At 40.7% G+C, this 130,444-nt stretch overlaps 10 protein-coding genes and 1 long non-coding RNA gene across 16 annotated transcripts; 5 read left to right on the forward strand and 6 right to left on the reverse strand.

The window, feature by feature from the left end:
• The first annotated feature begins 1,038 nt into the window (after positions 1-1,038).
• Positions 1,039-12,127, forward strand: ipo5 (importin 5). The gene is made up of 26 exons (XM_022769870.1): positions 1,039-1,116; positions 3,727-3,807; positions 4,632-4,824; positions 5,043-5,145; positions 5,230-5,326; positions 5,411-5,515; positions 6,408-6,530; positions 6,620-6,740; positions 6,844-6,931; positions 7,237-7,343; positions 7,473-7,597; positions 7,720-7,809; positions 7,928-8,101; positions 8,225-8,443; positions 8,538-8,621; positions 8,717-8,849; positions 9,071-9,192; positions 9,385-9,481; positions 9,647-9,819; positions 9,940-10,051; positions 10,191-10,246; positions 10,383-10,505; positions 10,698-10,917; positions 11,014-11,242; positions 11,323-11,464; positions 11,614-12,127. Exons 1-26 carry the CDS (start codon positions 1,039-1,041, stop codon positions 11,698-11,700), a joined length of 3,282 nt encoding a protein of 1,093 aa, XP_022625591.1. The 3' UTR covers positions 11,701-12,127.
• Positions 12,128-12,225: 98 nt separating this feature from the next.
• atg13 (autophagy related 13) lies at positions 12,226-21,290 on the reverse strand. Of its 4 annotated transcripts, XR_002665893.1 has the most exons (19): positions 21,133-21,290; positions 20,421-20,501; positions 20,048-20,128; positions 19,794-19,913; positions 19,441-19,487; positions 18,912-19,052; positions 18,686-18,726; positions 18,245-18,341; positions 18,021-18,128; positions 17,447-17,537; positions 17,172-17,270; positions 16,675-16,758; positions 16,193-16,302; positions 15,834-15,975; positions 15,422-15,499; positions 15,141-15,248; positions 14,812-14,940; positions 14,551-14,695; positions 12,226-13,371 (listed from the first exon to the last, which is right to left on the reverse strand). XR_002665893.1 is itself a non-coding variant. In XM_022769871.1 (18 exons), the coding sequence occupies exons 2-18, from the start codon at positions 20,487-20,489 to the stop codon at positions 14,618-14,620; spliced, it is 1,623 nt and encodes a 540-aa protein (XP_022625592.1). In that variant the 5' UTR covers positions 20,490-20,501; positions 21,133-21,290; the 3' UTR covers positions 13,335-14,617. The 4 variants fall into 4 exon arrangements, 3 of the variants coding, with proteins under 3 accessions (XP_022625592.1, XP_022625595.1, XP_022625593.1); XM_022769871.1 differs by having other exon boundaries at positions 13,335-14,695; XM_022769874.1 differs by lacking the exon at positions 17,172-17,270 and having other exon boundaries at positions 13,335-14,695.
• Positions 21,291-21,519: 229 nt separating this feature from the next.
• On the forward strand, positions 21,520-25,595 carry LOC111239917 (putative nuclease HARBI1). Of its 2 annotated transcripts, none has more exons than XM_022769861.1 (7): positions 21,520-21,579; positions 22,271-22,436; positions 22,549-22,751; positions 22,905-23,004; positions 23,104-23,311; positions 23,404-23,579; positions 23,780-25,595. In XM_022769861.1, the coding sequence occupies exons 2-7, from the start codon at positions 22,272-22,274 to the stop codon at positions 23,978-23,980; spliced, it is 1,053 nt and encodes a 350-aa protein (XP_022625582.1). In that variant the 5' UTR covers positions 21,520-21,579; position 22,271; the 3' UTR covers positions 23,981-25,595. The 2 variants fall into 2 exon arrangements, with proteins under 2 accessions (XP_022625582.1, XP_022625583.1); XM_022769862.1 differs by having other exon boundaries at positions 22,917-23,004; positions 23,780-25,591.
• On the reverse strand, positions 24,115-57,342 carry creb3l1 (cAMP responsive element binding protein 3 like 1). Its single transcript, XM_022769860.1, has 13 exons — positions 56,947-57,342; positions 46,483-46,615; positions 44,756-44,842; positions 35,597-35,751; positions 35,387-35,468; positions 34,968-35,167; positions 33,805-33,951; positions 33,479-33,537; positions 30,902-30,970; positions 28,234-28,336; positions 27,984-28,137; positions 27,371-27,536; positions 24,115-27,285 (listed from the first exon to the last, which is right to left on the reverse strand). The coding sequence occupies exons 1-13, from the start codon at positions 57,055-57,057 to the stop codon at positions 27,249-27,251; spliced, it is 1,503 nt and encodes a 500-aa protein (XP_022625581.1). The 5' UTR covers positions 57,058-57,342; the 3' UTR covers positions 24,115-27,248.
• An 815-nt stretch (positions 57,343-58,157) lies between these two features.
• LOC111239918 lies at positions 58,158-61,022 on the forward strand. Its single transcript, XR_002665891.1, has 3 exons — positions 58,158-58,176; positions 60,363-60,471; positions 60,813-61,022. It is a non-coding gene; the product is annotated as an uncharacterized LOC111239918 (long non-coding RNA).
• Positions 61,023-62,343: 1,321 nt separating this feature from the next.
• On the reverse strand, positions 62,344-66,306 carry LOC111239919 (ras-related and estrogen-regulated growth inhibitor-like). Its single transcript, XM_022769864.1, has 7 exons — positions 66,228-66,306; positions 65,160-65,216; positions 64,996-65,069; positions 64,354-64,492; positions 63,516-63,609; positions 63,136-63,207; positions 62,344-62,871 (listed from the first exon to the last, which is right to left on the reverse strand). The coding sequence occupies exons 1-7, from the start codon at positions 66,277-66,279 to the stop codon at positions 62,763-62,765; spliced, it is 597 nt and encodes a 198-aa protein (XP_022625585.1). The 5' UTR covers positions 66,280-66,306; the 3' UTR covers positions 62,344-62,762.
• Positions 66,307-67,548: 1,242 nt separating this feature from the next.
• On the reverse strand, positions 67,549-73,977 carry LOC111239928 (NADH-ubiquinone oxidoreductase 75 kDa subunit, mitochondrial-like). Its single transcript, XM_022769875.1, has 19 exons — positions 73,888-73,977; positions 72,717-72,793; positions 72,334-72,425; positions 71,795-71,902; positions 71,558-71,634; positions 71,395-71,476; positions 71,057-71,187; positions 70,738-70,923; positions 70,396-70,530; positions 70,100-70,214; positions 69,720-69,865; positions 69,500-69,628; positions 69,249-69,378; positions 68,999-69,159; positions 68,763-68,917; positions 68,405-68,580; positions 68,176-68,310; positions 67,976-68,048; positions 67,549-67,867 (listed from the first exon to the last, which is right to left on the reverse strand). Exons 2-19 carry the CDS (start codon positions 72,787-72,789, stop codon positions 67,776-67,778), a joined length of 2,196 nt encoding a protein of 731 aa, XP_022625596.1. The 5' UTR covers positions 72,790-72,793; positions 73,888-73,977; the 3' UTR covers positions 67,549-67,775.
• A 445-nt stretch (positions 73,978-74,422) lies between these two features.
• Positions 74,423-78,325, forward strand: unc50 (unc-50 inner nuclear membrane RNA binding protein). The gene is made up of 6 exons (XM_022769869.1): positions 74,423-74,511; positions 75,475-75,746; positions 75,955-76,075; positions 76,161-76,300; positions 76,985-77,092; positions 77,356-78,325. The coding sequence occupies exons 2-6, from the start codon at positions 75,479-75,481 to the stop codon at positions 77,490-77,492; spliced, it is 774 nt and encodes a 257-aa protein (XP_022625590.1). The 5' UTR covers positions 74,423-74,511; positions 75,475-75,478; the 3' UTR covers positions 77,493-78,325.
• Positions 78,112-81,414, reverse strand: LOC111239922 (inosine-uridine preferring nucleoside hydrolase-like). Its single transcript, XM_022769868.1, has 8 exons — positions 81,329-81,414; positions 80,493-80,667; positions 80,214-80,390; positions 79,960-80,071; positions 79,689-79,825; positions 79,365-79,442; positions 79,040-79,156; positions 78,112-78,937 (listed from the first exon to the last, which is right to left on the reverse strand). The coding sequence occupies exons 2-8, from the start codon at positions 80,664-80,666 to the stop codon at positions 78,785-78,787; spliced, it is 948 nt and encodes a 315-aa protein (XP_022625589.1). The 5' UTR covers position 80,667; positions 81,329-81,414; the 3' UTR covers positions 78,112-78,784.
• Positions 81,415-81,545: 131 nt separating this feature from the next.
• On the reverse strand, positions 81,546-93,340 carry LOC111239921 (protein-tyrosine kinase 2-beta-like). 2 transcript variants are annotated; one of them, XM_022769867.1, is made up of 30 exons: positions 93,115-93,340; positions 92,684-92,904; positions 91,692-91,870; positions 91,517-91,604; positions 91,219-91,298; positions 91,053-91,115; positions 90,565-90,619; positions 90,343-90,483; positions 89,975-90,046; positions 89,769-89,864; positions 89,258-89,375; positions 88,860-88,899; positions 88,575-88,606; positions 88,340-88,387; positions 87,794-87,888; positions 87,573-87,654; positions 86,364-86,464; positions 86,048-86,163; positions 85,647-85,747; positions 85,320-85,409; positions 84,894-85,098; positions 84,624-84,729; positions 84,191-84,238; positions 83,650-83,775; positions 83,328-83,360; positions 82,941-82,965; positions 82,761-82,801; positions 82,510-82,644; positions 82,307-82,387; positions 81,546-82,027 (listed from the first exon to the last, which is right to left on the reverse strand). In XM_022769867.1, the coding sequence occupies exons 2-30, from the start codon at positions 92,885-92,887 to the stop codon at positions 81,785-81,787; spliced, it is 2,844 nt and encodes a 947-aa protein (XP_022625588.1). In that variant the 5' UTR covers positions 92,888-92,904; positions 93,115-93,340; the 3' UTR covers positions 81,546-81,784. The 2 variants fall into 2 exon arrangements, with proteins under 2 accessions (XP_022625588.1, XP_022625587.1); XM_022769866.1 differs by having other exon boundaries at positions 92,684-92,991.
• A 6,441-nt stretch (positions 93,341-99,781) lies between these two features.
• On the forward strand, positions 99,782-119,542 carry LOC111239915 (rho guanine nucleotide exchange factor 7-like). Its single transcript, XM_022769859.1, has 21 exons — positions 99,782-100,184; positions 101,531-101,614; positions 105,067-105,151; positions 105,478-105,602; positions 105,734-105,938; positions 107,763-107,854; positions 109,784-109,878; positions 110,081-110,176; positions 111,050-111,172; positions 111,323-111,461; positions 111,668-111,727; positions 111,826-111,972; positions 112,153-112,239; positions 112,326-112,404; positions 113,163-113,299; positions 113,391-113,615; positions 113,831-113,924; positions 114,521-114,610; positions 115,905-116,001; positions 116,273-116,327; positions 116,827-119,542. The coding sequence occupies exons 1-21, from the start codon at positions 100,020-100,022 to the stop codon at positions 116,947-116,949; spliced, it is 2,403 nt and encodes an 800-aa protein (XP_022625580.1). The 5' UTR covers positions 99,782-100,019; the 3' UTR covers positions 116,950-119,542.
• The last annotated feature ends 10,902 nt before the right edge of the window (positions 119,543-130,444 follow it).

Genomic DNA, 130,444 nt, shown 5'->3' on the forward strand with positions numbered 1-130,444 from the left:
GCAGTGTGGAGGGGTTTGAAACATACAGCATTTACTGTTTGTGTTGGTATATCAAATGTATAAAAAATATGATTGAACAGTTAACTCAATAAATGAAATATGAAAAAATCAAAATAATTAACAAACGTTTAGCAAGGACTACATGAGCTCAATCTTTATAACATCCTGGCTACAGCCCTGTTCAGCTACAGTAATTTTAGCTAACCACTACTTCTTCTATGGAGTCATAAACAATATTGGTGGAAGATAAGCATCCATATCCTTTACCTATTTAAAAATACCAGTGTGAAAATACTCTGTCACAACTAAAAGTCTACCTTACTTAAGTAAAAGTACCCTAGTAAGGTGATAGAGAATTAGTAAGTAAAGTAAGATGACTTGCTACGTAGCCAAGAAAAATGGCCCCTGGGGGAAAAATACATTATTGTATTATTAAATTATTATGAGTAATGCATATTTACCTGTTTGAGCTGGTTGAGGTGGAGCTGGGTAGGTTACTCAATAATAATTTCTCGTTTTTAAACCTCAACATGTTTTTTAATGCAAAATTTTAACCCGAAAAGTAACGAGTAACTGTAGCTTTCAATCAAATGTAGTGGACTAACTAGTATATTTACCTCTGAAATGTAGTGAAGCAGAAGTCGAAGTAACATGAAATGGAAAGTAACGTAAAAGTACCTCAACGTGGTACTCAAGTAATGTACTTGAGTAAATATACTTAGTTACTTTTCACAATTGGTAATGCACTGTTGTTTCCATTTTCCAAGCAATGATGCGGAAATTTCCCGCGCTTTACTAATTCACTATTAGCTAATAGGAACAACACTCACTTTCCTGAGTCGATTCCATCCAATCGGCGCTGAGAATCTATGTGAGCCAATGGCATACGTGCGCTTCAGGCCTCTGGTCCAATGAACGGCGAGTAGAGTTGGTAAAGCAAACCAATGGGACGACAGCAGCATTGTGTGACCGAAGCAGGGTCAACCGGTCTCATTTCGCCGCTTCTCCACCCGGCTGGTCTTTTTGGATCTCACTGCAATGGCGGAACAGCAGCAGTTCTACCTCTTGCTGGGTAACCTGATGAGCCCTGACAACAACGTCAGGAAACAAGCAGAGGTAAGAGAAGGAAACTTAGCTGTTTTAATGGCTGACAAGTTGAACGATCATAGAAAACGGCGCGGCCAGGTTAGCGAAAGCTAACCGCCTGTTAGCTACCCAGCCTGGCCGCGCGCGCAGTGAGCTTTCACGTCAAGCTCGGGGAGTCCACGTGCGATGTGGAGCCGACACCGAGTACTAGTCAGCTAACGCTAACTACCTCCACCATGTTGCGTAGTTATGTGGGCATAATATAGATCTCAGCGATACGAACCCAGTCGTGACAATGTGTGTTTCTGGGTGTCTGTGTAAAACTCATTCGGTTTGATTGAAAGTGAAACGATCCGTTTGTTGGGTACCAATCCTTATTTCGCCAGCTGACAGTGCTGCTAGTCTTTTAGCTAGTATAGTACAGGAAGTAGCATGAAGCTAAGTGCTGCTAGTTTTATAAGCTAGCAAGCTAGCGCTGGGGATAGTGGGTTACCAACAGATTAAACACGGGGCGTTTTGGAATTTAATACGTACATTAATGTCATGTTATATACGTGTAATAGTGAACGACAAACAGGGATACATTACAGATGGAGTTAGAGAGACAGCTCATTCAGAGGGCGAACTATCTTAGCAGTAACGTTACTTATGCTATGGCCTTCAGTCATTTTATGTGAAAGTCAGTATAACACATTAGTTAAACATGCTGTTTCCCTCCTTGTTTGGTTTGACGTTACTCATGAAGCGATTTATCTCAGTTTCAGCCACGTCACTAGAAAGGCTCGTCTCAGGTCATCCCCTCTCACTGGATTAGTTTCTCTGAGGATTTGTTTGGGATGAGTCTAGCTGGCCTGTTCACTTTCCCCCCCACCACCACGATTAGCCTCTTGTCGCGGCAAAGCTTTGTTACCACAGTTTCCCTCTTCATGACCCGACTTTTTGGATGAGGTGGTTGAATCTTATCACACACACCCCACACCCCCCTCACTGGCAGTCAGCGTTTTTCTTTATAAAACACAGACTGTCTGCCGCGATGCTAAGCTCATTGGAATTCATCCTTTATAGAAACTCTCCCTTTCTGTCTTACACACATAATAGGAATTGATCCATCTGTAAAGGGCTTTAAACCCATATTTTAACAGCTAATGACTACAGCTACTGAACATTTGTAGATGTCCAGATCCCTGGTTTACCCCATCTGAGACATGATGAGGGGGTTGACAAACCATGAACCATGTAATTGTAATGGTCTTAAAGGTGTGAAGTGACCAAAGTGACAGACTTGTGGTTAAAAGCAGAGGTGTGGTGGTTTTCCTCTATTACGTGTTAGGGATATTTTGCTATAGCTAGGGGACATGTATTTCAATTCAGTATAGAAGCTGAAGATGGCACTTTTTTCATATACAAGGTGTGGCTATTAGATAATGAGGTTGATGCTGGTTCGGAAAGCCCTGCTGTTATTCTGTGGGCTACTTAAATGTTTAGTAAAAGCACTTGAGTGCTAGTTGATGTATGACAGACAATGATTGGCACTGGGATTCAGCAGTCACAAGAAACCAGATGGCTGAAACATCAGGTTATTGCAGGAGCTGCCTTAATCTATATTTACATGCACTGTAATAGTTGCTTACTTTAAACACATGTTATATGGCCATGCAGTTTCTATTTTAATGTGTTTGGTGAGTAATGAGATCTGCGCCTCACCATACTGTTGCCACAGTGATACTCCTCCCTCCTGGTTATTTGTCATGCAAATGTGTTCACTTATAACTGCCCAGGAAATCCATTCAAGGTTATTTTCACATATTCATGGTTTTCCATCAGACATCTAGCAGTGTTACCAGGGGTCATCTCAGTCCTATCAAGTGATAAACAAAGCCATATTTCTTTTTGTTTACCTCCAGCACAGCTTGCACATGATTGCCAATGATATTTTCTGTAGAGCACACACCCAAGGTTCCACTGCATCCCTTTAAAGCCTTGTGTGTGTTTGCATTTCTCTTGTGGCTTTAATGGACCACTGTAAGACAACAAGTAGGCAGCACAAATTATGCATCAGAAAAGTGGTCTTTTTTTATGTAAATTTCCAACTTAGCCATGACATGAGAAATTGACATGGTTGTTTGATGTGGTAAAATGTGTTGGAGATTTGAGTTGTTCACACTGTGTTAAACACGTGGTTGCCGCTTCATCTCTTCCATTCTTGTTTGGCTACATTTTTCCAATGAAACTGTCCCAGTGTATTTGTAATGAAGTATTTATAACATAACAAGTTGGTAATTGGATGCAAACTTGGATGAGAGGGGCAGCTTCAGGTTGTTTGCGTTATCAGTATATTAACACAACAATGAGCAGTACTTCAGCTTTCAACTAAACCCCAGACTGACGACTCTAACGTTACACATCTTATTTTGGCCTTATTTACAAGTTGGACTTTATTATCATCGTTTGCTTGAAATGTCACACAGCATGGAATTACAGACATGTGTAAAATGCCATTTCTTTGTGACTGCAATACAGTGAACATGACACTCACTGGTAGAGATCTATTTTTCACGGTTATCTGTGGTGCTTCCATCTGTAAGCATGCACCCAATGGCATGTCTGATACATACCACTGTCCATTCATTTTCTTTGCAGGAGACCTATGACACTATCCCGGGCCAGAACAAGATCACATTCTTGCTGCAGGCTGTCAGAGATGCATCTGCTGCAGAGGAGGTTCGTACAAACACACATTCCATGACATGCTTTGTCCCTGCATTGAATTCACTTCACATCAGTTTTTTTTTTTTTTTTTTTTCAGTTTTCCTGTGACTTAAAACTTTGGTTAAACCTTGATAATTTGTTTGAGATGTCCTGAAATAGAAGTCTCACAGACACCTGCCAGCTAGGTGTTGACAAGTATTATCCCTGGCCTTGGTATAAAGCATTGTTGTAGCAGGAACGATGAAGATTTGAGGTTAATGCTAGACAAAGTTCATGTGATGTTACATCATGTCCACAGTGAGAATCCTGTCAGCATAATTGCAATATGTTCGCTTTGAAGAGGTGCAGCATTGACGGCATTTTAAGAATGTAATGTGTCATCATATGCTGGCCCTTGCCACAGCCTGACATGAAGACCTGTGAGTCACAGATTTGGCATTTGGGCAGTTATGTTTACTCTGAATCCACCAGCTGCTTGGTCCCCCATGCGTCTCTCCTTTTCTTTACCTCAAGGCTGATATTTTTAGAGACTTGAAATGGGAGCAGGCAGAGAGGTGCTTGGCCCAGGGAGAGTGACTCTGCCTTTCTGAGATGCTGCAGGTTTTGTTAGGGTGGTTTTTATGTTTTTAGTGACAAATGACTGATTAAACATTCCAGCTCATTCCACATGTACAAGCTTTGGCAGCTGTAAACATAGTGGATGTCCTGTGACACTTTTTGGCATCAGTGTGTTATGTAGATCGAAAACTGCCAAAATAAATCTACAAGAAAGTTGTAGGATAAACCGATGGTGGGAAATGTGACATAATGTTGAAACCAATGTCTTATCCACTCAGGTCAAACAGATGGCAGCAGTGCTGCTGCGGCGGCTGCTGTCGTCATCCTTCGAGGAAATCTACCCGGGCCTGACCGTGGAGATGCAGACGGCCATCAAGACAGAACTGCTGACCAGCATCCAGCAGGAGACCTCACCAAACATCCGCAAGAAGGTCTGCGACATTGCAGCTGAACTGTCCCGCAACCTCATCGGTAATGATCCTCTGAGATGCTTGACAACCTGTTGAAGTTTTTAAGATGTGTGCTGACTGAACTAACACGGTACTTCCTACATTCTGGTAGTGTATAACGAGGGCTGAGTGATGATTAATTATTGATAAACAAATGATCCATCCTATTTACATAATTATTTTATGATAAAATTGTCATATGGAACAGTAATCTCTGATTGTGGTGTCTTTTTAATTTAGATGATGATGGGAATAACCAGTGGCCGGAGGTGCTCAAGTTTCTGTTTGACTCTGTCAACTCGGACAATGTTGGCCTGCGAGAAGCTGCCCTGCACATATTCTGGTGAGCCCCAGATAAAGTCAAACTACTCGTATGTTCAGGCAGAAGCCCCGGTGGGTGACTTATGTGCTTTGGCCTTTATTTTAGGAACTTCCCAGGAATATTTGGCAACCAGCAGCAGCATTATATGGAAGTCATCAAACGTATGCTTGTTCAGTGCATGCAGGACCAGGCAAACCCACACGTAAGATCTTGGGACACCTGTAGGGCAGTTCATTTCTGGATTGCTCTTCCTGCACATTTCATTAATAAAATATTTATCCTTCAGATTCGTACCCTGGCGGCTCGGGCTGCAGCATCCTTCGTTCTGTCCAATGAAAGCAACACAGCTCTGCTGAAGCACTTTGCTGACCTGCTGCCAGGAATCCTGCAGGTGAGATACCAAACCCCTGTTTGTTAGTCTCATGTGAACTGGTTCTGTACAGTGTCTGCTACATTAGTTATAGATGCAAACTGAGGGTTCTTGCAAGTTTTCAAGAAGTTGTTGTCCAGAGTAGTGTTGTGCTTGATGCCTGCATGTAATCCTTTTGTACGTAATGGCTTTTAAGCAGTCAGTACAAGTTAAGTCCTTTGAGAGACCTATTATTGATCTGATATATATGCATTAGATAATGCCAGCTTATGAACAGTAATGGGTCCATGTAAAAATGACGGCCTATTGAGTTACTTTGATTTACTGAGCTGTTTATGTGGGTCTCATTTCTCTGCATATTGTGTTTGATGGTCTAAACTCAGTATGTGGAAAGTAAATAAGAAAAGTCGTCTGCAAACAAAGGCTGGAGCTTCAAAGTTAGAGCAGCAGTGCTTCTTGCAGCTTGTTTTTCTTTACTGACGTAGCGTGTCTTATTATTCTTCGTCAGGCTTTGTAAAGATGACCGTGTTTGCACTGAAGAAAAAATAAGGAAGTTGGTTTAAACTATACACACATTCACACACACAGGAAGACCAGTAGCTGCTCCTCCGAGTTGACACTTTTCTCACCACAAGACAACGAGACATCGCTCTAGATTAGAGGATTTATGATGTCCAGTATATCAACATTTCACAACAGCTATAAAGTCTTCCGAGTCCTTACTAAATTATATTGCAACAGTGTTTAGTGAGTTTGTTTGTTTTTGTTTTTTTTTTTTGTCAGTGACTCATAATGATGGAGTTGGAAGTTAAACTCTCAGATTGTAGCTGAAGTATAAATGCAGCATTAGCAGCTTGCTGCAGCCAAATGGGTGTAGTTGCAACACTAACATTGTCATCTGTTCTTTGATCAGGCAGTGAACGAGTCCTGCTACCAGGGAGACGACTCGGTGCTCAAATCTTTAGTGGAAATTGCAGACACAGCACCCAAATACCTGAGACCCAACCTGGAGGCCACACTGCAGCTCTGTCTGAAGGTGAGCCAGAGAGCAGCTAATGCAAAGTATCACTTTGCTGTTCTTGATGAAATGTCTGATCATCTGCTTATCTCCACCCGTCTCCTCAGTTGTGTGCCGACACCAACCTGACTAACATGCAGAGGCAGTTGGCATTGGAGGTCATCGTCACCTTATCCGAGACGGCAGCAGCCATGCTGAGGAAACACACTGCCATTGTGGCTCAGAGTGGTGAGGATTTGCTTCACCATCATGTAACTTCACTTGGAGTTCCCGTTCAAAGATGTTTGATAGAACAGTCTAGACAGTTGTGTTATTGATGTGTTGTCTTCAGTGCCCCAGATGCTGACTATGATGGTGGACCTCGAGGATGATGATGAGTGGGCCATGGCTGACGAGCTGGAGGATGATGATTTTGACAGGTAAGGCCTGGCACATCATCAGCAAGACGCAGCAGGACATCCACTCCAGGAGTTTGATTTTTTGTGGCTGATTTCTTCAACTTGAAACACCACCTCTAATTAAATACAAGATGGCAAAATTACATCATCTAAATTTAGAGAACTAAAGGATCAGACTGTCTTGCAGTATCTGAATGCAGTGATTTACAGCAGGTTATCTTCAAAGACGCTTGCTGTTGCTGCAGCAAAGGCACAAAGTGCTCTATTGTCTAAATGTGGTCCTACACTTTCGTGTTTGAGTGAATTTGTTTCTGGTCACCCACCAGTAATGCTGTGGCTGGGGAGAGCGCTCTGGACAGAATCGCCTGTGGTCTGGGAGGAAAGATCATCTTGCCCATGATCAAACAGCATATCATGCAGATGCTGCAGAACCGTAAGTAAAAACCTACTGAAAACTGAAAGATTTTCAAACAAAGGGAAATAAATGGGTCAAGTGCTTCTTTTGTCAAGAAGTAAATTGGTCCCTGCAAACATGAGATTAACCCAATGTGTTTATCGCTAGCTGACTGGAAGTACCGCCACGCCGGGCTTATGGCACTGTCGGCCATTGGTGAGGGCTGCCACCAGCAGATGGAGGCCATCCTCCAAGAGATCGTCAGCTTTGTCCTCCTCTTCTGCTCCGACCCCGTAAGAAACGCCTTCAAACTTGAATTCTTTACAATCTGGTGGCTAACGTTACAGGATCTGTGTACACAGCAGTTGCTGTCTTGTATGGTGGTTTTGAGTTTGACTTCCTTTTCTCTCCTCAGCACCCAAGGGTCCGTTATGCTGCCTGCAATGCTATTGGACAGATGGCCACAGACTTCGCCCCAACCTTCCAAAAGAAATTCCACGATAAGGTATCTGAAGTGGTTTTCTGGTGGCTAAATGTTCACTAGCTAATGTAGTTGGTTATGATTTTAGATCATCATTCAGCATATCCATATTAGCTTGACCCTGTATCCTTCTCCCTCCCAGGTGATCTCAGCCCTGCTTCAGACCATGGAAGACCAGAGTAACCCTCGGGTGCAGGCGCATGCTGCTGCTGCCCTCATCAACTTTACAGAGGACTGTCCCAAGTCACTGCTCATCCCTTATCTGGACAGCTTGGTGCAGCACCTTCATGTCATAATGGTTGCCAAGCTGCAAGAGGTACAAATATTCAGGATCATAGCCAAAGAGAATGATGTGGTGTTTCTCGCAAACCCACTATTCAGTCCCTGCTAACACACACACTGTCTGGAATCTTAAGTGAGTCCTCTTCTCTCTACCCAGCTGATCCAGAAGGGCACCAAACTGGTCCTGGAGCAAGTGGTGACCTCTATCGCCTCGGTGGCCGACACAGCCGAGGAGAAGTTTGTGCCATATTACGACCTGTTCATGTCTTCGCTCAAGCACATTGTAGAAAACGCAGTGCAGAAGGAGCTGCGGCTGCTTCGCGGCAAGACCATAGAGTGCATCAGCCTCATCGGCCTGGCTGTCGGCAAGGAGAAGGTACGTCTGTGTAGCATGTGATCAAACTGTCCACTGAGATCTTCCCATTAAAGGATCTTTGCAGGACCCATCCCTTTCTTTGTTCTGCCCCTAGTTCATGCCAGACGCCTCTGCCGTCATGCAGCTGCTCCTCAAAACCCAGACAGACTTCAATGACCTGGAAGATGACGATCCTCAGGTAGGATGACTTGGACGACCTTTGAACTATCCAGTTTTCTTTATTTCTATTTCTGTGCAGTGAACCTGTCACAATTTTTTGTTTGCGTGGTTTAGATCTCATACATGATCTCAGCCTGGGCCAGGATGTGCAAGATCCTGGGGAAGGAGTTCCAGCAGTATCTGCCTGTGGTGATGGGCCCACTGATGAAGACGGCCTCCATCAAGCCTGAGGTGGCCCTCCTCGACAGTAAGCAACACTTTCAGCTGTGCACTGTGGACACCCAACTTGTCTGCAGATAATTTAAAAGGGAGCTCAGACGTTCACCAGATGAGGATGAGGAGACTCGCTTCACTCTGTCCCCCTCGTCTTCCTGCTGTTTTACACCTCTACTTTTGTTGCTACAGACATTTTAACACTTTTAACAAGATGAAAGACGCAGTACTTGAAAATGTGTTTCTGTGTTGTAGCCCAAGACATGGAGAACATATCAGAGGATGACGGCTGGGAGTTTGTCAACCTGGGAGACCAGCAGAGTTTTGGCATCAAGACGGCCGGCCTGGAGGAGAAGGCCACTGCATGCCAGATGCTGGTGAGTAGAAGAGCACAGACATATGACTGATTCTGTAAAACTAGGATCCTGAGGGGACCCTGAAGCAGATACGGTAAAGCACCAGATGGGAGCACTGATGTAAATCCATTGTTTATCTTTACCTGTATCTAGATAGCAATGTTGTTGACAGTGTTCAGCCCTGTTAGTAAAATGATCTGTGGTGTTTTCCAGGTGTGTTATGCCAAAGAGCTGAAGGAGGGTTTTGTGGAGTACACGGAGCAGGTGGTGAAGCTGATGGTTCCTCTTCTCAAGTTCTACTTCCATGATGATATCCTTTCCTTATAGTCAGCGAACAACAGTACGATTGATGGCCAAAACTGACGAGGGATTCCAGTCTGACATCTAAAATATATTTTATTACTTTGTTGATTGATTAAATGAATTGTTCATCAGAACACCAGACTTGTTTTTGGCATTTCCTTAACTGTCTCACGTGTCAGGGTGGCAGCAGCTGAGTCCATGCCCCTGCTGCTGGAGTGTGCAAGGGTGCGAGGACCAGAGTACCTCACCCAGATGTGGCACTTCATGTGCGACGCTCTCATCAAGGCCATCGGCACCGAGCCGGACTCAGATGTCCTCTCAGAAATCATGCACTCTTTTGCCAAGGTAACTTCAGCACTATAACAAGTCTTTAGTGCCTTTGTGAAATTTATTTGAACGTTTTCAAAAGACGAAGGAACCATGTCCATTTTCTGATCGGACTGATGGGAGTTTGTTTTCTGTTAGTGTATTGAGTTGATGGGTGACGGGTGTCTGAACAATGAGCATTTTGAGGAGCTAGGTGGCATCCTAAAAGGAAAACTGGAGGAGCATTTCAAGAACCAGGAGCTCAGACAGGGTGAGGCTTCATCACAACCACAAAAACAATGAAATGCAGATCAATTTGTCAACATTGTCTTCCCTTTTGTCTGTTTGCACCTTTTTATGAATTGGTAATGCCGTATAATCCTCACATGAACACTTTGTGTCCTTCACAGCCAAGAGACAGGATGAAGACTATGATGAGCAGGTGGAGGAAACATTACAAGACGAGGTAAATATTTTCATTTTAGTAAAGGACAAACCTGGAGGTCGTTTTGTTTAATAAATGCCACTTAAGATCCAATCTTGAGCTAATGATGATGTAAGACAGTAACGTCCCTCATTTGTTTTCCTCTTGTCACCCTCAGGATGAGAATGATGTGTACATCCTGACCAAAGTGTCAGACATCCTGCACTCAGTGTTCAGTAGTTACAAGGAGAAGGTGCTGCCTTGGTTCGAACAGCTGCTGCAGCTCATTGTCCAGCTAATAGTAAGTAACTGTTCCTCATCAGCAACCAATGAATGAATCTGTCAGTGGCCACTTCACAGAAAGCTGAGAGTATTTATTCATTTCAATAGTATTTCAGCCTGCAGGTTGAGGGGTTGTTGAACTATCATGTGACGCATCATATACTGAGTGAGATCAACAGTAACTAATTTGGACTGCCCTGCTTGTGTCTAGTGTCCCAACAGGCCGTGGGCGGACAGACAGTGGGGTCTGTGTATCTTTGACGACGTGGTGGAGCACTGCAGCCCCTCCTCCTTCAAATACGCAGAGTATTTCTTGCGGCCGATGTTGCAGTCACTGTGTGACACGAGCCCTGAGGTTCGGCAGGCAGCCGCCTATGGTGTCGGTGTCATGGCTCAGTATGGAGGAGAAAACTACCGCCCATTCTGTACAGGTACAACCTGGCATTGGTCTTCACCTGTGATGATGTCAGGCAGGTTATTGCTTCTAGTTGATAACTCGATGATGTGTTTGTGTTTCCTTGTTTCAGAGGCCATCCCCCTGCTGGTCAGAGTCATCCAGGCAGCCGACTCACGCTCCAAGGAAAACGTCAACGCCACAGAAAACTGCATTTCTGCTGTTGGAAAGGTTATGAGGTTTCGGCCAGAGTGCGTTAATGTCAATGAGATCCTTCCTCATTGGCTCAGCTGGCTACCGCTCAACGAGGACAAAGAGGAGGCCGTCCACACATTTGATTTTCTGTGTGACCTCATTGAGAGGTAACCCCCAAACTTTTCTGCAGTAATTGTGTTGGAAATTGTGTTGTTCTCTCCTGCTGACTATTATCTTCTCTCCACAGCAACAACCCGATTGTCCTGGGGCCAGACAACTCCAACCTTCCCAAAATCTTCCTCATCATCGCAGACGGAGTTGCAAATGAATCAGTCAAGAGTGAAGACGCCTGCAGCAAACGGCTCGCAAATGTCATCCGTCAAGTACAGGTGAGTCATCACTTTGTCACCGTGCCAGGAAACTTCATCTGGGTTTGGATAAATAACTGAATGAATCCATTAGTAAGATAGCCTAAAATATGTTTTAGCTGCAGTCACACCAGATTGTTTTATCGTTGATCTTTTTGTTGTACCTCCAGGTGTCGGCAGGATTATGGACACAGTGTGTATCGACACTGAACGAGACGCAGCAGAAAGCCATACAGGACCTACTGAACACTGCCTGAGCCTGAACCCCCGTCACCTCCCCGCTCTTTAAAAAGCCCATGAAGAAAAGTCGAGCTCCTGGATCTCCTCCATACACTCCCTCTTCTTCCTCCTGCTCTGATCTGTAGTGTGTATGGACGCCGGCTTCACCCCCATCACCACCCCCACCCTACTATTATATAACTCCACCTACATTCAGCCGACTGGGGGAGCAGGTTGGATATTTATGACAATGGAGGACATTGGCCATCCACCCCAAAGACTTTCACCCTCTATCCAAGGAAGTGGGAACGAGAATGTCTCCATCATCCCCGTCTTATCACAGTTACATGTCTTCTATCTGGACGTTTTGTTTCCAACCATTCCCTGATGTTTGACTTGATGTGCCCAGAGGGACTCATTCTCCACGTAGCCCAACACAAACCCATTGGACAGTCAGGCTCAGAGGGGCCATAGTGGGGGGAAATGGGGACAGGACATTCTAGTGGACTGAGCAATTGAAATGAGGTGAAAATGCACACTGGGCAATCACTGCCTGTCTCCTGTGAATTTTTTTTTTTTTTTTCTTTTTGTATTTTTATTTTATTTCTTTTCGTTCCATGTTCCCAGTGTTACCTGGGGGGCAAACGGCCTCTGTCTGCCACAGCTTCAGAGGGTATGTTCCAAAAGTAACGGCATGTTTAAGTGGCTAACTCTAGAAAATATAAATAGTTAGGAAATTTACATCATTGTTGTCTGGGAAGAGTTGACATTGATTTTAGCATTTTTCCTCCATAGCCTTTCAGACAGCTGTTCACAGGAAGATGAAGAAGATGAAGGTGAAATGTTTAACGGTTCTCAGCCCCTTTTTAGGTCGCAGGGTAAGGACAAGGGGCTCTCAGAGAAGAAGTGCAGAAATCTGTAGTTGGTCACAACCACAAAGGGTGTGACAAGTTGGAGGAACATGAATTGTAGACTATTCGTAAAATGCGTGCTACCATACTCTAAAACTTTATGGTTTTCGACCCTTTGCAGTCCTGCAGGTATGTGATGGAATTCAGAAAATACAACAATAAAATTCCATTTGAGAATTGTGGGAAATGAGTTCTGATTTATTTTTATTTATTTACCCAAAGTAATAGTCGGGTTGTTTTTGGGAAATACATTCACTTTCTCAGGAGAGTTGGATTAGACCAATGCCTCTTATGGAGCAGTGATTCCTGGAGGTTCTGCTGGTTGCCCGGTGACCTCCATGGCAACAGGACACTTAGTGACTGGACAGTTAAAACATTTTTTCTACAGACTGAATAAACATGAGATGTTTACTGGGTGAGCTTTAGCGGTGCAGGAAGGTGAATTTAAAATAGATTTGGAACGGGCCCATCTATGTTAAGCTAATGGCCTGGTAAAATAACTTCTGACCCATATGTTAAGATGTTGGTCTCAAATTTGATAGTGACAATAGGGAATACTTTTCAAAGGGGGAAACAGATTTGCACACACCTGCTGCATATCATGAATGTATTTCCCAAAAGGCTATACAGAGTTGAAAGTAACGAGTAAACTAGAGCAGATTTGGGGTGTGTCGTATTTATTGGCAGTGCGGTGTGCCTGCTGCATCCTGGTAAATGCTGTCCGATCACCCGAGACACCAGGCGTTTGTTGACAGATATCAGTTGTTTCAACAGAGCAGCCATGCTTTATTAGGACACCTAGACCAACAACAAATGTTTAAATTAAAGCTTTCAACCAAACAGTCATGGATGGTGACCTGATGCCTTCTGTGGACAGCTGCAAATGTTTATCCCACCTTTACAAAATCCAAAAATATACATATGCATGTTGTACGGACTTTAGTTTATTAGGAAGGTAAAACTAATGAAACAGTCCTGCAATAAATCCTACTTTCATTAAGATTTTAATGTTTAGTTTGGTGCCATTATATTATTATACAGAGGTGGACAAATATCAAACACCTCTGTATGCTCCAACAGCACCACAAACTGAACACTATAATTTTCATGAAGGTAGGATTTATTGCAGGGCTGTTGCATTAATTTTAGCTAAGTGTACTTTAACTGGCAAGGAAGCATAGTTCCACAACTCACTGTGGAATATGTGTTTTCTCTACATATAAGGGCTGTAGTAAATTCACTTCAAATTCAATGGGCCCATTTGCTGACATTGAAGTTGGCAGTTTAAATCCCCAGTCCAGCTGGGAACACCTAGCTAGGGTAAATAATTAATGATTTTTTGCTGTTGAAACTCATCTATGTGAAGCTGGACACTTGAATTACAACTCAAGACTTCCACTGTAAGGCTAAGTGCAATTTTCTTTGCCAAGTCCAGCTTTTTTTCAAAATTTTACTTTTAAAGAAAAAGCCTTTTCTGAAGTGCTTCACACAAACAGTAGAGGTTTGATTTCTAGAGTAAGATCACTCATCTTTGACCTTTAGCTCGGATATGAGCAGTAGGGCTGTAATGTAAAGGAAACCTTCAGCAGGGTGGGAGAGATTATAGTGAACTACAGTTGACAAAAGCTGTGTCTGTCCTTGAATTGCATGGCTGTCTAAAGTGACAGAAAACCACATGATCTGATTTTCTGATTAAACACTGATGACGAGCAGCTGTGTGCCACATGGGAAAACAAAGATTTTCAGTTTGAATTAACACTACCAGATCAGATGAGAGGGTGGGGGGGGGGGTACCAGTGTCAGAGGAAATAATACAGTATTTACAGTGAAGAGGACTATCTGTACAAGCTGGCAAGCGAAGTGAGCGTGCTGAACAGGAAAATGTCAGAAATGAGGAGCTTCACATTAAAACTTGGTGATTTAGTCTGACTGATTCTCACAGGACAAACAACTACAGAGTCTCCAGTCTGCCTCTACCTTTCACTTTCACTTTTTTTTCCATCATCCATTTAGTCTTTTCCCACACGTAGTCCTCTCTCCTCCTCTACTGGAGCATGTCCACAAAAGCGTCAAACTCGTCTATGTTTTTCTCGTAGACGGCCAGTTTCTCTGGCAGCGAGTCCTGCAGAGAGAAAATGCAAATCACAGTTACAAAGTACATTCCTTCTCTGAATCTGCTGAATCACACCATGAAAACAAAGACTTCATTAACAGTAAAACAAAAAAAAGGCATGTTACCAGGTCATCGGCCATTGACTGGGAGCTGATGTGTAGTGAGAGGCTGGCCAGTTGTGGAGGGTTCTGAAACTCCCTGTAGAAGGTGCCCAAATCCATCGGCAGCAAGTCGTCTTTAGAGAAGGCGGGTCGCTGCAAACACATTTAATAACACATTTAATAACAAAACATTGTATCCATCTTTGAGAAAAATTCTGTACTGTTAACCTGTTTTACAAACCCTATATCATGAATTATCGTGGATGATATAGATTTTATACACTGTTGCACCTCTAAGGGAAGACCTGGACAGTACTGAGTGGGTAGAGGAGACTTAAACGACAAGTACGTACAAAGTCGACCATGACGAAATCGTCCTGCTGCCCTGATCCCTCTGAGCCCTGAGAATGAAGGCTGGCCTGGAGGGGGGACGGGCAGGCAGGTGAGTCTGGAGGCTGCACCTGAACACACACACACAAAATATCTTAATAAAACCTGTGACTTTATCTGCCAAATGTTTTTTTAGTTTTATCCGTTGTCAGTTTCAAGGCAGAACTAAATATTCTGTTGTTATGAGAGCATTGGAAGTCAGTTCCATTATCAGACAACACATCAAAATAAGATCTACAGTTACCATGGGGTCATTCTCCTCCGAGTCCAGGCCTCGAGGAGCAAATGCAGCAAATGGCAGATCAAGACTGGCTGCCGTTATCTACACACACACACACACACACACACACACAACACAACCACACAAAAAGAAAAAAACACACACACACAAAAGCACACCAACACCACACACACACACACAACACACACACACACACACACACACACACCACACACCACACCACACACACACAACACACACACACACACAACACAAACACAACACACACAGCTGAAGTCAGTGGACTCTTCATTGTTACGAACGTGACAAGGTCTCCTCAGACAATTCTGATGATGTTTTCTTTGTACTCATTTTAATTAATGTCACTATAAAACAATAGTGAGGATATGGTCAAATACAAAACGCCGGAAATTACCTGTGTGACTGGTTTATTGACAAAGGCTCCAACTTTCCTGGTGAACGCATTGAGAGACTCCACGGGGTCTGATGGAGAAACACTCCTCCTCCCTTCATCCCTCCTTCCTTCTCCACTCTGCGTCAGACCGTCATCATCACCGCTGGGAAGAGGAAAGAGACAGGGTTAGAGCAGGTTTCAACAAGTTCACATCTCTAAAGCTAAATAATGATCCACAAACTGGCCAACAAAAGGAAATCACTTAGTTGAGCTTGCACAACAAACAGGATGACACTCAACAACTAAACCACAAAAAATCTTATTTAACATTTAGTTAGAAGTAGAGATGCTGAGTTCAGGAGACGTCAGGAGCAATTTACCTGCTGCCAGGTGTGTTGGCGGCATGCTCTACTGTCAGATGGGCATCTGCTCCATGATGAGGATGGGCAGGAACCAACACAACCCCGCCTTCCTTCCCAGCATGCAACATCTGAAGAGGAAAAACATGGGCAGAGTTATAGTGGATTAACTAGAAATAGCTGCATTAGTCCCTCAAACTGACAAACTGCTATCTACTCTAATTATACTTCAACTCAGCCTCAGTACAAGCCTCCACTACCAGTCGCTTCCAGCTACCCAGCCGGATTACAAGGCTCCGTAACAAGCCACTTTTCCAATTTGGTTTTCGCAATTCACAGGAGAGGATTTTATCTTTATCGCTGACTCCTCTGTGGTGGAGGCACTCTGTCTAAATTAATATCAACAGATCTTTGGAGATATGATTACATCAGCCAGTGCTATTGGCTAAACTGATTCAGGCACTGCTATTTCTCTCAAAGGGAAGTGAACTGATGCGCATCACCTGGTTTGGATTGGCAGCAGGGTGACAAAGATCAGCAGCTCCTGCTAGAGCTGGAGGCTGGTAGGATAACCTGGAAGTGTAGAGCTAGAGAGAGAGAAACAGAGACAAGAAGAAATATTCATCACTAAACATTAAGGATTTCAGGTTTAATTGTTTGTAGTGTAATACTGGAAGATGAGTGTGGTTTACTACTGTGGCACATGTGATGATAAAAGATTACGATGAAACTAGTCTAGTGAAGAGCAGCATTCGCAGCAAACTGAAGCTACGATGCATAAAGCTCTGCGCTGAAGGAAGTGATGAAACTTCAAAACACAGTCAAAAGGGATGATGGGTAAAAAAAAAAAAAAAAAGTTTCTGATGCAACTCTGACACACCAAGGAGCAACACACACGCCAAAACAAAAGAGAGATCTGAGGGAACAAAAGAGTTGTTGAGTGCAGTTTCGGGGTGTCTCACACACAGTCACACTCTCACAGTGACCGGTGCAGACTCACAGTGTGAGTGACAAGTCCAGGAGCCACTGGAAGCTGCAGACTGTCCAGAGGGAGGGGCTTAGACAGTTTAGAAGGAGAAGGACTCAGTGTACACACACACTGAGATAATGCAGACACACACACACACACACACGGATAAACAAACAATAAAAGGACAACAGGAAAGAAAACAGACAAAGAGAGAAAAGAGAAAGTGAAATGAAAAACAGGTATGAAAATGGAGAGAAGTCACAAGGTAAAGAGAAAGCTGAGAACAGCCAGTGAGTGTGTCCTACCTGAGAGGGAGGGGAGGTGGAGAAGGAGGTGGTGCAGACCTCCTGTGAATCCTGAACTCCTGCAAATAGTCCGTCATCCTCATCTGGAGCTCTGGACACACACACATTCATTATAATTTACCTGATAAAGTTTTTATATTATATATCTTTAAATAATAAATACACTGTTTTTTAATATTATGGAGAGATGAACAGATCTAAGGACCAAACTTATCAAAAACAGGGTCTGTGCACTAAATGTGTGACTTTGAGTCTTAGATTTACACTTTTAAACTATTTTCTATCTAAAATCTCAACAGGAAATCTTCCTTCATTCTGTTGATCCAGTTGCGTCATATGTTTAAAAAATGAAATCAGACATAAGTGAGGAAGAGCTGATGCATCCAGTGTGACCTCCAGATAATGCAATTACATCACCTAAAAGCTCTCTATTGTTTATGATGAGGCTGAGACTCAGCTGCAGCACTGTGTCTTTGGTTGCTGTTTAAACCTGGGTGGAGTTGTGGGCATCAACATCAGCATTTTCATTATAAAATGAACAGTTACTTTCACCTGCAGAGCTTTGCATAGCTACCTGTAGTTGCAGGGGTGTCCCACATTTGCAGGACGCAGGTTGCTGCCCGGAGGGTCCACAAAGTGATCCACGATGATCCCCATGATAGGAGCTGACCGCTCAAACTGCCTGCAGAGGACGACAGAATGTTTTCATATATATCAGATTTTATATCTGAAATATTAGGCAATACTAACAAATGTGTTTCCACTTAAAATAAGCAAACAATAACTAGTGTTAGTTACCTGTTAGACATGAATGCCAGGTTGGTGCGGTAAGCACATGAAAGTGTGACTGTGCCAACAGGTGTGCCAACGACACCGACACGCACTGTCTGAAAACCTTAAAAACAAAAAGAAGCCTCAGTAAACAAAGCATTGTAGCTACTTTAATGCAGTTCACTTCAGACATGTTCGGTGCAACTTTTATTTCATTTATTCTAAATATGCTGTTTTGATAGGAACACAACTAGCGTGTAATTTATAATGTATTTGCTTCTTGTCCAGTTAATTTTTAATGTTACAGGCACACAATGTACAAAGAACACCTCAGTATAATGCCTACTGTAAAATAGGAATATGTCATTGTGAGTGCATGATCTGGTGCACACTGGCTTTAAAGCCACTAGAGGCTCTTGCTGTCAGTGATTTAGGACATGTCAGTCAAGACGCTGAGTTTACAGTTACCTTCCCCTAATCCACTCAGCTGGACTTCCCCGAAGTAAATCCTGGAGAGACAGAAACCACACAAACATGTAACTTTAGACATCTGGAATGAACATTTTCTTGGAAAATAAGGCACAAATAAAAGCAGTGCAGCTGCAGACGAAATAGAGATGATCAAAGTTGGTGTAACTTGACAGTAAGACAGATAAACCTATTTAACAGGACAAAGACAGAGACGTCCACACACCTGTATAATATGACATAGTCATGTCCCTGCTTTCTGGACAGTTTGTAGGCAGGTGTCACTCTGGTGATGGCCAGGAGAGACTTCAGAAGGACAGACAGACGGTTGTATACTGTATATGACACCTTGATGTCCTTATCACACCTGCAACACAAACACACAACATGACCTACATTACAAAAGCACTTTAGAGATGTGATAAAACTACAAAATGTCACTAGTAACCCATTTATGACTCAACACAGCTGATGCTCGCTGCTGATGCTGTGGTCTGTGTGTTATTTATACCTCTCCACCGTTCCCTCACAAACAAACTGTATGAATAGCGTAGGTATTAGACTGAGCCTAGCAGGGAGAAGCAGTCATCACGAGTGCTGCACATGATGAAGAAACCATTACAGCATCATTGTAGGGGCAACTGATTGTAGTACAGATAAAGAGTTGTCGCCCTAGCATTGACAGATCTCTTATTTCATTAAACATTCCTTAACCATTTGAATAACAGAGCAATCACAATGTAAAACACACTCACTTTTCATTCATCTCCAGGCACCAAGTCTCCAACTCCATTGAGTCACCCTGAGTGGGACAGAAATAGACAGACAGATGACCAGAGGAACATAAAACAACTGGGACTAAAATAATAACTGTATTTTCATTTTCATTTTTCACATGTAAAGGAGCAGATGAGTAGTCTCATGACCGAAATTCATAAAATACATAAAATGCTGTGCATGTTGCATGTTTTCAGCATTCAGACTCACACAGCAGTATAGCTAATGTGTGTCTTGTTGTCAATAAAGAAATCACCAACCACTCATGGTTTATAAGCCTGATACCTGGCATAATTACTTGTGATATTTTAATAAAGCTTAAAGGTTTTACCTCCGATGTCTTTAGGGAGATCTCAACACACATGGAGCGTCCGATGCCTGGAAGCTGACCAGCCAGTGCCTTCTTGGCTTCATGAGTCACCTCTGGGATGTCTTTGATTGCCAAATTAAACTAGAAATAACATCAAAATGACTAAATTTTACACATGCAAAAAGACCAACAGTCATATCTACAGCTGAATAAGTGACATGTTTAAATCCAATCAATTACTGCAATAGAAAAACGGGATTAAGGAATTAGTTTACCCAGTCAGAGCCTGTAGGTGATGAGGAAGAACGAGTGCAGATTTTCTCTCCAAGACGGGCTTGGACTATCACCTGAACAGTCTACAAACACATAACCGGACATGAGAAACCAAACTGAACAGTCCATAAAACAATCCATATGAAAATTCCTGACAGGATGATCCAGAGTAATAACAACACTGTTACTCTGGTGTAGTAGTGATAAATAGTGGTAATTGAAAAAATGAACCAGTGGTTTAAGAAGTGTGACACATGACAGGCTTCAAGTATCCCTTTAGAAACCTGTAGTCAGTGACATGGCAAGATTCATATTTATCTGCACACACATGGAAAAACCTGTGCTGGGACAAAGACCATCATACAAGCCTCTTACCTTCAAGGCAAAGAACTTAATGAACTTGTCCAAGTCTTTTTTATCCTGAGGACTTAAGTCACTGTCCATGTTGACAAAACCCTGCAAGCCAACATGGCAGTTAGAGATGGACAGAAGACATACCACATGACTGTAATCCACTTTCAGATGTGAAAAACTAAAAAAACATTGTATTATTAAAATTATGAGCATAAGCTTGTTTTGCAACTGCATCCAAACCGTACTAAATTAAATTATCCTATAATTTATTGATGAGAAAAGGTGAATAAATGTAAACTACAGTAAGTGTAAATATTCACACTATAATTCCCTCCTTAGGTTTTTTCTACAAGAAGTTCAATAACTTTAAAGATTAATTTTATTGTTTTGACGTCAACAAGCTGCCTGTAGCAATTAACATAAACTCTGCACACAATTGTTTTTAATTCTCCATAGCAAGTGAGGCCTCCACGTTGACATGAAATTAACAAGACCTGGGGGTCATGTTGGACACTGACAACCACCTTAGACTGTACACTACACCAGCTGGTACATTAAAATGTTACAATACCGCCATTTCATCGGTAATTTCTTAACGTTTGCGTTTCACAAAGGCGAAGCAGAGTCACTGGGGAGGTGACTCACTTGACAACTAGCGTTAGCCATTGGCTAATGTTAGCTAGCTAGCTGAATACGACGCACTTTAATTTCACCACAAAGCAGCAACACTTACATTAGCGTTTCCCTTGACAATGAAGCTTCAATAAAATAAAAACCAAGTTAACAAATGTGACTTGAAACGCCGCGTCCCACAAACATTTAAACGCTCATTTCAGATGTACACAACGTCAACAGCGGCTGTGCTACTCGTCTGTTTATCTTCTCCATGTCGACGTGTTTGGATAGCAGCACTTTCACAAAGGCACTTTCGTAGATTCTTGTTTTAAACGTATTTAAAATATATACAGTCTAGAAAACACAACAAACCACACCTCGGATGAGAAACACAAACTAGATTCTTAATAGCTTTTTTTTTTTTTTTTTTTTTTTTTTTTTTTTACTGTAAACGTCCATCTATACATAAAAGACATGGTACCAATCTCTGTGTCGAATCTGCGAACGCAACGCATGTTAGGTGTTCCTGTGGCTTGTTTTGGTTGACAAATGCTGCATGACTTAGGTAAAGTAAGCGATTTTTTCTAAATAATGCATAAATGAACAATGCCTTCTTTTTCATTTATGGCCATTTGCCTACGTGAATTCTTAGAGTTGTTTCCACAGGCACTCAAAGTTGAAATTAGGACATTTTAAACACTAGGTAGCTAACTAGCTTACGTTAGCTGCTTACTGATGATACGCTTTTAAACATGAGAACAGTTTTTTCATGTTTTCAAAACCCTATCATTTTATAGGTTAGAGTCGACAGTGAAAGGGGTAAATATGTCTAAATGTAATAGACATAATGAGCTCGATAGCTAGGTTTATCTCAATTTTATGTCTATGCAAACATACAGCAGTACAATTAAATGCATGCTAGAAAGTCATATCGTCACACATTTCTTCAGTGAGCAAAGGTTATATTGGCACCAAAATACAATGAAACTAAATGAAAGTGCAATAACATGTATGTGCAATATACAGCGCAAAAAGATATTATTTGTAAGGTAAGAAATAGAGAATTTGCAGTATCAATAGGTGTAAAAAAAAAACAAAAAAAAAAAACATAACGGGACAACCTTGAAGCAGATTGTTATTTGTGGAAATGACTGTATTTATGTAAATATATCACCATAAATGCCAAATAAGATTATAACAAGAATCTCATAATGCATCCAACTCATTTATTAATGTAAATGTATAACTACCTACAGCATGGCGATCCCTATAGCCATCTTGGACTGCGATCTACTCTTACATGGTCGAGGTCATAAGACCCTGGACCGCTTTGACCTGGATTCTGTCTCAGATAACTTCCTCCTCACACAATTTGGCTTCCCCAGAGAGTTTATTCTGTTTCTGGTGGAATTACTCAGAGAGGTGAGTATTTCCTCATCCTCAGTTTTTATTGCGCACTTAAAATAAACGTATGCCTTTCTCAGATCTGCATAAACTACCATATCGTGTTTCTCTTGTTATGTCTGTGTATTAGGCTCTATGTAGACGTACCCAGCGGTCCAGAGCCATCAGTCCTGAGGTCCAGGTATTGGCTGCTTTGGGCTTTTACACATCTGGCTCATTCCAGACATCTATGGGAGATACTATCGGGATCAGCCAGGCTTCGATGTCAAGATGTGTGTCCAATGTGACCAAAGCCCTGGTGGAGAAAGCTCCTCAGTTCATCATGTTCAACAGGTATGACACCATGCTATTGAGTTGGTTTACAGAGATGACCTTTGTTCCTGTGGTATTAATATGTAGCTGTTGCATATATAGACAGATATTAAGAGTAAAAAGCATAAATTAAGCTTTATAGAAAGAGGAGGAAATGCATAATAACAGAAATAGTTGTCCAAACAGGGATCCCTCCAGCAGAGAGCAGTCCTTCCAGGAGTTTCAGAGAGTTGCAGGATTTCCAGGAGTTCTGGGGGTGCTGGACTGTGTTCAGGTTTATTGTATTATACTATATCAACACTTTTGATCACTATGTATGTATTTGATGGTGACTGATCCCTCTTTCTCCCTGTTCTTTGCTCTTGATCTCCAGGTTGCCATCAAAGCTCCAAACAGCGAAGACTCGTCGTATGTGAACAAGAAGGGGTTTCACTCTGTGGGCTGCCAGCTGGTTTGTGATGCCCGAGGACTGTTACTCAGCGCAGAGACCCACTGGCCCGGTGGACTCAAAGACACCGATGTTCTAGAAAGATCTGCTCTCCACAAACAGCTGCAGGACACAGAGAAGGGCTGGCTGCTGGGTGAGATGCAGATTATAATCTTCCTGCATCACTCTGTAAAATCCACTCGAGTTACATGTTGGTACAGAGGTAAGAGGTTTCCTGTTTCCTAGGTGACTGTCGTTACCCTCTGAGGAAGTGGTTGATGACCCCGGTTGACAAACCAGAATCCCCTGCAGAGTTTCGATATAATCTGGCCCACACTGCTACACATGAGATAGTGGACAGAACCTTCAGAGCCATCCAGACCAGATTCAGATGTCTAGATGGCACCAAAGGATACCTACAGGTACTCTCTTCTATTCTAGTCTGTTTTATTCCACACTGTTCTATTCTGTTTCAAATATGTCACTGCCCAGTAATACAGCAGAATGTATTTTGCAATTTTACATTTCTACAAACCACACTGAAAAATGGGTTCAGTTTTTCATTCACATTATGAGAAGTGTCATATATTTATCAAGGCCTCTGTTGTCATCTCCCGTGTAGTATTCTCCAGAGAGGAGCTCGTCCATCCTGCTGGCCTGCTGTGTCCTCCACAACGCCTCCCTGCAGTCTGGACTAGACGCCTGGACCCTGGAGAGGACCGACCCTCTGGAGCAGCCTGAGAGCCTGGAACAGAGACCTGAGGACCGCGACAGCCAGGCAGAGGACCTCAGACAACAGCTCATACTCAAACACTTCAGCTAAAGCACTGGCTGGACTCGGGACTCAAGTCGAGTTCATGGAGACGTCAAAGAGATGAAGATTATGTCAAGACTGGAACCAGAGCAAATCAAGTCACAAAAGTCACATATAAAGCAAGAACTTCTACAGACACAGTGTTGCTGATGCAGTTTTTTAATATTTTGCTGGTTTCTACTCTACTGACTACACTAAGATAATATAGTTATATATGGAGGAACATGCAAGACACTATACAACAAACCAAGACAACATTATATCCAAACACATTTCAAACAACTGAACTCATTGGGAAGTGCTGGATTATTCTCTCTGGACTCCAAATGTTCATGGAGATGTTAGAATAATCAAGCACTTGCTGGTGTTGTACAACTATTCAAACTGTGTGAAGCTACTGTGTCATCCAGGTTTCTTTACAAGTGGAAAAAGTCACCCTCCCTGCTATTTTTTAAAATCCCTCCCCACCTTCTTCCCCAAATATCCACTGTTTTTTCTCCTATTTTTTCCCTTTCCCACGTAATTCCACAGGTTAAAATCTTGGACTATGTCACAATACAAAAACAAGGCCCTTTATTTACAACATCTGCACATTAAGTTGTCATTATTTATGTACACTGGTGCATTAAGACTGTTAAAGGCGAGAATGACAGGATGGTTGTGCAACGGGCTGCAGTCACGTGATGTTTTTGTGTACGCTTAGCATGAGGGACACAAAATGAAATGAACAGAGAAGAAAAATAGAAAATCTTAGTGAACTGTAATGTTGTGAAGATCAAAAAGGATTTCTGGATGTTTTATGGTCATAGTTTGTAATTGTTTCCTCAAGGATTTGGACTGGGACAGTGAAACATCTGTTTTCATAACTTTTAATTTGAAGGAATACCATGACATTTTTTTTGAGGAGTATCATTGATTTTTCTTACATTGTCAGAATAGTGGTGAAGAAATAAAAACTTTTTTCTAATGTCCTGGTGTTCCTTCAAATTGTAGAGAGAACAAAGCTAGCGGTGTTTTACTTCCTGGAATGTTTTAGTCCCCTGATTGGCTTCATCAATATATACACACTTTCTACAAACAGGAATAAATACAACATGCACTGCTGTCGCATGAGCTCATTTAGTTAATGTTTTAGATGTTTCCTCTGCTGCTTCGAGGTCATTAGATGTTTTTATAGCAGAAAAATATTTATATTACACATTACTGATATTATAACTTTTACAGGTTTGCAGTTGGTTTGTGATAAATTTCTTTGGCTTTTTGGGTCAAGAACTTTAGCTTCAGGGTAAAATTGGATTTTTTTCAATTGATTTTTAAATCATAAGGGAATAAAAAAGATCCACGGAGGTTTTCATGCGACAGCAGTGAAACATAAAGACTGTATTACAGTTAAAAGACACAAACAGATCATGTCAAAGTTTTACAATCCATGACACACCATGTAAACTACACACCATCATGTAAAACTTCACATCATCCTAAATGCCAAAACACAACATACAATTCCTTTTTTTTTTTTTGCATAAAATAAATATGCCCTTTTTTGATGCTCAGAATATATTATAAGTTGAATTTTTGTGTTTTTTTTGTAAACATTATTTAGAAAAATGAGACAATAAGATAAACTAACTTTAAAAACATTTCATTCTTTCTTTTTTTGTTGCATAAATTAAATATGCTCTTTTTTGATGCTGCAAATATATTACATATACAATTTTTTAATTCCATAAAAATACTTTTATGTCATTCTTTCCCAACCTCTGTCAGAACCCCTTTAACGGTCCCTGGATATGAAAATATGGTTTCCTGCCCAAAAATAATATAGAGTTGTGGTCAGAATTTGAAAATGAAAAACTAAAACTTTAAAAATGTAAAATTAAAACACATTACATGTTTAACTGTAACTCTAACTGAAAACCCATTACACAACTGGTTTTTTAAGCTGTTCTAACCAAAGCTGGCTCATAGCCAAGGTGATTTTGCCACAAAGCTTTTACTGCGATGCCCCCAAATACATTGAGAGGCATGTGAAATAAAATGTTTGGATTCTGAACATTCATCCAGTTCATGATGCGTTAAAAGAAACAACAACCAGGGAAATTGGTGAAACCTCACGCAGACCCTCAAGAGACCAGGGCCAGCTCTGATTTAAACAGTGTGTAATCTAGTTAGAGTTACATTTCCGCCTCTATAATCGTCTGTGTGGACATTAGGTGTAAGGCCAAGTTAGTCATATTTGATTGAAGCAAGTGAAAGGCACTTTTACACAGGATGTGTTTGTAGCAACTCATGTTGCATTCAAATGTGCTGTTCTAAAAGAGCTGAAATGATTACTCGATTAGCTGATGACAGAAAATGAATCAGCGACAATTCTGATAATCAATTAATCACCAAGGAAAAATGCCAAGAATTCTGTCTTTAGCTTCTCAAATGTGAGAATCTGAAAAAAAAGACATTTAAAGATGTCACTTTGACCTCTTGGAGACTGTGACAGGCCTTTTTCACATTTTTTTTACATTTTCTGGACTAAGTGATTAATTGATTAGTCAAAAGAATAACTGATAGATGACTCGATAATCACGATAATCGTTTGTTGCAGCCCTTGATTAACATAAAGTAAGTGATTGGTTAAAAATTAAAGCAGTGATCCAATGTAGTGGATCTAGAGTACGAACACCTCGTGCTGACATACACCAAAATCCCACAGTGGAGGTCCGTCAAGTTTCCATATTTATGTTTTTGGGTATAAAGGTGCAGGATGTATCACTGTTTTCTCTTTGCTACATGGCGAGAGTGGCTGTTTTATGTGTGTCATGACCATGTTTTTCATGTAATGTATGGTTGTTTAAGCTGAATATGGATGGATTAGTTGGGTATTCAATGAATTATTCTGTATTTTAATGCATAAAAATGGAAACTCCAATAATAAGGTCCCTTTAAAATCAAGTATTCAGGTGTAGCAGAGTCTGCTGAAGCAGAGAAGTGAAGCGCTACGTACGAGCAGGACGCCGGCTGTGGAGGATGAGTCGTGAAGTCTTGAAGCAGAGAAAGTCACTCGCTAAAAGGGATGATGATGATGATGATGATGATGATGATGATGATGATGATGATGATGATGATGATGATGATGGACTTGCTGACAGAGTAATGTAGACACAGGTATGTTTTGGTCCAGTTGGATGTTGATATGAAGCCTGCCGAGCTCAGGACTCCGGAGGTTTTGGCTTTTTTAGGGGTCAGAGGTGAGAAGTCATGGGAGGAGGGGTCATGCGGTCCGTCAGAAAAACTCTGAGACTCCGTCTGGTTTTGTTTCTCTGAGGACAGAAGAGAGGAAATGAATTAATACTGTTTGATATGTAACAGAGAGAGATCACAGTACCAGTGGAGTGTGGTTCTCACCTCCGGTCTAACTTGGGCCCAGTTGTCTGGTTGCTGTGGGCGTCAGCTGTGTAGCGGCTTGTCTGGATGTGGGAGTGGGCTTCTGACTGTAGCCTCTCCCCTTCTGTCACTGAACTCTCCTCCAGTGGAGCCCCTTCATTGTAGAAGAGCAGGCTGCGGGAACGCACTGCAACACAAACACGCAGCGGTTTTCATGCTGTACATGTCAACATTTTTAAAATAGAATTAGAGCATTTGTGTGCACTCATTTATCAAACATTATATTTGCTGTTCGAAGCTTTTTTTCAGTGCGATGGTTTTCAATTATCGGACTTAAATTATTGTAAATTGAATATCTTCGGGGACATTTTAGGACATCATCTTGTAGAATTTCAGTTTGGGTACAGTCTAGCAGACTTTTTCTCTCACCACTCACAGGATGGGTCTTGGCACAACAGAGTGGTATTTAACATGATGACCGCCTGACTTCAGTGGTGGAAGTGGTTAAAGGAAGTGAATTTATAGGGAGGTGGAATGCATTTTAAGTCTTGAACTATAGGCTGTTGAAATCTTGCCCTGAACGTCACAAACTGGTCATATACTGTCCACTGGGATGGTTTATTTCTAGACCTACCCTGACTGGTGGTGTAGAGGTCCGCTGACGGAAGAGGGGGAGGAGAGGAGGAGGAAGAGGTGGAGGACAAAGAGGAGGTGTGAGTGAGGAAGGAGAGGGGCGAGAGGCAGGGGGAGAAGGAGCCCAACACCAGGACAAAACACACAGCCACCATCTGCACAGAGAGAGGAACAAAACACTCCCATCAATATATAATCATTATGTATATATTTTTTTGTGTGAAGAACTTTAAAACAGCAGCAGTATTTACCATGAGGCATGTCCCTGTTTGAGTTGAGGCCATTTTACAAGAACGGGGAACAACTTTCCCTGAAATCAATGACTGGAGCTTCTGGAGCTGCTGTAGCAGAGACCTAGAGAGAACAAGACAGATACATTACAGAAGAATATTAAATAGCTGCTTTGTGTTAGAGTTATCCCCAGTATAAAAGAGCAGGAAGCAGTTTAAAGCCTATTGCCTTAGTCAAGGGCAGCCAGAGAACTTCTAATACAGGTGTCTTGGAGCACTTGGAGGAATCCAACACCTCAAGGAAGTTCAACCTGTTAAAATTCTTATATTTCAGTATTTCCAGATGGTCAAGGTTGGGATTAGAGCCTGATGATTTGTGCAGAGTCTGAGAGGAAGAGCAGCCTGAGAGGTTAAACTCGGGGCAGGAAGCACCCCTGTGATTCTGCCTCTTTAATGAGTATGTGTTTATGTCCATAGCGTGTGCATTCACACACATGGCTCGACTGTCCATCCACCACTAAGTACAGTATACTCAGCACATGTAAAGCCATTGGAAACCACAGGAAGAGTTACGCACACACTGAGACGTAGAGTTTATTTCACCTAAAATCTACGATGTCCCTCCAGAGAGTTTCTCTCCCCTTGTGTGCTGCTCGACTCTGGGTTGATTACAGTAAACTTTAACCACCTGATCTGCTGCTGTTTTGCCAGTTAGTAAAGAGCAGTAGAGTTAAACAGTGTACCCAAGGTAAAACACTTCGATAAAGTATATCAGTGGGATCTGGAGAGCAGGGTTCTGATGGTATGAGCTGTCAGGGGCTGTGAGGACACACTCTCACCACTGAGTGGAGACAGAGAACCAGTTACTGCCGCACACAGCGAACCAGCCCTCAGCAAGTCATTGAGTCATGTGATGAGTTAGAAACTAAACCAGACACTAAACGGGTTAATCATTCTATCACAGATTTGGTGATTAAACGAGACAATGAGTGGAGCTGTGAGTCAGTCTCCTGCTACATGTTATATTTTAAATTTCCATGCTGAGGTCTGTCACGTGCACCAGAGTGAAGCATTTTGCCAGCTGCAATAAACGTACATGGGATGATACTAACCAGCATCAGTCACACAGGACTTTGATGTAAAACCACAGTAATTTACTGCTACAGTTATTGCTGCTTAAAATATACAGTGTCTTCCAAAGGTCATGCTGGTTGACTGGATGAATGAAAGTGTATGTAAATATTCAGCACAAGAATGAAAAAATTAAATGAATGCATTAAATCAACATGAGACAAACATTGCTCAGAGTTGTTATGAGTTCTTTTACGTCTAGGGGCGCTTGGCTAGCACTTTCCTCTTGCTTCAAATGTTTTGTGCTAAGCTAGGCTAAGCATACCCTTAACCACTGGGCTGAACTGGGCTCACAGAGCTGACATCATTATAAATCTTCTCATCTGACAGCAAATAAACATCTGTGAAAAATCCCTGTTTGAGTGAGTGTCTGGTCAGATTTAATTGCAGTGAAAAAAAAAAAAAGACTTGTGCGAAACAAATTTAACACTTTTTAAAAAACACATTTAATGCTGCATGGAATTGGAGTTAAAACTATTCTTGTACAACTAATAAACCAGTAGCACGAACCGGATCTGTATGAATCAGACATGCAGTACAGAAAAAACACTGCACGGAGAACAAAATGACCACTAATAACTGCATCTGGGGCATTTTTAGGAACTAGGAGCTTAAATTTAGTTCAGTCGTTTAAGAACCTTTTTTTTTTTTTTTTTTAAGACCCACACACATATTCTGGACTTTATGTGAGAATGAGTGTGCTGACTCATGTTTCCCACTTTGTGCCAAGTCATTGTTCCCCTGTGTGGTGGTTTCACATATTCATCTGAGGGAGAGAGAGAGAGAGTGTGTGTGTGTGTGTGTGTGTGTGCGTGTGTGTGTGGTGGGAAGGGAGGGGGTTGCCTACCATGATGAAAGCTACTGTTAACTCGCAGCTTTAATGACAGACTGACTCTGCCACAGACAGACAGACAGACTTTGTAGAGACACCCCCCCTCCTCTCAACCCTCAAACGTCTATCTCACCACACCCACCCACCCATCTACCCACCCACTCCAGGATAATAGCAGATTGGTTTCATATTGTTATAATAACAGAGGAGACAAATGGAGCAGGGTGAGTCTAAACTTTGCTTATGGAGCAGATAAATTTCTCCTATAATTCTCTCAGTGTAATTCACTGTATATATACTCCAAACGTTTTATACATACAGAGCATAAATACTAGTATGTATAACCTACAGTAGAGTGCTTTTGTCCTTTGAAGACCACATGGCTGCAGCGTTTTTCTGGCTCGCAGTTATAATAATCGTTATTTCTCCAAGATAAATGAGAACCAGTTTCTCCAGCCCTGCTGCAACCGATCAGTCAACTCTCACATTATCAGGCTGCATTCTTTGCAAACTTGTTGCTGTCCTGTTGCTGTTTTCAGTGATGATAATCCAAACATCATTACATGAATCCTGGATCTGTGTTATAAATGTTTGGAGCCAACGCACAACAGCTTCAGTCTGTTCAGAGACACAGCGGCAAAACAACACTAATATCAGCCTGAGTGTGTGTGTGTGTGTGTGTGTGTGTGTGTGTGTGTGTGTGTGTGTGTGTGCAAGAAGCCTCACCTGTTGGCAGTCTCCAGGTTTTCTACTTTTCTCCACAGGTCGCTGTTTTCTGACGTGTAGTTCTCCACCCTGATGCACACACACACACACACACACACACACACACACACACACACACACACACACACATTTTTGTCAACATTTTGACTCTGCTACTCAGATCAGAAAGTTTGAAGCTTAAGAGAATCAAGAGTTATTCAGGTGGTTTCACTGAATTTGACTGACAATACACTTTCACTCTTAGCCACAGTAGAGACACGGCTCTATGAATAACACTGAATAACCACTTTGGTCCAGACTGAAATATCTCAACAACTATTGAATGGATTACCATTATATTTTGTATCCAATAATGAGTCCTCATGAGTTTGTTGACCCCTTAACTTCTCCTGTAGCACCACCAGCAGGTTGACATTTTAATTTGTCCAATATTTTACTTCAAAACCGATGACATTCCCATCATCCTCAGCTGTGCTAAGTGGCAGATGTTACCATGCTGACATGGTAAACTAAGATGGTGAATCTATGGGACTTCAGGGGCTGTGTAGATGAGTATTGGACAGTTAACATTGGTTATATTTCAGCTTTTCATCCAAAAACAACTATTGAATACACTTGTAATGTACCTAAGAACTAATAAAAACAAGAAAGGGATTATATATTGACATATTAGAGACAACATGGATCATTTTAATTCAACATTGAGATTCTTTACAGATATTTTAGAAGTGTTCAAGCATTTTGAAATGACATTTAAACATCTTTTATTGAGATAAGAGATTCCTGCTCTAGACTCTCTCCCTCTCATCCCTTTTTCTTTTTTCTTCCTCTATCCTGTGTCATCTCTGCTAATCCTACTGATCTCAATTATCAATCCAACATCCTGCTAATCTCTCGCTCTCTTCCTCATAATCCTCCTGATCTCCTCCTCGTTTGTATACGGCTCATTCATTCACATTCCTTCCAGCGAGTCGTCCTGCTGTTTTCTTTCGGCGGGGTCATCCAGTAATTCTGCCCTCGTCTTCAAAACAGACACAACAACAAAAGAGGATATAAAGAGGAGGATCTCTGTTTTTACCTCTGTTCTCCTGATTCAGTTGAAAGATAACACAACTCTCTCCTTACCCTGATGGGATTAATATGACGTTTTGTTACCACCTGTAGGAACCTCTATTGGTACTTATCAAAGGACTACACCAATTTACTTTATGCAACGTCAAAACACCCCCACATTTTCATCTCTCTTTCACTCTCGCTGTCAGAGTCTCTTTCGGTCTGACCCATGTGTTCAACAGGTTATTGGAGTCCTGCCATAGCAAAGAAAGGCCAGAATAACAAAGGAAAGAAAGGGAAGGAGGAGAAAGGATTTTCTGTTCACTTCTGAGGTTCTTTAATGAATCAGAAGACGTAGAGACAAGATGAGTGCTGGTGAAATCTAACCCCGCTATAACCTGTGCGTTTGTGGGTGTGCTGCCCCCAGTGTAATCCCCAGCAGAGCTCTAGCGTCTGTTACCGCACTCAGCTCTGAACCAGTTGGGAAAACCTCTAAATACAAAAACGGCATCTTAACTGAACTTCAACTGCCAAGTTCACTTCAGCATTACACAATTCTGTCTTTTCTCTCTTTGCCAGTTGCATTTTTCATTCTCTGTGCTGGTCATGTACATAAAGAGCACACAATTATGTATAAAAAGGCCTATGGTTAGATTCAACTCATGGAAAACCTCACTGACCAACATGGCTGCCTTCTGGACCAAAGACAATACTCTAAAATACATTGTTAAAACAGCTCGGAGAAATGGAAGAAAAAGTTATTCATTCACTGCATTGACATCGCTATGTAACTGGCATGATTTGGTTCTGATTCAATTCTCACAAACCTCCTTATTGTCCTACAACTACTAAAAGCACATCAATGATCCACACTGATCACATGAACACACACATACATACATGTACTGTCCTGCTGCTGTAAATACTCTGGAGCACAAAGTGTGTATCAATTCACGTATTAAAATAGTCCCTAATCAGTGCACTATTTACTCCTGTTTGCACAACCTTTGCTAAAAAGGACAGGGTAGGGAAGTCAAAAAGTTTTGAGAGAAAGATTCAGATGCTTCAAAAAGAGGGGTCATCTGACTGTCTGACTTCATCGACATATTGTACAACCCTGGTTATATGAAGCAAACTGACGCCTTAAAACGTCATTGGTTTTGGTATTTTCTTTGTTGACAAAAGAAAAACATAGAATAACACCAGAATTATCCTTAAAGATTCTGTCACTGTGCCACAAACATCTGTTCACCAAATTCAAAAATTACAATTGATTCAGTTTTTAGTTTTGGATTAATTAAAGATCAATTTAGTAAAACTGGTGCAAACACTAAACACAGAATTTCTGATTTTAATAGTGGCCATGAGATATTGTAGTATGGTAACTTTAATACCATTTGAGGGGACTATAATGAGAAAAAAAGTGTTTGGAAGTCACAAAATGACAGACAGATACAAAGGTAAACCAAAGAGGAGTGGAAAAGGAACGGAAAAATAAAGGCAAAGATTTTTTCCAAGCCTTACTTCTTCTCCAGACATTCCACATACTCTTTCTTCTTCCTCCGACTCTCCTGAGCTGAGATCTGGGAAGAAAAACAGACAAACATTATCTTCTTTTTTTTGAGAATTAGGCACCCTAATTAATTTCTTCAGGTGGAGCTACAGAGCAGCTGCAGGAAATGTTTGACATCATGAGACTATTTCAGTAACTATTTCTGTTTTAGCATCACCATTTGATTCTGAGTAATGCCCCCCCCCAGTCAGTCAGAATCATTCTGTGAATAGCTTTTATTCAATCAGATGTTCAGTGCTGCTGTGAACATGAACAGAATAAAAGGTGCTGTGTTTACCTTATTTTTAATCTTCCGTCTGACTCTCTTCAGTGCCTTCTCTTCACTCTTGGTGAGAGGAAGTTTGTTGGGTACTGGGTAACCCTCAGCAACCAGGGTCCTCTTCTCTTCTTCTGTCAGCATGAGGGGTCCTGAACCCTGCAACTTCTGCACAATGGAACACACACTTCAACAACCACGCAACAACAATTTATCTTCAAATAAACCCTGCATGGGACTGACTCATCACGTTTTCGTCTACATGAAGAGTTAAACTGATTCACCAAATTCTCAAAAGGTTCTGTGTCTGATTACCCACGTCAGCATGCATTCAAACACACTCGCTCTTCTCTGAGAAAAGAGATAAATGAGGAAAAATACTGAAACCTGATGCTATGACAGACGGCGTCAGCGTTTATCTGTTTACAACAAACTGAAACTCTCAAACTTCTTTGTCCCTTCATTTATGGATGTCATTGTTGAATAACACCAAAAACAGGATCCTGTTGCATCATGGCACAAGAACAATCCTTTAACATTTGTGCTGTTTTTTTGTTTTTTTTTACAGCAGTTCAGCTGTTCACATTTCTTTGCTGACATTGAGCAATCCTGTATAAACATTTAAGAAATAACATTATGACATGAGTCCAAATGTGAATCATTTGCTCGGAAAAAAGCTGAATCAGACCGACAATGGTCAGACACTGAATATTCAGATTTTGACTGAATTTTGTAGGCAAATACTTGGACTGATTTAACCCTAAAACCACAGTTGTATCCCAACGATACAGTATCTGAAGTTAGGACGAAACTAATTCTCTATATTCACAGTGGCAGACAAGATAACAAAGGTAATATAAAGTACATCTCTGTCACAATACACAGTATAGTCAAATAATTTGTAACTATAACAAAATCTATACTCTTATCTCAACCCAGCCTGGATTTCAAGCATAATATGTTAATGGAGCAACAATTTTTGCACAATGCACATTAGAGGTGGAATTTGTAATTGCCAAAATTATAGTAAACGTCAAATGTTTACCAAGCATATCTGCTGTTCTCTATTCGTGAACCATGAGCCATTAAATGAACAATAGTGTCTCAGTGAATAAGCACCCACAGGCGGTAGCTCTAATGACTTTCATATAATCCCTGAGTGAGCATTACGTTCTTTTACTCACATGTGGTGCAGTGAGGAGAGGTGAAGAGGAGATGGCGGAGGAAGAGGATGAGGAGGAGGAAGAGGCGCGACCTCCTGGTCTCTGTTGTGGTTGAGGGGAAGACGGGGGCAGAGGGAGGTGTGGGGAGGAGGGAGGCAGGGAGCCGTCACTGTCGCCGTGGTTACTGCTGGGAGGGGTGGGCGGGAGCTGGAGAGCGTCGTCTACAGAAGAGGACAGTGTTGAATGAGTGCTTCTATTTTAAACTGAGGATATACAAAAACACATCTGAATGTTTGGATCATGTTTTCTTGAAAAGATGGAAGAGACTGTGGTGATTAGATACATTTGTGTCACTTCCTATATTGATCAATTTTGCAGAATTGAACTGTGATGCCAGTGTAACATGTGGGTGTGTTTGTGCATCTGTCTGCTGCATGTACCGCTGGGCAGGCTGAGATACTGTCCAATCTCTCTGGGTTCATCTTTTATAGCCACTGGCTTCATATCATCTTGACTGTGCTCCTGCAGCAACAACAAACACACACAGAAACACAAACAGCAGTGATGCTGATGAACGTCGCCTCTGAGTGGAGCAGAGAAAATCAACAACATTATACAAAGTTTTTCATTGTGGTGTGGTGGATGCTAACCGTGTGTTTCCAAGCCGATCCTCTGTGTGGGGGGGCTGGGCTTAATATGAGGGGCGGGCCTTCCAGAGGCTGAGGATCTAACCTTTGGACCACATCAGGTTCCTCCTGTTTCACCAAGATGGCTGACAGGTCCTGACTGAAGCTCCATTCAAACTCTAAGGAAAAGACAGAATATCACAATAAATGTCCACATGTACATTGAAATGTGTCCATGTGGCGATGGGCAAACTGTATCATTTTGTAGGTCTGTGCTGAATCTCTATATTTAAAATACCTGTGAGAGTAGGCCTATGTTTTAAAACTACTACTACTACTAACTAACCCCAATAATGTAAAGTCATCTGCCATCATGAAAATCACATCTCTGTAAAGTTTCCTTATACTTGTGCTTAAATTTTTGTAGCAAATTTAGTAAACAACTGTATTTCTCTTCAGGGAGGCTTTGCTGTAGGTCTTCCAATGGGAAGTAACTGGTAGATTATAAATCACACTTTCAAAGAGCTTTCCCAAAACATTTGAGCACTTCCTGACCAGGCTGGTTATTACAGACTGCTGGACGAAGTCACTCTGGCAACTGTGGTGCATAATTTGACTCCTGTGAGTGTGTATCTACCCTGAAATAAAAAGACAGGGTGAACCGGCAACTCGTCTTCAGTATCCCTCCTCAGAAAAGAAACAGTTGCAGCCTTTAAACACTGTCGAAAATATGCATAATTGAGTGACAACAATGGGCTGAGAGTACAATTTCAAAGGAGGTTCACCAAAACACAATGAGGATATATTTCTAGAAGCATGTGACAGGTACTCCAGTGTTTAGTCTGCCGTGACCTGCAGAAAGTATTTTTAGGGATATAAGTGTCTCTGCACGGCTGCAGAAAAGCTAGTCACTGGCACTCCTGGTGTATTTGTTGTCCTAGTGGGCAGGATAATGAGGAGGCTCTGGTCCTCCCTGCCAGCTTCTGAAATGAACTCTGGGAGGGACAGATGTTTCTTGTGGAGCATCATCACAATTCTTCAGCAAAAACACATGTGAAGTGCAGAAAATTTATGTTTATCAAACAAAATGAACAATAGGGAACTACAATGACTGTCATCCAGTGATTCCCAACCAATAAAGCAGCTCAGCTAATATGAAAACACATTAATAAATATATAATAATAAAATGAATATTATCCATCCGTATATTAGTGCTTGGGAGGAATATAAACATAAATAGAATATGAAATTGGTGTGAGGCTAATATTTAGCATGTTTATATTCACAATAACCTTTCAGACCCTTTACTCAGTAGTTGCAGCACCTTTGGCAGCGATTACAGCCTCCAGTCTTCTTGGTTGTGACTCAACAAACTTTGCACACCTAGATTTGAGGATTTTCTGCCATTCCTCTCTGCAGATCCTCTCAAGCTCAAGCTCAGCAGACATGGCACTTAAATTGAGGCCCCGACAGTTCAATTTTGGTTTCATCAGATCAGACAATCTTGCGTCTCACAGTCTGAGACTCCTTTAGGTGCTTTTTTTTTTTTATGCAGACCTTCACTGAGGAGAGGCTTCCGTCTGGTTAATCTGCCATAGAGCCGAGATAAGTGGAGCACTGCAGTGATGGTTCTCCTTCTGGAGGTTTTTTAGGCTCCAGTCTCTGGGCTCTACAGGCAGCTCCTTCCAGCAGCTCCTTCCACCTCGTAGATTGGGTTTTGCTCATACAGGCAGGTATGTGTGCCTTTCCAAATCATGTCCAGTCATCTGGATTGACCCCAGGTGGACTGGACAGTCAAGGTGCAGAAACATCTTAAAGATGATCAAGAGAAAATGGAGGCACCTGAGCTAAACTTCATAGCAAACTGTCTGAATACTTATGTCAATGTGATAATTCACTTTTTCCTTTTTAATAAATGATTATTATCATTATGGGGTACTGAGTGTAGACTGATGAGGGAAAACATGAGTTTATACAGTTTTATCATAGGGCTGCAACATAACACAATATGAAAAAAGTGAAGGGCTCTGAATTCTTTCTGAATGCACTGTATTTAAGAGATTATATTATATTTAGACTTCACTGTCCTGTTGACTTTTCCAAAATTCCCTACAGTGGGTAAAGGGCAGCCTTGACTCCCACACAGCTTGGTAACCCATGTGAGAACCTCTTGCAACCACCATTGGACTTCTCTCTAACATTATAGGATATTATTCCACTCCGAGAGGGCCTGAAGAAATTCTTCCCACTGGGAAGAGTCTCCTCGAGGATGCCTCAAAAAACAAGATTACCGAGTTAGCTGGATAACTGCACTGAGGAAAGCCTGGAACAGCTGTTTTTCTGTTCATGCCCCAGATTTGGTCGTTTCCAGATTTTACTCTGCACACTATCCAGCTAACTTAATTTCTCTCTGAGGGACAGAATCCAGATGCTGCAGTCCATAGCGTTATATAATCCAGAGTTAACAGACTAGGTGGCCTTTCTCTGACGGGTCATCTCTGATCTTTCCATCAGGTTTCTCATTAGGTGGATTTAAAGGAGCCTTCTATCAATTTTTACACATGAAGAAGTGGTTTACTAGTCATGGGGAGTACTACTAAGCCTGCAAAGACTGGTGTATAATACCACCTGTGGCTCAAGGGGAACTTCCCTAATGATGGCGTAGTGATATCATCAGGGATTTGAGACAAGTTTAAAGTGTTATTAAATGGAGGTGTAGAGTTGTGGGCATTTACCAGGCAGACAGGGTCTAAAGAAATATACTATCCAGCTGCAGATGGAGCTTAACCTGTGCTACAGGACTAAAACTCAGGATGCCTTGACCTCCGTGACATCAGTTCTGACCGTTTCTTTTTCTTTCTACTATATAATGTTTTTGTGTCTGCACCATTACATCAAATAGGAATTACGTTCATGTCTTTGACACACATTTTTATACATATCTTCTCTGCAAAATAATGTTCTATTTGCACAGTGCTTGTTCACCCCACCGGAGCTGAACGTTCACAATGTGTGTTTTCAATTAAGACCCTTTTAAAGGTGAAGTGATTAGGCACTGTTCCAAGGAAGCCTCATTAGGCAAAAGTCCAACTAACAGTCGATATGAGTGTTTTGTTTCAACTTTGACTTTAAATTCAAAAGTGAAACGATGAAACTTTTTAGAGGTAACCAGGAACTAAAAGGTAACTTCAGGTTGAGAAGGAGGGGTGTGTGATGTTTTATCAAGTCAGCATTTTCTCTTTGGAATAAAACACCAGGTGAGACACTTTGATGTTTGTCACAGCACACACATTCACCTAAAAGGCTCCCATGGTGTATGGAAAGAGAGCAGTAGTAGTTTAACAAGACAAGGGCTGCTGTGTGTGTGTGTGTGTGTGTGTGTGTGTGTGTGTGTGTGTGTGTGTGTGTGTGTGTGTTGGGAGTGAACGTCATTTTAATCACCTCCTGGTTTCCTAGCAACATTTTGCTGGTAAAATGCTCTGAAGTTTACAAGCCGTGTGTGTGTGTGTGTGTGTGTGTGTGTGTGTGTGTGTGTGTGTGTGTGTGTGTGTGTGTGTGTGTGTGTGTGTGTGTGTGTGCATGCGCGTGTGTGTGTTGGGCAGAAGCAGAGGGGGATGGAGGTGTGTGCCCATCAGAGAGCTGGTATCCTGTCCATCACTACAGCAGAGGATCCATCCTAAAAACAAATCTCTGCGGCCTCTTTCTGCTGGTTTAGACAAACCTAAAGCCAATAAGTTTCAAGCTCAACACTGTAATCTGTGGACTCAATATCAGAAATAAACTCTGACCTCAAGATTGTCAAAAAATAACCATTTGGCTGGTTATGAGAGAAGTCTTGAGTTGATTTGCAAGATCAGTATCTGAGCCAATAGAGATGTTTATTAGTATCAGCTGAACTGGTTCTAATTAAATTCAGATTTTGAGTTCATTTTAGAGCAAAACGGCCACAAACATGAACATGTACTGTTCATACTGATCAGTAAACTTCATGGTAACCTGCCCATTATCCTATTGGATAAATATTTTCAGAGCAGACGTTTTGGCATGGCATAGCAGGAAAACCACAAGAGTGATTGATAACATTAAAAACAACTGCATTCCCTTTTCCCATTTCCATTTAGATGAGCTTGTGCTGGCACTGTGCATGCTGACTCACTGTCATGCCTTGCCGGGATACTTGATGGCACTGAGCCACCGTTGACATTTGTTTCACCTGCTCTTTCCCTGCTCTGATAAGTCGAAATGTCTGCTGTGAAAAAGGTCTGTCAGGACTTGCAGAGAAGTCGACATTTTGAACTGATGTTCGCACTAGAGGGAAGGTCAGGGGGTCACCACAAATATCAGGGTGGTCTTTAGGTTTTCAGATAGCCTGACACGAACCAAAATGTTGGTGAAGAGGAAACTCTGACCTGGCGGAGGCTCTGGAGGGAAAGTCTGAGTGTTACCAAAATCATTATTATTTATACTGTGGTTTCAGCTCTGTTCTAGATCAGCAGAGTACATAATGAGCTGGATTTCAGAACACTGGAGTGCTAATGAATCAGCAAGGCGGCACATGTTAGTGTCATTACATCAGCAACATGCGGTATATCCCTAGAGTCAGGTAAGGTAGGTATAGTGTGGCTGCAGCTAATAATTATTTCTTCTCTCCATTTATCGGCTGATTATTTTCACTCTAATAGTTCATTGTTTGTTTTATAAAATGCCTGAAAATTGTGAGAAAAACATTTGACAATTTGAGAAAAACACAGGACACACAGAGGAAGCTGTGTATCAGTGGGTGTAACGTGTTAAGTTGAAGGGACACAGTGCTGCCATAGCACGGAAAACACAGCTGCACCTAATAAAGTAATTATGTGCAGTGACATGTCACTATCATTATCAAATTAGACATATCAGGCTCTCAGGTGTGGTGTTAACTCCAACCAGCTCATCAATACCTGTTTTGTAATATCAAAATTTTTGTTCAAATCTTTCCATAAATTGAATGATTTATTAGTACGGCCCTCACTGCTACCTCCAATGTGTCATTTTTAATAATGTCACCGATCAGCCTGGCGACTCATTGACAGGAGAGATTAGGAGAAACAAATGGATTCAGTTTTTGGGTGGATGCACCGTTTACTTATTCTGTATATCCACTGTAGAAGTCAGACCCTCAGAGGTCTCTCCTAATGAGGCCGGCCCTGCTGCTAACCTCAGCCTCGTTAAGCCTCATGCTCTCGTTAAGCCAGGGCTTGATTGGAAGCCTTCTACAAGGCTTTTAATGGATAACAGAAGCTGTTCGCTGTTAGCCAATGCAAAGGAAAACCGATCATCAGAGACCAAGTGACACATCTTTTGACACTGTCACAGGGGAGGTTTGAGTTAAAAAAAATATTCTGTTCATACTTACAACATGAATAGAGATAATATTAAGGACCTGATGATTCCAACATGATCAAAATTGTCTTATAATTTTGAGCCTTGGCCCATCAGAGGACATTTTCCAAATAATGAAGGGACTGTTGATATAATGTGTTGCATCCCACATACAGAACAGGAGATAGAGAGTGGGGGATGCTGTGAGTGGAAGTAATAAAAGTAAAACCTGATCCTCTCAGTTACCATTTAATGGAATCTCTTTGGACGCTGTATTAACAGAAAAAATAAAAGAAAGTCTGTGTGTGTGGGTAAAATCTTGTAAACTCAGGTAAGAAATCCTCTGATGGAGCAGTGGTTAATGACCAGAGGCTCCTGGCAGTCGCCACAGAGGAGAGGTGGTGACTGTGTTTGATCTCTGTGGGACAGCAGCTGTATTAAAACAATAGATGGAGCCGCACAGTAGGAGCTGTAGTAAAATACACAGCTTCTCTTTGACTGTATAAGAGCAACGAGACCACAGACAGAGAGAGAGAAAGAGAGAGAGGGTAAGACAAACACAGGAAAGCTAAAACTTGCTAAACTTCTTAAGTATCGATGATCCTGTATATGAATGTGTCTGGTGAGTGCCATAAAACACACAAACCGACAGATTTAAATGCTAAGCTACTGTGAAATGTATTGGCTTGTTGTGTTGTCCAGTTTGTACAATATCAACTCCGTATTATAACGTGCTCACATGGTGCAGTAAAGGTGTGATTCATCATCATTTAAAAGTTAATAATAGTTGGGATCTACAGTGAGCTTCATCTGGCCACGGGTGAACACATGGGCTATAGTTTGATTTATTTTCATGTCATATCAACTATTATAGGAGTGTGACAATGTTATGATCAATAAAATAAACCATTATTATTTTTTCCAGCCAAAAAGCGACTTTAGACCCTTGTGGTTCCTCTGTAATTCAAACACTGCATCATGGGAGATATTTGAGCACTGTGGTCAAAGTGGGAGATTTTGTAGGGTCTCTTATCTGGCAGCTTCCTGGAAGAATATTTAATGATCCAAATTTTATCTGTGATCAGTTATGAGATCTGAACTTCTGCTTTTCTGATCTACGAACCTTGTAATTCTACTTGGGCAGGACCTTAAACAGAGAAAGACCCACTGATTAATTTTGTTTCTGAAAGGTCAACAACTTCTAACATCCCTAGGTGGTTAATTAAACGGCATCATCATGAAACATCATGATAAACTAACTGCTGCTCTTACTGCTGTGCTCTCAGTGGATGCTGAGAGCGCCTGGAAAAAGGCACAAAGTGCAGGGAGAGAGTCTCTTCTCTGCACTGAGCTTCATCTGAGATTAGAGTTGAATACCGATGAAGAATTTACAGAATTTATGAGAAAATCTTGCCAGAACCTTCTGCCATTTCCTGGAAAAAATGCTTGTGAGAATCAGGGACTTTCAGTATGTGCTTTTGTGTTCACATTTATTGTGTATATGCTGAAACAAAATCACCTTCCCCAAATGCCACAAACAGTACCAAAAAACTAAAGAACAACATGCTGAAGTCCACCCTTGAAATGATTCACTATTATTATGGAGCAGCTGCAGCAGCCTAGTCAAAATAATTTAGATGCCAAAATGGCAAATAACAGTTCAGCTGTGGCACAAAATATTTGTTCAAGTATAAAAGAGTGAAAAAAAAAAAATCAGAATATTAAATGGTAGCGGTAAACTGCACAAAGTAAAAATCCCTTTTTCAGGAATTAAGAAACTGGTTAATTTACAACTTTCCAGCAGCAATGGACGTAAATCAAGCCTTGAAAGTTAAAGCAAACAGTTCCTACAGGTTGATGACTTACAAATCCTCTGTCTGTACGAAGGCAGTGTTGGAACAAACTGATGCATCATTCGGACAGTACTGTACTGCAGGAAGTAGTCCTATCTATCACTATCAGAATGGTGTGAAAAAAACTATCAGAAAGTATCAGGCCAGACTGGTTCGTCAGAGCTTCTTACTACAGCAAGATAATGAGCCAAAAAGAACCAGGTGGTGGCTTCACATGATGAAGAGCAGCACAGTGTCTAGAATTACACCCCATGGAGCTGGTTTAAGATGAACTGAACACAAGGTGAAAGCAAGGCTGACAAGTGCAACACATTAATGGGAACTTCTGCAACATTGTTGGGATTCAAAATCAGAGATACTGAGGTATTAAACTATGTGCATTTCAATAACATGTGGAAAAACTGAGGTGTCTAAAACTTGTGAGCCGTAGTGTATATAATTTGCGCAGTTGATATACAGCAAGGTAGAGATGTTAAACTGTTGGAAAGTAAGTACCACAAAGTTTATGCTCAGGATTTATGGAGCAGATGCAGGTTGTAAAAATGAAGTTTGGATGAAGTTCAATAATAAATAGACTGGAATAGATTCAAATGCAAATGATATGTGCTTTTCTGTCTGCATGTGTGTGTGCATGTGTGTGTTTGTGTGTGTATGTGTGTGTATGTGTGTGTATGTGTTCCATATGTGAGCTTGAGTTGACAGTTACACAACTACAGATGGAAACACACGAAAGTAATATATACCTTATAAATAGCCTGAAATCAAAGCTTGAATTTGAAGCAAAGTTTGAATGCTTTATTTTATTAAGTAATATATCATTTTAATGGCATTTTAATCTACATAACTTTCTGCTTCCTTTGGCTTCAGTAAATTTACATTCTAACCAAAGCATACATGATTGGAGTGACTCTAACTCTATCTGAGATTGATTTACAACCTGGATCTTATTTTCTCCTGAAGCTAATTATTATCTGCAGAAATATTCCATTTCACAGTACTAAGCTAAACACATGCACGCACTGGCAACGCATACATCAAACAGTTGTTTTTTTTTTAAATGTGAATTACACTCCTTTTGCTCAATGTGCGGTTTTGGCAATACAGATAATCTGATATTCATACCAATAAAGTAGGATTTAATTGGATTAAGGGAGACAGAGAAAGATAGAAAACAGGAGAGTCAGATAGAGACAGGGAGAGAAAGTGAGAAAGATAACCTGACAGAAGAGAGAGAGAGAGAGAGAGAGAGAGAGAGAGAGAGAGAGAGAGAGAGAGAGAGAGAGAGAGAGAGCGAGAGAGAGAGAGAGAGAGAGAGAGAGAGAGAGTTTCCGCTGGCTTCGGCTAAAGCTGCAGACTCAAAACCATATGCTTGTCATAGTGTTGTGTGAGCCTGTGTGTGTGTGTGTGTGTGTGTGTGTGTGTGTGTATGTGTGTGTGAGTCTGTGTGTGTGTGTTAGGTGGGCAGGGCTTAGCTGGAGGAAAACTGCTCAGACTGGGATCCTGCTGTGAGCAGCAGGATCCCCGGGACAAACGGAGAAAGGACAGCAGACAGACAGACAGAGTGAGACAGTCAGGTACAGACAGAGAAGGAGAGGAAGACAGCAGGGGATAATGGGGAAGATGAGTCACAAAGACTGAGAAAGGCAGAAAGACAAAGACGAACAGAGCAGGGTTTGAAATACACAGTGTTTTTATGAGGCACTGCTCCTACACACAACATAACAGACAACAGATTAAGCCAATCATCACACATATTACATGACAGACAGTGGATTCAGCCAATCAGAGTGTGTACTGTACGACAGACAGCAGGGTCAGACTGCATGTTAAGCATTTCATCAGAGAGGAACCTGAGCCAACCTGATAACCGGCATGATAAAGAACCAGACTAAACATCAGCAGCAGATTTTCCAGGAAGCATAAACTAAGATAACTAAGAAGAAAATATGAAAATATCAAGTGACCTACCAGACTCTTGGTCCATTTTGATTGACAGCGCTGGGCTCTGGGGGGCGGAGTCTTCACTCAAAGAGTAGCTGTGCTCTGCTTGAATATCTGACAGATTCAAAAGCCTTTTTCAGACATGGAATATGTACAATACACTGGTTTCATCTACCTGTTAAAATAATGGCTGTTTGTCATTCAGATATAGGTGCCAGTTATGTACATGTTTATTGCCGCTTTGCAATACTGTGTTATCTGGGACTGGGAAGAGGGAGCGGTATAACAGGTGGAGCACAGCGTTGAGTTTAAGAGCAATGATATGAAGGAAGAAGAGCGCTCCAAGTTCTCTCACGGGCTCCATAAGTGATGGGTTTTATTATGTATTTTTCCATTTAGATAGCAAAATCTGATGTCTGTTTTACAATGTCAAACAGTGCACAGACCTATGATGACAAGCTGTTAAGTTGGGACTCTCATAATTTTATTTTCCTTATGCATATGAGATGATAATTTGGTACTAAAGTTATTGTGGTGCTCTTAAAAAGAGATGCATTTAAGCTCTCTCTATGCATATTTAACCTTGTGCTGCTGCGGCACAAGGTATATCAATATTAATTTGAAGGATTTCAATTCAGACTTGTTGTTAATGTTAAAATGCTCAACCCAGTTAGATTGACTTTTACATTAAATTGACTTGTGGCTTTTTTAGACATGAGGCCAACATTTAGATCACCCTCACATTTACGTTAAGAGGTGGATGCGACAGTTATGAATCTATAAATTCAACATCTTTCAAAACACGTCCGTCAAAATGTTTTTACTGCTTCCTACAATCATAGCCATCTCACCGTGGAGGCCTCAGCCACTCTAGTGATCACGACACCAATGATTTGTCTCAAGTGACGAGTCTGACAAGTAGTGCTACATCCTTCTGACAGCTTCAACAGACTGAGAGAACCTACATTAACTCTGAGCAGGGATACCAGGACCCATTCATGCAGGTCTGGGAGTTTATTTTGCAAGTGAGTGCCTTGTGGTAGCTCAGCCGGCGGAAGCCTGAACCAACAGCTTAGGGCCTCCTCTTCACAGAGCCAGCACCTGCTAGGTGAGGGATAAAAGTCCAATGTGTTTCCTGCTGGTTAAGAGGCAGGAGTTTTGGAAGTCTCAGACTTTGGCCGCAGAAACTGGCTCTCAGATCATGGAATTTGACTCTGGGGAAGGCCGAGACGGTTTGATTTCAGTGGTTGAGAAGTAACAACTTGATACAGTTGGTCTTCGTGCACAGAGTGTTGGCTTTCGAATTAAACCAAATAATGGGACTGGGGTCTTTCCTACCCAGACTTTGGCTGAGGAGTGGAACAACTGGCTGCTGCACTGTTGGAGGTTCGTCAAGGAAACAAAGAAGGTCATCTACATGTGACTATGAGTGGAGCAGAAGAAAACTCAGCATTTCAAAGCAAGCAACTTCAAGACAGTGGTCGGGCATTGGAAAGAGTTCCACCAACCCACTTCTTTTACCTGCTGTGAGATTTTAATAATGGAAAAAATTAGGAATTCAGAGGAATCAACCGCTGTGCTCCAACCCCCTGGTGCATTTGTATTGGATTGCACTGTTAGGCATTACATACATTCATTTTCTGCACAAATCCCAGTGTGTTCTTGCATTTCAATACTGTGAGGAACTGTGGAGAACTGTACACGGCATGTGTGTTCTTGTAATGATAATTTTTCATAATAAAAGAGGAGCTGACCTGGACTGCTGTCTATGTCCATGTGTAAAAGGGAAGGTCTGTCTGCCAGCAGGGGTCGCTCTAATAGATGGTCGTCAAAGAAACTGTTGAATAATTCACTGCTGAAGTCGTCCATCTGATCACCTGAGAAAGGCTGGAACACATGAGGACACATGGAGACAAAAATAGTTATTTTATGCAATAAAATGGGAAATTGTTTTCTTTAGTTAGTTGCCACTCCAAATAAAGAAATATGCTGTGGTACATTGGATATAGCTGGTAAATTTGTACAGTCTGTGCAACAATTCAGCATCTAATGAAAACCATGTGTCTCCAAACTTAGTGATTTAGAATTTTTCATATAAACTGAAAGATTATGTTTACCTTTGTGGGTACTTAAGATAAAAAAAAAACAATAGGATTATGTTTTAAAAATGCATCATCTTCTTAGCTATTGACAAATGACCGGAGATACATGATTTCCACAGGGCAGCGAGGACACGTGAGGTGCCTTGCCTTGCCTTGCAGTTATTCAGCTTGGAGTGTCCGGGAACTAGAGCTTATAAATATATTCCTATCAACCATACTTTCAACTCTAATGCTAACATAGCATGCTAACTTTCTACAGTTTGCATTTGTGGGTGTAATAATCTGCAAGTGTAAAGGATAAATGCTGAGATTTCTGCGACTGTTAATATGAAATCTTAAGACCTGGAAAAAGATACTTACTTACAACTAATACTTATTTTCTATCAATAATTAATCTGCCAATTCTTTTCTTAATCAATCAATTGGTTGTTTTGTCTATAAAGTGTCAGAAAACTAGACAATCTAGACTGTGTTAATGGCATGGAGAGTCAGTGAGTGGGAAACAGCATTGATAGATTCATCCTTAGTGAGGATGAATGAGTCACTGAGCTGAGAGACGTTGTTCTGGAAGCCTGGGACAGCATGGTGCTCTGATTTCACTGGTTTACACGCACACAAACACATACACACACAATATGAGTCACCCTTCTCTTAAACAAACATGCACAAAGCAGTATAAAAGCATACACACACACACACAAACACACACACACACACACACACACACACACATGGATAGGTTGGAACCTATTACTACACAAGTAAACTGTGCTTGGAGGCTCCTCACACAGACACAGTGACAGAAATAACTTCGATTTGATTAACAACAAATACAAAATTGATTTACATGTTTTATTCCTGGAAATTAGCTTCAGTTCTGCCAGTGTGTCACAGCAGATTAAATCAGTCCAGTAGCAACAATGAAGACAGCGCTGAGATAATAAATACAGACCTAACTTCAATATTTTTTCAACAATGGATCACATGTGTAATGTGAAAGGGGTCACTTGTGGTGATGAACCAACAAAGAACTCATCCGACTCCACAGTTCCTCTCAGCTCTATGAAGCATTTCACCCTCTTTCGGTTCATTGTTCTGGGTTTTCCATCCTCACATACTCCACTCTCATCAAACAGCAGGCAGCTCTGATAAACCCCCTGCATGATACTTACCAGTACTTATGTATGACACTATAATATTTCCTTCATTGTTATTTTAGCTGCAACAGAGCAAATGGTTTTAAAACGATTTGTGTATACTTTTATTTTGATAGGTAAATGTGTCCTGTTGTAATCAGAAGCCAATTATCTGTAATGAGCAGGGAAGTTAACATTTTTTCATATTTACAGATAGGATTGGTTTGCTACAATTGTGTGTTTGGCTTTTGTTTTCTTGGCTTCATCATTTTAAATGCATGCAAACATGAAAACTGCAGTGCTTGTAGTCATGTCCATCACTGCAGAAGGAGAGGCATGGCGATGAAATAGAGTAACCAGAAACAAGCCAGTTTGTACACGATGTACTGCAGGAGTATGGGAATCCTTGGTATGTTCTGCAATATTCTTTGCAAACAAGTACCACTCACACCTTCACACATGCATTATCTCAGTGTGTATGTGTGACTTTGCTTGGGAGATCAAGTGTGTCTGTGGTGTAAGTCTGGGACACACGCAGCTGTCTAATGAAACCACATGGAGTTAAGCACAAACACACACAGAAGGTAGGCATACAGACGGTGGGTAAAATAACAGGAGTGCATGACAAATAAAGAACTGCTGATGTTTTGAAACTAAACTGTGAACTGATGTGAGATTTGAACATATAAAGATACAAGAGAAATGCTTATTTAAAACACAACAAAAGCCATTAAACAGAGGAACCTGAAGATTTGTCTGCAGTAAGTACAACAAAAGAACAGGATTAATACAAGATTAATAGTGATTCAGTGATTAAATAAAAAGGGACTAAGAGTCAGCTGATTCTAGAGTCAATAAAGGAACCATATCCACATTTGTATTTGAAAATAAACTCAAGGCTAAGAGTAAAACAACTGAAAGCCACTGCACAAAAAGGTGTGTTCATGCACTTACTGATCCTGCAGCCATCCATACACAAACGAATACTCACCCATTCATAAACAAACGCACCCACGCGCAGGAATAGTAATACAGACAGAGCGGCCTTGTCCTCGTGCGGCACTAAACATTCAAACAATATCCCTTCAAATAACCGTGACACTGCCCCTTTAACTTCGCTCCATTAGGGAATATAGGTCACATTTAAGCTGGGCTGCATAAAAATAAACAGTGAAAAGTTTCCAAGATGGAGAAATGTGGCTGAAATTACTGAAATGATGGGAGAGGTGCAGGGAGAGAGAGGAAGCAGAGAAAGCATTTCAGTATGATCTAAAATTAGCTCTAGTAGCTGCATTAGTCCAACAGTAGTAGTGTTTATGTTGCGCTCTACTAACATTTTACTATATAGAGATTAACTCTTGTAGCTCCAGCAGTTACAGCTTTGTACTGACCCTATTTTGCAATATTTAGTTGGGGTAGGTTTGTTATCCACTTGCTCACATCCAATGCACCTGGAGTCTGTGATTCAGCTCCCACCTACTACCAGCACAACCCTGTTTGAGGCTAATCTTTTTCTTATCCATCACCTGGCACCAAGATGTATCCATGGCACTGTTTGTTTATTCTAAACCCACACAAACATGTCCAGCTAATCGGCATGATGAAAACCTCCTCCTTTCAGGACTGGACGTGTACAGACTGTGTCATTGACATCTCCCTTCACTCCCCTGTTTTAGTTTACTAAGTGATGAAGAAATCTGACAGAAATTTTGCTAAATTGCAGATTGATCCATATGGCACACACCCTAAAGGCACAAAACTTAGGGGTGGATTTCAGGTGGGATAAGGAAGGAGGGAAATGATGGAATGTGTCAAATCAAACCATACAGCCAAAAGAAATTATTAAATTGCCAAAAGCTCCCAACCTTTCTTGTATCCTTCTCTGCCATCATTCATCTTTCACATCACTATGTACAACTTGTGCAACATATACAGAGAGATACACATGCAATAGAAGCTGTTGTTGTTAGGTCAGAAAGCTTAATGAGCCCAGAGTGGTTCAGTGTTAGGTGGTTGGTGCTGGGACAGCTGCAGCCAGAGGTCTGGACCTTTCATTACCTGAAACACCCTGCCTTCTGCTGGGAAAAGAATCCCATTAGGGAGTGTTAGAGAGCAGTTGACACTTTTTATAGTTTATTTCGGTGCTGGGGTGTCATTAGGGGGGATGGGGTTGAGATGTAAACCACACAGGGAAAGAGCCTGAGAAGACAGACGCAAGGAGTAATTATAAATGCAGAGAGAGACTCTGTTATGTCTGTAATTAACAGTGTTGAGTCTCAACACATCTCTCCCCTCTCCTTTCATTTGGATGCCTCACTGGTTCAGGTGAGACAGACAGAAAACGACCAAATGATTCATTTTGGCGTTAAGGCTTGAACGCTGGCTTAACTGTGCAGTCTGTTGGTAAGAGGAGCCACCTGCTGCACCTTCACAATCATACAGCAAATGAACCACATGCTCACAGACTTGTGAAGGAAATGTCTTTTCTGCAGTGCAATGATGAAGCAAAGCATTGCGATGAACTGGACTACTGAGAGCCAGTCCAAAAAGTTTATGTCATTATGGCATGAATATTGCAGTGGAAACCATCGTAAACTCTTCAGAACATCATGTAAAGGCCAAAGGCAAATACGCTGAAAAGAAAATGTTCTCGACAAGTTTCAAATTCAGCCCTCCAAACTACTGTCATTTGGATTCAATCAACTCTGCTTCTTCTGGTTGTTCTTAAATCCTGGTTTCTGATTTTTAGATTATTACTCAAGTGGGAGAAAGAAACCAAATTAAAGCATAAACTACATTTATTCTCAGCAGATCAAAGCTGTCAAGAACAAGTGGTTTGGTATTTTGTGATTCATGTTAGTAAAATAAAGTAAGCTGTTCTAGTATTACCTGATTATAAAGCATTACAACTATAACTGGAGACATACGACAGACTTCCTCTATGCATGCAATTATTTTCACACAGATTATATTTTACTGCATCACGTGCCAGCCATAATTGTTAGCAATAGCTCTATTTGTGCATGTCAAAAACACTGCACTACATAGTTATCTGTTTCTTAATGAATCCCAAGGTTCCAAGTCAGAACTGGGTGTGATATCCAACAGTACGCAAGACGTCCTCAAAGCGAATGCTTTCTGAAACACATTCAATTCAAGCTGCAATGATGAGTCGATTAATCAAATAGTCGACTGACAGTAATTATTTTGAAAAAAACTCCTGTTTCAGTCATTTTTTCAACAAAAATTTTCTGGATCCAGCTTCTAAAATGTGATGATTTCGGGCTTTTTTTTCATCATACTTGACAGCAAACTGAATACTTTTGGGCTTTAGACTGTGGGTTTGACAAAACTTGCAATTTGAAGAGGTAATCTGGGGCTATGGGAAATGATCACATGCATTTTTCACTATTTTTTGACATTTTAAAGACAAAATTATTAAGAAATTACTTGATAGCTGCAGCCCTACATTCAATGATGTAAATGATCAAAAGTAATCTAAAGTATTGATTATGTTTTGGTTAAGTTTGGATAAAACATGCAATAACAGTTGTATAATACTCTAAATCTAGAATATTAAAAGAAAAAATTTAAATCACAAATAACTGAAATTATCTCACTCCATTGGCAGGTTTTCCAACTGGTTTTTAAATAAGATATCAAAAGTCAGTAACATAAACATTTTTTGCAGTGTAAAATGAAATTGCAATTTTGAGAGACCAGAAAACATCATGTCATTATCTTATAACACTGCCTGCCACAGATAAGAAAATGGCAATGTTCTCGACTGTGTTTGGCTTCATGTGGTGATGTGTGGCTGCAGCGGGTTGGCTGTGTTTGGCTTCACATGAGCTACATTTAAGAGTGAGAGAGGAGGGAGCCGAGGTGGTTACCGTGTGTGTGTGTGTGTCAGTGTGTGTGTGTGTGTGTGTGTGTGTGTGTGTGTGTGTGTGTGTGTGTGTGTGTGAAGTGAACTGAGCTATAGTTCTCAGTAAAACAGCAGAAGTATTTTTCCTTCTCACACAGTCAGACTAACACACACACGCACACAAACACACATACACACACACACACTGCTGCATGCCTGCTCACATTCCTTCTGAAAGCTCAGCAGCCAATCGGCAATGGGCATGCAAATGAGATGGGTGTGTCTTTTTAAAGCTGGAGTACAGGGTCTGAACGGAGAGTAGAATAGAATAGAATAGAATAGAATAGAATAGAATAGAATAGAATAGAATAAAATAGAATAGAATAGAATAGAATGAGAACAGCGAGATCAGAACATGACATGTAGTGAAAAACATAAAATGGATGCAGGATAAAAAGTATGTGTAGAAGTGTGTGTGTGTGTGTGTGTGTGTGTGTGTGTTTGTCAGTAGAAAACTGAGAGAGAACACAGGGAGGTCAAAACACCTCACAGCTTGAACCTCCTGCACTGTCCTTACCTGACCTCACTGTTGCATGTGTGTGTATATACATGTATGTGCATCTTCTGATCCAGTTCTATACATTACATAATGACTTACAGCTGAACCAATCAGTCGATTAATTGATTCTTTAAGCGACAGAAGATAATTGCCAACTACTTTGATAGCCAATTAGTAATGAAGTAATTTTTAACTTTTAATCTTCTATCTTTCTATTTGATGCTTTTCATCATCATATATTAGAGTAATATGAATATCTTTGGATTTAGGACAGTGTAAAATTACAGTAGGTATTTTTCATTATTTTCTGACATTCTACAGACAAAAAAGTGAATGGATTGATTGAGAAAATACTGAAAATAATCATCAGCTGAAGCCTGAAGTGAATGTGCACTGTGGTACACTTGTATTATAAGCTCACATCCATACTTTGCTAATTTATGTTCCATTCATACTCAACATGTTTTGAAAATGGCCCTCTGGTGTGGCACGCAGTTAATAAAATGTTAAAATGGTGCACAGTGGTTACTATGGTTACAATGGCTTCTGGCCCTGCATGAATTTATGCTCAATAAATCCCATTTCTGGGCCTCAAACATAACAGAGAAGGAAATCAGTCCTAACTGACCCAAAAGTCTCAGAGTAACACTTCTCTTCGACTTTTAAAATCTCATCTTATCTAGAGCTGAAATAATTATGAGAAATAATTGATTGATCAATGTTTTCTTTAAATCATTTCAAGGAAAATCAAAACTTTCAAACTTCTCAAGTGAGAGGATTTGCTGCTTTTTTGGATTATGTGGTAGTGAATGGCTGGACAAAAAAAAGAATATGAAGATGTCACCTTGGTCTCTGGGAAGCTGCCGTGGCAATTTTTCACAATTATCTCACAGTTTATAGACCAAATGACTAATCTATTTAATCATGAAAATAATTGTTGTTGCAGCCGTACTTTAATTTCCTTCAGGATTTAGGAGACCTACATGCAGAGCAGAGTTCCCGGTAGGAGGTAAATGATGTTATCCATGCATGATCCATGCTGGATGTTGTGGTCAAATGGTCCAGTGCACATGACGCATTGATGCAGATGGATCATGAGAGCAGTTGCCACTGATCGACCTTGAAGCATCTGTACAATTCACAAACTGTGAGCAAGTCATGTTCACAATTCAGTGATGGGATTTACCTCTACTCTGTGGAAAGACAGAAGGTTCATCAGTAACTTTAAAGTTCTACTCTACCACTCTGAGGATGTCAAGACCTGCTTTAACCACAGTAATTCTGAGATTCCCACATTAATGGCTCATTTCTCTGTAAAATAATTAGCAGCCATCGGCCCTACTGATAATGATTGACAATTCACTTCATCTTTTTCTTCTTGTCTACACTGACTATTTCTTCAAGGGGTATCTATAGTGCACTGGAGGAGACAAATAAAATTCAAAGCAGGAAGTGTGTGTGAATACTTGCTGTACTGCACCAATGAAAACACTCCCCCCACATTTAGTCAAACTGTACATATACAGCCTGTTGCACTGCCTGAATAAGCAAAACTGTGCTCTCCACTCATCTGTTCATACTGGCATTTTCTCAACACTGAAGCTGCTATAATCAATATTTTCATATAACAGTGGATGAAATGTGTGTAATGTGAAAGATGTTGTTCATGGTGACGAGCCAACACAGACTCTGCAGGTCCTCTCAGCTCTTTGGAGCTTTATAGCATCTTTCCGCTCTTTCTTTGGATTTTATGCCCCAAAACTTTACTGTTCTGGTTCGGCCTCATTGCAAATGATTGTACGCTACCTGTGGAGCAAAACTTTGAATTTGGAGGTTGCTGAGGCAAGTTGGTGGTGACATGTAAATAGGCAACTGTTTTCCGATAAGTTCATCATATCAGTTTTTGTAAGATGATAAAATGTCAGTGTTGTGTTATGAGCTCATCTCTGATGCACAAATGGCCAAGAAATTTGTTAATGTGGGTTTAAACAAGTAAAATACAATCATCAATGTTGAGAAAGGTAAATAGTGAAATAGAAAATAAATCTGGCAAATGTGAGTCAAGAGTTGCATGCCCTTTTACATATTATTACATTGCTAGCCATATAGAAAAATAATGGCGCAATTTCAATAGATTATCTGCTGTCAAAAAGTCAAAGCAGATCATGATCAAGTGTCCACTGTTGAGGCAGAGAGCCACTGAGACCTGCTCGTATCAACGTCCCATCCTTTTCCACACAAATGCAATAAAGAGGATGAACACAAAGTTGGAGATTGATAATGAAGAATAAACATAAACCTCCCTGTCATATAGTTAGTTTTCTGTCCATCAGTGACATCCAGAAGTTAATGATGCTGTGATTCACCATCCATACAACAAAGCTGCAGATTATAGACTGAGGAGAGGTCAAAATTTGGTCCATTCACTGGACTAAAATATGTATAAGTATTGTCTCATCAGCCGTCCTTTCCCATGTCCTCAGTGGTACAGCCCAGCCTAGCGGCTTCACAGCAGAGTGGACTACTTTATTTAGAACAGAGACAGAGGGGTACAAACCACAAGCAGACTGCTTGGCTGACTCACTGACTAGAATAGAGAAAAACTGTTTGAAAAAGAAAAAGAGAGAATGACACAGAATGGAAAAGGAGACAGTGAGGATAGAATAGAAACAAAGATATTGTACTTCCTACTAACACAGTCACTGGTACTGTGATATTTATCAGAAAACTCTCAATGTGCCGTGGTGAAGCAGTTCTGTCTGTCCTCACTGTTTCCTCGAATTAAGAGTGCAAAGATCGGTCAAGCATGCCGTGCACAGAGGGCATGGCAGTGTACTTTTGGCATTTTGTGGCCGGAGGTGCCCAGCACACCCGCAGTTCGCTGGGAAACAGGGTGGGATGAAAAGGAATAAATTGCCATAAATTATGGGCAGGTAGCAGTCATCTCATTGCAGCTCCATTTTAATTGAGCCTGCATGAAACAATTCCCCATTAACACCCTTTACTATAAGCGGAGAAGTTTGTATTTTTCTTATTTAACACGTGTGTTTCCTGTCGCACCACTGTTGCATCTTCAACCAGCACAGTGAAGATTGTATTGATTAACAAGCATGATTCTGCTCGACCACATCCTGTTGTTCATTATAGCCACGGTTCGTCCTCTACTGAAATTAAAAGACAATGTCTCAGGTGTTGTGGGAGGTGATGCATGCAGCTGTTGCCCCCAGTAACCTGTTGTTTTTGGATGAGGATATGGAGAGAGAAGTGGTGGGAGCAGGTGGTTTTTGAGGGGGCTCAGAAGATTTAATTGTCATCTGATTTTTCACAGGCTGTACTGTGTGTCTTCTGCCTCTGTAAAGTGTCACCTCGGGAGATTGTCACTGCAAAACTGAGTTATGTGCACATGAAAAGTGTACAATTATTCTGCAGTACCATGGAGCTAGTGGAGCAGGATTTAATTAAGTTAACTGCTGTAGATATGGCACACATGATTGTAAAATGACAGTGTATAAGTGAGATAAAACTTGCATATAAGCAGTTAATGGAAATCGGCAACAGTTAACTAAAAGTTATACTTATAAGTTAAGAATTAAAAGGTAGAGGCAATTAAAATATAAGAATAACCACCTTATTTCAATATTATTTGGGGTTGTAATTAGACATTATTCTCATTATCAATGAATCTACCAAACATTGTCTGAATTAATCTATTAAAAAAATGGCCATCACACATTCAAAGAGCTCATGGAGGCATCTTATGTTGTTGTTCTGTGCGTGTGTTAATACTTAAATGATTAATCAATCATCAACACAGTTGCTGTCAGCTGACTAATCAATTCGTTGACCAATTATTTAAGATCTAATATTATTCAAGACTTAAACTTAATGTATGACTTGACTTGAAGTAATTAAGACTTTCAATACTGAGTAAGTTGATTAAGTTGATACAACATGCCTTAATCCTAATTAAAGTTTGATTAGCAAAAACACTTGACAAGTTAATTGAAAAGTAATGAAGTCTAATATAGGCAATGTATTTACTGCACATTGGTCAATTAATAGTTTGAAGCACATACACACACACACACACAGAGAGAGAGAGAGAAAGAGAGAGAGAGAGAGAGAGAGTAATAATCAGGTGTGCTGCTGGGGACTGCAACACCTGTCAGCTAAAAACAAACACACACACACTCACACACACTCACACTCACACACACACACACAGTTAACCAGTATCTCGCCTCCAGCCTCTATGTTCCCAGTCTCACATATTGGTTTACACAATTACACACACACTTACGCACTCAGTGTACGAGCCCCGGATGTCAGTCAGGATCTAATAACTACACCGCCCTCCTGAGGTCCGGCTCCGGGCGGAACAGGCAGGAAAGGTGCGTTTGATTTAAGCGACTTTAAATGCAGGCATCTGACTTCTAGCAAGAAACAGCACAGCTGTGTAGTTCATAGGCATCAACATGTAGAGAGTGGGATGAAATAATGACAAGCTAGGGAAAGTCGAGCTATAGGTAAATGCAATTAGCATGAAGACTCACCACATTAGTGAGGAAATCTCCGTCGCTGAGTTCCTCCAGGTCCAACAGGTTGGTGCCTCCGGACGGGTAGAGTTTCTCTGCTGTTAAACTGTCTAAGATAGACTCCATCATGACTGTCTGTGTCTGTGAGGCTCACTGGACTGATGGTCAGTAGCTCTATGGACTGGCGGTGAACGCAGATCTTAAAATCAACTCATTAAAAACGCAGCGGTTTGTTTTCTAACGGCCGCCGCGCGCTGCGTTTAGCGTCCTGCCGTTATTTTCACCGTCTGAACGTGTCCAGTCGCTGCTTTTCTTTCACTGACAAAAGTTGAAAAATGTCGAAATTTCACATCCTTCTCCTGCTGTGGCGGAGACGCTGCTATCCATCCAGCTGTGAGCGTGAAGCTGACTCTCCCCCCGCGTGTGCTGTCTCACCCACGCTACAATGAATATTCAGTGACCCCGCCCCGTGGCGTCAAATAACGAGCACGCGCATTAGCCTTAATTGTCCTCATTATCATAATTAAGGCTAATTACGTAAGTATACTTTTGAGTTCGTTTCAGAGGGAAATATTGTACTTTTTACTCAATGGTGGAAGAAACATTTTGGCTTAGGTAAAAGTAGCAAGACCACAATGTAAAAATACTTGATTACAAGTAAAAGTAAAAGCATAAACATTTTACTTCATTAAAAGTACACAGGTTTTGGAAAAAGAGCACTTAAAGTATCAATTGTCAATGTTTTATTATTATATTATTGGACTTTCTATGGTTTAATCAATAACAATGTCATGTTGAAATATTAATCTGATAAGTAACTAATAACTATAGCTAAATGATGATCTGAACTCCCTCTGACTCTAAGTCAAACAATGAAGTATCAGAAAATAAAGTAAAGTACATTAAAAGTTTATTGTACAGAATTAGAGTAGATGTACTAAGTTACTTTTCACCATTGTTTTTACTCCAATGTATCTATCTTACATCTCATCAGCCAAAATAGATGAAAATACCTTTTGGGGTGTACAGAGCCTTTGGGGGCCATGTTTAGTTTATTCATTGGATAGAGTTTTTTCATGTTTATGTGCATGGTTGCTGACTAATATGGCTTCCTGTGACACAGATGGAACTAGGCCCTTCTGAGAGTTATTAGTTCCACCTGGACTTGTCCAAACATCTGCTATAGAAAGGTCAATGGACAGGCAAGGAATGGACAGAGTGCATTGGATGTAATATTACCCCCTATAGGTAAGAGGGAATAATTGCAATTTGATTTAACTTGACATTATATTATGATAATCACAGTCTATGATGATCAGAAAACACTTTAAATGTGGCTCCAGCAACACCGAACACAGTTACTGCAAACTTTGTTCATATCAATGACAAAAATTAGATTGTGATCTACCTGCACTCATCTTTGAGCCTTGGGAAAGACATATTGTGATATGTGCCTGTGGTGAGGAATGTGTGTGTGAAAGACAGAGAAAAAGACAAGTGGCTAAAGAGACTGTTTTGACACTCCAAGATACTGCCTCCAGCAACAACACACACACACACACACACACACACACACACACACACACACACACACACACACACACACACACACACACACAGGAAGGTGGGAATGAAACAGATATTTCTTCCTCTTCCATGATTACTGAGGCTCACCCCTCTCATTCTGCCCTAGATTGTTTCTCCTTTGAGACACCGAGACAGAGAGACGGAGAGATTGAACTACCTGTACAGCAGGGTGAGAGAAACTGTGTCCATTGTGTTGCAGGTATCAGAGGTGCGTGTGTTTGTGCACTGTAACTCTGACCTGTTACACAATCTGAATTGATTTCAGTGAAAGAGACATGTAAGAATGACATTTACAAGTGTTGTTTATTTACTTATTTATATCTTTTAGCCACCAGCATTGCCATCCATAGAGCCACTCAGTCTGTCCACCATTTTAGTCCAGACTGAAATATATCAACAGCTTGTCATGAAATTTGGCACAGGCATTCATGGTGCCCAGAGGACACATCCATACTGACTTAGGCAATCCCATGACTTCTCCTAAAGCACCACTATGAGGCTGGAATTTTTGGTTTTGTGTGAAATGTCTCAACATTAACTGGATGGATTGCGATGAAATGTTCATGTCCCCCTCAGATGACTTGTAATCCCTTAACTTTTCAACTTGTGGCATCTCCAGGTCCAAATTATGAGTGTTCCAGTATTTTGGTGTATGACAAAATACTTACAAATTCAATGATATTCCCATCAGTCTGTGCTTTGTGTTTAATGCTGATAGACTGTAAACATGGGAAATATTATGCAATTCAGAGGATTGGAGTCTCAGACTCTACTTAACAAGATCAGAAAACACTTCCAACATTCTTAGCCCCAGAGACTCAGGATTTCATTTGAACCCAAGGCCCCTCAGTGTATTGTTCGATCGAGGTCATTGCAGAGGGTGTGGTAGAGGTGAAAAGACAGAGCTCCTTTGTCATCACAGACTACAGTGATTACCATCAGGCATCTGTGTGTATGTTTTATGTTCCTATTCAAAGCCAGCTGTTACGTAACGATCTCCTGTTACTCTTCAACCTCTTTCCACCTGACTTCTTCTTATTTCCGTCCTTGTTTTTCTTTATCTGTTTTCCTTTTCGATCATTCCTGCTTTCTCTGCTTCCACCCATCCTCTTTACTCCCTCTTTTCTCTATCCACATATCAGTTTACGGAGGTGTCCCGCCACAAGGGACAGGATGTCTCTGTATTTCTATCACACATTGTGGTTTTGTGTAACTGTGGTGACCTTCCACTGACTACAGTAATTCTGTCCCTAAACTTGATTAATCCTAATTCACTTTTAAAGGTGCACTGTGGAGTTTTTGACCACCAGTTGCACTGTTGAGCAATGTTGTCATGAGAGGACGACTATTTTGCTTGTATCACTTGTTGTGGTGGGTGATGTGATAACCAGCAGGATGGTAATGTATGTAGACAGTTGGATAAAATTTAGCAGTTTGCCAGTTAACCAGGAGAAGAAGAACACTATAAACAAATGTAAAGAACTTACAACACACTTTGTGTTTACAAAAGTTTTATATAAGGCAGGAAATGCTTTCTACAAGTGTTTGTTGGAATGAAAACACTGTGTGGTACTTTTCATTTGAAACCCAAAACAAATATAATGCTATGTTTTTTATTACATCATTTTAATTATTATTTATAGCCTGAGTAGTGAGGATCTGTATTATTACAGCACACATGCAGTTACCACCTGTCACCAGAGGTGTCGCCAAATCAATCACAACTGAAATCCTAAAGTTGTAATTGTTTTCTTTTTTTGCCACTTGGAAGCAGCAGAACGAGCTGTAAACACATGATCATATTATCACCTTATAAATTTTTATAACCTGTATTCATGTCACTTCAGCGTGAAATCAACTTGATGGTGTGATGAATGGAAACAAATGGCTGTTGGCAACAAAGGAGAAACTCAATGCAGCTCAGCAGAGCTAAACATCAGTCAGCTTTTATGGAAAGTAAGTAAGGAAGTGCCCACCTCCTCCTGCACATGACAAACAGTCCAGGATGCACAAAGGCTGCATGATAAAGAATTTATGCCATTTTACATACTTAACTTTCACATATTATTACAAGGTAAATAACTGTTAACCTTACATTGTATATTAACTGCTGATTCCATGTAAGACCTCAATGTAATTAATGTATTTATTTTATACAAACTTGACTTTTTGTCTGTTTGAATGCAAGAGCTTTCTGATTGGTTGTTCATCTGTTGATGCATGTCTTGAGAGGCAGCTTTCTGATTGGCTGTTGGTGTGATGCTGCAGGTATGACTCATCCTCTATTCCTGACACAGGGTTCTGACCTTTCATTTCCTTGGTGACCGCCGTGATGTCATCACCTCTTGTCGTCATTCATTGTTGTCATCATCCTCTTCTGCCGCCAGCTGTCTGTCTCTCGCATCCACATTGGGGATCGCTGGGTTGACAATTAAGAAGAGCGGTAACATCAAAGCATTGAGGTGGATAAAAACACAGTTTATGTGTCTGTGTGAGTCAATGATGGGTTCACTGTCACCACCAGACAATTAGTCCTTATATCGTCTCTCTATCTCAACCCCTGTGCTGACAGGCGCATTCACAGTAACACCCACTCATGACTGTGAATATAAATTCATACTTTGATATTAATGACCTCTATCTCCAGGCAGTGGTCAGGGCCAGCACAAGACTTTTTGGAGCTCGTAGCATCACTCCCCCCAACTGCACACCTTCACCACAACCACTCAACCTATAGCTGCACCTGAAATATAATACAGTATAGTATAGTAACTAGTACTAATGGTAGTGTACTGAGAAATAGCAAAATGTAACAGAAGAAGAGAAGCCAAAAGGAGACAGTAAATAACTCGGCCCACCACTGCCTTTTCTACTCCATTACGTCCAATACATGCATGTACTGCTGGCCATAAATATTATCAGAAAAATGGGTTTTAGTGTAAAGAAAATCTGAGTGATTGTGAGTTTGTGTTTGTACATAAAGCTCAGAGGGTGCATGTGGTTGGCTGGCAGGTGGTAGCTGGGTGGAGGAGTTGATGTATAATAAGTAGCGGGCAGACAGGGAGGTATGATGGAGAGTAAGTGCACAGTCAATTTTCCCATAATGTCTTTACAAGTGGCTGGAGATAGAGCAGACTGTATAAACAGTGTCGTCAGACTCAGTGTGGCTGAAACTGAGCAGCTCTTCTTCTTCTTCCTTTCTTTCTTTCTGCTCCTTACAGACAAATAAGATGCCAGAGGAGCCCATTGTTTTCCTTCCCTGTTATAGCCCATCTTATTTTCTGGCACTCTTTGTGTTGCTTTTTCCTCTCTGATCATGAAGTTCAGAAGTTCAGAGTGAGCAATGAGGAGAGAGGGATATGCAGGGAGAAAGACAGAAACGGAGTTGAATAACGCCAAGACTGTAATCAAAGCCAGCCTTATTCTTTTCACACTGTTACATCATCTACACACTCATACAACAGGGTCAAGTTTAACTGTCATTTATCTACAGATGGACAGTTCACTGTTTGGCTTGAAGGATCTGTCTTTAAATTATCATGATGACATCGAACTATAAAAATTTACTTGTGTGAAGACAGTGAAGTTGACAGAATATTAGACCCATATGTGATTCTTAAACATCTCAACACGCTGGTGTCACATCCTTCACTCTTCTGTGAAGGTTTTACACAAGTCAGGAATCGGTGCAGGCTTGTCGGCTTCTCCCTCAAACTGGACCAGGGGATCTACATGCATTTGGCCACCTAGTGCATTTGGCATACTGTGAGACTGTGACAAGCATGCATCTCATGAAATGACAGTTGCGCCCTCTACTGGAGGATCAAACACATAGGAGAACACAACCTCCTATGGACATACAGTAATATGCTTAAATGCTTGTAACTGAGCACCACTGTTTAATCATGCTAATGTGCAACAGACTGTAAGAAGAGACACATATTTAGTTTCAAGTTAGCTTATTGTATTACTACTGAAACTACAAAGATTTTGTCTTCTAAGTGGATTGATGTGTATGTAAAATTCAACTTAAAAAGGGACATCATCTGTTTTTGTAGGTGTATTTGTGCCACAAAAGAAGCAGTTTCCTTCTCTGATTAACTGCCCCGGACTCTAATCCAGGTTTATTAAGCTGTCTGCTGATTTTCCTCCATAAGAGGAGTCAACATAAAACCAGTCCGGAACAGACAACACACAAGTTTTCCCAAAATGTCCCACTGTGACTATAACTGCTTAATTGGCTGTGGTCACCACTGCATGGTCTTCGATCGGGTCAGTTTCCTGGTCAGAGCGTGGCGAACCGTCAGCATGTAGGAGCGACGGTCGGGCAGAGGGCGCTGCTGATCCAACACCAGCCTGTCCGACACAACAAACAAAACATCACCGATAATCGCCAGTAACTGCCAAACTACGTGACACATCACAAACACGCAGCGTGGCATCTCCTGTTTGACAGTGTGTCCGTCTGTGGTGCTGGAAATGTGCACTTTCTACTTTCCAAGCTGCTTCTGGAGTTGTCTCATCACTGTCCACAATTTATTTCATCTTTTCAGCTGTGAGTACACTTAAGTATGTCTCATTTTCAGCGCTCAGGTTAGATATGATACAGCTGCAACGCACCTAATGAGTTGAAACACTGTTGCTTCCACAGCTGATACAGCTTCAGCTACAGACAGCTCGTTGAAGCCGCACCTACACACACACACACACACACAAGCAAGCAATTTAATTTCACTTAATTAGCAAAGACAAATACAAGTCACTAGTATTTATCTACTTTACCTATAAACATTATATACAGTGTATGTAAGTTACTCCAAACTGAGTGGGAAACTAATTAGATGTACAGTGACTCCATAAACTTGGCATCTTCTTCTTCCCATTAAAGAATATAAAAATATATAAAAATATACAAGACCACTTAAAAAGTTTTGTATCAGTAGAAACTAATGACTACAGTAGAACGATGCAAACACACACACACACACAAACACACAAACCTTAAATCCTTGGCCAGTCTCTGTCCTTCCTCTGTCGTCACCTCCCGCCCTATTTCCAAATCTGCCTTATTGGCTACAAGCACTGTAGGAACAACTGAGACACACACACACACACACACACACACACACACACACACACACACACACACACACACACACACACACACACACACACACACACACACACACACACAGAGCGTAGACAATAAAACCAAAGTGATGATGCTATCCTGTGTCCTGTTAACACTTGACCTACAGAGCACACGATGGTCTACCAAACATGGAATGTATGTCCACCCCGTGTGTGTGTGTGTGTGTGTGTTTGTGTCTGTGTGTGTGTGGAAAGATGACAATAGACAGACGTCAAACAGAGTATGAACAGAGACTCGCTGCACTTTAAGAGCAAACATAGCGAACACACTGTTCCTCTGCAGATCGTTGCGCTGGTTCAGTGGTTCAACAGCTTGTGTGTTAGCTTGTTGTCTAAGTTACATTTCATGTCTCCAAGTCATTTTTATACAGAGCATTATACTGTCACTGTCAGTGACACTATAATATATAATATAGTTTCTGTCGAGAGGCATCAGAGCTGCAATAATCTTATGGATGGCTTATAGATGTTATAACACATACAGCCTTTACCTTTATGTCATCAAATGAATGACATTAAAGGCCCTATGCACAAGATTTGAAAAGTTTTGACTGCAGCGTCTCCTAGTGGTGCTATTGAAAAAAATAAAAATAAAGACATGTCCTGATGCAGGGTGTCACAGTCAGAGGAGGCTTTAGCACCTTTCCTTCAACGTTCCCTCTGTTAATGAGCGAGTTAGTTCCCTACCCAGACTCTGTTTGGTTTGGTCGATGAGTTTCTTGAGTCGTGGGACCTCCAGGAAGGTGAGGCGCTGCGTGATGGAGTAGAGCAGCAGGAAACCGTCAGCCCAGCGGATAGATGACTCCAGAGAGGCCGCAGAACTCTCCTGGAGAAGATCATGTCTGATAAGTAACCATATGGGAAACACTGACTCACAAAAACATCAGCGAAACATCGTCAGATTTATTGGCATTAATAAAGGAATAGTTCAACATTGGGAAATATGGTTTATAATATTTCCTCCTTTCACCAGTAGTTACATTATGCTGAACTTAATTAACCGCAAGCTAAAACAATTGGGTTAAAGATGAATGAAGTTTTGACTTTGATTAAATTTGACTTGCAAATTAAAGCGCCGCTAATGTTTGTCTATTTTGTTTGGCCTCCATCAACTCAGAGAAAATTAAACGCAAGAAATCCTGACCTTACCTTTTAGCTAATCATGTTTTATGAATGACGTCATATTATATATATATTATAACAAACACAACTGTGTTTCATCTCAGTTATAATTCTGCATGACTGGATGCATTGATGCTGATGCCATTTAAACACATGTTTTGTGCTCTGTGACGCTACAAGGTCGTACAAGTAGAGACCCGAATTTACCTTACAAGCTATATCCAAGATCTCCAGATCAACAGCTTCCTGGTCCACAACCCGACTGCATCTGTAGGTCACCTCTGTGGTACAATAACACACACACACACACACACAGTCAGAGGTAGAATGACGCAGTAATGTAAGCAAACGCAATTGTGATAAACACTTACCCTTTTTATGGTCGTACTCGCCGATGAAGCGCTTGGTCATGAAACGAACGCACAGTGCTAGAGACAAAAAACAGACTCAGTGACTTGGAGAGTGAACGGCCAAAAACACAAGCACACACTCACTGAGTAATATTTCTCTTTTATACTGTACAGTTAGACACATGACGTTTTATTTACACATTTGCATCTGATCTGTATGTTTATGTGTCATTGTCGGTTTAAGAATTTTCCCTGGCTCGTTTAAACAAACACACATTTCTGTGTGTTTGGGCGGAAGGCGTTTGGATGGGTTCATGTATGTTTGACGTCTGTGTCTGTCATTTGAGAGCTCACTGGATTTCCCTCACGCGGGACGCATTTAAAGATCATTCAGGCCTGTTCAGGTTGTTATTTGAGCCTTTACGGATGAGCTTTCATTCATTCTCAGGAACTACAACTTGTAGTTTACCTCCATCACATCACCGCCGCAGACATTTTTGATATCACAAGCTGAGGTGTGGCTGTCTCTGAGATATCTGCTGTTCAAAGCATCAAAAAAAACAAAAACAAATTGTCTGTCAGGCGATGGTTGCTGGTTACTCCGGGCAACCCACAAACCTCAGCTGTCTTCACTAAAACTATGAGTCATATATTCACAGCATTTAAATCAAGGTTATATGTGTAATCTTTGAGGTGTAGTCATAATGTTAGAGGTTATGTCTGCATTAACCATGCATGAAAAGCACAAAAGTCCCTGCAAAGCGATTTCTCATCCCGATCTGTTTTCCCACCATGCAACATCGGGAGACAGGCGGCAAGGTCACAGACATGGTCGGATATGTTTACGCTTCAACGCTCAGGTATAGGGGTCAACTTCAGACCTGTGCAAGGATTCCATATTTAGCAAAACCTCTTAAACCGAGACCCAAAAACTTGACCCTAAACTTAACCTCTTTTATTTCCTTGAGCTGGATTTTTCCCCCACATGAACATGTGACAGCACATCCAAACATATGCTCTTATATAATCCAAACCATGCCAATTGTGTACCTCTGCCTTCTGGTCTACCTGTATTTGTGTGCAGTTCACCTGTTTTTCCAGTGTTCTGAGCTCCCAGAATGAGGAGTTTAACTGGAACCATTTTCCCGCTGGGCCCACTATTAGTCCACTGTTGGTCCCTGCATGAAAACCCTACAGACAAGAGCGGAGAGTCAACGTTAAGTCACAATATATTTACACACAAATGATTACGGAGCTACACACCACAGGCTACTACACCACAGGCTGCAATAATACTGACCTTTATGTAGAAATAACTTCCAGATATAGAGAGGAGTAAAAATAATGAACTCAGTGTTCGGTCTCAAGACACTGAGCAGACTGGGAATGAAGGGAAGGGACTGTCTTCTCTCCTTTTCAGTGTGTTTAAGTGTGAGACTCTCTGCTTGCGTTTTGTTTTAAGAGCTCTCTCTCTCCCCCTCTCTCTCTCTCTGGGAACACTATATGACAAAAACCATTTGTTTGGAGGAGCCGTGTCCAGCTCCAGACACCAGTATCTCATTCCGGATCCATTCAAGACGCATAAACACACTTTTTAAAAAGGGACTTTCAGCGACTTACAATCGCTCCAAAGATTTACCACTTATCCTGAAATGAAGATAAATTCGCTGTGACACCCGGTGTTGCCTCCAAATCCGAAGATTTACTCCTGCCTCGCTGTAATGGTTTTGAGACTCCGCTGAGTGCTGCTGAGCGTTCACAGCTCACTTTCAAAATGTCAAGTGAACTGAATATAGGTTTGTTGTTGTGCACCCAAAAACAAAATCAGTGTGTGTGTGTGTGTGTGTGTGTGTGTGTGTGTGTGTGTGTGTGTGTGAGTCTTTAAACTGAAGCTGCACTTTAAGTCATTTAAACCCGTTTGTGAAGAATGATGGGCATTTGCCCCCTCGGCCAACTCACCAGTGAAGCTTTTTACGAATGTATCGTGAAGCCTCTTTTCTTTCAAACAACAACAAACAGTCCAAGGCGAGTGTGACTCACGCAGTGGCCTTGACATTATCTCCTGTGTGTCAGCAGGCCTGGGCTTAAAGCCAGATTAAACCACATTTCATCAGGGATTTTTTTTGGCAAATGCTTGCCTGTGTCTTTTAACGTTTGAGGTATAACAGTTTAAAGTGCAATTTATTTTCTGCTGGAGGGGCAGAAGTTTATTTTCACAACCTGTAGATTATTTAGTGTAATACAAAAGCAAGGATGATGTTCCTGGTTTGTATGAACTGCTCTGCTTCTAAGAAATGACACCGAGTACCGAGTGCTCTCCAAATGTGCGCCTCAGTTCACGCTGTTCGGAGCAGTGTCAGCAGTGAAGACAAACACTAATATGCAACACAATGACAGAAACCCACTAAACTGGAGTACAGACATTAGTAAGATTTTATTCATATTTCATACGTTTCTCGCTTTTATTCAACAAAGATCGTTCTCAGGGGCGAGAGCGATTTAATTGTGTACAACAAGCACCAAGGACAGCTTTAAGTTAAGGAGCAAGGCTGAGTCTCTTCAGAGAAGAGTGTGTTCTTTTAGCAGATGAGAGTTTTTTTTTTTTTTGGTTGTTTGTGTGTGGGTGTTACTGGGTGTTCAGCAAACCGATGGCTCGTCAACAGCAGCAGCTCCTTCCGTGATGGCTTTGACACATTTGGCCATCGTCTGCGAAGCCCTGCTGATGGAGTCTGAGCACAGAAAAAAGGAGTGGGGGTTTAAGAAGTTTATTTTACAATTTCTATATATATGAATTTTTTCCTGTGTATACACTAAAAAAAAAAAAAAGATACACTTACCTGTCATATAGAAGTCCTTTGCTGTAAGTTGTGGTGGCACCAGAGGAGCTGCTATGAGGTCCTGGTTCACTGTCTGAGAGAGTGAGGAAACGGTTGAATGAAGAGATCTGCCTGATAAATCATCTGAGGAATATGTGTGTATTTGTGTGTGTGTGTGTGTGTGTGTGTGTGTGTGTGTGTGTGTGTGTGTGTGTGTGTACCTTGGCAAGTTCATTTGCTTGTTTGAAGTAGTTCGCCTCCTCTACGTCCTCATAACGGACCAGATTAGGAGAAACCTCAGCTAATCTGGATCGGACCTCGTCCATAGAGTCGTAGGGCAGAGTCACACCAGCCAGCTGCAAACACACAGGGACATTTCTTTGGTCAAATTAACTGTTGATTTGCATTAATGAACATTTGTATATTCTATGTGAGCAACTTCCTGCTCACTTCAGACACAGCTCTGATGATCTTCCAGTCCTCTCGGGCCACTCCTGGTGCAGTGACGGCCACCCGGGTTTGTTGGCTCCTGCCTTCAGTGTTGACATAAGTGGCATTTTTCTCTGTGTATGCTGCACCAGGTAGGATGATGTCTGCCATTGGTGCTCCTACATCACCGTGGTGACCTGGAGGAGTTGAAAACATATATAAATATAATATCAAAAATTAGTGATTTTGGATTCTTACTTTTACTCTCATGTTATCTACTGAATGCCTTGTGTGTGTGTATGTGTTAATGTGTTAATGTGTTAATGTGTTAGTGTGTGTGTGTGTGTGTGTGTGTGTGTGTGTGTGTGTGTGTGTGTACCCTGATAGATGATGAGGCTGTCTTTAGGCAGGTCAGCTCTGGTGATGCAGCCGGCATCAGCTCCCAGCAGGAACAGCACTTTGGGTGGATTCTTCCTGATGGCGTCCACACCGGCCTTGTAACCCAGATCTAATGCTGCCACTTGACTCGCCACTCTGGTTACACACACACAAAGTATGAGCAGGAGGCATCTCCTGTATTTCACTCATAGAGGCTTTAAAACGTTGCCACTGTACCTGTGCAGGACATTAAGGACTTTCCATCCCTCCTCCACTCCACTGCTGGTTCTGGCGTTCTGAGCGATGGTGGAGACGGTGCTCAAAATGGCGGCTCCGTCTTCTCTCTGCAGAGCGCTGCTGCCCACGATCACTACCGGACGCTTAGCAGCTGAAAGGACCTGGAGACAGAGGAAAGGAGAGGAAAAATTAAAATAAAAGTCCCGAGACGTCCAGCTGAGAACTGTCAAACTGTATGTGCGTCCATTACCTGGCAGAAGGGGTGTGTGCCGTTAGCCAGCTCCTTCAGCACTGAAGTGTCCTCTCCCAGGTGGTCGTATGTGTAGCTCAGGTCAACATTGTGACCCACCATGGCAACACGCAGCTCATTATGGAGCCAGCTGCCAGAGGAGGAACACAGGGCAGAAAGTTAGCAGAGTGCAACTTTGTTGGGAAAGGGAGAAAGTAGCTCAGTAACAGTGAGCGAAATATTGACTGTAAAGTGTGATGTCTGGAGTTTACCTCTTGCGGATTCGGGCGTTGAACAGTGGGGCTTCATAACGTGGGTTGGTTCCTATGAGCAGCAGCAGGTCGCAGTCCTCAATGCCAGCGATGCGGGTGTTCAACAGGTAGTTGGAGCGCAGGTCAGTGCTGCAGAGAGAGCAAAAAATAATAACAACACTGTTGGAACACTTCACTTTGTTTAAGCTCATAACCTTCACAAACACATGAGCAGACTCACCCTGCCCCCGCTGTAGGGAAGACCTCCTCGGTGCACAGGTTTTCTGAGTCGAGTCTGTTGAGGAGGTCTTTGAGGGAGATCAGAGCTTCGGCGTCAGCCATCCCTCCTGCTATGGCTGCGACCTCACTGCCCTGCACGCTCTGCAGCTACACACACACACACACACACACACACACACACACACAGACACAGACAGGCATTTATGAATACAGGCAAGAAAATGTAATACAACTAAAACGCCAAAGAGAATGCCTCAGCTGTCATTAATGACCTCCAGTAACAGACAGAGACACATTTGGCTCCCTGAAAACAAAAACATGAATATCACCATCTCCCATCAACAACAAACAGGTCACATAAAGAAGCAAACACAAACTTACTGCTCCAGCAACACGAGTGAGAGCGTCCTCCCAGGTAGTGGGGGTCAGCTGACCTGAATCATCCTTCACCATTGGCTGGGTCAACCTCTGTCTCTTCAGACCATCATATGAGAACCTGAGGACGCACGTGTTAGGATTGTAGTTCTTTAGTCGAGCTACATAGCAACAGATATAACTTTTTTTTAAGTGGATTCATTCAATCTGTTTCAGTTTCTTTAATTCACTCTTAACTTACTTAATTCACTCTGAAACATGTCAGGTTTATACTTTCTGTCTTGGGTCTGTCTGTGTCTCACCTGGTCTTGTCAGAGATCCATTCTTCGTTGACGTCTTCATTCAGCCTGGGCATCACCCTCATTACCTCACCTCCTCTTGTGCTCACCACGATGTTACTGCCCACGGCATCCAACACGTCGATTGACTCGGTTTTCCTGCAAAGACAGTAGAAGATGAGACTAAAGAAAAAGGTACGACAGAATAGGACACAAAGATGAACACGCTAGCTTTAAACTGCTAAAACAAATCCTTTCCAGGTTTTTTTTTTTTTTTTTTTTTTTAAAGCTCAAATCTGCAGTAACGGACTAATCTGGATAACACCTAGTCCACCAGCTTAACTGAAGTATCAGACTCGATCCTACCTGGTCTCCCATGGTCGTGCAGTGAAAGCGTAGGGTTTGGACGTGAGCGCTCCAACAGGACAGACATCTATGACGTTCCCCGACAGCTCCGACATAAACATCTTCTCTACATACGTCCCGATCTGCAGGTTGTTTCCTCTTCCTGTTGTTCCCAAGTCTTCAACACCAGCGATCTCACTGGCAAAACTTCAAATAAAAACACACACACAGGAATGAATGAATGAATGAATATGCAGTTAAGAGGATCTCATAAATTTCGCCACTTGAAAAGACGTTAGCAAACAATCAGATTATCACATTATTCCAGATAAGTACTTACCGGACGCAGCGTGTGCACTGGATGCAGCGGGTCATGATGGTTTTGATGAGAGGTCCGATGTTTTTGTCCTCCACTGCTCTCTTCGCTTCTGAGAAACGACTGCGGTCTGAACCAAACTGCATGGACTGATCCTGGTGACACAGCATACACGCAATTATTCAATGATTTAGGCAGCACAAACTCAATTCCATTGTTTTACAGTCACAGCTGATGCCTCAGCAGCAGCAGCAGCTGTGTCTATTTGCATGGCAAGATACCACTAAGGATAAAGGAGAACATATGTTTTTTTTTGTAGGTGAACTGGCCTTTTAACTTCCACACCCTCATCCTTTAGTTACCTGCAGGTCACACTCTCCTCCTTGATCACAGATGGGGCAGTCCAATGGGTGGTTGGCCAGCAGGAACTCCATCACTCCCTCTCTGAAAGCACATTAAGAGTTTATTAACTAAGTTGACATTTTACAAGTTTTCCAAAAGACTGAATCGTATTTGAATTTGTACCTGGCTTTGCGTGTTTTCTCTGAGTTAGTGAGGATGTTCCAACCCTTCATAACGGGCATGGCACACGCTGCTACCGGCTGAGGGCACACGACAGCACACACACATCCATTAGACATTAACACTGTAAACGTTTACAGCATTTTCTGACCCAAGGCATCTACTGTATCAGTGTTCTTTGTTACAAGTTGATGCTAGTTCAGCTTAGTGCCTAAAGACAAAACAGATGCACTCTGTTACCTTTGGAGCTTTCTCAATCTCCACCAAACACATACGGCAGTTTCCTGCCACTGAGAGGCGCTCATGGTAACAGAACCTGGGAATCTGGATTCCTACTTTCTCACAGGCCTGAAAGGGAGAGGAAAGAGACATCAAGCAACAACAACAAGTCAGTAAAGCTACACTAATCTGTTGTCTTACTGGCCCTACCCAAGTACTTGGTTCACTAACTGATGATACTTAAATAAATGAGGTTCTACCTCGTTATCCAGGCTCCTGAAATATGTTAGTGTTACAATTATCCCTTAAAACATGCCAGTAAGCTTTGGTAACACCAGGTCCTGAATTCTTTTTTTAACAATAAAACATTAATAATGTTGATTGTTTGAATGGCACATAATGTAGCAGATAGATTTTAGAGTAAATTATTGGCAGGACAACACAAATACCCTACAATAATGTCGACTGGTGAATACATGTAGATGCAAGAATCTACAATACTAACAGACCATATAAAACATCTGTATTAGCTTGCAGTTAAATAATTTGATGCTTCTTACCTGGAGTACAGTAGTTCCAGGCTCCACCTCCACTGGTTTCCCATCCACAAACACTTCCACCATGTTGCTGGCAGCGCGCACTGGAGTGCGCACTGAAATTGTAAACAAAAGGACACAGTTGTTGAAATGACCAGAAACTCTACCAATAAAATACATTTAAAATGTACTGTTTCCATATAAGTGAGAGAAAAATGGACCAGAAGTACATCTTGAAATGAAGTAGACCTACATTTGGTATGAATGTATATAAATATCCTTGGGTTAAATCTAAACTAACAAACATTGTGCTATACTCGAACTAGTGATTTTAAATACCCACACCCTGCACTAAGGAGAAGAACTGCTGTTGGTTACCTTGAGACACACACACATTTAGATCTTACCAGTGCTGGATGGAGCCAGGCTGCCTTTGGCAGCTCCGGCTAGAGCACGGCCGACGATCGGCAGTCGCAACATGACTCTGAATGAAAAACAGAGAGAAAGCAGCCAACATATGAGCTAACCTTTTTCTGACTGATAGCAAAGTGTACATTAGAATCCAAAGAGGGATCAATAGAATGAACTTGTAACAATTAAATTATTAATTAATAACAGTAACAGCCAGTGCTCTTAAGAGGTTTCTATATCACTCAGGTTTTTGGTGTTACACAATAGCTTAAAATTTGGGGTTTTTTCTGTGTTGCTATCTGTACAGTAAAGTAAAACAGTATGTTAATAAATGAGGAGTTGCAAACTTAAGTACGCTTCTTGTTTCATCAGGGCTACTAAGTATGTCACTAATAACTATACAAGGTGTTGCTACAAGTTTTGAACATTAATATTTACAATGAAAAGTCTTATTAATTCTGCTTAAAATCTGATAGCAGATTCCAATAGAATCTTTGGGGGTTCCAGGGTTTACAAAACATTATCAATGTGCTGAATATGAGGTACTAATTAATATTTTTGGGATTGAGGTCTTCAACTTTTCACATCTGGAACACTTGGAAGTTTCTTCTCCATATGCTGGACAGCCTTAACAAATTATTAGAGGGTCGAATATACACGCTCTACAGAGGCATGATTTATTGTAGGGTTGTTATTTGGGATTGAATACGTTTGAGCAGGTCCAGCTAATAAACTCGAAACACAGTGACAGCGTACATAACCAGAGATACTGAAGCTTGTGCTACTTAGCATGCTAGCTGTCACTGTCAACAACAACAAGTGTTATTCTCACACAGACACGCAACGTTTCAAGGAGATAATGCACAGAGGTCAAAAGCATATTTTACGAAACATACTGAGATAATAACGCGACTACATGTAGTTTTTGTTTTTAAGCAATGTGGACAAGAGAAGGAGCTAAAAGTAGCATGAACCTTGCAATGAGGGCTCCTTTTTGCAGGCTAACAGCGTTAGCTTAGAGAACTACTCAAGGGCACGGGCAGTGCAGTGTTGTCAGAGGGTAACTAAGGGTAATCAGGTCAAACACATAATTTCCCACTGGTCTTGCAATTAAATAACATAAAGATTTAAACGTGCGTAAGTGCATTATGTGTTTCTCGTTCTTACCTTTCGCTATTTGGCCTTCTTGACCAGAACAGCGGTGATGCGAGTTTTACAACCAGTCAAATAGCTATGGCGCTGTTAGCGGAAATAGCGTACTGTCCTACTTCCGTTTGAAATGAGACCCCAGGTTTCACAATAAAAGTAACACCTTCACACAAAAAATAAACAAAAAGGTGACCTGAATTAGTATTTAATTTAATAAGCATAATATACAGTTAGCATAAATCTGTCCAAAATTTCTTTTAAGGGAGAAATTCACTTATTTAACTTTATTACTAATATTGTATTTGTGCATGTGCGTGTTACTGCAGTTTATTACAAATATCAATAAAAATGTGTGTAGAGCTGTGTAGAGTGTAAAATTTCCTTAAAAATATTTTTGAGGAATATGAATTTGACAGTAACATCCCATATTGTTTACCTGTTGATCTACCAATTTTGTTAATTCGTTTTCACAACATAGATAGGTTCGGCTTTCACCTTCAACTACATTTCCCACAATGAACCAGGCGTTTACCGGAACTAGCTACGTGTTCGTTTTCGCGACGGTTCAGGAAACGTCTATAAACAGCTACAGAAACGAGCAAGAGTTGGTGCTTTCTCCTGTGAAGGAGTACAGCAGAACAGGTAAATATTCTCCAGAACCAAGAAATGCAGTTGTTTATCAGCCGCTAAACAGTCACTGCTGAGTTTATGCCAGTTGTGTTACAAATGAGACTAACCAGGCCTTCTCATGTTATTAAACTAGTTAGCAACAAGCTAAATGTGGTTGCTAGCGTCCACTTAACTTAAATAAATTAAATATATCAGTGTTTTTCGTGGATGAAACTGATACTGCTCAATAGTTAACCGATGTTATTGGTTTTTATAATAACGATTTTGCATACTTTTGAGGTTTTGGGTGTAGCTCAGTTAATGTATAGTTGTAGTGTAGGCTTGCAGTAGCACCCTCTGTTTCATTGTCATCATGTGTCTTGTCATTGTTGACTGATCAGTTATAGATGTATTATACATTTAAAAAGGTATATTTTAAATTTGGGAACCACAGGATCAATATTTCTTGTTGTAAATATGTAAGAACTAAGCTTTAGTACTGCTTGGCGTTAGCAGGACATGATTGGTCCAGTTAAACAATTACAAAAAACATTATGTAGCTATGTCAGCTCACCAAGTATGTTATTCCCGTTATGCTGGGTTTATTCCTAATTTTATAAAATACTCAAATGGAACATAGTAGATACCTTATTTAAGAACTGACAAATTGTAGCCAAGATCCAGCAATGATAATTGTTTTGCTGCTCCTGAATGTTAGAAATACAGCACTATATTTACTGTGATTTTATATTTGTCACTGTAAAACTTAGGTTGCTCCTCCTCTACAGAGAAATCTTAGACCTAGATAACCTTCAGAATAAAACAAAACACCAGAGAGAAATCAGAACTTTACAAATCTAATAAATCAGACTGCATATGTCGCTCAAGTCCGCCATCTGACATAGTCTCAAAGCTTAATCTACCTGTTTTTCTTCTCCTCTACCCTCCATCCTTTCCCCCTCCCCATTCCATGTGCACTTGAAATCTAATTTTCAGCACCATGTTGCCGACCACCTCGCCGCACAGCAACGGTGCCCTTGGCTCCAGGGACGCTGCACGCCACACGGCGGGTGCCAAACGCTACAAGTACCTGCGGCGGCTGCTGCATTTCAGACAGATGGACTTTGAGTTTGCCCTGTGGCAGATGCTTTACTTATTCACATCACCACAGAGGGTCTACCGCAACTTCCACTATAGGAAACAGACCAAAGACCAGTGGGCCAGGGATGATCCTGCTTTCCTGGTCGTGCTCAGCATCTGGCTGTGTGGTGAGTCTGTGCTCATCTGACGGTGCCAATATAAACAAGTCTTGGTAATAATATCTGTCTATTCATTTCCACACCTATTTGTTTTCCCTGTTGGATTATATTTAAAGAAACACTGGTGCATTGCGGTTCATTTGAATTGGTCTTAATGCTGCCAGTTGAATACTGATGTTGTCTCTGATAAGTAAACACTGCCTGTATTCATCTGCAGTGTCAACAATAGGCTTTGGTCTGGTGCTGGACATGGGTGTCCTGGAGACTCTGAAACTGCTGCTGTGGGTGGTCTTTGTGGACTGCATAGGAGTCGGTCTGTTCATATCGACACTCATGTGGTGAGTCGCAAGTTCGTCTAGATTACTGTATGAAATGAAAGGAGTTGGAAGAAGTAATTGTTAATTTTCTTTTTGCCTTTTCCAGGGTTATCAGCAACAAGTACCTGCTAAAGCATCCCAGCAAAAATTTTGATGTTGAATGGGGCTACGCATTTGATGTTCATCTCAATGCTTTCTACCCACTTCTAGTCATCCTGCATTTTCTGCAGCTCTTCTTCATCAACCGTGAGTAAATTGTGTCTCTGTGAGTTTTTTGAGTATGTCTGAAAGTACATGGTCCAATTTAGTTTTAAATGCAAATTTAAAAGTCTTGAAACCCATTCTTCGTCCGCTGTTGACTTTGTTTTCTATATTTTTTTATTTTGTATTATGAATAATTTGTAACAATATAGTTGATCATTAAACAGGTAATTCCCACTAATGAAGACACGCAAAAAACTAACAGATGTGTTCTCTGCAATGACTTGTGTTACAGTTTGTATTTGGACAGTCAGTTGTATGCATAGTTAACTTAAGCCTGTTCCATCTGGCGATAGACAAAAACAACACCTCTAACAAAGCCTTAGAAAGTGGAGTGTATCCGTCACATTGTGATGAACCAACACCAACAGAGTCTTGTGACATCACTTTTAAGCTTATAGATGCTTTTCACTTCATTTTGAATTTTTCTCATTTGCTCTCGTGAATGATTCAACCTTCTTTGATATCAGTGTATTATTAAGCTGATAAACCAGTTTTAGACCATACAAAAATATCTATCCCAAAAAAGTCTAAGAGGACACTGTCTTAAGTTTAGTTAATCAGCTATAAAATTGATACTCACAGTAATCCAGTGTGGCTTAATTTAGTGACCCGTTTGGATTAGTTTATCAGATGTTATGTCTGAACTTATTTGTTGTTGTTTTTTAGATATTGTTGTGATAAACTCCGAGTGGTTCCTGGGATACTTTGTCGGGAACACTATGTGGCTGATCGCCATTGGTTATTATCTCTACATCACCTTCTTAGGGTACAATGGTAAGCCCCATTCACATTTAAATACAATATGTTAAATTACTTTTGACTTTTTCTGTAAAAAAAAAATAAGAGCAGAATAGACACTTTCTGCATGTATGTCACCTTTTTGGCAAAACAGGATTTCAGATCAGGTTCATACAATAGCTGGTCACATGTTTGTTTTGTTTTTTTCAAATTTCCATTTCAGTGAGACTTTATAGATGTGTACTGTCAGCACAAAGTGTCTGCTGTCTGTAAACCGTCGTCTTGCGTTATCCTCACAGCTCTACCTTTCCTGAAGAACACGGTGGTGCTGCTCTACCCCTTCGCTCTGCTCGGCCTCATCTACGTCCTCTCTGTCTCTCTGGGCTGGAACTTCACTCAGGCTCTCTGCTGGTTTTACAAGTACCGAGTCCAGTAGAACCGGTTTGTCCCTGAGAGTGGACACTAGTTGCCTCCAGGCCCTCGTCGAAATCTGTTTTCAACTCACGCCTGTGTGACATCAAAACCATTTCCAGCTGCTGTCGGTCAACATCTGGTTGAGATGGACTCTGCCTCTGGTTGACTCTTAGTAAACTTGGACCTCTGGGTTAATTGAAGCTGACTGTTTCTTGACTCTCACTTGATTTTCTGTTTGGCTCTCCTGTTGAGCTGGAGCTCCAAAGTCAGTAAACAGCGATGTGTTTGGACTGGTTGCATAAACAAGGGGACAGATGAGACGCAGCTTTTATTGTTGTTCTTTTTGTATGATTTGTAAATAGTACTCTGGCAGGTTGTAATATATACACAGAGGTTTGTTTCTGAAGAGGATGCTTTGTTTCTTTGAGTTTTCATAAAAAAAGAAAATGAAAATCCTGCTTATTAAAGAGAAGGAAGGAAAGTAGAGGAATGTGGGAAGCATTTTTTCCTTTTTTCCTTTAAAGTGTACATTCCAAAGCACTTTCAATAAAGGGTTTTATTAACTTAAGTTACTGCAGTTTTACTTCCAGAGGAATAACTCAAAACCACGCTCTCCTGTTGCTGAATATTTGATGTCTCTGGGGAGGGTTTTTTTTTTTTTTTATACAATGCAAGATTTTGTAGTAACATGTTAAACCCTCACAGTGGCACTGTTGTTGCTGTAATGGGTGACTGGACGTGATCACATCGTGGTGCTGGAGTATCACAGTAATATTTGTGGTTTACATCATGATGCGGATGCAATGTGAGGAATCTATAGCTGAAAAAAAAAAAAATGGCATGATCACGTGTCTCCAGGTGCTCTGGTATGGCGACTCTAAATTGGCCATTAAAAAGAAAAACAAGTAATAATGACAATAAAAATTAATAATCATTTTGGAGTGGAATTGAATTTGTAAGATAAATAAGGTACAACAGTGACAAGTGAGTATTGATAATGATATGATAATGAGGAATATGAATATTATTTACAATGGAAAAAATACATTTATGTAAGATATTGTATAACTTGAGAGCTGCTCATTTTCTCATTTGTAAAAAAAAAAAAGAATGCAAGAGGAAACAGGCTCTTCACCAAACTGCATGAAAGCAGTTTAAGATTTAAGATTACTCTCCATCACAACCAGTGGGATTAGATCATGAAAAACAATGAGAAGAACAACTTTTAAACATGGTTGATCATTTAATCAGAGAAGCCATTTTTATTTATTTTGATGAACCAGATTCAGGCCTTTGGCTCGTTACCGCACCTTTCTACTTCAGAGAATTCATGAGCATTTGCTTGAACTTCTCCAAGTCGACTTTCTTAATGATGACCGCCTTCTGTTTCTTCTTCATCTGCTCAATGTAGTCCAGCACCATCATGCCTCGGGTGTATTTCCCCTCCAGCTCCACCGTCACAGCAACCTGGGGAAGGGCGACAGGAAGTGATTTGAGCACTCCAAACAGATTTTTTTTTTTTTTTTTTTTTTTTTTTAGAAAATAAAAAGAAAAACAATGGCAGCTCACCTCCTCACTCTCTGTTATAATCGTGTGGTCGATGGCTGCAGCTATGGCGTAGGTGTCACAGGAATTGAACCCTTTCCCCTCTGTGGTCTCCTTTTGATATTCCGCTGACCTCGCTTTCTGCAGAGACAAGATGTTTACATGAGGTGTGACTGAGGATCATTCGGCACTGAAAGCAGACTGAGCAGCTGCCACTACACTAACATTAGAGTAAGAACATTGTGTACACCTGTACTTGATCAAACACGCTTGGTGTTGCATCATGTAACCCCACAGCTTTGCTAGTGTCAGCACAGTATGATCATTTCCCTCTACATGTCTCTCTCACCGTCATTGAAAGGTTGGAAATCTTTTTAAAGAATTCAGCCTTCTCTGTGTTTTGGGCCAGCCACTGGTCATAGAAAGACTGAGGGGGAACAACAGAGAGTGATCAGTGTACAAATAAAGTCGATCAAATCATCATAAAATGGCATTTCTGCATGTTTTTCATGTTGCTTTAAACATAAATTACATAAAGATAGTTGAAATTTTATTGCTTTATCAATCCAGATATCTTTGGAATAAAAAAAAAAGTGTTAATCTTCAGATAATGCTGATAATCTTTAAAGCATTGAAGGGTTAATCTCTTGTCATGTTCTGTTTTCAGCCTCACCCACGGCAGGCTGTTCCTGCAGCTGAACTCCCAGGAGGCGATGTAGGTGGGGCAGGTGTAGCGGTCCAACACGATGTAGGCCGCCTCAGGGTCAGCCACGAAGTTAAACTCTCCACATGCAGTGGTGTTACCCCTGGCTACACACACACACACACACACACACACACACACACACACACACACACACACGGTTATTATTATTCTCAGTAATATAAGAGCAGAGATACAAATCAAGAATTAAAGATGTGGCAGATTTCGGCAGTTGACCTACAGTTAATGTTTCCCCCCATCAGGTAGAGTGCCTTCAGTTTCTTAGGGAAATTAGGGTCCAGTTGGACTGCAACAGCCAGGTTGGTGAGGGGGGCCGTGGCCACTAGAGTCACCTGCAGACAGCAGCAGCAGCAAAGCAACACATGCATCATCTTTATATTAAATATGCGTGTGAATTTGACATTTTCATGATTATGTTTCGGAATTGAAATGAATTAATTCATTTGCAAATAAAAGCCCTTGTGTTTGTCTCACCTCTCCAGGGTTTTGATTGACAATCTTGATCATGGCCTGCACAGCTTTTTTCTTCAGCAGCTCCAGGCCTGGAGCGTCCGGATCTGGGACATCTCCCAGTCCGTCCTTCCCATGGTAGTCTCCGGCATGTTGCTTACGGGCCAGTAGGGGCTTTGCACAGCCACGATACACTGGGATCTGTGGGGGTATGGCGAATGCGAAGGTCAAACTTTCACACCGCCCTAAATCTACTCAACAACACCCGTCAACACCCACGTACAAGGGCTCTGTTAGACTTACATCCAGCCTGTTGCAGACTTTCAGGACACGCAGTGTGTTCTTGATGACGTTCTCCAGGGGGGTGTTGCCGTGGCAACAGGTGATCCCCAGGATCTCCACGTCAGGGGCCGCAACGGCCACCATGATGGCCAGAGCATCATCCACCCCGGTGTCCATATCAATGATCAACTTCATCCTGTGTTAAACAGGAAGACACAGTTCACATGTGAAGACTGGTGCTTTCTAATAATACACACAATAATCTATCAGGTCTGCAGACAGTGCAACAGTGCAACAGTGTTCCTGATCGAGAGAGCTACCAGAGAGCTGTAGGCTAAGGAACAGGTTTTTCACATGCACAGTGTGGAATTTATTGCACACACACTAGTCTGCTTGTTTGTGAAATACGGGGATCATAAGGATAAGGATGAGGCATTTTTCAACACTTTTTCAACCTTTCAACCTTTTTCTAAAGGCTTAAGAGCTCAGTGCAGTGTCTGATTTTTAATGATATATACAGCATTAATAAAGTTAGCAGTTACAACTTGTTGCAGAGTGTTAGCTGAAGGCAAGGAAAAAATATTCCCCACCCATATTTTCTGGGTGTAGAGTTTAAATATGTGATATATCTTTGAGAAATTTTGCATGGAAACACTGCACCGTGGGTTTAAAATCTATTTTTAATCTATGCAACATGAGCATTTCTTATGATCAAGTCTCCACAAGACTGAAGCAATTTTCAAACATTAACAAGAGTTGCACATTTGAAACATTTTGACATGATGCTTGTAGATGATGGAAATAGGTTTCATGTTTTGAAAATGGTCTGAAATGAGAGTAAAATGTGAAACCCTCACCTGGAGAACAGATCCGGACGGGTGTTGACTGCTGGAGAGTGGAGAGGCGTCTGCTGACTGCCCTAACCTGAAAGTGCATCAGGCTGTTAAGCTTTCTGCAATTATAGGAAAGGGTGTGGTGTTCACTCTGGCAGTCAAACAGTTAATACCATATCTTCTCATAGATCCTCAGAAATAGCTGTCTTATAATAAAAAGAATTAAAAAACACAGCAGGTGCAGAATGTCATTCTCTTTAATAGTAAAAAAAAGTTTAAGATTAAACGGTACAAATGTTGTTGCTTTTATACACCGTTGAAGTTTGATTTGTTGACCATCAAAATACTAATATATTATGATATCTTTTATTTGGCATGAATACAGAGCATGAACAGAGCTTTTGTTGAAGCCAGCCTGAACTCCATGTCCTTGTTTTAAACCAGTCCATTCAATCAGCGGTGAACATCACTGCTCTCTTCTCATTCCCTCGAATCTCCTGCATCTTGAGAGTCGAGTCTGAGCTTGGCCAGGTTGGCCTTGACCCGAGCCTGGTCCACAGCGTCCAGCAGGTTTTTGGAGTCGAGCGCGAGAGTGTGAGCGGCCGCCAGCATCTGCCGCTGGCACTCCACCTTCAGCGACGTCACCGAGTTCTGCTGGGCCAGTCGCATCTTATTGATCAGCTCCCCCAAGTCCTTGTTCAGCAGTTTCTTGGTGCCCTCGATCTGAGACGGAGAGGAGACGATCACATGATACAGTTTGGATTTTCACCAAATAAAAAACTCCTGGATTTTAATAGCAGTTTAAACTGATTGTCATTCAGATTCTATTTCCACAGACCCCAGAAGCAATCACTATCATTTACAGTAAACTTGGTAAACTCTTTAATCAAGTGCTCTTCTGTGTAGAGAAAGAAATGAAACAGCTGATGCATGTATGTACCCCGTCACAAACATGAGGACAGACAGTGGTGGACGCAAAGAGAGAGGAAGTGAGGCCTCTACCTCTGTGGTGACCGAGCAGTGCAGAGAAGGCAGGATCTCATCAACACTTTGAATCAGGCTGCGGAGAGTGATGCCCACCGCCTGGAGGTGAAGGTGTTCGAGGGGAAATAAGAGATCAAATATGGCGGGTGATTATAAATATAGACAGTAACCCATTCTTGAATTGACTGTGAAGATGATCCACCGGTTGCTGATGGACCTACTTTGACAGCGGTGGGATACTCGGAGGCGGGCAGTGTGTTGACATCATTCTTCAGCTGGACCACCTGCTTCACCATCAGCATGACGCTGGTGTAAACCTGATCACCCGATCGGTCCAGCTCGGCTGTGGGGCAAGTCTACGACACAAAGCAACACGCCGCGTCACTGAACGGCTCCGTTTCAGCTCTAAAAGTTAACAGCTGTACAACACGTGACTCAGCTTTGAGGGTTCTTTCTTTACAGGAGAGGTTACCTGTGTGACTGAAGGAGGCATCGGAGGCTTCTCTGGAGGACCTGACACACAGACGGAATATATCTGTCAAAAGTGGCTTTGTGGCTTAAACATTATGAGGGTAACAGGTTAGAAAAATAATAGCTTGTTTGTGAAGGCCACCAGAATGAAATTAGGTCTCTGGACTCAAACTGGACTCACCATTTTCTGGGCTTTTTTCAGGAGGCTGCAAAGACAGAGAAGAATGTGTGAATTCATCAGTTTGAAAGATTTCAGTTACAAACTCCAGCTCCTGTTACAACTGTAAATTCACTTTCCATTTGTGGAGAAGATGAAAAAACTTTGTTTACTGTCTAACCGTTTTTACTCTTTACTGCCACCTTGTGGAGAAGAACCTAACTGCACAAATCTATAATGTCTCAGGTAGACTGGATTACCTTAAATAGCCCCATTCAGGTGATAATACTGGTTATTTATAGCAGAAAAATAAAGTAAACACGTGGCCAAACTACAGCTAAAAGACCATAGTACCATACTGAGCGTTTCCAGGTGTGACGGAATAAAAGAGGAATAAAAAGGACAGAGTACCTTGACTGGTGAATCCGGCCGCACGACGGGATCCTACACGAAAACACAAAAGCATCAGCGGCTGCGTTTGCACAATGTAGGAGACATCGTTTCATTAAGACATTATAGTCACGTTACTGCGGGATGTTTGAACCTGTACACACGCTGAGATTTCATAACATTTAGTCATACGCATGTCATGTGCTTGCCAAAGATGTTTCCCTGGTGATACATGTCACTCTGTCTCTTCTGTCATTTCTTCACAGGCTTAAGGCCACAAACTACTTCCCGTGTTGAGAAGTGAAAGGCATCTGACAGATGTGTGTGTGTGTGTGTGTGTTACCAGTTGTCTTTCTTCCTGCTCCAGCCACTGTTTATCCATCTGCATCTCTCTTCTTTGCCTTTGTAAAGTGTTCTCCACATGCGCTCTCTCTTTCTCCCACGCAGGCCTGGTATCCCTCTCTGGTGCCTACACACACACACACACACACACACACACACACACACACATCCTTTAAATATACCTCTTATTTTCACACTTGATATGATTCCTTTATATAACTTAGTGGTCCATAGTTGTCTCCTTTTTGTGGTTTCCCTCAAGTATTAAGAAAGTCACATGAGTTTGTGGCTCAGTCGAATCAGCAAGATTTTCACACAATGACCTAAAACGTCCTGCCACAGCCATCGCTGTGGAACATGACTCAGCAACAAACTTCCCTCTTGTGTTGGCAACCTTTTTATCATAAAGCAGACTATATTTATTTATTACTTACATCTAGTAAGTGCAATGCATGTACATGAGTGCACACTATAGTATATTTATGTCCGTATGCATGTCACTTAGTGTGTGTGTGTGTGTGTGTGTGTGTGTGTTTGGACACCTGTTTATGTGCAACCCGAGGAAGCGTGTTGCCTTGCACTCTGGATGGCTGGTGAGAGAGAGAGAAAGAGAGGGCAATAATTAAAAGGCTGTCAGCATTTAGCCATCTGTATTCATTATTGTTCATCTGGCTGCTCCCCTTAACTTTTTTTTTTTTTTAAATTGTAACCTGTAAATGAAGCACAAAAAGGCGGCAAGACAAACTGAACATGAACAGCTGAAAATAATTTATAGAGGTGACTGGTTTTCCAGTCACTAAATCTGCAGTCATTTTCACACTAAGCTGCAGTGGCTGCACAAGATTCAGAAGGCAACTGCAAAGACAAGACACCACAAGGCTAGCTCTTGTCTTTAACCCTCATAGGTGTAACTGTGCAGATTTTAAGTTTATCTGACCATAGGGGCAGTAACAGTTTCCAAGGTGCAGGTGGTACCTTGGGCGGAGGGTCTGTGTGGTTGGAGTTAAATGCTGGTGGGATGGCGCGCGACCTGTCCAACTTCACACCCCGCTCCTGCTCCAACTCCATCCTGTGGATCTCACTGTCAAATGCACAGACAATCAGTTACAAATCACCATTTAAAGCTCTCATTCACCACCCGGACTGACTACTCTGAGCTTGTTTTTTTTTCACTTTCAATTATCTGACCTGAAATCCCAGCATGCAAAGCTGAAACAGCATATTTCAATTTGTGTGAGCGTGCACCTGAGGGAGCAGACGAGCTCGCTGAAGCCGGGCCGTGCCTGCGGCTCGTAGGCCCAGCAGCGGGTGAGCAGGGAGTAGATGGTGGGCGGACAGAGCTGCGGTTTGGGGAGTCGAACTCCCATCTCCAGCTGGTTGATCACCTGCCCGTTCTCCAGCCAGAAGAACGGCTGCTGGGCCATGGAGAAGACCTCCCACACGCACACACCTGGTTGAAGGAGAGAAAGAGAAGGAAGAAAATATTAATAGCACAGTTCAATAGAATGCAATCCAGCACAACCCACAGCCTCTAGATTTATGATTCAACTCCTCTGACCCGGTCTCAGGGAAAAAAACACACACATCAATTTGAGTATCAGTTTCTACTCATGTTTAGACACAAGAAAAGATACAATCAAAAACTGCATGTAGAAGAGTTCGTTTTCTCACTGAACATCCAGACATCACTGGCTGTGGTGAAGCGTCTGAAGTTGATGGATTCGGGCGCCATCCATTTGATCGGTAATCGACTAATCGAGGCTGCACAGGGAAGAAAAATGGACATCTGTCTTTACTTTTTATAAAGGCTGAACTTCTATTTCTCCAAAACCGAAAGAATAGAGGAGCGAGAATACGCTTGAATAAGTTTCCTGTGTGTGTGTGGTGTGGTGTGGTGTGGTGTGTGTGTGTGTGTGTGTGTGTGTGTGTGTGTGTGTGTGTGTGTGTGTGTGTGTGTGTGTGTGTGTGTGTGGTGTTGGTGGTGTGGTGTGTGTGTACCTTTATAGTACTCTTGCTCGTCAATGTAGCGGGACAGGCCAAAGTCGCCGAGCTTGACGCATTCATGCGATGCCACCAACACATTTCTCACCGCTATATCTCTGCAGCATGCAGACAGAGAGGAAACCAGACAGGAAAAAGAGATGAGGCAAAGAGCTGAAGGAACAGTTCTCACAGAAACAAAACATTATGCATGTAATTAGGTCAAATATTAAGTAGATATCTGCAGAACCTTGACACTATATACCAAATAATAAGGTTAATTGCACCTGGTGAAAAAAAATGCTAAAACACATTTCAATTTCTGAGTGGAATCACTGCAAAGCAACAGTTTATTTTTACAGTGCTCGTGTCAAATGCACTCTCTTTAGCTAAACATCTTTCTTTTCAAGCTGTGTTACCTGTGCACCATGTTGAGGCCCTCCAGGTACGCCAAGGCTTTGCAGATTTGCAGGCAGTAAGTGATTAACGTTGCTCCGCTCAGGACGTACTGCTGCTCCACGAGATACTGCCCCAGCTGACAGGGAAACAAAAACATTTACTGTTTCATTTTCATCTTCGAGGTATTTGCGCTCATTTTCTTATCAGTTTTTCTAGTTTCAACAATTCAAGGATTTAAAGGGGAGGTGTGTTCCCAACGTACAAAATAAAAGTGAGCCGAGAAATATTCATTCAGTGTTCAAAATATTCAACATGATTCCTTTGGTGCAAACGTACCTCTCCAAGCTCATACAGCTCCATGACGATCCAGACCGGATCGACCTCGCTGACTCCGATCAGACGCACGATGTGGGGATGATCCAGGTTTTTCATCAAGCCTTCAGCAGGAAGATCAGACCATAACTTTTAGTCTCGATTTTATACTTTTCAGAGTGACATGTGTTTCTTGTTGTGTTTCCGGGTGAACAGCACCACTGGTGTAGCAACAGCGCTTGTCCTCCAAACTACAATTAATATCAGTCAGTCAGACGAAACAGGAAGAGAGGAGGGACTGCAGCCATTTTGTGTACCAACACTGACAAGAGTGAACTTGAATCATTTGAATATCTGGCTCTTGATCTCAAAGCGGCATTACCAGTGCTCATGATTACATTATATCAACCACACTTACTATTGATATTAACCATATGAATATTAACTGCTCTTATAATCAGCGACCTCAGGTTGAACTCTGATGAAATTGAGGGGTCACTTCCTCTCCTCTTAGACCTGAGGGCAGTGTTTGACACCGTTTTGATCAAGTTTAATAGCGCTGCCTTGTTCCATGATTACTCTCACTGTATGCGCTGCCAGCATCAGAGAGAACACTGTTTCCATAGTTACACTGATGACACACAACTGTACATCTCTGCTGAGGCAAATGATGCTGCAGATCAGAAACCACCTGTCTTTTGGCAATAAATAAATGGATGAGCAATAATTTCTACAAGGACAAAACTGAAATCCTGCCATTTAATAATCTTGTGAAATTCACTCAAGCTGCCGTGTCATTCAGCTCTGGAGCAAAGATCATGTGAGCGCTTCTGTCTCATACTGAGACCACCACAGCCTCGAGTCTGTGCTTCTTCACAAAGCCACAACCAAGCAACAGGAAATCAACTATAGTAACATTCTGACTGACGAAACATAAAAAAAACCCTGACATGTTCCAAGCGGAGATAGTCCACTCTTCTATCATCACACTGCACTTTAATGCTTCTTGTTCCTGCTTTATGTTTTCTATTAAAGCAATGACCGGTCCTATTTTTCATGTCTGTAAAATTCTGATGATTTCTGATTGATTTAACCTGTCAGAAGTTTTAAATTTCCTGTTATGAAGATCTGCCAGGCTTTTACAGTTACGTCACACATGTGTGTGATACTGAGACGCGCATCAAAAGAAAGTGTTTTTGGAGGAAATAATCACAGCAGTGCCCTCGTACTCACCGGCTTCACTCAGAAACTTCTCCTTTACATCTGCTGAACAGTCCTTACATGTTTTGATGGCCACCTGGATCCTCTCCCCAGTCTGCAAACACACACACACACACATGCATTACATTCACCATGACAGTCTTTAATGTTTGGTGTTGTTTAGCATTACTTGTATTCTTAGTGTGATATTTGGTCATGAACTGTGCTGATACGTAAACAATAGATGAACTCACTGGACTTTTATAAACTCCAACATGAACCTCCCCGAAGAATCCCTCGCCCAAGATCCGACCCACGGCCACGTCATCTCTGGATATCCTGTATTTGTCTGGAAACACACACACACACACACACACACACACACACACACACACAAACACACACACACACACACACAAAAATGACATATGAGAATCTACATGTTGTTGCAATGCAGTGAGGACAACATTTAAAATCAAAAGGACACAACAACACTGTTACATCTTTGATAACACTTAACATATTTTTCATGCCTGCATCACAGAAAGTGCTGGTTCAGTCCAGGGTGAATTTTTCAGAGCAGTTTTGAAAGTTTTCCCCTTCCACCCTCAGTACAATAAAAAAAATCCACTTTTTCCAAAGTTGTCACATGTTGTAATGATTTTTCAACATGGTTCTTTCTCAAGGAGGAAGGAGAGCAAGATGATTTTGTTACTTTTAAAATGGACCTGTTTGTAATTAACTGATATTGATAACAATGTACTGCTGAGGGACATCAGGGTAAATCAAACACTACTCACCAGCAGAGACTGCTTTGCCTTCTGGGATCTCAGCATAAATATCAGAGTCTGAAATTAAAGAAAGTGTTGAAATTGAAAGAAAGAAAAAGAAGAAGAAGAAGAAAAAAAAATCCTTCATTAAGTCATTATTGATTAGGCTAAAAATGAAACATTCAGGGGGCTGGAATGGAACCAAAAACACTATTAATATGCACCTTACATATCAGTGAATTTATAAATTGGTTATTAGACTTACTCAAACCTCTATCAGGACCTTTGGGGCCACCACTGGAAAAGAAACTTTAACTTTAAATCAAGCAGTCGATGACATTTCACCCACAAATCAGCCTGTTTGAAGTGCAATGCTTAAACAACCGTGACCTTTAGGTCAAAAACAGGAAAAGATAAACATCTATTTATATATAATACTCAAAAACTTTACCCATCAATTCACCACCACAATGGAAAAAATAAGTCAGAGTGTGTCATCTTTAGCGACATGTAAGAAACACTACTTTCCAATATGATTCATCACACGTACCATTTTGGGACGTCAGGAAGTTTCTGTCTTGCGTCTCTCCCTGTACAAACCAGATATTTTTCCTTTAGTTGTAGTTGTCAGTGCAACATGATTTATCTCAAAGGCCTAGAAAAACTACAGGAAGATGTCAGGTTTTTACTTTGACATCTTTGGACATTGTTCCAATCATTTTGTGATGTTTTAGTTACTAAGAGGAGGACTCGGCCTCATCGCTACGCAGCTTTATATTATTTTGCACCTGAAATTTGGTGTTTAATGTCGTCATAACCCAAATGTGCAAAAGTAAATCACAGGTTGTTCAATAACAGAAAAGCCCAGTGTGCAGCCAATGTTGGATAGTTGAATATCTTTGGACTGATTGTTGCATTATTGATGTTGATGCATTCTTGTTACTGTACCTTTGCTGGGTCTGATAATGAGCGAGCTCTCAGAGCTGCCGACCAGTCGACAGTAGCCGTCGATCAGGTCGGCCATGTTCTCCGCCACAGCCAGAGAGGAGGTTTTCACTGACAGCGGCTGGAAAGTTTAACACACACGGTACTGTGTCTTTGCTTCAACTTGAAAAGCTTACCTTAACCCCAAATGACTACAAATGCAACTCAAAGTTCAGAGAGACATTTTTGAATGTGTGAAAAGTTCAGGGAGACAGTTCATCTGGTCCTGTTCACATTGAAAAAAAAAAAAACATCCTCCAGAGGAAGTCACTGCAGCTGTTCCAAGTAGTTCTTTGCCAAACTATTACATTTTTTTGTGAGGATTAAACCATAATTGTATGTAAACAAACAAAGCTAATCAGCTGCTTAATGTAGCATCATATTATCACACAGACACGAGGGTATTAATCTTCTAATCTAACCCTCAGCAGGAAAGTGATTAAGACTGTGCCGAAATCAGGAAGTGTACTGATACCTGCTTGGCTCCCTCTATGTGCACAGTGAGCAGAGCCTGACCATCACTCTCTGCAGAGCAGGAGATGCTGTGCACCTGAGAGAAGGCAGCCACGGGCTGCAAAACACACAAAGATATAAAAGTTCCAAAGAAGGAATAAATAGGGAAATATATCTTTTTGTCGTTTAAATTAAAAATCAACAAAAGCTGAGAGAGTTCAAACTCACTTTTGAGTTCTCAGTTTGTTGACTGATGCCCTCAGGGCCGATGACCACGTCCATTGTTATGCTCCAGCTGTGCTATAGACACAGGAAACACAAAAATACACATCATGATAATATAGGGCCAATATTTGCTTCTTTTACATCTAAGAACGTGCACAGTAATAACACATAAACATGTCTGAACAGAAGAATCATTCCAGACTTTACTCAAGAGTCTATAAAACTGTGTCGAGACCAGCCTCAGTGTGTCTTATAAAGGTCAGAGGTCAAAGTCAGAGTGGTCAGAGGCATTTTCCACCTTACAATCTTTTTGGAATTTACTTCTCGTTTGTTTCTGTGGAAAACTCTGCTCGAACTCTCAAGACACTCACCACCAGCTGGCAGGCGAAGCTCTCCTGTGTGTAGCTGTAGCACTGAGCCAGAGTGGTGAAGAACCTGGCCATGCACTGGTCCTGATTCAGAGCGGAGTAGCCCTGAAACGTCTGCTGGATCAGCCGACGCAACTGCTTAGACTAACACACACACACGTGAAGATTAATGCAGGATTTAGGCAGAAAAAATTTAACATCGAAACAGTTGCCCTGCCTCCTTACCTTCATGCTATCAATCAGCTCTCTGGGGAAGAACAGGTCCAGCCCCACGTCCTTCCTAATGGAGGAGAGTCAGAACACCATTGTGACACAAGCTCTCGTTTTCAAAAGTGCGCAGAGCCAGATAAGCAAAACTCCACACCAACATTTCTGATCACCATTCAGGGCCTTTTGGTTTCATACTCTCTCGCTGTAGAACAGGGTTGCTCATCTGCAGCTTATTGAGCGTCAGGCAATGTATGTAGCTGTATGCTAACCACAGACTGCAACTGTTCATATCATTGTGCCTCTGCATTTATCACCAATCAGGCCACTTGGTACCAAATGTGGTTTTCCTCTTTGGGGCCTTTGCACAGTAGTTAGCTAGCTAAAAGGTATAATGTTACAGTGAAATATAACAACAATGCAAAGATTTTTTAACACCTTTGCATGGGCATCAAGGGCTTGATGTAAATGGTAAATTGCCATTAGCCTAAATGGTGGACACTTACTCCAATAGCTCAAAGTTGGACTTTTTCTCCAGTCCGTTTGGATTCATGTCTTTGAAGAATCTCCTGTTAACACCATAAATAAACAAACTGTCATTTCTTTTTTGCGAAAACCTGCAGCAGTAACAGATGAGCATCCTTCTTTTTTGAGTTAGTTGTTGCACAGTACCTAATCTCCAGACAACCGAGCTGTAGAGCCATCCCATCACTGACTTTTGAGGCGTACTGCTGCATGTAATCACTTCGTACCTGTGGAGAAGCGCGCACACACACAAACACACACACACACACACACACACACATACACATACACACACACACACACACACGTTCCAGTGACTGCAGCCGTTATAAACACTGACACCTAGAAACCTATTCCTGATTCTAAAACGAGTCCTTATCCAATATATATATATAAAATCCTTAGGGAAGAGACAGACGGAGTCATACGCTGGCACATTGCTGACCTGCTGGTAAAAGTAGAGCATAGTGGTTCTGTCGTTCTTGAATTTCTCCATGAAGTCTGACGGGATGTATCTGATCCTCAGGTCGTATCTGCACAAACAAACATCGCAGTTAGCTTTTCCCTTTTTCTACAGGAGGTGTGATGTCGCAAGAACGTGGCCCGCTTGCTCGCCTGACCTCCACTCAGCCTCGAGGTGTTGCTGTTCATAGCGCTGGGTGAGCTCGGACACCGTCAGGTCCGGGTGCAGCCAGTGGATCTCCGAGGACTTGAGGTGTTTGAGGAGGAGGCCGTAGCAGAGGTTGTGTTTTATCTCTGAACCCACACAGCCACTGGAAAGCACCGCATTGATGACAGCCTGGGAGAGAGGTAAGATATTAATACGATCCTCTAAAAGCATGTGATGATTTTTTTAAATGTGAGCAACAACATATGGATAAAAAACATATTGCAAATTACAGCATTCTGATCTTACTAAAAGGATCATCTACCTAATAAACATATTCAACAATGCCTCTGCAATTTTTCCTCCAGTATCTTAAATCTATAAAGGACTTCCTTGTTTTCTTTTCTTAGAGGACAATGTAAGCAAGTACAGCAGAAAACAGCAGAGTAAAAAACAGTAGTGGAGAAGAAACGATAGGGAACAGTGAGTACACTAAGCTTATAGCAAAGTATTGTTAAGTACATCATAGAGTACAGAAAAGTACATTAGAGTACAGTAGAGTGTACAATTATGGAGTACAATTAAGTGCAGAGTATAACAAAGTACAGTATAGTCGAGTACGACTGAGTATATTACAGCAGAATACAGCAGTAGAGTGGTGACAAGTATAGTGGGGTCAAGTGAAGTAGATTTGTGGATAACATATTACAAAACAGCAAAGTACAGTACAGTGGAAAAGAGTAAAGTACAGTAGAGTGTAGGACAGTTAATTACAGAAAAGTATAGTAGAGTCGAGCCAAGTAGAAGACATCAGAGTACAGTACAGTGGAGTACAATAATGTACAGTAGAGTACAGTAGCATAAAGTAGAGTAAATAATAGAATATATTAGTGTAGTAGTAGAGTATGGTTAAGTAAAAAGTAAAGAACAGTAGAGTATATAGTAGAGCACAGTAGAGTATAGAAGTGTACAGTGAACAGTCGAGTAGAGTAAACAGTAGAGTACCCTGACAGTCCAGCTCTCCTCACAGCGGACCAGTTTGAAGTTCTTGCCCAGGTTGGAGCTGTTGCTAAGGAAACACACTTTGATGATCTTCACCGGGAAGATGCTTTCCCTGGCGACAATCGCCGTGGGAGACGCATCCGAGGAATCTGAGCGGCTGATGGGAGACATGCTCCTCCAGGACAGGGTGCTGGTGTCTCCTGACATCACACGCACACACCCTACTGCACAGACACACGCATTGCTGTTGCACCTACACACTCACTTCACTCTCTCTCATATAGTCGCATACACGAAGGGATGCATTGAAGCTGGGGGACGGACGAGAGGTGGACACAACAATCACAATCATTGTGTGTTGGATGTGAAGAATTTAGAGAACATTCATTTGTCAGTAAACGATTCAACTCCTGCCGCGATCACTCTGTACTCACCCGTCTTGCACGAGCTCCACAGCTCAGCGCGTGAAATATACTGTCAGGCTTTATAACTGAAAACAAGACGACGCCAGCAACAAACTGCACTCGTATTACTTTTATAAGGATTCGTATCTTTGGTCTTCTTTAACCCACAGCAGACTTATCCAGCGTACTAAAGAAGAGCCTCATCAGTATGTAAAAGAGGAAATGGTACTCGCAGGCAAAGAAAAAAAAAAGGAAGTTGAACAGCAGCGAGCAGAAAAACTTACAGAACTGATGAAACTGTCGTGTCACCCTGTCTCACATGCAATGGCACAGTCCAGCGCCAAAACCACAAACCACCCCCACTGTGTAGAAAGGGGGCACGGCCTACAGCACGCTCACTTCCCTTTCTAAAAGTTTTGATGGAAAACAGGCAGCACAGGTGAAAATGGTGATTTTTGGTCTGAGGAAGTTATTATAGAAGTGTTGCAGTATTTGTATAAGAACTTTTATGAGAAGAAAATGAAAATCTAAGTTAACGTGTAGATAGGGTTGGGAAATTTCGCACCATCAACAGGTGGTGATTTATGTTTTCTCACCCACACTAGGATTGCTCTACAGATGCTGGATGGTTGGTGGAGATCAAAATAGCTCAACAACTGCTGGAAAAATTACTATGAAATTTTGGACAGAGACTCATGATACCTGTACCTTTTCTTGTCTTCTTTCCTCGTCTCTTCATGTCCCTGTTCTTCTTTAATAGTTTCTCCTCTGTTAAAATAAACAGGAGACAAAAGGGAGTGATATTTAAAAATTAACAGATAACCGCACTTCATAAAATCTGGTAACATTAGATTAATGCATAATTACCTTTTACATGAGGGAATTCACACATGGTTTGCCCTCCCACCTCCTCTCCACTCCTCTCCTCTCGCCTTCTCTCCTCTCCTCTTTCTCTTAAAAGAAAAATGAAGACAAGCAGGTTGTAGTTACAACTTTAGAAATCAGGTAAACAAAGGTGTAATTTATCACAGCTAAAAATCTGTTAATAGAATAAAATATTTACCTTTTATGAGAGGGATTGCACATGGTTTGCCCTCCCACCTCCTCTCCTCTCCTCCTCTCCTCTCAAAGAAAAATGAAGACAAGCAGGTAAAAATTTAAGTCAGGTAAACAAAGGTGTAATTTATCAAGCTTGAAATCTGATAATAAAATGAAAGTTGCATCTTACCTTTTCCTTTCTCTCCCTTTCTTCTCCTCCTTCCGTAATCACTTCTTCTTGTCTTGTCCCTTGTCTTCTCTTTTTTTCTGGTTACTTACTGTCTTCTTTTTCATGTACTTTCTCTCCCCTACTTTAATACGTTCTTCTCTAATGCTACTATAAGCTGACACTACCTCCATTACTTTGGTTGTTTCAATTACCCAGTTTGGACCCCTGTAACAGCTGCACCATTTTTCTTGAGCATGTTGTTGTTACTATCACACCTTCTCCCACTACAACCCCCTTTTTCTAAATTGTGGACCCCTGCGCTGAGGTCCTCGTCACTGCAGACTCCTGTTGGTCGAGGGTGGGCGTCGACAGACATATGAACCCCCTTGACATTGTGCCGCCATCCTTTTATTTCTCTGTCACAGAGGAGCTTCACTGGGGGGTTCGAAACACGTTGGAGGTTCACGCATTCCAATAAATTGATTCAAATAAATTCAATTCAAATGACTTCAAAGAAATTAAAATAAACCAAATTAAAAAAAAATCAGTTCAAATGAACTCCAATCAATAAAGAAATAAAGAAGTCAAATTCAAGTTGAGGGGCAGAAGCGCTTACCTGGAGGCTTACCTTCAGGCTTACCTTCAGGTTCAGCGGCTCTCTTGCGGCCCCTGCTCTCCATCAAAAGCCTCAGGTTCTTTACCCACCTCGGCTCACTGGACGGCTCCGGGGTTTCAGGGGGGAACGCCAACGGCTCACTGGGTGTCAGGGGTTGGTTGAAGGAGCTCCTCCTCACCTGCTTCCTCAGGACAATCTTCGTTGGATGTTGTGATGCCACAAGAGCCCAGTCCTTAAGTGGAGAGCTCTGGGGGGACCTAGGGCAGATGCTAGGGGAAAAGCTAGAGGAGGAGCGAGAGGAGGAGCGAGAGGAAGAGCAAGAGGAAGAGTGAGAGGAGGAGCTAGAGGAAGAGCGAGAGGAGCAAGTGAAGGTACCAGGTGTGGGGCCAGGTGGGGAGCCACTGTGGGAGGATGGCCCTGGGCCCTGACGGAGGATGAGCCGTGGGATGGTTTTCCCACTGGGATTTGGAACCAGGGCCGTTGTCCAGGTGTAGCGTTGCGCCATCTGAAGGTGGAAATAAATGCAACGTTTAGGCCTCTGTTCCACATCACATTAACAAACCATAAACTGTTTTATCATAATAACTTAATGGAAAAGACATCACATCATTGAATTAGAATTACCACAATGCATTAATACTCAAAAATAATGGTCATCAGCCACAAGTGGTAATTAGAGGACGCTGGCAACAAACACAAAATCATAAGAGGCACCATTCTTCCTGTTACAAGTCAGTGAATCATCAAAATGATTCTGAAGCTGTTATTTACCAGTGAAATAGTTGCATAATGTGGCTTACATGTTAACGGTAAACTGAGAACATTCAGTCAGAATCTACTGATAAAAAAGATTTATTGTGTATTATTAATGATAAATAAGCATATGAAGTATTAGGCTGTAGTTCTTAATGATGGAGACACAGCACCTGGATTAAATGTCAAAGCCTTATCATTGCCCCAATGAATATCTTAACTTTTACCCAAAACTGCTGAATTTATGCAAATATCATTTTACTTGAATAATTCATGCACTTACAGCCAAATCCTGATTACCAACTGGGCAAAGTGGGCAATTGCCCAGGGGCCCCTAAAGCCCCATGAGTACCTATAAGCATAGGTCATTGAAATGAGTTTTAAATACTGTTGTAACTACATGTACTACTCATGACATATAGCTCCAAGAGGTTAAACGATATGGAAATGTTAGTTTTATTTGTATTTTATCATATTTACTTGTTTATTTTAGAGTTTAAGGTGATTTCAAGCGGATGGATGATTATGAAACGAACTAAGAAAGCAGTTTTTGCTCTCCTTATTCAAACTTCAGTCAGCACAGTCAAACGTCAGTCCCAATTGATTAATTTGCACTAGTAAGTGAAAATATTGCCAATATTGGCATTTGCATTGGTGAACGTTGAAGGTTCTGCAAGTCTCAACAGCAAAATACATTGAAAACAACATGGGTTCAAATGTGTTAAAATCTCACGTCTGTTTTTTAAAAAGTCCTCTTGTCAGTGAAAGTAGGTCTTTAGTCGAGGTTCAGGTGCAAAAATCCACAAGTCGATGTCTCTTTGTCAAAGAAATCGTCGAGTGAAAATGCAAAACTGACTTTTTTTTTTTTACCGACTGCTGTAAGGCTGTTTATTTTCAAATGAGGGTCTGATCTAAAAGATGCACCTGGAAACCAAACATGGCAACCATGGAACGCTCAGGTGTGTTCTAATAACATGACGTTTCTGACAGTCAGATCTTACCTGCACAGGTCCCCCCCCCCTCAACATGGCGATGTGCGGACAGAAAGGAGAGAGCTCAAGCCCATAATTAACTATAGAGAACTCCTGCCCGTCTGCTGTAAAAGGTTAGGGGTCACTCCTCAGTGCGGCTGTACGTGCGGCTTTGCGACAGTTTCACAGAAAGTGCATATCAAAGATATATTAACCTGTTATACGGGCAAAAATTTTGCTTAGGCTATATGCTCTTGCCTCCATGTTCCCATTAACCCATCCAGTCCTGCTCATAGACATATAGACATATATATGTCTATATTATTATGAGATGGAATAATACCATTTGTGTTGGTTTGTGACAGTTTGATTAAATCCAGCTTTACTAGGGATATGCAACATGTGAGCATAATTTAAAGTTAACAACACCAGAAACAAGGTCTGGATACTGAAATATCATGAATTCATGCATGATATTTATAGTACTTACATTAATATCTAATGAATCATCATGAGTTCACATGAATTCAAAATATTTTATTCACCTCATGCATATTTTTTATTAACTATTATTATAAATAAAGTATCTATCTATCTATCTGTCTTTTTGTCCTCTTTCATTTTCATATTGCCTAATTGCATGTCTGCACACACAAGATAGCATCTTTGAGAGTGTTGCTGAGCTTTTGAGCTGTGCCATCTGCCTTCATATCAACCCGCCACATTTGCAACTTAAGATGATTTGGCATGAGTGGGTGCGTGTGAGAATTGGTTCCCATATGTTGATGTGTGACAGTAACTGCCAAAAAAAAGTGCCAGTGTTTCTCCCCCGCGAAATACTAAAATAGTTTGATACTATTTGCTGTCTAATTTTCCCAGTGACACTATAATGCTACCAGTTTGCAGGATTATGCAGATATACTGTGTATATTGGATGTCTAGATTGGTTTTCAAGTGGATTGGGATGTGATCACTGTGAAGCGCCACATCCTTTTCATCAAACTATTCACTGAGCCATCTAATAGCCCTGTCACACACACCGACTTCAAGCGTTCAAACCGCCAAACAAATCAAAACATATGTGAAAAGGACACCAGGTGTCACAGTTGCTGCAGTTGAGATTATTTATATTGAGTATACTGACTCTTGTCTTGTCACAGTGACAGGACCAGCACAGATGCAGCATCATTGCAGGCTGACTTTTTTTTTAATAGGGTCGAACAGTGAGACCTAGATGTTACATTCACTGTCATGAGCAGCCTTTTTGTTATTATTGAATTCTGGGTGGAAATAATTGTAATTATCATATACCATTATTACATTCATGGACTACTTGCTTGCATTAAAGAAAGACTTCACACATAAAAGTGACACCAAACTTCATATGATTGCTGAGTGTGACATCCTGTTGTGCATTTCACACCCTCCACCCAGCCCTGTTTGCCTCCATGAAGCAGGCACAGTTCATTATTAAGCATTTTACTAATTTGATGTGTATAAATAAAGCAGCACTAAAGAAGAATAGAAACATGGTGCAGAGACAGTCTCAAGCCATCAAAGGATTCTGTATTCATGAGGGAAAGCCCAGACACCACGGGCACCATCCTGCAGGTCATATTATTAGTCTTTATTATCATTAATATTTATTTTATTATTTTATTTTTTGTTGTTTAATCAGTTAACCATATATATACTGTATATGTCTTAATAAGTTCTAGAAGCTATAATCTAATGTCTGAATACTCTCTACCGTTTCCTTAACTGGATTTCAAACTTAAACGGATTTGCAAACAAGTCTGTATGTAAATCTGGGCCAATGTACAGATTAAATGAACAGACATGGGTGTTGAAAATGAAATTAACAAACCACCATAAAGTGGAAATTCTGCCATCAGCAAAACCTATAAACTGAACTGTCCGCCAGAGGGCGTAATAAACCAGTTTGACACTGTTGACAAAAGGCTTTCGGTCAATTAATGAACAATAGCAGGAAGAAATAAACTTAACACAGGAGTTATGGTTCATTGAAAAAAACAGACTAAATGTAAACAGTGTAAATACCGTGTGGATGCAGCATCCATATATACATGGTGTTGTAAAATGGAGAAGAAGATGCTAGATAGGGAAATAGATTTCATTTACATCAACTTTACAGCAACTATTTCAGTCTCTGACTCAATCAGATATAAAGCGCGGTACGGTTTTAATTCCCATTAATTATCATCAATGGGATGGTCCTGTGATTGTGCTGCCGTCAAAAGACGTCAAACTCTTCAAAGATAGTGAGAGTTAAAACGGAAGTTATGGTTTTACCTTCAAAGTAAAACTACTAAATGACTGACGCAGGGATTAGGCTATTTACAGACTGACCAGTGCCTTGAATTAATTTTTGAGAGCACAATATAGCGTATTGGCTATTGATACCCTTAATATTGACTATGATATGACTGAAAATGTTAAAATAAATAAATAGAAAGCTGCTGTAATGTGACAATGATAGGCCTACCGCGTTTATAACTGTTAAATAAACTGTTCACATACATAGCATACATAGTGTACATAGGCCTACATTTACATCACTGAAGATATTGTTCCAAACGTATATGGTAACATGAATGAATGTGATTTATTGTACAATAATATGTAGGTTTTTACAATTGCACACCACGTTCCCTGTGTTTAGCCCACTTTAATTGCATACTGTAATTGAATAATAGACTTTTACAATAGCCTGTATCCTGTACATAAACATAAAATGGACAATAGTAAAACAAACCTTTCATTTATTTCACTTATCATGCAAAATGCAGCTCAAAATGCTTTACAAGACAGAAAAGAAAAGGCCGGGCAATTTAAACAGCTGTTAAATATTAATGTACATTCAATACGACATATAACTACAGATGTCAATGAAGCTTAATCTTATTTCGAATATTGTTTTATTGTGAACTAAAAGCTTGACATACGATCGTCAAGCATATGTCTTTAATTTGAAAGTTGACAGAGGGAGTCGTATTCTACAATATCTAAATTGACACTGGCGCTGCTGCTACTTTGTGCACAAGCAAAGGTGATGCAGACATCCGCTCTGAGAGAGAGAGAGAGAGAGAGAGAGAGAGAGAGAGAGAGAGGGAGCAGTGAGGGACAATACGAAGCAGTTAAAGGAAGGAACCCCGTTTATTTCTCATTTCCACCTCTATTTTTTCTATTTTGGAATAACAGCTGGACGATCCAACCAGAGTGCGTTGATTGTAATGGTCAAACAAGGCGGGGCTGACCCTCCTGTCTCATTTAGGACGCACCACAAGTAGGATAACGCAGACACTCCAGAGTGCTGCTGCTGCTGCTGCTGCTACTGCTGTTGTTTTATAACATTAGAAATTCAGGCATGAATTCCGCCGAACAGACGGTAACGTGGCTCATAACGCTGGGAGTCCTGGAGTCTCCCAAGAAAAGCATCTCGGACCCAGAGGCTTTCCTCCAGGCGTCCCTGCAGGATGGCGCGGTGCTGTGCAGGCTGCTGGAGCGACTCAGACCCGGGACGGTGGACAAAGTAAGTGGATGGAAGGCTCGAGCACTATGGAAGAAAAACAATACAACCTAAGATTAAAATATATACAATGGGCTATATAAAACACGAAAAACAACACAAAAGCAAAATAGACTACATCAATAGGCTAGAGGACTAGTACAAAATAGAAAAAACTGCCTTAAACTGCCTTAACACAGTTAACATACATTATTCATAAGAAAATATTCAGAGATTTGTTTTTCACTTTGTCAATAAAGTGTTTTTTTCTAAAGTCAAAAGGGATACGTTCTTTTTAGACACAATACTGGGAGTACTATACTTACAACAGCAATTATTCATTGAAACAGGATGCTGTAGCTTTTTTGTTTTTCTTGTACAAGTTATCCTATAGTGCCCTTTGATTTTTCCTTTTTTTCTGTCCATAACTATATATATATACTAGAAATATTATAATACAACTACTTATAGTGAATGTAGACTAATTCAACAATTCAACAGTGTGTGTTTTACTAGTACTACAGTGCAAATTATCTACTACTTTATTGTGTAAACCTACTCATAGTTAATGCTGAGTCTCTAGTAGGCTTTTTTATATGTCAGTTATTTGAATGTAAAATTTGCATCTTACATACACACACACACACACACACATACACACACACACACAATGGACTATGAACCTGTTAACGTCATATCCTCCTTTGGCTTATCCAACTTCCCAGGAAGATTGTAGATCTGTGTCAGGTTAGCCTCAGGTAGCTGCAACTCAACACAGAGTGAGGCAATGTGTCTTTCAAAGTAAAGGCGTAAAACCCTCCAGCAGCCATGTCTCACCTCTTATTTTATTTATTTTACAAACTCTAGAAATAGCTTTGCCACAGCTAGTACAGATCATAGCCCACGCTTTTGTGGAGGCATCAGACTTCTTTTCTTCTTTAAATAATATGTAGTTTTATTTTCTTTATGTGGTTTATCCAGATATTATAACAAAGCTAAGACAAGACTTAAAACTGAAATGATCCCTTAGAATTAACTTAAAAAATAAAGATAGACTAACCTACAACTACTAGGTATCTGCTAGCTGCAAAAAAAGAATAGTACATGTAATTTTTTACCTAAAGGAATATTTTAAACCCGAAATGTAGGAAAACCTCTCTCAATTAATGTTTTAGTTTGAAAGTCAAAACCGGAAGTGTGACTCCTTACTCAAGCTAATTTGACACTGATAAGCAGCAAGTGACAAGTGCACCAGCAACGCCTGGAATAAGATTGTTTCCATGCGGAAAACCTTTAAACACCTTCGTTGACCGTTTATTAATATTTCAAGTCAGTGTTTGAAGCTAATTTTGCGACTTTTTGTTTTGTAGTTTTTCCAGGAACCGAGGAGCGACAGCGAGTATCAGAGGAACATTGCTGAGTTTGTTAAAGGCTGCGGGGCTTTCGGTGTGGAGGTGAGTTACCAGATTAAAAATGTATTTATTAATGCACTTCCACAGCATTTAGGCCAGGAAGCACATTACCCCAGACGTCCAGTAACCTATTTATCGTTTAAACCATCTTTTACAACTTGTGTATCCTACTGTTTATCAGTGACGTCTTTATCCTGTTTATATTGTTTAACTGTTACTCCTGTTGAGACAGTTACAGCTACTGTGCTGTGGACCAGCCTGGAAAGGTTACCTTTAAATACGGCTGTGGTAAAGGAAATTCTTTACGGATATTCCTTTGTATTGAATTATAAAAGTACTAATAACGTGTCTGAATTTAGTTGTTTTGATCAGTTAAACGTATGTTTCGTAATGACTCCAGCATCTAAACACAGTGATACCCCCAATGGGTGTTAAATGATTAACTCTAGATACACACTAATGGTGGGTTTTTGTGGTGCTACTTTTCAATAAATCATCCTGTATGCAGGGATATTAATGTTATAACTAATGGCTCTATTTGCCGTCATAAATGTCAGAAATCCATTATAATCACTATAAATATTAGTAAGTGTATTTATAGAAGACTATTAATCATTCAAGTCTGCATCTGTAAACTTTAATAAGTTACCTGTGGTCCAGGTAAATGGTCCAGTGATGTTTCAGAACCTGGCAACCCAAAAGTTATTTTCAGTAAATGATTTGTTATCTATTACTGTAATAAAGCCATTAGTTAAACCCATACATAGATAATGTTTTAAGAGAAAGTGGTGCTACTTTCTGTAATAATGAAACGGGGGTGCATCGTAACATGAAGGCTGTATGAGCATGAAATCACTGTGTTATTAAAGGAGTAAATAGGAGGGTAAAGGCAGGCACACTGATAACAGTCATACGGACAGTGACACTTGCAATCTGCACTTCTTAGTTGCTGTTTCCAAAAGATGTTTTTAAAGCTATAGTGTTTAATGTATTATTGCTGCTTGAGGATGAGTTATCGTTCCTTTGTAGTTATGGAAACAAGAGGCAGAAATAAATGTGGATACATGGTTTTGGAATAGATCAACATATTGGGTAACATGTGCATGCATGTTGTTGTTATTGGTGATGATGACGATTATAGGCAAAGGAGAGTTTCATGACGTTCTCAATGGTCTTGCAGAAGCGTTTCTACTCTGTGATGAAATCTCGGTGGAAAGCCATAAATATTTCTGCAGAAACTGTCAAATATAAAGTTGGAAATATTGAGATTGATACAAAATATTAGGCTGTTGGCGTTTAAAATGATCAGTATTGTTATCAGAGTTCAAAAGCACATATTAGGGTGTGTGTGTGTTTGCACAACACTGGGTTAAGCCAGGTTATATCCTGTCCCACAGTGGGAGTGAGGAGAGGGTTAGTGTGGTACAAAATTACACCACACACACACACACACACACACACACACACACACACACACACACACTCAGACTATTGATCTTAGCCATGTTTTTCCATGGCCACAGCATCATAATGGAAAAGAGAAGATTATGCAACACAGAAGTCCTTGGCTGCAGATATATAACAAGGTTTTGCTCTAGACTTGGAAAATGATCTTGACAGGGAGAATGGTCTTTATAAAAAACCTTGAATCCATGGTAAAGGAGAAATGGAAAGAGAATGAAAGGATGAAATGGAGAAGGAGAGAAGGATGGGCTGATGTAATGCAACACGCCAGGCAGCCAGTGGATTTTCCAATCAGGTTGATTAGATGCATGTCAGCCATGTTGCTGGAAGCCAAGGCCTCCATTACCAGCAGTCTCACTGACATCAGCGTAGTAATTCTCCCAGACAGTCATTGGACAAGCGGAGGAAGAGCCAGACTGCCTGTCCAATAGAGGAGGATTACAGAGTGCCAGTGTGAGTGTGGATGAATTTGGACTCCACGATTAACCAGAGCTGCACAATTAATCAGATAACAGTCGCGATCATAAATTTGGCTTCTGCTATTAATTAAGCCTAATCGGATGGGATATTGATTCCGTGCATTTAGTGTGCCTTCTCTGCAGCATTAAATCAAGTGCTCCCTATTATCAGGTAAGCTGTTTGACCAATCACAGGCGTTTGTTTTAAGCATGCTGTGTGTATGTAGTCTCTGCGTCCCACAGCTATAGGCAAGAGTATTTTCACTACGGGTGCAACCTGCAAAATGAAACTAACTGCATTTAATATGTGGTGATGAAGATTTTTAATTTGGTTACATGCTATATTAATACCAATTTAAAGGGTTTAATCATAGATTTATGTTGCACAATGCGAAAACATAAAATGTGCAAGTGCAGTAAAACTAATTTATTTATAAAGATGAACAAATAATGTTCATGATAGACATCCTACATGTTGTTCTTAGTGTTTAAGTATTAATCAAATATATTGATCTGTCAATGAACCCTAGAACCAGTAGGGAGCACTAGTTACAGTAAATGCCTAAAATGTGTGCAAATGCAACAGTAACACTGACGTATTTCTACTGCAGGAGTGGATAGAAAGCCTCATACTGTACCTTGGCCAAATGCCAGTTGGAGAGGTGAAAGTGTGTATTAACTGTTGGGTCCATACTGCTTGGACTACGAATCAGCCTGTGTATATAAATCAGACCGAGTGGATTTTTGAGAGGAAGACTTCATTAAATAACATTGTTGTTTTGTCTTTAAATTAAATAGAACTTAACGTGAGGAAATGTAGAATTAGGACACTTCTTGCCATTTTCATCATGAGATAGTTTTACTGTAAATTAAAATGTTAAAGTGTTAAAGTACCATGTCAGAGTATTTCAGCTTTGATTTTCACGCCCCAGATTGCTCCACCTTCACGCCTTGGGAGTGTAGAAGTCTGTCAGTGTGTGTAGTATACACAAGATTAGGGGCTTCAGAGGTATTTTGATTATGGCAGTGTGTGTGTGTGTGTGTGTGTGTGTGTGTGTGTGTGTGTGTGTGTGTGTGTGTGTGTGTGTGTGTGTGTGTGTGTGTGTGTGTGTGTGTGAGGGGCAGATTACAAGGGGGAGCTCAGACTTTGAGTAATCCTGCTCCAGACTGCAGTTGGAGCAAAGATGTAAACCCCCACTAAACTCAGTGTTTCTTCATTTTTAGGTTGACGTAGCTAAATAAGAAGAGGGTATGGTAAATGCCAAAGCCATAATTTTTAAAAGTATGATTTTTCTTGTTGGATACATTCAGTTCCAGTGTGTTTTAGAAAACACAGCCTTTTTTTGATCACCAACTGGAGGCCATAGGTCCCTTCCTTTCTGTTTACCACCACATGCCTGTGTGAGATATGTGCATGGAAATGTCAGGAAGACAGCTTTGTGTCCTTGCTAATGTCACACCCTATAAATTTATTATGAACGCGTGTTGTCTCTCCTGCCTCAAAGCCCCTTAATGCTTTATTACTGGTCTAAAATGTATTTCATATTCTTTATTCGGTTTTCTCTTCTTTAGGCTTTTGAGGTCAATGACCTCCTGCAGGGACTGAACTTCTCCAAGGTGCTAAACTCCTTGGTTGCCCTCAGCAAAGCTACTGAAGGCAAGTGTGTGTGTGTGTGTGTGTGTGTGTTATGTTATGTTTGCAGTGTTTTTATCTTGTAATTTATTCCTTTTTGTCCTGTTTGGATACGTGCTCTTGAAATGAATATTTCTTTTCATACTATTATTGGAACTACTTCTTTAGTGTAACTATAAGTATCATATGGAGAGCATGAATATAATATACCGTTTACATTATATGTAGACTGATTATATTTTGATAAAAGCTCTTTAGGGTGTTGTTAGTATTAATTTATTAGTATATCTTTACAAGGATTTCTAATGAGTTTTAACAAGACCACTGATTGAAGGATTGTGTACTTGCAGATTTAGGTGTTTCTGGAGACAGTGTGTGTGTGCCGCACTCCGCAACACTGAGGATCAAGTCATTTGATTCTCTGAACACTCAGAGTCGCTCCTCTAAACTGCTGCAGCCTCAGTACCGCAGCCTGGTGAGTTACCATGACAACGATAGTAACAGAAGTCACATGTAATGACAGTAAACAAACACTGAGAGGGGTTAACTGTTATTACTCTACCTCTGAAGTCCTGCTCTTGTGTTTCTTATTCTCCTCGCTCCCAGGACATGTCGGAGGGCAGTGGGTGTGGCCATTTGCTGGTCAAGGCGCGCTTTGCCTTCGAGCAGACCAATGAGGACGAACTCTCTTTTTCCAAGGGTGACATCATCAGTGTGAGCAGGCAGGAGGAGGGGGGCTGGTGGGAAGGCTCGTTCAACGGCAAGGCTGGGTGGTTCCCCAGCAACTATGTACGGGAGCTGAAAGGAAGCGGTGGGTGAAGGTCTCATTGCTTCAGATGGTGTGCATCATTCATTTCCCCAGTCATTTATCAGAGCAGTGGGGAGACAATGAGCTGGTTTCTTATCATAGCTTTGGTCAAAGTTGATGGTTTGGATAAATATACTGCATGTAAGTAGTTTTAATTTCAGTTTTAATTTAAACTGCAGTAAAATAAACATTTACTTTCTTGTGGTGAGGTTTAAAACATATACTATTGTACATCAAACATTAGACCCAAACCGTTTAATAGAAATTTGAAGATTTTCCCAAAGCAATGACACAGACCAACTACACACACAGATCCGCGGAAACAAACTGACTTCCTGCAGTCCTGCTCTTACTGATAATAACCTACTGACCTCTTTTAGTTGTAATATGATTTCTTAATGAAGTAGACTGGCCAAGTTGTCCTTGAAACATACTGCATCTGAGCTCAAATTTGTGTGTAGCTTTTATCTTTGTTCATTAGTTTGGATCAGAAATTTCTTCTTTCTTCTTTCTAATTTCTTTGCGTAACCCTGTTTTAATTGAAGTGACCTGTTCCCTAATCTTGCAAATGAAGAAAACTTTAAGCACTAAATTCAGAGATGTAATCCCACTGATTTCTTTTTATAATGGCTGAAATTTAGCAAGTGTGAGGATACAGTGAGATAAGATCAAGGCATTTTTTTTTCACCAGAAATGTAAAACAATAGGACTGTTTGTACTTGGTATAAAGACCTGAGTAACATATTTATTGAACTGTCAGTATCTGCAGGGTTTTTCTCTTGGGTTTACATAAATTGTGAAAAGCTGGGTCACCATACAGTACTGAACTCTGAGCACTGAGATCATGAGGCTGTTAACTGCTGCCCCCTGTGTTTGTAAGAGCCATGCCTCTGCAGGCAGTTTGACTGTATTGGTTAGTTGTGTTGCTTTCTGAGGAGGGGAATGCAGGAAAGGAAGGAAGCTCCACATGCACACAATTGCAGGAAGTTCCAGAGCTGCTGTATAGAAAGAAACTTCCTGACTTGAAGCTTACAGCAAAAAAACAAGGACCATGATAACAACGTACTGAGGAATGGCAGAAGATTCATATGGCCATGGGGAGTCGTTTGATGAGTGAGATAACAGGCTTGCACTGGAGAGATGCAAACTAATGCTGGCTGTGATTATTTGTTAAGTAAACAGCGATGAATTGGAGACTCCACATCCGTGTTATCTCGGTTTATTGACATGAATCATTGTTATTGAGACTGAGCCTTTGTGTTATGAAGAAGACACCGTACACAAAATATAGAATTATATCTTATATAGCAGTCCTTGGTTACTACTGTTACTCCTGTTTTAAGAACCTTTTTGCTGAACCTCCAGGACTAAGATCCGTATCTTTCATAGCATCCTAATTATCTCAGATTCAAATTCACATAACTCTTTACTTTCTCCGGCCAGTCAGATGGCTTTAAGATGTGCATTCAGCTGCAGAGTATCTAGAAAATAGTCATTACTCTTTTGGCTTTACACTGTAATGTCTCCAAAGTGAACTGAAGGGTATGACAGTAACCAGGACAGTAAAATGACATGACATTGTCGAGTCAGTCATTGGTTGTCCTACATACTGTAATGGCTGCAACGTTGCCCTGCAGTTGGGAAATGCAAAAAGAGACATTTTTTCTGTGTCCTTTTGTTGAATGTTTTTGTGAACATTGTATAATAGTTATAGTTATATAGAAAAGGTGTGCATTTAATTGAAATGACTTGGTTTTGTTCTAGTTTTTACTTGCAGTTGGTTTTTGTGTATAGACCATTAAACTGTCCTTCTTTCTCTGTTTTTAGATAAGACATCAGACAAGCCAAAGTCTGGGACTTTAAAAAGTCCACCCAAAGGTTTTGACACCACTATCATCAGTAAGACCTACTACAATGTGGTGAGCATCATATTCTAACCTGTTTGTGTCTGCATGTGTGTGTGTGTGTGTGTGTGTGTGTGTGTGTGTGTGTGTGTGTGTGTGTGTGTGTGTGTGTGTGTTAAAACTGTGCTTATGATGCTTAAATATTCAAATAAACAATGAAAGAGGAAGGAAATGTCACTATTGTTAGAACAGAGGTTTAGTTTAGACTTTGGCCTTTTTGTGGCAAAGGAAACAAGATGATGTCCTCTGTGTCTGCTCTCTGTCTCTCCTGTTTCAGCTCTCAGTTAGACTGCAGGAGTGAACTGAGTAAATGGATGTTTGTCACATGTGTGTCTGCTCTTGTGGACTGTTAAAATCAATAATTTTTCATCCACTTAATGATTGTGTAGCTGTGTCTGCGTGCTCATAAGCATGTGGTGATTTGTGGAGCCTGCATGGCACCCCTGCATGTGTCATCTGTGTGTTTGTGTGTGTGTGTGTGTGTGTGTGTGTGTGTGTGTGTGTGTGTGTGTGTGTGTGTGTGTGTGTGTGTGTGTGTGTGTGTGTGTATGTGTGTGTGTGAGAGTGCAGCAGATGTAATGTAGGTTATTTCTTCCATTTCAGTGGTTTCTGGGGCAGCCTTGCCCCAGGGTTAGCTCCCGCTGCTGTGTGTGTATGTAAGAGTGTTGTGTATGTGTTTTAATAATGCAACAAGCTGTGCAGACTCTCTTGACAGTCTATCTTTGGTTGAGGTACCTGAGTCTCTCTCATACACACACAAACAAACACACACAGACCCTGCCTGAAGTCAAAGTTGTTCCCAGACAGAAATGCAAAAGAAAAAGAAGGTTTTTGTGTGTCATCTAAAAGAGCCTCTCAAAGCTTTAGAACAGATGTTTGTATTAGGACATAGGCTTTAAGGTTTTTTTCTTTGTGTGTGTGTGTGTGTGTGTGTGTGTGTGTGTGTGTTTGTGGTCTCATGCTTTTGTTTCAAAAAAGTTTAAAAAATACCAGCATTTTCACAGTGTTCTTGTTGCCATCCTGTCTGCATCTTTTCACAAATTGATTTTTACATTCAGTTTTTTTTTTACCTTGTTTTATTGCTTCAGTTGCAGTGAAATTTTTATTGTCTCCTGACCCGAAGGAGGACACAGCAACATGTGTGACTAAAATGCTACAATTCATTAGCAGAAACCTCATTCCTAAGAGGTTTCTGATTCTGGATATGGAGTGATTAGCCAATTAGCTTGTGGAGTCAGACCCGTTGAAAGCTACTCAAGCCAGTGTTGCAGCTCCCACAGGGTCTGATATCTCTCTCCATTAGTTCTTTACAAAATGCTCTCCCACTTTATAAAACAACCTGCTCATAGAATCATATTTTGACCTGCCTGGATGTTGTGTTTGTGTCCTACCCGCAAAAAATGTCTTCATAGTGACATCAACAGAAAACAGGTTGCTGTCACATAAATGGCTGACATCTAAATGGTCAATTAATGACTTTAAATCAGGCTAATACTGATAACCAACCTAATGTCATTTCTGTGTCGGACCAACAGGCCAAAATCCAAAGATATTCAGTTTGCAGTGGCATTAAACAGAGAAAAACAGCAAATCCTCACATAGAAGAAGCTTTAATCGGACAATCTTCTGCCATTTTTGCTTAAAAGTAATAGTCTCTGTCGTCCCTGTAATTAGTACCAAACACATCATTCCTTTTAGGATCTGTCCTATGAATTTACAGTTAAAATCACTTCCTACCAAGGGAAGTATAGGAAAATATGGGACTTATAATATAACGTGTTACTGACTGATGCAGTATTTGTTATGGGAATTGGGATTTTTACAGGCAAAAGCATATAGTATTGCCATTTTTAAATGTCTCTCTCATATCTTTTTCTAATACCCCTTCATTATATCTGTAAAAGTGAAATGTGTGTGTGTTTTTGTGGGTCATGTCTCGGTCAGGTCCTACAGAACATCCTGGAAGCAGAGAGCGAATATTCAAGGGAGCTACAGAGTCTCCTGGGCTCATACCTGCGCTCACTTCACCCCACAGACAGGTAGAGTTATTTTTACTTTACTTTTTGTTGTGTTATTCAACAAAGTTGGGTTCTAGAGTTAGTGCTACATACACTAGAATATCTACAGCAATACCAATATAACTTGTCCAATTATCACACTCATACCTGTGTACTGATCAATCAGGATTACCCAGAGAGCACATTGTAATTATGAATGATGGCCCTCTCCTCTGTTTTGTAGACTCAGCGTTGTGGACATCGGTCACATTCAAGGAAATCTGGAGGAGATCTCAACCTTCCAACAGATTTTGGTTCAGTCCTTAGAGGAGCACACTAAGTCAGTATATCCTTGTTTTTTGTCTGCTACAGATGTACTAACTATACCTAGCTGAAATAAGGGTTTTCTGTAATGCATTGTTGTCATCTCATATGGGAAGCTGTCAGATGCAGTTACTGTATTGATGCAGTAGTGTTTTCACCATGAAACGGTAACAACAGGTTTCTTGCACTAGTAGACTGCGACACTCCAAGTACTCTGTACCTCTGTATAGGTTCTGTATCTGGTTCCAGCTCTTGTTTCAGAACACCGTCTAGCCTTTCAATTCTAACTTCTTTATTAAGTTCTTTTTGATTGGTTTTAATTTCATCCCCAGGTAGCAATAAAAAGTCTTAAAGAGTCTTTAACTAGGATGCACAAATCCCTGATGAACTGTTTTTGCTAACATCCTGTTTAACTAACAAAGCAGACTGATGCTCGGTCCAGCAGTTGGCCTCAGTGAAGGGTGATGAAGGCAGTCAGTGTAACAACAGAGACATCTAGTGGTAGACTGAGGTAACACAGTCTATTTGCCAGTGCAGTGCATCAAAAGGCAGCAGGTGTCTGCCACATTCAGTTCATATTTGAGTTCATGTTTGTCAGACTTTTTGTCATAAAAGGTGATTAATAAACACAGAAACAGTCCAAATATTGATTGTTTGGTATTGATTATTATATATTAGTCCCTAAATTAAGATGGTCTTAATGCCTTTATGTAAATGTTGTTTACCAGCTAGATTTTTCCTCAGTATTACATTCATTATACAGATCCTGAATCCCTGAGCACCAGCTGATGCCCCATAATTATCATCTATTTAATCTTTACCTGACCGTGTGATTAAATGCCAGCACTGGCAGTAGCAAGTCTAACATTGTCACCTCATTTCTGTGCAGACTCCCAGAGAACCAGCAGAGGATCGGGGGGTTCTTCCTGAGTCTCATGCCCCAAATAAAAATCATCTATGTGGCCTACTGCTCCAACCACCCGTCTGCTGTCAATGTACTCACACAACACAGGTACCGTCAGAGACACAGTGTGTGTATGTATGCAAACAAGAAGACAAAGGTTTCTGCTCAACAGAGAAAAGAAAAATGTGTGTGTTTGTCCCAAAACAATGTGAATATATTCAGTGTTTGTGTGTGTGTGTGTGTGTGTGTGTGTCACAGTGATGAGCTGGGGGAGTACATGGAGTCAAAGGGGGCATCCACTCCAGGGATCCTGACTCTGACCACTAGTCTGAGTAAACCCTTCACCAGACTGGAGAGATACCCAACACTGCTAAAAGAACTGGACAGACACATGGAGGTAAGGCTTAATCTGTTTGCTTCTCTGTTTTTGACCTGCACAGATACAGACGACATTAAATATCATAAGTAACATAACAATGTTCGGAGTGAAGCGAACTACATTTTTTTCTGAGCAAGAAATTGATCTGAATCGCCATGCATGCAAAAAAATCTATTCAATGTGTTTCCATCTTTTATTTATTTATTTTTTTGTCTTTGTCTTAGGACCAACACCCTGACAGAGCTGATCTCCACGCTTCCATGACAGCCTTCAAAACCCTTGCAGTAAGACACGCTTACATTGATCATCGATTATCAACATTCATCATCTCACAGAGAGTTTGTGAAGACATGTGCCTTTGTGTGCCTCTGTGTGTCTTCAGGCCCAGTGTCAGGAGGTGAGGAAGAAGAAGGACCTGGAGTTGCAGATTTTAACAGAGCCAATCAGAAACTGGGAGGGGGATGACATCAGAACCCTCGGCCCTGTACTGCACATGTCCCAGGCCACAGTCCACACACAGAACTGTCAGGTACCTATCAGCATAAACAATGAGACCATCAATATCTGTATGAAATTAAAGCCCTGTTTCTCAAATTAGTCATATCTCAGTTGTTTGTAAGAGAACCCACCCATATTTTAAGTGGTTGATTGATCTGACCTGCCATTTAGACTAGAAGAGTTTTGGTTAACTAGTTACTTTGTCTTTCAGGAGTCAAATGAACGCTACCTCGTCCTTTTCCCTCATACACTGCTCATGCTGTCTGCCAGCTTGAGAATGAGTGGATTCATCTATCAGGTACGTTTTAAATGAGATGAAACTTCAATGATGCTCTCTGTATGTTCTTCAACTAACCCTGTCTATTTCTCCGTGTGTCTCTGTAGGGGAGGATGCCATTATCAGGAATGCTCATCTCCAGAATAGAGGACGGAGAAAACCTGAGGAATGCTTTTGAAATATCCGGTCAGCCCTCTCTCTCATTTAACTAGTAGACCTTTCTGATTTCAGCTGAACTCCTTTATATAAAAAAAAAAATAAAAAAAATCCCACATGATTTTAGCGTCTTAACATATCAGTTGAATAAGAGGAATTGAGAATCTGTTGATTCTTGCCAAAATGTGTTCCCGTTTCCTGGGAAAAATACCTGTGGGATCCTGGAATTTTTAGCATGTGTGCACCAATGGATAGTATATTTTAAGAAGAATAATTATTATCACATAATATAAAGAAATATGAAAAAAATAACATCAGAAAATCTGAATAAATGTAATTCTATGAAAAATATTCCTAGGAATCCTGGGAAATTATACAAAATCTAAAACAAAAAAGCAACCAAAAAAGCAATTACTAAAGTAAGACAAACACCTATAACCTTATAAAACCCTATAAAAAGACAACATCACATCACATCACATCAGCAGTATCACTCAGCAATCATACAGAGAGAAATAATCAAACAGTCACAAATACTAATTTCAATATCATGTTGTTGTGTTCAGTGGTGTTTCCACAGTCAGAGAAGCTCCCCACTAACTAATTTCAAGCTAGACCACTAGAAATGTATGACCTTTGTCTGTGTGTTGTTCAGAGGAATTATGGGAAATGTAGGAAGCCACTAGCTCACTCTAAGTAGTGTTGTAGTGTTTATCTGTGTGACCTATGCCTGCCACATAAACATATGACATTTGTGCGTATGTGTGTGTGTATGTGTTGCCGTGCAGGTGGCCAGTGTGAGCGGATGCAGGTGGCGTGTAACAGTCAGCATGAGCTACAGGACTGGCTAGACCTTCTCACCAAACACACGCACACTCCGCCCGCACACACACACTCACACAAGCATCAGTCCGTCTGTCACACAGTGAGTCTCCATGTTTTGTGAAGAATAAATCAATTAGCCAGTTTACCACCTGCTCCTCTCTTTAACCTCTCCTCTCCTCTCCTCTGCCCAGCTACCCTCTCACCCAGTCACTCCTGCCAGACACTCCGAGTCACGTGGAGTCAGCAGCGGACACACCTACCACACCCTTCCCCATCCCTCCTCATATGGGATGACACACAATAGCAGCCCAATGTGGGGGCCCCTGGAGCCACCGAGTACCCCCAAACCCTGGAGCCTGAGCTGCCTTCGCCCTGCGCCTCCACTCCGGCCCTCCGCGGCTCTCTGCTACAAGGAGGTGCTGTTCAATGACATACAAAAATGAGTCAAGTTTATACTTCTGCTTTATGATATACAATATGTTTCTCAAAACAGGAGTCATTTCACTTTCCTTCACTTGAAATTACACTATGAAATTATGGCGATCAAAGCTTTATATGTTTCCCGAGTCCTGTTAAACTGGGATTAGAATAACATTCTTACTGTAAACATTTCAATCACTTTTTTTTGTAGGATATGAGTAAAAGTCCTAAGAACATGAAGAAGCTGCTCCCTAAGAGGAAGCCAGAGAGGAAACCTTCAGAGGAAGACTTCACTGCCAGAAAGAGTAAGTACACAACTGAGCAACTGAAATAAAGAAAGAATAGTGAAGGAAAAATTTGCCTTAAGATTTCTTTGTCAGTGTTTAATAATGATAATATATAATGATGATCATTTTAAATAAATGCAACATGCTGCACATGTATCTTTGTTGCTTCTACATGCGTTTTCATTACTTTAAAGTTTATCTAAAAGGGATGAATGTCAGAATGTTAAATAAAAAATAATATGCCAATGCTATTCTGAACCAAAAGCAGCGACCATTGCTGCAGTTTCAGGTGCAATTGAATAGCAAACACTGGGCCAGTTCATTAGCAAAAATAAGCCAGCCACAGATACTCTGTGTTTCATTTGTTTATTAATCGTGATTCTTGTCATGGACCAAAAAATCTGTCTGATTTGATACATTTTCATCAAATTTAACAATTAAAAAGATGTAGAATAATTACAAAATAAATGGATGATTTATATCCACAGTAGAAACACAGGCTGCACTGTTGGAAATAACTTTTTGTTTCCAATATGGCTGCCAGTGTGTAGTTGAAGGTCCTGTTCGCAGTATTTAGAGACTTGAACTCCCTCTGTTCTGCCCTGGTGTCTCAGGTACAGCAGCTCTGGAGGAGGACGCTCAGATACTGAAAGTGATTGAGGCCTACTGTACCAGCGCCAAGACACGACAGACTCTCAACTCCAGTGAGTGTGCACACACAGATCAGTACATTCATATGTAAACACAGCATGAACACAGTATCATGGACACATATGCTCGCACATTGCTAGATGTGTGTTATATCTAACACTGTTTGTTCTCTGCTTTCAGCTCTAACAATATTTTTCTCTTTCCTCTCTTTTTATGTCTTTCCTTCATTCCTCTGCTTTCTCCATCCTCCAATTGTTTTCATTAACTGCTTGTTTGGTTTTATCCCTATTTTTTCCTTGTCTTGTTTCCTTAAATCCAACATGTTTTATCCCACACAAACTATTTCCTTTTATTTCTGGTTGGTCTGGTTTATGGTTCACATTTATGTTTTAAAATATTTTCCCCACACCTACAATATGGTTTTTGTTCCAAACCCTAAACCCTTTATCCAAAATGGTTTGTCCTCCTCCCATCATCTCCCCGACATTCAATTTGGTTTGTTCCACACCCCATCCACTGCTGGTTACTTTATGACACAGCCTGGCAAGGGACTGACCTCATGCACAACCATGTGCTTGCTGACACCAGCCTCACCATCGCTAGTGTCCCTGGCAACCTGCCATGTTCTGACCAGTCAGAGGACTCGGATTATGACAGTATCTGGACCGCCCATAGTTACAGGACTGCCTCGTTTTCTCGTAAGATATCGGTGTCGCAAACCACAGACACACTGGTGAACCAGCTGGCTTACAACTAGAGACAGATGTGTGTGTGTATATATATATATATATATATATATATATATATATATCGACCCAGACCTTTCACCTGCTGTGTGTATGTGTGTGTGTTTCTTCGTACGTGCATGTATAGGAGCTGTGTTTGTGTATGAGCCTGTGTAGATTTCCATCAGTGTAGCTTCAACAAGCATATACAACATTTTACTGTATAGTATGTTTAAAGGTGGGTGTGTACTTCACTGTATGCAAACAAATTACAGGAGTCAAAGTACTTACTCATTTACTCAGCAGCTTCCACACTGGGTGTTCCTCTGACACACTCATTTAGGGCTACAACTAACAATTATGTTCATTATCGACTAATTTACAGATTATTTTATTAACTGACATTGTTTGTTTTACGTGAACAAATTGTGACATCATCTGGTGGTTGCTTGTTTGTACTTTGTAAGCCACCCCATCAATATTCAAGCCCCTCTGTAATTCCATGTTCAACACTTGGAATGACATATGTTTGTGTACATGTACCCATGTTTGTGTTTGTCCATTTGTCATTCTGTGTGTGATGCACAGTTGATAACTTGGACTGTTGTCTTTGCTCTATCAGGCTCCAGCAGGAAAGATGTTCACATGTTGTTCCCAGAAGAGGAGAAGATTATCGTGGAGGAAACCAGGAGCAATGGACAGACTGTGGTGGAGGAGAGGTGAGAGATGACGCTGCAAACGCAGATAATTCAGGCTCTGAAAGCGGTTGCTGTGGGAACAAGGAGTTGCTGAAAATAGAAGAGCACAACATCATAACATATGAACACACTAGACCAGGGGCAGCATGTATTCAGGGGTTTCCAAGTGATCAAGTGGAACATATCAAACTGTTTTATGAAAAAACAGTAAGAAAAGAAAGTGGTCTATCAGATGTCAAGTTTTCCTGTATCAGGCTTTCCACAGTAAAGCAGAGCTGTTCTGTTGCTGCAGGAGTCTGGTGGACACTGTGTACAGTCTCAAGGACGAGGTCCAGGAGCTCAAACAGGTGAGTCTGCAGTTTAATTTATAACTAACCTGAACTTGTCATTAGTTCAAACTGAGGTCCAAGAACCCCTGTACCTCAGTTCTGAATGGCAACTGATTCCAAAGTCAGATGTATGTAGCTGTTTAACCACACACCTTAAAATTTGTGGAATTCAAAAGGATTAAGACCAACCTCTCCGCCTCTACCAGAGTTGCCAAACTATGAATCCCTTCACATGAGCATTTGGATGGCCGAGCAAAGGATTATTTTAGATTATACCTGGATTGTTAAATGGTTAAACTGGTGACAGGTGTTGGTGTTAAGCGGTCATTGTTGTGTGTTTGGACTGAATTTTACATGGATTGAGTGGTAAAGACATTTTGAAGTTCTGAGTTTCCCTATTGGATCCTCCTGTCTTCATTTGGCCACATTTTCTATCACCAATCAAGCTAAATAGTCCAAACAAAGAATAATCTTATATCACTCATCTTATATTGTATCACTTCCTGTCTTCCTCCAGGACAATAAGAGGATGAAGAGGACGCTGGAGGAGGAGCAGCGAGCGAGGAAAGAGCTGGAGAGGATCATCAGGAGAGTTCTGAAGAACATGAACGACCCAACCTGGGATGAGACTAACCTCTGAGATCGATATGTGTCTAAACATCATGGACACAAAGGTCCAAATGACCTTTGAGATGTTGTTTAATGGACAGAAGCTGCCAACACTTCATCATGCTTCAACTTAACCTCACCATTTCCACTTGCTTTGACTTTCACAGTTACCTGTGTACCAAACTCTGGACCAAGAGAAAATGCCTGCTGGCCATCAGCAAAGCCATCCATCAGACTGTAAAGCTGTGAAGCCATATTAGCTGGTAGGCATGATGACATCACTTCCTGTCATGCTCCTTTACTTTTTCTAACAGCCTGTGGAGCATTGACAAAAGAATCACTTTTTCTCATTTACTTGTGTATTTATCTTTCATTCCTTGTGCTTATTTGCATTAAGTATAAAATTCCGCTATTGCCAGGACAGTATGTTATTGACTGGCCTGTTGTGGTTTATATATTTCAGAGAGATATCAGATCAGTATGTGAATAAAATCCCTCATTGAAACTTGAAATAGACAGTTTTTTCCACACTCCGCAGCAATTTTGTCTCAATTTCAAATGTTAAACAAACATATTAATATGAAAGACGCCTTATAGAATTACAATTTATGATAGATGATATTGATAAACAGACTCTAATCAACTATAAAGTTGTTTTATTTGTTATATCAAATACATTTTGAACTAAACCTAAATTTTACCAGCACTTATAAGTGACAGGATGAGATGAAAGTTCTGTGTAATGTGAATGAATTGATTGAACTGTAGATGATAGTATGTGAGCTTATCAAATCAAAATGAAGCTGGAGGGAAATTTTCTCAGGAATCAACCATCAGGGAGTTTCAGCTTTCAGCTTCAGCTCAACATTCATTTCAAATGTCACGTTCAAAGCAATATTTAAAGGTGGACCGCATGTTTGAGCCAAACAAGCCCGAAGAAATGAAAAGGTGGTTTGTGCTGAACATGTAACTGAGACAGGCTTATGAATACGCCAAAACTTTCAGCAACCTTATGAATGACAAGACAAGCTCTCTATTTCACTGTGTCAATTTGAGGCAGAGAGAGAGAGAAAGTTTACTAGGCCAACCAACTGTTTAATGTTGTACATCCACCCAAAGCTGCAGTTAGATTTACGCAAGTAACAAATGCAGCATCGCTGCCAGTTCATAGTTAATTTGGAAAAACTATGCAGAATCTTGTTTACAAGCAGTATGTTTTGTATTCCTCCCAAATATCCCTTTTCTTTATCTCTTGGATAAGAGTTTTGAAGTGTTTTGGAATTTTTATGTTGAGAAATCAGCAGCCAAATGTGCAAGTATCACCTCTGAAAGTCCTTGCACTGTTCAACACTTCACAAAATTTGAAAAATCACCTAATTAGACTATTAGCTGTTGATCATGCATCAAAGCTGGTGGCCTGGACAGTGCAGTGTTTAATATCTGGACCTTTTTCTTCCGTGTCAAAGCCTCTTTTGAAATGGAATGTCTGAACCAGGAAATTTAAATGATAAAATTTGAGTTAAGAAACAACATGGGAGCTGATGGCAAGACCACCAATACCACTACTGCCTTTTAAGTTACAAATTCAGGATTTTGAATTTCCTGTACCTTTTAAGATGAAGTAAATCTGTGTAAATATACTGTCACCACTTTTTGCTCCAGATGTCATTATTATGATGAAAAAACAAGACCTGTTCAAAGTATAAGCTGCGATACAGTCAAATACATTAGAAACTCTTCATATAATACAACTGCCCAGAATGTATGGAAATGTTAAATGATGCTCACTTTATAAATCAGCATTAACATAAAGTAAACAATCAGTGAAAAAATTAAATGTCATCAGGTACAATATCAACACTAAACGACATTTTGAGCTATACATTTTTATTATAATATGCATTGTTATCATACTTTTAGTAGCTGCAAGATGTTCAGAGTCAGAGGCAAACAGATTAGGTGAACACTTGAGTCAGAACATTTCAACTGCAGTCATTTGATATTGAGGTGTTGAATACCATAGGAAGAGACCACTATGTCAGAGAAATGATGGACAGACACCATCACAGTCTTTAGCTCACTGCTTTCCGTTTGAAGACCAAAGTCCAAGCAATGTAACACTGGAAAATGTTAATGTTTTTGTATGATTTTTACAATGTCAATATGCAACTTACTTTAAAATGATTTCTTATTTTTATATTTGTGATTGTGCTTTTACTCTTAACAGCTGGTTTTGATTTGTAAGACTTTTTATTTCCTACTTGACCTGGCTGATAACACTGAAGATGATTTGTGCAGGAAAGCGGCATGATTCTCATGAGTGTCAGTAGACGTGCCATGGGGAGGAATACAGTTATTTTGCTAAAGCTTTTTTCTTAAAGACTCCACCTACAAATTAACTTTAAATTAACTTTACTGAAATTAGAACTACACTAATGTAAGCTATGTAATACAGTATGTCAATTATTCACTCTAAAGTATATATTTAACTGAAGTGACTGATGTAAATTTATTGTGTGTTCAAATGACAGTGATGAAGATGATAACAGTTGTTAATATGACAAGAATCATCCCCCTCTATTTATTTCACCCATTTGTTTGTCTGAATAAAATGTTGAATCAAACTGTTGAACCTCATGTCTCTAGTCGATCTATATCTCTGTGCAGGTAAAAGACTAGTTGTACCAACATTCAGTGACATTTATGAAAAGTAGTAGTTGCAAATAACACTTTATTGTTGATTGAGTTAATTCGAGTGACTTAATACACTGCTAACTTGAGAATTTCCCCCAGGATCTATAAAGTCTTATGTTTTCTTGTGTGAACCTATAATAGTATATGATTATTTGTTTGTTGATCATATTTTGTGTTATTAATCTGATATCTGCAAAGTAACTAGTACATAAAGTTGTCAAATTAATATAGAGGAGTAAAAATTACAATACTTGCCTCTGAATTGTTGCAAATTATAAGTATAGTAGAAAAAGTATTCAAGCAAAGTAGAAGTAGCTAAAATTTGTACTTAAGTAATGTACTTCATTAAATGTACTAAGTTAAATGCTAACAGTAGCTGTCCGAAGACTCCCTTGGTGATATTCAGGATGTGGATTTGACTCTTAGGAGAGTCAGTCAATTTGGAAGTCTAACATCCAAAGTGAAGACTCATAGGCTCTGGAAAACAAGCATCTAGCCAAATGGCTCAAGCTGTTAGAAGACTGCCCAGAAGGGCTGATGACATTGGTTAGATTCTTAGCAGTGTCAGTCAATTTTATGGAAGTATGTCTGTGCCATCTGAGTTTGAATATGAATTTCTAAGATGGATTTTTTTCAGTATCAAAGTCAGACTTTGAATTTTAAAAACCATCAAATTTCTAGCACTGAATTTTTTTGCCTCTGAATTTTTTTCAATGTTGAAATAAATTCAGTGTAAAAAAAAATTCAATTTCTAAAAAAAATTCTGTCTAAAAAAATTCAACCTCAAAAAATTCAGTCTAAAAAGAACCAGACTCAACATCCGGGTCACCAGGGAGAAGCAATCGATCTCTGTCTCAATTTAGCCAACGTCCAGCCAATCATGTTACGCTCCATTGGTCATGTGACACTCACCCAGGTAGGTACACTCACCCAGATGGCACAGAAATACTTCCATACAACATCCAAAGTGTAATGTCAACAGCGTGCCGAAAGCAACAGTAAGGTGGGAATTTAAAAGACTTGTTCGAAATCCAGTCACTGTCAGTCTCCGGATCCCCACAGGGATGGGTAGCCATCCATGTTACAATCCTTAGAGAAAGACTCTAACACCTTCAGCTACTAGTCCATAAACAATGAAATTATCTTTTCAAAGTTTTCAGTCTTTCCTCTCAGTGTCCGCCCTCAAAGTTCATATGATTGGCTGACATTTCAACATACAACCTGTACAACTGCTGTTTCAGGCAGCAGCCAAACACCCCTCTGTTCTCTACCCTACTTAGTACGATCCGGGTTCCCCCTTGTATAAATCTCATTGGATTCACCCACCTTCTGTTTGGCAGTCGGACCTTTCACCTTGGCTTGGAGGCAGCACGGATGGGAGCACGGATGGGAGCACATGCTACAAACATTTGGGTAATTTCAATTCAATTAAATATCACTAAACAACTATCAAAATAAGTAACATTTAATGTCTTTGTGTAGCTCTTCCATTAACTTCCAAGTCATGTCAAAGGAAATCCTTAGTATCTCAATTCAAATACACAAATTATTCACACTTAGCTTAACTTAGCAAGCCCAGTTCACCCACAATGCTCAGCGTTCTTCTTTGTTGCTTTCAACATCTTAACTCAATGTTATCCTCTCCATAGGAAATTAGGAAGAAGGCAAAGAAAACTCAAAACAAAGGTCAGAGGGGAAACGGCCTTACAGTGCTTTGGTGAGGCATTTTACACCACATTTTGTGTTTGTTGTGCACTCTCAGCTCTTCTCTGTCCCTTTTTCTCTCTTCATTCAGCAGCCTGGACAAACAATAACACACTTACCTAAATAAACATGGCTTTGTGTCTTCTTTTAATGCAAATCACCTGTATGGAACGACTCAACCACTTTCAATATTTAACATAAAACACACTCTAAGGCTCATTTTTTAACTTGATCACTGCAGCTCAAACATTTACAACACCTAAAACACTCAAATTTGCTTTATTTTCTTCTCACAGGCGGAGATGGCTGTTTCTCAACATCGCACTCAACTGCGTCAGGACCGTGATGTCTGGCACAGCAGTAAAGAGGATTTCTTTTTATCTTCACATCTTTGTAACTCCTTACTTACAACAAACACAAAGTGCCACAGAGAATTTCATTTAGCAAAATATTTTACATAATTACCATGCATTTTTTCATCTCAATTAATCTACCTTCAAGCCTACTAAAAACATACAAACACCACCTGTTAATTTCACATACTTCTTCTAATAAAACTCACACTTCGCAAATCTAGGAAATTCCCTCATCCAAATTTCACTTGGTTTGCTGTTATTCATTGCAATTATTCATCAAAACTCTACCAGTTTATTAAGATATCATTGGGCATCATCAGTCATACAGCTGGTCATATGTAACCCTCTATCCATGTTCATTTTTCAACACAGATCATGGCTCAATCAGACAGGCCTCAGCTCTGACCACTCCGTCATGTCACTTTGCTCAACTGTCTGGACCTCTGGACCACCTGGACAACACAATCACGTAGTCACATTTTACAAACCAAATAATTTCATCTGCAAATCAATCACATTCACTGCACTTGATACTTTTAAGATTCACTTTTTTGCTGCTACAGACGGTATGTCACATTTTACTCTGCTCTACAAACCTTTAAATCCATATGACAATTTAAAATTACATTCAAGTACGAAAAACTCATCACAACCCCAATACGTCTTCATCCTTTCTATCTCCACCCCCTCCAGCCAGTACTCTCATGAACACCTCGACAACACTGAATTCCCGAGACAGTAACGATCCCTGCACTGAAGCTGCACATACACACATGAGATATCCTGCCTGTCGACTCGACTTTCTCTCGCTACTATGAATCGCCTTAATCTTTTAAATGTCATATGGATTTAAAGGTTGTAGAGCAAGAGTAAAATTTGGATAGACATACGCGTTGTAGCAGCAAAAAGTGAATCTAAAAGTATAAAAGTGCATTGTGAATGTAGGGATTGATTGCAGATGAATTGATATGAGGTTTGTAAAATGTGACCTACGTGATGTGTTTGTCCGGTGGTCCAGAGGGTCCAGACAGTTGAGCACAAGGTGAGATGACAGGAGGTGGTCAGAGCCTGAGGCCTGCTGATTGAGCCATGATCCTTGTGTGAAAAATGAACATGGATAGAAGGGTTACATATGACACTGGTATGACTGATGATGCCCAAATGATATTCTTAATAAATGGTAAGAGTTTTTGATGATTAATTGCAATGAATAACAGCAAAGCCAAGTGAAATTTGGATGAGGAGAATTGTCCTAGATTTGGGAGATGTGAGTTTATTGAGAAGAAGTGATTGTGAAATTACAGGTGGTGGTTTGTAATGTTTTTATAGGGCTTGGAAGGTAGACTTAATTGAGATGAAAAATGCATGTATTATGTAAATATTTTTGCTAAATGAAATCTCTCTGTGGCACTCTCTGTGTTTGTGTTAAGAGTAAAAGATGTGAAGATAAAAAGAAATCCTCTTACTGCGTGTGCAGACAGTCACGGTCCTGACGCAGTTGAGTGCGATGTTGAGAAACAGCCATCTCGCCTGTGAGAAGAAATAAAGCAAATTTGAGTGTTTTGAGGTGTTGTAAATGTTTGAGCTGCAGTGATCATGTAAAACTGAGCCTTAGAGTGTGTTTTATTGTTAATATTGAGTGGTTGAGTCGTGCGCTCCATACAGGTGATTTGCATTAAAAGAAGACACAAGCCAATGTTTATTTATGTAAGTGTGTTTTGTGTGTCCAGGCTGCTGAATGAAGAGAGAAAAGGGGACAGAGAAAGAGCTGAATTGACACAAACACAATGTGGTGTAAAATTCCTCACAACAGGCACTGTAGGCCGTCTTCCCCTCTGGACCTTTGTTTTGAGTTTCTTTGCCTCTTCTCCATTTCCTATCGGAGGATAACATGAGTTAAGATGTTTGAAAGTCAACAGAGAAGCTGAGCATGTGGGGTGAACTGGGGCTGTGCTAGTTAGCTAAGTGTGAAAATAATTTGGTTATTTTGAATTTGAGAGTACTAAGAGGATTTCCTTTGACATGACTTGGAATTAATGGAAAGCTCACCACAAAGACATCTAAATGTTACTTATTTGATAGTTGTTTAGTGATATTAATTGAATTGAAATTACACCCAAATGTTTGTAGCATGTGCTCCATCCGTGCTCCCATCCGTGCTGCTCCAAGCAAGGTGAAAGGTCCGACTGCCAAACAGAAGGTGGGTGAATCCAATGAGAATTTATCACAGGGGGAACCGGATCGTACTAGTAGGGTAGCAGACAGCGAGGGGCTGCGTTTGCTGCTGCCTGAAACAGCAGTTGGTCCAGGTTGTTATGTTGAAATGTCAGCCCATCCATGTCTATGAACTTTGAGGGCGGACATCTGAGAGAAAGACTGAAAGCTTTTGAAAAGATAATTTTCATTGTTTTACTGGACTAGTAGCTGAAGTGTTTAGAGTTTCTCTCTAAGGATGTGTAAATGGTGTGGCCCTACCCCATCCCTGTGGGGATCGGAGACGTGACAGTGACTTGGATCTTCGACAAGTCTTTTAAATTTCCCCACCTTATCTTGTTCTTTTCGGCACGCTGTTTGACATTAACACTTTGGATGTTGTCTGGACAGTAAATATGTTCTATGTGACATCTGGGTGAGTGTACATCTCTTACCTGGGGTGACGTGTCACATGACGAATGGAGCCCGTCAAACATGATTGTGGTGAGAGTGCTAAATATGAGACGAGATGCTGATATCTTAGCATAAATCCGGTGACCGGAATGTTGGTCTGGTTCCTTTTTAAGACCTGAATCTTTCTTGAGGGTTGAATTTTTTTAGACAGAATTTTCTTCTTAGGAATTGAACTTCTTTTTTTTAACAACTGAACTTTATTTCACATTGGAAAAAATTCAGATGGCCACAAAAATTCAGTGCTAGAAATTTGCATATGGTTTTTTAAAAATCAAAGTCTGACTTTGCATACTGAACCAAAAATCCTATCCTAAGACAATTCATATTCAACTCAGATGGACAAGACCATACTTCTCAAATTGACTGACAACTGCTAAGATCTAACAAATGTCATCACCAGACCTGCTCCTGTGGAGCATCTTCATAACCAGTTGAGACATTTGGCTAGATGCTTGTACCTTTCTCCCCAGAGACCTATGAAGTTTACTTTGGATGTTAACTCTCCAATTTGACTGAACTCTCCTAATAGTAATCCACATCCTGAATATCACGAAGGGAGTAATGCTGCGAAGCTACTGATTAGACATTTAATCTAGACGATTGATTGTATAAGGAAGTGACTACTTAGTTAAGTAATAATACGAGAAACTTATCTGTAGGTTTGCCTTGGATATACTCTACGCGATACAGTAATATATAATTGTGAGCTACAGATTCAGAGGCAGTTAAAGTGATAGTGCAATTGATTTATTTATAGACTAGTGTTGATATGATAAAGTTACTGTGGATATTATCAGGAGAATTAATAGCCTATGATCAAAACGCTATGAATTATTAGATAGGTGTTTTACGAGGAGACCATAACGATCACTCTGAAGATTGCGAGCGATGTGCTCCGCACGTCAGAGGGTTGAAGGTTCATGCGTAATTTTCATTGCATTTGATAGGCGGATTTGAACTGGGGTTTTTCATGAAGAAATGTGTGATGTGGGGTGCACTAAACGTCTTTTAACTTGCCATGGAATTCACGGCCGAAAAAAGAGCAGGAGTAAGTGAAGGGAATAAGTATGGGTGTATGAAGAGCAGAGGGTGATGAAACGATATTATTTGGAGAAGAGGAAGATTATAAGGATCGGGGACTAGGACTGGAGGTTCAACAGTTGATTACAAACATTTTATTCAGACAAACAAATGGGTGAAATAAATTAGAGGGGCTGAATCTTGGTCATATTTCAAACTGTTATATCTTCATCAACTGGTCATTTGAACACACAATAATTTAACATCGATGTATAAAAGATATAATTTAGAGTGAATAATTGACATAACTGGGTGAGTAGAGTCAGACAATTAGTGTAATTTCATAATAAGTTCAGTAAGGATGAAGTTGGAGTTAGTAGAGAAACATTAGGGAATAGTATTGGTTGTATTGCTGAGCCATCACGCCATGGGGCACGTTACTGACATGCATGAGATAATACATGCGCTTTATCTGGTCAATCATACAGTCAGACTTGCAAGTGTGTGATCATGTCGCGCGAAGAGTGGATGAAGAGAAGACCTAAGCAAGTATTAACAGACTGAGTTTGGGTTAAGGGTAAACGTAAGCTAGGACAATTCACAAAAATATAAAAGATTAAAAATCATTTTAAAGTGAGAGTTGCATATATTAGAATTGAGTTGAAAAGAGGTACATACAAAGAATTAAATTTTAGTACTAGAAGGTGTTAACTTATTGGGCTTGGAGCCTTTGGTGCTTCAAACGACGAAAGCAGTGACGAGACTAGAAGAACTGGGTGATATGGGATAGATCTGTCCATATCTATATATATCTCTTAGACAGTATAGCATAGCTGCATTCCTGCTATGGTACTAGTCAACTACCATCAAAATATGCAGGTAATACTGGAAGTTTGAAATGTTTCTTTAAGTGCTAAGCAACGGTAGAGTTCAAGTCGTTCAACTAAAAAATCGTTGCCTTTCGATCTGCAGACATCTTGCAGCTACTAAAAGTATGCGTGTTAGGCAATGCATATTATAAGGTTAGTTAAAAATGGTGTTAATAGGTGTGTAATTAGTGATTGATATTTACCATAGATGACATTTGAGTACGTATTTCTCTGATTGGTTTCTTTATGTTAAATTATATACAAGTGAGCCATCAGAATTATAGGCACACATGTCATATTAACTTCTGTGGCAGTTTGTATTATATGCGAGTTTTCAAATATATATATGAATGAGTATGCGATATTACATGTGTAGACATCGTATAGTGTTATAATAAGATAATATGGAAACATTGGACAAACGAGAAGTGGTTGATGATACATGTAATCATAATACACAGTTTATTTACTTTATCATCCTTAAAAGGTACAGGAACATGCAGAAATCCTGAATTTGTAACTTTAAAAGGCAATGTAGTGATGTATTGGTGTCTTGCGCATCACGCTTCATGTTGCTTTCTATAACAGAGGCCGTAATATATTTATGATTTAAATGAATTACGCCGTATGGTTCAGGACCCACGATGTTATACGAAGAGTCTTTGACAAAGAACGAGGAAAAAGGTCCAGATATATTATAATACACTGGCACTGTCAGCCACACATATTGATGCAGGATCAACAGCTTAGGTAGTCTGAGAGTTCGGTGAGATATGTTTCAAAAGATGTTTGTGAAAGTGATGAGGATATAGGACTGTTTCAGAGGTGATACACTAAGTTTCAACATAATTAAGTCGCAAATTCAAAACTTTTTAATGCGAATGGGATAAAGGAAGAAAAGGGATATTTGGGGGAGGAAAGTGTTACCAAAACTACTGGGCTTGTAAACAAGAATCTGCATAGTTTTTCCAAATTAACTATGAGAGATGGCAGCGAGGGATGCTGCATTTGTTACTTGCCGTAAATCTAATACTGGCACTAATGGTGGTCATAGTGTACAACATTAAACGTTGTTGCCTAGTAACTTTTCTTCTCTCTCTGCCTCAAATTGACACAGTGGAAATAGAGAGGCTTTGTGTCATTCATTAAGGTTGCTGAAAGTTTTGGCGTAATTCATAAGCCCTGTCTCAGTTACAATGTTCAACCACAAACCACCTTTTCATTTCTCGAGGCTTTTTGGGCTCAAACATGCGTGCCACCTAAATATTGGCTAGAACGTGACATTTGAAAATGAAATGTTGGAGCTGAAGCGTGGAAGCCTGAAACTCCCTGATGAGTTGAATCTCCTGAGAAACATTTCCCGTCCAGTCCTCATTTTTGATTTGATAAGTCTCACCATACTGATCAGTCTACAGATTCAATCAATTCTATTCACATTACACAGAACTTTCATCATCATCCTGTCACTTATAAGTGCTGGTAAAATCTTAGGTTTAGTTGTCAAAATGTATTTGATATAACAAATAAAACAACTTTAATATGTCTGTTGCACTCAGTACACTGTTACGGGAAATTCATAAGCGACCGATTATAACATAGAAGAACTTAGAATAAATACTACAGTACAAAGAATAAACATAATCTACAAAGACTGAATCTCTCCGACATGGCAACGCGTACATAACATTGTTTCATTATAGGTCTTATATTATTGTTTTGTTTAACATTCATAATTGAGGAGCAAAATTGACTGACGGAGTGTGGGAAAAAATGTTCTATTTCAAGTTCAATTGAGGGATTTTTATTCTACATAACTATCTGATTCTCTCTGAAATATATAACCACAACAGGCCAGTCAATAACATCTGTTCCTGGCAATAGCGAATTTTATAACTTAATGCAAATAAGCACAAGAATGAAAGATAAATTCACAAGTAAATATGAGAAAAAAGTGATTCTTTTGTCAATGCTCCACAGGCTGTTTAGAAAGTAAAGGGAGCATGACAGGAAGTGATGTTCATCATGCCTACCAGCTAGTATATGGGCTTCACAGCATTTACAGTTCTGAATGGATGGCTTTGCTTGCCATGGCCAGCAGGCATTTTCTCTGGTCCAGAGGTTTTTGGTACACAGGTAACTGTGAAGTCAAAGCAAGTGGAATGGCTGAGGTTAAGTTTCGAAGCATGAATGATAGTTGTTGGCCAGGCTTCTGGTCCATTAAAACAACCATCTCAACAGGTCCAATTTGCGACCTTTGTGTCGCATGATTGTTTGAACGACCAATATCGATTCAGACGGTTTAGTCTCATCCAGGTTGGTGTTATGTTCTTTCAAACTCTCCTGATGATCCTCTCGCAGCTCTTTCCTGCTCGTGCTCCTCCTCCAGCGTCCTCATCCTCTTATAGTCTAGGGAGGAAGACAGGAAGTATACAATTATAAGATGAGTGATATAAATTATTCTTTGTTTGGCACTATTTAGCTTGATTGGTGGATAGAAAATGTGGCCAAATGAAGACAGGAGGATCCACATAGGGAAACTCAGAACTTCTGAAATGTCTTTACCAACTCAATCCATGTTAAAAATTCACGTCCAAACAACAACAATGACCGGCTTAACACCAACACCTGTCACCATTTAAATTTAACAATCCAGGTATAATCTAAAATAATTCCTTTTGCTCGGCCATCCAAAGCTCATGCTGAAGGGATTCATAGTTTGGCAACTGCTGGGTAGAGGCCGGAGATGGTTGGTCTTAATCCTTTTTGAATTCCACAAATTTTAACGGTGTGTGGTTAACAGCCACATACCAGTCTGACTTTGGAAATCAGTTGCCATTAGACTGAGGTACAGGGTTCTTGGACCTCTAGTTTGAACACTTAATGAACAAGTTCATGGTTAGTATAAATTAAACTGCAGACTCACCTGTTTGAGCTCCTGGACCTGTCCTTGAGGACTGTACACAGGTGTCCACCAGACTCTGCAGGCAACAGAACAGCTCTGGCTTATAACTGTGGAAGCCTGATACAGGAAACTTGACATTGATAGACCATTTCTTTTCTTACTCTGTTTTCAAAAACAGTTTGAATTTAATTGCTTTTGTTCATGATCACTTGGGAAACCCCCTGAAATACATGCTCCCTGGTCTAGTGTGTTCATATGTTTGATAGTTGTGACTTCTATTTTAGCAACTCCTCGGTTCCCACAAGCAACCGCTTTCAGAGCCCTGAATTATCTGCGTTTGCCAGCGTTCATCTCTCACCTCTCCTCACCACAGTCTGTCCATTTGCCTCCTGGTTTCCTCACGATAATCTTCTCCTCTTCTTGGGACAACATGTGAACATCTTTTCCTGCTGGACCTTGCATAGAGCAAAAACAAAGTCCAAGTTATCAACTGTGCATCACACACAGAATGACAAAAATGAACAAACACAACATGGCGCTACATGTACAACAAAACATATGTTCATTCCAAGTGTAACATGGAAATTACAAGAGGGGCTTGCAAGTATTGATGGGGTGGCTTACAACAGTACAAACAAGCAACACCAGATGATGTCACAATTTGATTCAGTAAAACAACAATGTTCAGTTTAATAAAATAATCTGTAAATTATCGATATGAACATAATTGTTTAGTTGTAGCCACTAAATGAGTGTGTCAGACGGACACCCAGTGTGGAAGCTGCCTGAAGTAAATGAGTAAGTACTTTGACTCCTGTAATTTTTTGCACTACAGTGACAGTACACACCCACCTTTAAAAACATACTATACAAGAAAATGTTGTATATGCCTTGGGTTGAAGCTATCACTGAGGAAATCTACCAGGCTTCAACACAGACCACCAGTCCTATACATGCACGACACAGAAGATAGAACACACACACATACACCAACAGCAGGTGAAAGGTCATCGCGGTACTATCGTATTATTATAAATATATATATTATATATATATATAGTACTATACAACACACATCTGTCTCTAGTTGGTAAGCCAGCTGGTTCACCCAGTGTGTCTGTGGTTTGCGACACCGATATCTTACGAGAAAAACGAGGCAAGTCCTGTAACTATGGGCGTCCAGATTAATGGTCATAATACCGAGTCCTCTGACTGTCAGGCAACAATGGGCAGGTTTGCAGGGACATCTAGCGATGTGAAGGCTGGTGTCAGCAAGCAGCGAAATATGGTGTGCATGAGGTAGTCCCTGCACGC

This window comes from Seriola dumerili, unplaced genomic scaffold (assembly GCF_002260705.1).
Source record: "Seriola dumerili isolate Sdu_G_001 unplaced genomic scaffold, Sdu_1.0 BDQW01006251.1, whole genome shotgun sequence".
Lineage (NCBI taxonomy): Eukaryota > Metazoa > Chordata > Actinopteri > Carangiformes > Carangidae > Seriola > Seriola dumerili.

What these genes read in the sequence shown, in the direction of transcription:
- ipo5 (XM_022769870.1), top strand. Translation starts at nt 1,039, where the DNA reads ATGGCGGAACAGCAGCAGTTCTACCTCTTGCTGGGTAACCTGATGAGC. An exon ending in GAACCAGGAGCTCAGACAGG is followed by an intron (nt 10,052 to 10,190) that starts GTGAGGCTTCAT and finishes TGTCCTTCACAG; the next exon opens with CCAAGAGACAGGATGAAGAC. An exon ending in AGGAAACATTACAAGACGAG is followed by an intron (nt 10,247 to 10,382) that starts GTAAATATTTTC and finishes TGTCACCCTCAG; the next exon opens with GATGAGAATGATGTGTACAT.
- atg13 (XM_022769871.1), bottom strand. Translation starts at nt 20,489, where the DNA reads ATGGACAGTGACTTAAGTCCTCAGGATAAAAAAGACTTGGACAAGTTC. An exon ending in CTGGCATTCATGTCTAACAG is followed by an intron (nt 18,129 to 18,244) that starts GTAACTAACACT and finishes CGTCCTCTGCAG; the next exon opens with GCAGTTTGAGCGGTCAGCTC. An exon ending in ATTTCGTCATGGTCGACTTT is followed by an intron (nt 14,941 to 15,140) that starts GTACGTACTTGT and finishes ATGTGTTTGCAG; the next exon opens with CGACCCGCCTTCTCTAAAGA.
- LOC111239917 (XM_022769861.1), top strand. Translation starts at nt 22,272, where the DNA reads ATGGCGATCCCTATAGCCATCTTGGACTGCGATCTACTCTTACATGGT. An exon ending in TGGTGGAATTACTCAGAGAG is followed by an intron (nt 22,437 to 22,548) that starts GTGAGTATTTCC and finishes TCTGTGTATTAG; the next exon opens with GCTCTATGTAGACGTACCCA. An exon ending in GCACCAAAGGATACCTACAG is followed by an intron (nt 23,580 to 23,779) that starts GTACTCTCTTCT and finishes TCTCCCGTGTAG; the next exon opens with TATTCTCCAGAGAGGAGCTC.
- creb3l1 (XM_022769860.1), bottom strand. Translation starts at nt 57,057, where the DNA reads ATGATGGAGTCTATCTTAGACAGTTTAACAGCAGAGAAACTCTACCCG. An exon ending in GAGATTTCCTCACTAATGTG is followed by an intron (nt 46,616 to 56,946) that starts GTGAGTCTTCAT and finishes CATGTGTTCCAG; the next exon opens with CCTTTCTCAGGTGATCAGAT. An exon ending in GGACATAGACAGCAGTCCAG is followed by an intron (nt 44,843 to 46,482) that starts GTCAGCTCCTCT and finishes TGAATCTGTCAG; the next exon opens with ATATTCAAGCAGAGCACAGC.
- LOC111239919 (XM_022769864.1), bottom strand. Translation starts at nt 66,279, where the DNA reads ATGGTTCCAGTTAAACTCCTCATTCTGGGAGCTCAGAACACTGGAAAA. An exon ending in CGAGTACGACCATAAAAAGG is followed by an intron (nt 65,070 to 65,159) that starts GTAAGTGTTTAT and finishes ATTGTACCACAG; the next exon opens with AGGTGACCTACAGATGCAGT. An exon ending in ACAGTGTTTCAACTCATTAG is followed by an intron (nt 62,872 to 63,135) that starts GTGCGTTGCAGC and finishes TGTGTCGGACAG; the next exon opens with GCTGGTGTTGGATCAGCAGC.
- LOC111239928 (XM_022769875.1), bottom strand. Translation starts at nt 72,789, where the DNA reads ATGTTGCGACTGCCGATCGTCGGCCGTGCTCTAGCCGGAGCTGCCAAA. An exon ending in TCATCAGAGCTGTGTCTGAA is followed by an intron (nt 68,311 to 68,404) that starts GTGAGCAGGAAG and finishes GTGTGTTTGCAG; the next exon opens with CTGGCTGGTGTGACTCTGCC. An exon ending in AAAGGACTTCTATATGACAG is followed by an intron (nt 67,868 to 67,975) that starts GTAAGTGTATCT and finishes TTCTGTGCTCAG; the next exon opens with ACTCCATCAGCAGGGCTTCG.
- unc50 (XM_022769869.1), top strand. Translation starts at nt 75,479, where the DNA reads ATGTTGCCGACCACCTCGCCGCACAGCAACGGTGCCCTTGGCTCCAGG. An exon ending in GCTCAGCATCTGGCTGTGTG is followed by an intron (nt 75,747 to 75,954) that starts GTGAGTCTGTGC and finishes ATTCATCTGCAG; the next exon opens with TGTCAACAATAGGCTTTGGT. An exon ending in GCAGCTCTTCTTCATCAACC is followed by an intron (nt 76,301 to 76,984) that starts GTGAGTAAATTG and finishes GTTGTTTTTTAG; the next exon opens with ATATTGTTGTGATAAACTCC.
- LOC111239922 (XM_022769868.1), bottom strand. Translation starts at nt 80,666, where the DNA reads ATGAAGTTGATCATTGATATGGACACCGGGGTGGATGATGCTCTGGCC. An exon ending in GATGGGGGGAAACATTAACT is followed by an intron (nt 79,826 to 79,959) that starts GTAGGTCAACTG and finishes GTGTGTGTGTAG; the next exon opens with CCAGGGGTAACACCACTGCA. An exon ending in TTTCCAACCTTTCAATGACG is followed by an intron (nt 79,157 to 79,364) that starts GTGAGAGAGACA and finishes TTGTCTCTGCAG; the next exon opens with AAAGCGAGGTCAGCGGAATA.
- LOC111239921 (XM_022769867.1), bottom strand. Translation starts at nt 92,887, where the DNA reads ATGTCAGGAGACACCAGCACCCTGTCCTGGAGGAGCATGTCTCCCATC. An exon ending in TCCAACTTTGAGCTATTGGA is followed by an intron (nt 90,620 to 91,052) that starts GTAAGTGTCCAC and finishes CTCCTCCATTAG; the next exon opens with GAAGGACGTGGGGCTGGACC. An exon ending in GCTTCGCCTGCCAGCTGGTG is followed by an intron (nt 90,047 to 90,342) that starts GTGAGTGTCTTG and finishes CTGTGTCTATAG; the next exon opens with CACAGCTGGAGCATAACAAT.
- LOC111239915 (XM_022769859.1), top strand. Translation starts at nt 100,020, where the DNA reads ATGAATTCCGCCGAACAGACGGTAACGTGGCTCATAACGCTGGGAGTC. An exon ending in ACGGGAGCTGAAAGGAAGCG is followed by an intron (nt 105,939 to 107,762) that starts GTGGGTGAAGGT and finishes CTCTGTTTTTAG; the next exon opens with ATAAGACATCAGACAAGCCA. An exon ending in CGGCTCTCTGCTACAAGGAG is followed by an intron (nt 113,616 to 113,830) that starts GTGCTGTTCAAT and finishes TTTTTTTTGTAG; the next exon opens with GATATGAGTAAAAGTCCTAA.